This window comes from Talpa occidentalis, unplaced genomic scaffold (genome assembly GCF_014898055.3).
Source record: "Talpa occidentalis isolate TD23 unplaced genomic scaffold, MPIMG_talOcc4v2.1 talOcc4.4, whole genome shotgun sequence".
Taxonomy (NCBI): Eukaryota; Metazoa; Chordata; class Mammalia; order Eulipotyphla; family Talpidae; genus Talpa; species Talpa occidentalis.
The window spans coordinates 28,300,095-28,432,796 of record NW_023604295.1 but is presented as its reverse complement, the minus strand read 5'-3'; the positions used below and the strand labels follow the sequence as shown (position 1 = coordinate 28,432,796).

Genomic DNA, 132,702 nt, shown 5'->3' with positions numbered 1-132,702 from the left:
CTCAGCTGGGAGGACTGTTTTCCTGAAGAGTTTTTCCTAACAAAAATAAACATTGAATCTATGAAAAGAAATACTCCATATCAAACATGTATTTATAAAAATAACATATCCTCAGTTGCCAAAGAAAACAAATGAGGATTTAAGTTACATATTAAGTTACTTGAGGTTTAGCAACTTCTTTTGTGAGAATTATTTCTATATTGTTTTAAGAAACAATGATTCTAAATGTTTCTGTGAGCATATTTTCCTTATCTCTATCCAGTATTGAGGAAGAACAGAAAGAGTGTGCTTTCTCTCTAAAGTCCTGTGCTGGCAGCAGTATGTGGAACCTGATACTACACAGATATTGACCAAGATCTTGGAAGCTGGAACAGACTCTAAGTCAAGGTAAAAGAAGCATAGGATAAGAAGAAACAGAAATTAATCCTATATTATGTACAGTAAAGTTAAACATCTAGGTAACCAAGTTTAAAGGGCTATAAACAGAATTAGAATTAGGGCAGCCAAATGAAAAGTTTTGAGACATATAAAGTTTGACCAGAGTAAAAATATTTAGAAACCAAGAACGGAGTGTGTGATTACTAAGCAAAATTCCATATATCAGTATCTTGGCATCTCATTACAGATAATTCAGAGAAACCTTCATTATAGGACAAATTCAATGTAAGTACTAAGGCATGACATCCTGAGGACTTCAATGACATGTAGATTAAGAGTCCTCTACACTCAACTTGGTAAGCACATAAACTATTCTACTGGACAGCCACATGGAAAAGAATAAAGTTGGATCATTCTCTCACTCCATGTTCAAGAATAAATTCTAAATTAATTAAGGACTTAAAGGAAAGACCTGCAACAATAAAATACATAGATGAAAACATCAGCAATATATTTCATGACATCAATAATAGAAATGTTTTCGGACTCTTGACCCCAATGACAAGAGAAATTAAAGCAAAAACAAACAATTGGTATTACCTCAAATTAAAAAGCTTCTACAAAGTTAAGGAAAATATAAGTAGGTTAAAAAGATATCCCATTGACTGGACATAAATATTCTCACATGACCCAACCAATAGGAGTCAAATCCAAGATACATACAAAAGTTATTCAACTTCACAATAAAAAAACAAACAATCCAATAAGTAAAAGGGAAGCAGACCTAAACAGATAATTTGCCAAAGAGGATATCCAAAATGTGGACAGAAATAAGGAAAAAGATTCCTCATCACTTTTTTAATAAGGGAGATGCAAGTCAAAACCACAACAAGATATCTCACACCGAAAAGAATGGCACATATTATAAAGACCTACAATAACAAGTGCTGGAGAAAATACAGAGAAAGAGAAACCCTATTATACCATTGACGGGAACATAAACTGGTATAGGTATTTTGAAAAGCAATCTGGATTTACCTTAAGAAACGAAAAATGGAACTAAACCTGAGAGGGTGGGGAAAGCAAATATTGTTTAAAAATGAACAATGATGTAAAAAATTAAAAAAAGAAGATAAAAAGGTTTTGTTAAAAAAAAAAAAAGGAAATACCAGATGCCCAAGCAAACCCACTTTTAGGCATCTATCCAAAGAACATGAAATCATCAACTCAAAAAGTTATATGTTCTATAATGTTTATTGAAATTATTTATAATAGCTAAGATATGGAAACAACTTAGGAGTCCACTGACAAGGTTGGATCAAGAAGATATGGTCAGGGCCTCCCCGGTGGCGCAGCGGTTGAGCGCTGGGTTGCAAAGCTGCCCGCGGCCTCTGTGGCGCCGGTTCGATCCCTGGCTGCTCCCCGGCCACCGGAGGAGGGTCCCACATGGCGTGCAGACCTCTCCTGCCGCCCGCTGCTCCCCTCAGCAGTGTACTTCGGTCCTTCTGCCTGCTCTGCTCCCCGCTCTGGCTCTGGTGAGTTCTCTCACCCTCCCGCGCTTCTGACTGTACCCAGTGCATGTATAAACAAAACAAACAAACAAACCAGCAAACAAATAAATAAAAGCATGCCTCTATAAAAAAAAAAAAAAAAAAAAAAAAAGAAGATATGGTCAATCTATACAATGGAATACTGTTCAGCCATAAGAAAAGATGAAATGGTGCCATTTACAGCAAAATTGAAGGAGTTAGAGGGAATTATGTATAGTAAGACAAGTCAAAATGGCAAAGAAAAATATTAAACATTTAGATAGGTGATGATTTGCCAAAGCAAAATGCACATAAATTTAGCAGAGACAAATGAAGTTAGGCCTCTGAGGTTAAAAGGGAGGGGGTAGTAGAAAGGATCAAAGGGGTATAAAGGATGCTGGTATATGAAAAATTACCATAGAAAAAACATGCAGTTATAATCTTCTCCAAATTTAATGTAAGAAAAGTAAAGATGTCCTTTAATTAAAAAAAGAAAACAGGTATTTAAACAAAATTTGCAAATAAGTATTTATGACAGTATTCACAAATTTAAAAGGTAGAGACTTCTGTTAGGTTACTTGGGAAGAGTCATTGAGAAAATGTACTTTGATAAGTTTTATAAATAAAAAATATAAATATTTATATTTTAATATTTTTATTCTTTTTGATATTTATTTTATTTTATTGTGTGAGGATAGAAGACAGAAGGAAGAATTATTGCCTTTCATTAACAGGGTGAAGATATTCATTATAGTCATTACTTATAACAGCCAAATTTTGGAAATAATCTAAATGCCTGTATTTAGGTTTCTTTAGGTTACAAATACCTAACAACTCAACTTAAAAGGTTTTAAACAAAAATAAAATGCATTGGTTCATGTAAATGAAAAGCTCCCATGAGTGGCAGACTTTAGGACAATCTCCAGGAGCCAATAATTTTACCAAAATTCATCTTCTGACTCAGCTTATTGTGGGTGTCAGCTTCATCTTCTGCAGACTCACTTAATAGTTGTCATTTGAACATTACCAAATCCAGAGTACAAAAATCTTTTTCCCAGATGTGCTGGGAAAAAGCATCATACTAGCTCTAACTTGATTACAATATGTAACCATACTGGATATATAACAATCTCACCCAAAACACATAGCTAAAAACTTGAGTAGTGAGGTTTTACCCAAAAAAAACCTGTGATACAATTATCATTAAGAGGGAGACTTGAGGGTCTCCCCGGTGGCGCAGCGGATTGAGTGCCGCGCTGTGAAGCTGTCTGCAGCCTCCGCGGTGCTGGCTCGATTCCCGCCGGCCGGGGAGAATCCCACATAGTGGGGCGGGCCTCTCCTGTCTCGCCTGCTGCTCCCCTCCGCAGTGCTTTCGGTCCGTCTGCCTTTTCTGCTCCCGTTCTGACTCTGGTGAATCCTCTCACCCTCCCGCGACTCTGGCCTGTACCCCAGCTCTTGTATAAGTAAAAATATATATAAATATATTTTAAAAAAGAGGGAGACTTGATGCTCTATAATAGACACAAGTATCTACTGTAATGTCCACTGATAATCACTCCTTAAATATATTTTGAAACATCCATTAAAATTATGTTAGAAAAGAACGTTTTACATGGAAAGATTTCCACAATATATTGTTAAGATGGGGGGAAGCAGAATACTTCAATTCTAAAAGAACAGAAAGTATTTATGACAAAATATTAATAGTAGTTACCTCTCTAACCAATATTGTTCTGTGGCCATTCATACGTCCTTTAAACATATAAGCAAATTTTTGTGTGTGTAAAGAATTTAGTACATATAAGGTTCAAGGCATTCATCTGATTCTCAAAGAAATATGGTTCCCCCCCCCAAAAAAAAATATAATCAGTTTCCAGGTTCCCCTTGCAATTTTGAAGGTGAAGAAGAAATTCAGAGAGTTTAAATGCCTTCCTTAAAGTCACAACAGTCCGGAGCCTCCCTGGTGGTGCAAGAGGTTAAGACACAACCTATAAAGCTGTCTGTAGCCGCTGCAGTGCAAGTTCAATCCCCGGCCAGGGAGGTAACCCACATGGCACAGCAGACATTTCCTGTCTTACCCGCTGCTCCCCTCAGCAGTGTATTTCAGTCAGTCTGCCTGTTCTGTTCCCCACTCTGTCTCTATGAATCCTCTCCCCACTCCCTGCACCTCTGACCTGTACCCCAGCTCTTGTATGTATAAATAAATAAATCTTCAAAAAAAGAGTCACAACAGTCCACTAATGACGACAAGGCAAGAATCCCAGTCTTCTGACTAAACCCCTGAACAGATGCTCTTTCCATCTTACCACCCTGCCTTAACTCACTGAGCAATACTATTGGTCCAGGATGAAACTCTTTGTAAATTAAAATTCTACTAAAAATTGAAAAATGGATAAACTATTCCATTTTCAAATGGATTACTAAAGTTAGGAAGCAGATAATACAAGAGGAAGAAACTAAACAGAGAAATCTTTCTCAAATTTCTATCCATGAACATCTTTTTTTTTTTTTTTTTAAGATTTATTTATTTATTTATACAAGCACCTGGTATAGTCAGAAGCGCAGGAGGGTGAGAGAATTCACCAGAGCCAGAGCGGGGAGCAGAACAGGCAGACTGATGAAATACACTGCTGAGGGAGCAGTGGGCGCAGCAGGAGAGGTCTGCGCACCATGTGGGACCCTCGCTGGTGACCGGGGATCGAACCAGCGGTGGAGAGGCTGCGGGCAGCTTCGCAGCCCAGCACTCAACCGCGGCACCACCGGGGAAGCCCGATCCATGAACATCTTACAAACGTGCCACAGACATATTCTCAAGGGTCAGGTTTCTTACAGTAATATTTTAATTTCCATTTTCACTTTACAATAATCTAAAGTTGATATTCTAAACCATCTTCAAGACTCACATAAGTTCTATGAGGATAGAGCAAGTTGCAGTCTTATTCAATGCTGTATCCCCTGTGCCTAGAACAAGATCTGGTAATACAACTAGCTGGCATATGAATTACTGAGGAGCAAAGGAATAACTAATTTTTGTCACATGGCTTTGGTGCCCATGTCTGCGCTACATTCACACTGGCACTAACTTTACTTAATTGTGAAAAGCTAAAGGGGAAAAGAAAAAATTGATTAAGGAAGTAAATTATATGGTTGTACTTAATGAAGGCCAAATAACACCCCAGTTTCCTATAAAAGAAATTGGTGAAAAGTTGAGTCACAACATGGCATTTTTAATTAGTTATGCCAAATTCAAAGAAACCTACCCCATAACAACTGGGATCAAATGCAACTTTCTTTTTTTTTTAGATTTTTGTTATTTTTTTATTTATACAAGAGCTGGGGTACAGGCCAAATGCGCAGGAGGGTGAGAGGATTCACCAGAGACAGAGCAGGGAACAGAATAGGCAGATTGACGAAATACACTGCTGAGGGGAGCAGCAGGTGAGTCAGGAGAGGTCTGCTCGCCATGTGGGTTGCTCTGAGGCCAGCAGGGATCGAACCGGCACTGCAGAGGCTGCGGACAGCTTCACAGCACTGTGCTCAACTGCCTGCGCCACCAGGGAGGCCCTCAAATGCAACTTTCAATCGTTGATTTGGTTTCAGCAAAACATCATCCAGTTTAATGACTGAAATATTTTATTTCGTTTATGCTTAACTTTTCAATTTCCTTCAATATTTTTTTAAGATTTATTTATACATACAAGAGCTGGGGTACAGGCCAGAGTTGTAGGGGTGAGAGGATTCACCAAAGACAGAGTGGGGAACAGAACAGGCAGATTGACTGAAATACACTGCTGAGGGGAGCAGCAGGAGAGTCAGGAGAGGTCTGCTGTACCATGTGGATCGCTCCCTGGCTAGGGATCGAATTCATGCTGCAGTGGCTGCAGAGCTTCGAAGGTTGCACCTTAACCCTTTGTGCCACCAGGGAGGCCCTCAATTTCCTTCAATTTTTGAAGGAGCTAAAAGTGTAAGAAACTAAGGCATAACGTTATGTTCTTAAATATTTACAGTAAATAATTTAGTTCAAAATATTTTAGGAATCTAAAATATTTATCCCCTAAAAGTTGTTTTTAGTTTATTCAAGTTTTAAATAAATAGTGTAGAGGTGGATAAAGAAACAGGCATTCAAATCAATTTCTTAAAAGACTTACATAATCCTGAGTTAACGCCCACTATAGTTCCATTTTCATTCATAAAAGTGGGATTAAATTGAAAAGTTTTCACCAGAATAATATTTTTAGCCATAAAATTTAAGATCCTGAAAGAATATGGAAAAACAACTAGTTCTACCCCTCATTTTACAAATGAGGCTGCTCCAAGGTATTAGGGTGACTTGCCCAAGGAGATTCAATAAATCATGGCAGGAGTAGGCTCAGAACCCTGATCTAATCATTGAATCCACTGAAAAATGCCAAGCATTGTAAAAAATACCTTTTAATGATAATGATGCTTTAACTCAACAGCCTATTGTTCTTAAATTGATTCCTGGGCACTGTTCTTACATTCCTTAAATACAAAGAAAAGTAGCATACTGTTCTGGATTTGTACAATCAGATTTGAGGGCTGACATTATTGTAATTGCTTGGTCCTTGAGTCAACTGGCAGTGCATCAACCATTAAAATCAAAAGCATGTAAGGAGGCAGGAAGATCTTGGCAATGCATAAATGCACTTAAGAAGAAAAGTCCAATTTGAACCTATCAACCTTGGCAGTTATCCTTTAAGAAAGCACAGAGAAACCATAGTGGCCATGGAAATTAAAACTGTCCTAAATGAATGAGGGATGCTGCAAATATGAGGGGCTGAGGAAAGAATAATAAGCAGTTGAAGCCTCTATATACCAATCAAGGTTCTTAAGATACATGTAATAGAGGAAGCATTGGAGTGAATAATAAAACCAAACTATAAGAATAATTCTCTTCTCCTTATCCTAGACTCAGACCAATCAGTGTGATAGTGCACAATTTATATTTAAATGTAAATCTCAAACTAATTATGATTTCCAAATAGCAGATGGTAATTCAGTTAGAAACACAATCAAAAGAAAGATTCATTTAGTTTACTTAAAAGGTTTTTGCAAACAGAGTGAAAAACAAAGTTAATACTGGTCACAGGTTTCAAAAAAGTACACTGGAAGCTGAGGACTTCCCAAGAATAGTCTAATCAATTTAATTTAATCAAGGTCTTGACTAACCAGAATCCTCTGGTGTTTTATGATTTTTCCTGAAGTTGTTGTAAAGACATACAGAATACCAGTATCAACTCTTTCTCCTGTGAGTCTTTCTCTTGGAATAGTATGACCAGTAGTGAAACCATGACTAACCCACTATGAAAAGAAACAGGAGTGCTTAACTATATATGTTAAGCTTGTTATCACAAAAGCAACAGAGTGTGATGCTCAGATATGACCCATAAGGCCTGCATGTTACCAAAGGGACCATCAGGACCACCTCAGAGGCAAGGGATCTATCCACCAGGAAGATCCAATCACTTGAAAAGGACGTCTCCCCATAAGGGTCAATTTGAACTTCAACAAAGCCTACATTCCTTTGACTTTAGCCTGCTCCTTAGCCAAGAGAACTCAGTTCCTGACCCTACTCACAAAAAAATAGATATAAACATCTTCCCTTTCCTGGGAGGAAGGACAAGTTTGAGTTTTAACTCCTATATTCTTGTCAGTTGGTTTTCAAATAAACCCTTTCTTTTTTCAAAATGCCAATGTCATAAAACTGATTTTATGTGCATTAACAACACTCCTTGACTCAGTGTCAGTAGACAATACTTTATACCCGGGTGTTCTTTACCAGACATCTTAGGCTTGTCCTGATAGCTACCATATACTTCATCATGTACCCTAGATTTGCTGGAATGGTCTCCATCTCAATTTTTCTATCCCATAATCAGAAGAATGAGTCCTAATATTTTGGCTAGGGAAGTATTATCTTCATGACATGGCATTAAGAGTGAAACAACAAAGTCCCCTTCTAGAGCCAATGTGTCTAGAAATTGACAAATATGAGTTCCTGGTTAGCATCATGTAAAAACCAATTTCTTAAAAAGAAGACCAACAGACAGTAAGGTGGCATGTTGCTATAAATTTAATAACCATGAACTCACGAATCAAGAATACATATGCAACCTGAAGACACTGCACTTAACTAGCTTTACCATAACTAGGTATAGCTGGAGCAGCATGACAACACTGTCTGAAATATTTGTGTTCAATGAACACTCTCCAACAGATATAGTGAGATATATAATTCTCAGATACTATCTGAAACAAAACAATGACATTTATAGAACAATTGAATTTCTCCCTCTAACATAACTCCTAAGGATTTTGGATCACTTATTGCTAACAGCACCTCTATTTACACTACTTAAGGAGAGTAGGGAAGTCATCTGTAAACTTTGATTTGCTTCTGAAGAGGTCTAGTCATGAGCTGGATATATTTCAATTGACTGCTTCCATAAGTTAAGTTTTTGTTTTCACTAGAAGGAAAGCAAACCCAAGGGAAGCTCTAGTATACAACGGTCAGTCATCTAGGAGTAGCCCGTGACAATGATAATTCAGGTGCTTTCTTGGGGAAATTCATTATGATTCTTTTTCTTTTTAAGTTTTACATATCTGCCTGAAAGAAAAAAACCAACTCTTCTTAATCTCAGATACATCATGAGACCAAAAAGATGCTATTATACATTAAATAGTACCACCCAATTCATATGTTGAAGGTCTAACCTCCCAAAGTAACTATATTTGAAGATAGGGCCTTTTTAAGAGGTAATTAAGAATAAATGAGATCTTAAAAGTGAGGCATTAATAAACAGCACTGCTGTCCTTATAAAAAAGGAAAAATTGTCAGCAGTATAATGTGCATGCAAAAGAAAAGTCCATGTGAGAACACAGCAAGAAGGTGGCCATCCACCCAAGAAGAGAAGCCTCAGAAGAAACTAAACCTGCTCACACTCAGATCTTAGACTACCAGCCTTCAGAATTGTAAGAAATAAATTGTGGTTAGGCCACCCATTCTGTGTTATTGTTATGGAAACACTGCAAGACTAATATATATGGTAAATACACAATATAATTTCCACTACTAGATGGTGCTTTAAACCACACTTCAAATATTCCTCTTCAATTATTCAAAAAGCAAAGAATTGAGACCCAAGTACATGACTTTTGAACACTACAAACTACATAGAAACATAGTCTTTCTGGCCTGATGTGTTAAGAAAATATTTCAGGATAACCACAACATATAGAAAGAAAGGACAGTCCAAAAAACAAAACCAGAGAAGTATCACAAATTAAGTGTACAAATTATCTAAATCTCTGGCTGACTCTTGAATCATGTTTGCACAGGGCAAATTCCAATTAGCCGGATAAGGTTAGAAGAACTGAACTTTCCACAAGGAAGACCAAATTTCCAGTTTAGGTCAAACCAAACTGATAAGCAAGAGAAATTAATATTTTCAAAAACTAATAGGAATGGTAGAGAGGGCGGAAGGAAAAGAGAATACAACAGAGCAGACCAGGAGCTAAGTGTCATTGAAACTACTTGAATCAGAGAAGACTATTAAGAGTCATACCCAGGGCCTCCCTGGTGGTCCAAGGGGTTAAGCACTGCACTATAAAGCAATCCACAGCCTCTGCAGCATGAGTTTGATTCCCAGTCGGCCAGGAAGCAATCCACATGGCAGGGCAGACCTCTCCTGTCTTGCCCACTGCTCCCCTCAGCAGTGTGTTTCAGTCAGTCTGCCTGTTCTGTTCCCCACTCCGTCTCTGGTGATTCTTCTCACCCTTCGGCATCTCTGGCCTGTATCCCAGCTCTTGACTGCATAAATATATCTTTAAAAAAAATGTCATACCCATAATGTCAAAATTGGGATGAGTAAAAATACCATGTGTTCATATGGGAACATGAAGTCCATGGTAGGCAGATGGGCGGGGGCAATTTTCTCATTGAATGACCAAGTTATACACATGTCCTTCTGGCAAGGTTGTATAGAAACGTTTAGGAAAAAACTCTTAGAAGGAAAAGACAATTAACCTACATAAACCAGGAGGCTGTGGAGGCCACAATGAGTGACTCCCAAGAAACAGTATCAGATATGTGTCTAAACATCATACCAAGGAAATGACCCAAACTCAAATGGCCACATGAAACAATGCTCAGTGCTAGACAGTGGGGCTTTAGGGAACTTAGCGAGGAGGTCAGGGTCCCAGAAGAGCTATCCTGGCCAAATTCTGAGCAAGGACCAGGAGACATTTAGATTCTATGGGTTTGTGGCTAACGGGGATGTCCCTGCGTGAGGTGAGCAAGGATGGGGAGAGAAGAGAGACAAGGAAATCCAAATTTCAGTATCTCAGACATTCTTAATCCTATTTGTACCACTGATGTTTTTTCCTGTCTGCTGAAGCCTATGGGCTCCTTTCAGAATATTTTAAATATGTCAAATAAAATACAAAGGATTATGAAGTGAACAGATAATATTGAAATAAAGCTATCAATTTGTTTTTAATTTGTGACACTATAGTAATAAGTAAACTTCTTTATTAACGCATTAAATGAGAAGTTATTTCAAAATACTCTGTTTTGATGTATGATATTTTAAGTTTTACCTATAATATTAAAATGCTGTAAAAATGTTTGTGATTTCCATTGATGGCAAAGTTACAGGGACTGCTCATATCATTGTGCAGGGGTTTTTTTTTTGTGTGTGTGGTGTTTTTTGTTTGTTTGTTTTTTGGGGTTTTTTGGCCTACATTCATAACTGAGGAAAATGATAAATTTCAATTAGAACTTAGTGAAAATAAAAGTGTAAATGTTTTCCCATTCAAGTTCGAAGACTTTTTGAAAAGCTGTGAAGTCATGATTAAGGACCTTTGTCTAGAGTTAAAAGCAGATCACAGCCTGCCTAGGGGAACTTAGATCTAAGACAGGAATTGGGAAATGTAATGCAATAGAAAGACAGGAAAAGGATTGGAACATCAGGAAGTATAGGCCCAAGCCTAACTTTTGTGAGGCTCTGGGTAAAAGTGCAAGTGGAGGCTCCTTGCTGTACACAAAACTCACCCTTCTGCACCTTCTCTTTTCACCACCCCCCTTTTATCTGTTTAAGTAAGAGATCTCAACAAGAAAGTTCCCATACTATGACTAAAAAAGGGAAACAAAGTCTCCAAGTAAGAACATGTCATTGGATGCTGCAGGAGGCCTTGATGCCCCAGCCAGATAAGACACTGGCAAGCAGCGAAGCTAAAGGGTCTCACACCATGGGGCCGAAGGTAAAGGGCCTCACACCGTGGGGCTGAAGATTCCTTATTCCTTCATTTTTTGTTCTTGGTCATAAAAAGAGAAAAATTTATCAGAAAAGTACATTAGGCAATAAATTATATGTATCAGTAGACTGCAAGCAATTGGCATGGACAGTTACCTGTTTAGATATTAGTTATTAAACAATTTGGCCCACTTGACAATGGGAGATGATTTATTGTACAGATCTGACAAGCAAACCAGCACAACTATTATAGTAAGTCCTTCTTTTGCTTTTTTAGAAGTTCCTTTTATTTAGAAGTTTCTTAGGAAAGTTTTTAAATGAAGTTAACTGAGTTAAGAAGTTTGTAGGTGGAAAAAGTTCTGATAGCTGTGCAGCAGCTGGTCTCTGACTGAAGGCCATGTGAATAAAATAGTCTTTTGATGCTTAGGCTTTAGCTGATAGGGATGCACTGGCGGCTATCCACTGTCTTAGATAATTGTCTAGCTGAAAAAATAAGTTTTAGTGTTAGGTCTGGTTTTTTATCTATTAACCTGAAGGCTGCCGTCTAACTGGGACCCGTAGGAGCCAGTAGCCCATGGGAACATAATACACTAATTGTTTCTGCTTTACACATGACAATGTATTTTTTTTTCTGCTTACTAAAAATGAATAAATAAAGACCTGCTGAGTCTCTCGGCAGAAGATACTTGCACCTCATCCAAGTGTTAGTGTCTCCTCACTACCTCATCCCCTTCCCTTCAGCCCTTAAGTTTCAGTTCTTTCGTTTTCGCCTAGGCCGTCTCATCCTTTCAGGAACCCCTGACACGATGTTTTGCCGGAGGCTGGTCCGCGGCAATTGGTCCCACAAACTCATCACTCATAGAAAGAGGCACAGCCAGAGAGAGGCCAGAGGATTCCTTTCCAGAATGGGTTTAAGGCAGAACTCCAGATGCTAGGGGCCTCCCAGGTGGTACCAAGGGTTAAGTCGCAGGCTATTAAGATATCCTCAGCTACTATAGCACAAGTTCGATCCCCAGCCAGGGAGGTGACCCACATGGTACAGCAGACCTCTCCTGACTCGCCCGCTGCTCCCCTCAGCAGTGTATTTCAGTCAGTCCACCTGTTCTATTACCCACTTTGTCTCTGGTGAATCCTCTCACCACCACCACCACACCCTGCACTACTGGCCTGCACCCCAGTTCTTATATGCATAAATAAATAAATCTTTAAAAATACATAAAAATTAAAAAAAAACTCTGCATGTCTCTACATCCTCCCCTTGGGTGGCTACACCTAGCTCTGATCATCTTAAAACAGTATTTAAAACATATAAAAGACTCGTCTAATAAATGGCCAATTCTTGCTTACTTTATCTCCATGTAAAAGATTCTGTATTTTTATTTTATTTTTATTTTTTAAAGATTTATTTATTTATTTATACAAGCACTGGGTACAGACAGAAGCGCGGGAGGGTGAGAGAATTCACCAGAGCCAGAGCGGGGAGCAGAGCAGGCAGAAAGACCGAAGTACACTGCTGAGGGGAGCGGCGGGCAGCAGGAGAGGTCTGCGCGCCATGTGGGACCCTCCTCCGGTGGCCTGGGAACAGCCGGGGATCGAACCGGCGCTGCAGAGGCTGCGGGCAGCTTCGCAAGCCAGCGCTCAACCGCTGCGCCACCAGGGAGGCCCCAGATTCTGTATTTTTAGACAGGGCTGGAATCTCTGTCCTCAGCCCACTTTTGCCCTACCTCAACTCCAAGATAAGAGTGGGACAGTGCTCTCTTGCCCAATACTCACACCAATGAAAAGGAGGTAATTAACCATAATAATACATTAAGTATGTGCTAGGAGGAGTTTGTTAGGTCTCCACTGGGGAGAACCGAAGATCCAAGGCAAGCCAGGAGCCTGGTAGAGCAATAGGTGGGAAGCAAGGAGAACATGAAGGAAACAGACTTCCTAGTGGCCCAAGAAGTAAATCCTGCACTGTCCGAAAAGCAACCTGAGGAAAAGAGAAGCTTGCAAATTGTTCCTAATTTTGTCTAAATGCTTTTTGGTATCTGAGACTGAATTTATGTCTTTCTAACTATTGTAGTCAATTTATTACAAACTGCACTCCAACTTATAGAAAATAAATGATTCTATTCTTAATTCCATTTTTCTTTTCATATACCTAAACTTCACTTAATCCATCCCCTGAAAGCTATTCTGACTCTGTTACCTGACAGACTTCTTTCAGTGAGGTTCAGGTCACTGTCAAAATGTTCTTTATGTTCCACATACAAAACCCTTCCATTTTGAGTGATCCAAGGCATCTCACTCAGAGATAAGTCCAAAAATAAAGAAATGCAAGCAAAAATGAATTGTCTTTAAAATGATGGAATTTTTAATAGTTTCTATAAAATCACTATCTTTAACAATATCTTTAGTTCTAAGGGTGTTGCTCTCATCTCTAGGCTGATGACTGACAAATTCAAATTTTCCATACTAAATTCTAACCCATACCACATAGCACAATCCAGTCACCTATTGAGCTCTCGTGTGGTATCTCATTGTCACAACACCAAATTACTGAAATGGAACTTGATTCCCACAGAGTTCTCAGTGCCAAATCATCTCAGGCTTTTCTGTATCTCATTTGTCACTAAGAATTAGAACAGAATTGATGGTGCCCTCATTGCAACAAGGCCATCATTATAGCAACTCCTTTAGCTTCTGCCTGAAGTTTCTCTCTCTACAGGGTTCAGTCACAAATTCAAAGTACCAAGTTCTCCTCCCTATCTCCAATCACATCCAGCCACAACTCTCACGCAATTAATCCCCATGACAGTTTATCCCACAAACCTACATATAAATCTTTTAAGGCTTGCAGTAGTATCACCACCAGAAAAGTTCTCTCTCTCTCTCTCTCTTTCTCTCTCACCACCAGAAAAGTTCTCTCTCTCCTCTCTCCTCTCCCCTCTTCTCTTTTCTTCTCTCTCTCTCTCATAGTCTTGCCCATTCCATAGTAGTATATGTTAGAAGAATTCCAAAGTAAAATGATAACCATGAGGTCAGAGATCTCTCACCACCATGTACAAATTAATATTCCTTATTGGAAGTAAATGGAATGACTATTATTCATTGCTTTTAAGCAAGGTAGGAGAGGTTTTCCATGTCCATTCCCAGAAGAGCTATATTTTTACAACAAAGGCAAAGAACATGTCATTTCTGCACATTCTTTATTAAAATCCCTTGTAATCAGATCTTGTGAGTTTTTTACATTGCTAAAAGAACAGAGAGACTTAGAATTTTGGTTATGGTTGCCCAAGCAATTTAGCCCATCCTAACAACAAAGAAAAACTGGAAAGACTGGATAACATTTATAAAACATTAACATGGATATCTTGGAGAGCTTATAAGATAAAAGAATAACTTGTCTAGGATATGGGAGAAAGCAGAAATCCAAGGAGGCTAGTCAGTTTATGGATTCTCTCTTAGGCTGAGTTTAACATACTATTAAACACTTCACTTGAACACTTAATTTTGGTTATTATCTGTATAGTTCTAGAATTAATATTTGCTTTTGGTCTCTTTTGCCCCGAAGGCACTTTCTAATTTTGGGTGATGACTAAAATACTAAAGAATACTTTTTTTTACTGAAGCAAGGGTGACAAAATAGAGTCCAGACATCCCAATGATAAGAACCCTAGTAACCTTTCCATCTTTGCACTGGCACTCCCACAAAGCTATACCCTATGAATTGGGAGAACCAAAGTGAAATCCAAACCTCAAGTCATCTGAGTAGTCCAGGAAATATCAATCTCTGAATTTGGATTAGTGTGGTCTCAAAGGTTAATGTTCATGGACACTTGGAGCAAGGGGAAAAAAATTCCCTCCAGAAGAAGAAAAATTCCCTTCACCATGTTCCCAAGTAATTTCTACAAATAATTTTTCCAGAAAATTAAACTTCTACAAATAAATGTCCAGCAGGAAAACAAGTATAAGTAGACATATGATAAAGCAAAACAACACAAACAAGAACAACAAACAAGAGCAACAGCCATAAAAGTTCCAGCTGTTGAACTGATCCAACAGGAAGATATTATAATCCTAAATTTCCCTGCATGCTAATATAGTTTAAAAAAAAAGTAAAAACCAAAACAATTAAAAGTGAAATACAAATAGCCACAATTTCAGTGGATGCTTTTAACATAACTCTCTCAAAATGTGATAGAACAGACAAACATATAAAAGGCCTGAAAGTTATTAGCAAACAAGCTAATGATCTGTATCAAACAATGGCAGAATTCAAATATACATGAAAAATTTAGTATATGATCATATGCTGAGCCACAAAGCAAGTCTCAAGAAATTTCAAGAAGACATAAATCATTTACATTAAACACCAGTAGCTCGAAATCTTGGGGTCATTTTAGAATCTGACCTGCCATAGAGTGTATTGCAAGCAAGGAAAGAATACAAAGGAGTAAGGAAAACTTGAATGGGCAGAAGTAACTGGAAAAGGGAAATGAAATAGGTTACAGAGTGGTGCCAAGAAGAAAGAGAGCTAAGCAAACAGCTTTGGAGGAGATGTGGGAAAGTTAAGAATTTTATCTGGCAATGAATTTTTGAGTGAGTAAGGCAGTAAAAAAGATATAATAAGGAGAGAGAATATTAAGAAAATTTCCCTGACTATTAAGAACTTAATCCCTCTTGTATTTTCTTTAGAGACTGCCATAAAATACTTTATTTCAACGAGTTCTATGTATAGTTGCTTTTGCTTATATTATTTTTTACTTCACTATTGCTCATTTCAGTGCAAATCTGTGCTAAAATGAAACTCAACACCAGGCATACGTTGTTTTGATTACATTGGAAAGATCATGTTTAGGATTAAAATAGATCCTGGATCAAACTCTACTTCACTTACTACTTATTTTTTTTTTAAGTGCCACCAATCGTAACAACTATGTGTCTATACTAAATGACATTGCTTAATTCAGTTTGAGATCACGATATTGCCTCCTATTAACTGGTTTATCTTGTGTAATCTGGTTAAGTGACAGCTGTGAACACCAGTTATCCAGATTGACAACAAAATAACAAAATGTACTTCACTGCTTCATTAAATTCCCTATATGACTGTACATATTAAAAAGAATAATATCTATCATTGTCTACAGAATACAATTGATGTCAGCTTCTATCATGATGGTTATTAGTTCTTACTCCCTGGCAAACCAAGCGGTAAATATTATTATTAAGTTAATGATCTGAAAAATATGAAAGTGAAGTTGAAACGTATCAGGAGGAGAGCTCATATGAAGATCATGCTTCCCAGTCCAGACTGCAAAATACCAAACATATGAGGCATCGGCCTGTACTGTGCACTGATGTTTTCTCATAACTTTATAAATAACTGCAGGGTAACTGTTTTTCAGGCTTTTCTGCCCTCCCACCATTAGGATTGCTCCACCTGATGTGGCACCTGCAGTTGTTACATTGTTGTAAGCTGTGTTATTTACTTCTGTGGGCCATGGCTCAGTATTAAGATACTCTCCAAGAGACGCAGAGGCAGGAGAAAGAACAGGAGAGAAGGGGAAAAAGAAAGCCAGAGAGAGGCCCAGAGTGAAGACTTGCCCCGGGCTTGGAGGCCTAGTGGCCTCCTGGCCTTCCGTCCTCCTGGCCCCCCGGAACCCCTGCCTGCTGTGTACCTGGTTGCTGCACTACATGTAAAAGCTCAATAAAAGCCTTCGAAAGCCACTGAGGGCTCCAGGATTCTCCTTTGCCGGTCTCTTCTGTTCGGATAATAGAAATCCTGCTCTGTCCCATCCTGCCCCTATAATAACAAATGCTTAATGAATATAATACTTAACAAATTTTAAAATTGTTTGTAATTACTAGTTTCATTTATAGTAACCTGGGTTCTAAGGGTAACTAAAGGGTTCTGGGTCAGTACAGAAGTAGTTCAACCTGATGAAAAATTAAGGGCTTGGAAGATTTGGGAAATAAATTATGTTCCTGCTAGAAGATTTTTTTTAAGAGAATCTGTTTATATTTGCACCAAGTGGGCATTTACTCACTGACATCATGGTATCTTTTTCAAATTGGGTCACTGGATTATCTGTTGTATCTAAGAAAAACAAGATTGTTAATAACATTTATATTATACATTAAAAAATAAACACATTCATTTATTAAATAAGGCAAGTCGCCCAGTTCAAGAAAAAGAAAATTTCTCAAGAAAAATATTTCCCGTTTTATTTTGTTTTAAACCAACATCCAGTTAATTATCTACTATGTACCAGACTCTGTAGGCATAGAAGGACAAATAGGGCATAACGTTAGTGACTTTGTAGGCACAGAAGGGCAAATAGGGCATAATGTTTGTCCTCAGTTCTTCAGGAGAAATAAGACACGCACAAATAGATACAGTAATATGTAGTATGTATTGAATTACAAAATACAATGTCCCTAAGAACTCCAAATAGATATTTAGCTAATCCCCTCAAGGCACAACAGTAACTTGGATTATATCACATAAACCTAAATGATATGTATAAACACACACACATACACACATAAACACACACACGTTTTAAGCCAAAATGTTTGACCATGGTAATTAAATATTTTAAGAAAATAATGAATTGAACAAACTTGTTGAATATAATGAGGCATGTCATTACAATCCTAATGACTTATCCCATTAATGAAAAGTATTATCATTTCTTGTTTAAACAGAGATCAGCAAGTCTATTCAAAATAGATATGTCCTTCTACGCAATGCAATGTTTTTTGTTTTTTGGTTTTTTTAAAGATTTATTTATTTATTTATACAAGCACTGGGCACAGTCAGAAGCGCGGGAGGGTGAGAGCATTCACCAGAGCCAGAGCGGGGAGCAGAACAGGCAGAAGGACCGAAGTACACTGCTGAGGGGAGCAGTGGGTACAGCAGGAGAGGTCTGCGCGCCACATGGGACCCTCGCTGGTGGCCGGGGATCAAACCTGCACTGCAGACGCTGCAGGCAGCTTCGCAGCCCCGTGCTCAACCGCTGTGCCCATGCAATGTTTTGTGGGAAAACCAGAAGCAAGATAGATGACTCCAGCCCCAACACACTACCGCTTGGAATTTCTGATGAATTTAAAACTTAAAAGCATCTCAATTTGTAACTTCTCCTTTTCATTTAAGTAATGTTTAATGGAAACTCTAGTATCTCTCGTGAAAATTACATATTTTTAGAATATACAGAATTAACCTGAATTTTTCTATGTAGGTTTAAGCTTCCTTACAAGATTAGCTACATGCATATATATCCTGTCCAAAAAGTGTTTTAAAAAATCAGTAGAGTGCAGATTTTAAAGCAGATCTTAGAAGGACTAAAATAGTAAGTGAAAGGTTTTGGCACAGTAAAGACAGAGAGTCAGGCCTAGTTTCTGAAAAGCAGAGATTTTATTGCGCTCTTGGGCGAGGTTCACGTGACCCCCATGGAGGCCAGAGAAGTCTCACCCGTTGGGGGATGAGGGTAAGCTTTTGTAGGGCAGTGAGTCTGGTCTTGGCAGGAGGTGGATGTAGGGGCAGGAAGGGACACAGAGCAGGTTTTCTATGATCAGGTGCTCCATCAGGCAGGGCAATCCTATTGGTGGGAGGGCAGAAAAGCCTGAAAACCATTTACTCCACAGTGGAGAATGCGGAGTCGAAGATGCTTTTCAAAGTTTTTTTCTCTCAGAACTGGTTGTTTTTTCATCGCTGCTTATCAGGTCCAGCTCTAGCTGGTCTCCAGAATGCAGGTGGCAGCAGTTTCAAGTTCCCCTTTTTCTGCCCCATCCCTGCCCTGACCTCGGACCTTACAAAATAGTAAGAAAGAAAACAGACTATTTTGGTGGCAGGAGGGATTTCAACAACTTTTTGGAATGCTGATGAGGCAACACTAACTAACCTAACTAATGAAGAAGTAGTAGCTGAACTAAACATAAGCTGAAGTGCTTGCCTTTGTTCACAGCAGCACCATTCACAACAGCCAAATTAAGGAAACCTGCAGGTAGATAATATAATTTATTTATTCATTTTAAAATTATCTTTTGAGTACTTTCTATATTTAGATATAATAATAGATGTTTTAGGGAGTAAAAATGTATATAATTTCTACTCTCAAGGATCCAATAGAGAAAATACTTGTATACCAAAAATTTCTATACAATTTCTATACAAAGCTAAAACTGATAAAGTAACACATATTATACAAGTAAAACTGTACATAAGTTCAAAGAAGGGAGTGATCACTTTAGGCAATGAACTGGCTAACTACGGACCTTGAGACATCACCCTGTGCTCTGTTTTTGAAAGATCCACAAGATAAGGATGTTTTATATTTTAACAAAACAGAGAGTATAAAGACTATATACAGCCTACAATGCCTAAAATGTTATCTGTCCCTTTACATAAAAAGTCTATGGATACCTGTTGCAGAGGAATGAATAAAGATTTCATAGAGGATACGTTTGATCTGGGTCTTGAACTGATGGACAGAGAAGGAGAGAAAGGCACATGGAAGGGAGGTAATGATTTGAGTAAAAATCCAAGAGCAGTAAAATTCAGGGCACACCTGGATAATAATGGTGACAAATCGCACTTGGAAAACTAGGAGGCTTACAAAGAGAGAAGTGGAGATGTACAGGCTTGTCTGTGGTAAGTGGGTTAAGGAAGCTGACGATGCAGTAACTGAAGCTATCACATGCTAGAAAGAATTTCCAGGAGTTTTTGCAATGGCCTCTCTTCAAGGACTTTAATGATGAGAGTAAAGATGGTTTTTCATAGTAGAGCACTACAGCAATGGGGTGTAGGCCAGAGGTGTGGGGGGTGAGAGAATTCACCAGAGACAGAGTGAGGAGAAGAACAGGCAGATCTACTGAAATATACTGCTGATGGGAGTAGCAGGTAAAACAGGAGAGGTCCAGCTGCACCATGTGGGTTAGCTCCCTAGCTGGGGACTGAATTCATGCTGTAGTGACTGGCAATAGCTTGACAGCGCTGAGACTTTAACCCCTCTGCCACCAGGGAGGCCCAGCAATGTGACTTTTATGACAATTAGCTGAGATGACTCCCATGCTTCATTTTGGTCACTAGATAGCATGACAGCAATACATGTTCTTTGAACTTCAGCCTAGATCTAACTGTAACTCTCAAACTAGTGCATAAAGATACCTTGCTTTATTACTTCTCATCTCCTCAACCACCTAGTTTCCTGAAAATGTAATTTAAAAATGAAACTTCAGACAGATCCTTCAGTGTAGCTTTGTTTCATATGACACTATGTTATTTATGCATGACACTATATTATTAATAATATTCATCAAGTAATCTCAGACCCACTATTTCACCCTCATTTAGTGGCAGTTTCCAGCAATCAAATAATTATGCTTGCCTGTCTGGCCCAGGAACAAGATGCACTTGCACTGAATGTTGTGTTGGTCAGTTCCATTTGCTGACAGCTCAGCAGGGAGGGCTCAATTTATTTGATGCATGAAACTGCTATATACAAGTAAGAACCCTGACTACCAAGGAGGGAAAAGGGATCAAGAAAGGCAACCCAGAAAAGACATGCAGGATTCGAGCAAAACAGAGGAGCAGTGGGAAATCTCTTAGTGAGAAAAAGCACTTCACTTATCCCAATTTCCAATTCTCCTGAAAATCTGAGTGCCTCAATTTTATTGATACTTCCTCATAGCGCAAGAAAAAGGCAGAGCCTTTATCCAGAAATACATGCCTCCCAGATGTCACTCTGGTCAAAAACATTGCAATTCTCTGACTGGTCTCCAGTTGCATGCTCCAGATTAAAAAGGACAACAGTTCATGTAATTAGAAAGGAAAACAGGAAGTCAGACTAAAACACAGTGAGAAAAAGAGAGAGAAATCACATGAGAACTAGTTACAAATTGTTACAGCATGACCACAGGACAGAGCAGGGTCACCTGATGTAGTTGCCAATCTGAGAGACTGAGGAAAGAGTCCCTGGACCTCAGGCTTCCCTTCTAACTACCCCTCAGCCCCTTCATTTCCCTAATGCCCTAGATCTTCATGATTGTTACCCAAGACTGGCCTTGGACCTTCTTAGTCTAAATCTTTTTTTCCCTTCCTTTCTGCATCCCAATTAAAGTATCGCTTTTACAAGTTATAACAGCAAAGGATCTCTTAAAACAATTAAAAGAGGAGTCCGTGGATCATAGATCAGTATGATCATTTACCATGAATGTTAATATCCAAACACAGGACAATGGGACAAATTTCCAATGATAGACTGTCAGACTATACTAGGAACGTTGCAGGGAAGGAAGAAGGGGGAAGATAAAAAAAGGGTGAACTGAAGGAGAAGGGAAAGGAAGGAAATATTTATTAAATGTCATTTAATTCTGAACATAGCAGCATGTAAGCTGCTGCCTAAGATTCCCTGGAATAAATGGCTGCTAGTGGGAACTTAGATGCCGTTAATGCAGATCTGAGACAATTTCTTAAAAAAAAGAAAAAAGAAAATAAGTAAATATAGGTAAAAGCAGTTTCAAGACCCTCTCATTTCATGACCCTAACATTATATATATATCTGTAGGGTAGACAATAGGTTTTGCAATTACTGGTCTATGTCAAGCTTTAGAAAACTCAATCATTTATAAAACATCTATTTATAATATTATTTTATTAGACATAAAACAAAGCTATTGGGGGAAAATAATCTCTACATTTTCTTCTCATTTTTAAAATTATATAAATTAATGTAAATTGTCAAAATTTCCCCTCTATAAGATTATTTTTATAGTAGATAAACATGCTGCTATTTCTTCCATCTTAAAAATACAAAAACAAAAAACACTCCTTATAGTGTTTCTCCCTCTGGGTACTACCTATTTCTTGAATTCCTTTTTCAGCAAAATTCCTTGAAAGAGATGTCTTTAAACCCATATTGCCACTGTTTCTGCTCCATCCTCTCTTGACTCCACTGCAATCTGACTTTTCTGACCATCATGACATAGAAACTTTTCTTAAAAAAAAAAAATCATTAGTGAACTCTAGTAGTCAATTCTCAGTTGTCCTTTTATTTGAGCATTTTACTCAGCTCCTTCAAGAACACTTCCCCAGGATACCATACTCACCTGGCTTTTTATCACCTTCTTTCAGCCTAAATTTCTGGATTTTTATCATCTCCCTAAATTCTAAATATGGCAGTCTCACAAAACACAGCCCTATTCCTTTTCTTCCTCATTCCATTCATGCAATGGACAAGTTTATCTATTGTATGATTTTGAAAGCCATCTATTGGCTGATACCTCTCTCTTAATGCCAGAGTTGTATATCCAAATGCCTACTTAAAAACACTCCTTGGATATTTCAAATTTAACATGCCACACACAATCTCCCCCTGCCACCAGCTTGCTCTTCCTGACATCTTTCCAATCTCATTAACAATTAATACCTGGCAAAATAGCCTCATCAGCAAAACAAAAGTAAATACTTGGCTTCCTTGGTGGAGCAGGGGTTAAAGTCTCAGTGCTATCAAGCTATTGCCAGCCACTGAAGCATGAGTTCTATGCCCAGCCAGGAAGCTGACCCACTGGGGTAGCCAGACCTCTACTATCTTGCCTGCTGCTCCTGTAACAGTGTATTTCAGTAGATCCACCTATTCTGCTCCCCACTGTGTCTCTGGTGAATCCTTTCACCCTCTGCACTTCTGGCCTACACCCCAGTTCTTGTATATATAAATAAAAATAAAAATCTTTTTTTAAAAAAATTAAATATTACTATCATGGAGTGAAATAAAATAATCTACATAAAACGTCTGGCACAGGTTTTTGGACAAAATAACTCTTATTTGCCTGGCATATTTCCAGGTAATCTTTTTGGTTTTTATGGAATGATGCTTTCTAAACTTCAGATCATGATCAATAAGTGTACTGTGAACTTAATGGGTTTCCCAGGAACTTTTTAAGAAATAGAAAAGATCAGCACACATCTCATAAAATAAGTATTATATCAAAATTTAAAAAAAATATACTGTGTATTTGTGTGTGTGTGTGTGTGCATGCATTTGCTCCCTGTGTCATTATACAATGTTTTTATTACTATGGGTCATGGTCAAAAAGTGTTTGAAAGCCACAGTATAAGAACATTTTCAGCTTCTCACTCACCTTTCACTTATTATTCCCCAAGAAGTGATTTATTGATTGACAAATCTGGGAGAATAAATTGAGCAAATGTGCTTGAGACCTTTCTCATTCTCTTGTTTTTCTAGTCCTCTCTTTTGTCTTCTCTTATTCTCTGTAGGAAATTAAATAACAGCCCCCAAAGATATCAGGTCCCCAAACCTGGAACCTGTCAGTGTTAGCCTATGTGGTAAAGTCTTTTGCATACAGTTAAGGAGTTGTGATTAAGTAAAGGTTCTCTGATTAAATAAAGGATCTTATGCTGGAGAGTTTTTTCCTAGGTTATAGGGCTAGACCCTAACTGCAATTATAGGTGTCCTTTAAGAGGGAGGCAGAAGAGATTTTACACACAGAGGAGCAAGGCAATGTGAAGATCAAATAGATACAGATTTCAAGATACTGACCTTCCTCGAAGACTGAAGTTTTATAGTCATAATTTAAGGAACGCTGGCACTCTAAAAGCTAAAAAAAAAAAAAAAAAACAAGCAAACAAACAAACAAAATAAACAAAAAAGCAATAAATGATTTTTAGGCAGTTGATGGACATTTTAAATGTTCTTAAAGGTACTTTCTAGGCTTTTAGTTGGTAGTTATCAAGATTAGTTTTAGTTATCAAGTTTTAGTAATTTAGTTATTTAGTTTTAGTTATCAAGATTTCTGCAACACACCAATTTACACACTGACTTTTCATAATTATGGCCACACACTGAGTGATAATTAAGTGCACAACACACCACATAATCTCTACTCTCACCAAAATTCAGGTAGGTGGTCATCATTACCCTTGCTTTATGAATGAGAAATCTGAGAGTTAGAAATCGTCCAAAGGAACACAACTATTAAGTGCAAGAGCTAGATTGTATATCTTGTTTAATTTTTCTCTAAAAACAGAGCTATGCCACTTCAACTTCAAATGTCCAGATGTTTTGCCCATGCCTGGTTTCCTAAAGCTGGGCTTCTTTTTGGTAGCCTATCTCTCAATTAAGCTGCATGATATAGTTTGTACATACCAAAAATACACATAAGGTTTTTCAGGCAACAATGACTTGTTTCTGATCAATTTAGACCCACGCTCTTATGCCTCACTTGATTATTTCTTCTGTAGTTACTGGGTAATATTTTTCAACCAAGTCAAATATTTTTAGAATATTTTCACCCTATAAATTGTTTCTCCTATTGAAAGTTAAAAGATTGGCAAAGAGGACTTTGTTCATTTAATGGAAATATCTTAGTGCTGGATTATTTAACAAGTTACAGTACAAAACTCAGGAACAGCAGAATGTTTGGAGATCCAAGCGCAGTCTTTTTGAAGATGAGGAAAACAAAGCCAACAAAAGAAATATCTAACACTTTTTAAGTTCTAAATGGACAGTAACTCCAACCTACTTTGATCATCCAAACATTGCATTGTAAAACTTCCATTGCTTTCTCCATTATTTTTCTCTTCTCAAGCATTTGTGTAGGAATATATGAAACTGATGCCTTTTAATGGCAAAACCAAACCTGCTTCTCATTTTGAGGTGCGGTATAGAATTTTTAAAAAGCATTTTCAGTTCTGATTCCAGTATCAGGAATGTTGTGTCTTTGAAGATGTGCTCCCGGTCTACAAAACTCCACTGCAGTCACACGAAGTCCTATAAAGTCACTTCCTTAAATAGAATTATTTGAAATAAAACACTGCTTCCGAACCACCCATAAACCACAACACAGTTTGTTCGCATGGTTTCTGGTACAGCTTCTCGTTTGCTACACTGGCTTACTAGTTTACTGGGCTCCGTGGTGGGACTATTAGGCATATTTGAGGATACTCGTTCTCCTCGACACTTAAAAAGGAAACAAAAGGGAAATGGAGGTACTTATAGAAAGAGAAAGAAAAACGTTGTAAGGATCGAGCGTTTGCTGAAGCCTTTCCATCCCAACAGCCTTCCCGGTTGGAACTTCCAAACACCGTGGGTCGCGGCGCAAAGGGCGAAAGCGAGGGCAGCCCCTCCTTCGAGCCCAAAAAGGAGGTAACCCGCCCACACCCCCGGCCAATCCAGAGTGCTGTTGTCCACCCGCCGCTGCTGGAGCGACCTTTCCCTCCCCTTCTGGTTCCCGCTTTTACGACAGTTTCCGTCTTCCGGCCCGCTTTGCGGCCGCACTGCCGTACCTCCCGCAGCGCCTGCACCCGGGCTTTGCCGGCCAGCGGTGGCCGCACGGGGGACTGGCGGGGACGTGGGGCTGGTGGCCGCGGCCTCTGGTCTGGGATGAGCCGCGCTCTCGGTGGAGGCAGGAGAGCTGAGCCGGAGCCATGGTGAGTGCCGCCGTGCTGCCTCCTGGCCCGATTCGGGCACAGGCGTCGTCTGGGAGAGCGCGGAGGAGACGCGCGGAGGATGGCTCCCCAGAGCGGCTCTAGACGGGGGCGTGCGGGGCCCCCTGGTTACAGCCGCCGGGCCGGAGCGGGGGGCTCGCTGCTCTCGGGTCAGCGCTTCACACACGGCGCGCCTAAGGGACTCCGCGCCCTGGTGTACCGATCTCGGGCTGTGGGCGCTAGGCGCTGCTCCCCCAAAACTCTTACAAGGTTGGAGGTTGTCAGAGGCTCGGAAATGAGTGGAAACGTAACTTGATTATATTTGCCCTCAGCTTAACAAGTATTCACAGCACTTTCTCCACTTTGCTCTATCTGTACCGGTGGCTGTTGCTAGCAGTGATTGTCTCCTGTAATCATGAGGGACAAAACCCGAAGGTGAAAGGTTTTCAAAGGGAGAGACATCTGTCTTTTCCACAACTCATAAAAATAGCAAGCAAGTCGACAAGCATTTTTCTTCCATAGTGAAAATCACATTACCTTGACAATGCATTGGCTGTTACCAAAGATGCTATGATTTTGAAAGGATCACCCAAGAAGTTGTTCTGTTGAAATAAACTTTGTAATGAGTTGGTATGCAAGAATGTGTGCATCACAGGGACGAATAGGGACTACTTAAGTATTTACTCTGCTTTCCCTTACCAGGCCAGTACCATGGTAGCGGTTGGACTGACCATTGCTGCTGCAGGATTTGCAGGTTTGTTTATGCCTTTGGGGTGGAAGTAGGAGAGATTGGGGATTTGTTTATTGTGTTGCTTTTGTTTTTAGGCCGCTATGTTTTGCAAGCCATGAAGCATATGGAGCCTCAAGTAAAACAAGTTTTTCAAAGCCTACCAAAATCTGTAAGATTTACATTTTTTTCTAATTCTTTGCTACTTGTGTATGAAGCCTAGAGCCACACTTGAGGGTAAATTTCCAAACATACATAAAGTTCTAAGTGATTGCTTTGATCCCCCCCTCTTTGCTTCACACAGGATTTAGAAATTCTGAGCTTTGTGATGGCACTGCTAAAAAATCAAATGTATTTGAAAAAGAATTAGGGTAGAGATGTTAACAATGCCATATAAAATTAATCACTTTATTGTTCATGTTCTATTAACTTTGGCATCACCGTCAACATTCTTGACCTCCTTCATCTGCCCTGCATGGCAAGTATAGAGGGATTAGGGATCTAAAGTGATCCATTCTTACTGTGTAGCTCTGGCACTCCATACTTGGGTAGTACTGCAGTTGACTGGGCTATAGAGTATGGTGATTACAGTTCAGAAAGAATTTGACTGGGAAGACTATTGAGTGTTCACTTTTTATTGTGATTGAATGTGATGGAATAGGATGATGGCTTTACTTACATGATTTGTGACAGAAAGTGAGAAGACTCTATAGCCTGAGTTTGTCAGTACTTATCAGTCTTAGAAGTTTTACTAGTTGCCTTGAACCATTTGTTTTGAAAGATTTCTAAATCCTCTTCTTGGGGAACATCTTGTTCAAAAATATATTCATGTTTTGAGGTAAATTTTTATCTAGACCATGGTTAACTTGGAATAACATTCCCTTCACTCTTAGAAGTGGCTTTGAGGCACTGTTCTCTTATGTTTTCAACGCTGCCTGGGAATAAGTGATCAGTATAATGATCAGTAAAGTATTTATCACTACTTATAAAGCTAAAATTCCCTGGGAATTACCCTTAAAGTTCTCTGGAAAGTCTGTTTTTCTACTGGTTCTATGAATGTTAATATTTTAAAGCAACTTTTTTTCAGGCTTTCAGTGGTGGCTATTACAGAGGTGGATTTGAACCAAAAATGACAAAACGGGAAGCAGCATTAATATTAGGTGTAAGGTAAGATAACTTATAATTTCATTTTTCTACAACTGGAAACCTATGAGTGAATATATTAAAGGCCTTCTCTCCTTTGTTAGGTGATAGTTATTGTATTATCGTTTTTAAGGTCTTAACACTCCCACAGGAGTCCAATGAGAAGGCACACTGGCACATAGCCACTTTTTAACTCATTGAGAGATTTTAGATAATTACATAATTACAGTCCTCAATGACATTCTCTAAAATATATCACTTTTTGTGGTAAAATGCTGCATTTAAAATACCTAAACATGCCATCCTTTCCAAGACTATTATCGTGATTATCATCGTTTAACTCTATTTTTATTGAGCAATTTCATTCCCTGATTCAGAGTATCATCTTATGTTAAGGAAAAGATTCCTAAAAAGCTTTTCATACTGTTGTTTCATGTTATAATAGTTTCACAATCTTTTTTTTAAAGATTTATATATATATATATATATATATATATATATATATATATATATATAAGCACTGGGTACAGTCAGAAGCGTGGGAGGGTGAGAGAATTCACCAGAACCAGAGCGGGGAGCAGAGCAGGCAGAAGGACTGAAGTACACTGCTGAGGGGAGCAGCAGGCCGCAGGAGAGGTCTGCACGCCATGTGGCACCCTTCTCCGGTGGCCGGGAAGCAGCCAGGGATCAAACTGGCGCTGCAGAGGCTGCGGGCAGCTTCGCAACCCAGCGCTCAACCGCTGTGCCATCGGGGAGGCCCAGTTTCACAATATCTTTAACTGGCCTTTTTGTAGTTATTTTATGTGATCCACAAGAAGTCTGAAGTAAGTACCATTTCCTTTTTAAATTAGCCCTACTGCCAATAAAGGAAAAATAAGAGATGCTCATCGACGAATTATGCTTTTAAATCATCCAGACAAGGGTAAGTAGTTATTACACTCTTGTTATACATGTTGTTGGAATGACTAGCTGCTATGAATGGATGATTTTATGTCATCTTAGTTACAGAGAAAATGCCTCAATCTGTAGTGAGCACTGGAGACTCAATCAATTTGTTTTTGGTGTCTTAAAAGTACAAATTCTTTGTGAAAACATTTTTACAGTAATAATTGGATCTAGTTACTGTGATTAAAAAATTGTGTTACTTAGTTATGTTTACAGATTAGTTATGTTTACAGATTACTTAGTTTACAGATTACTTAGTTATGTTTACAGATTAGTTATGTTTACAGATCTGCAATTGGATTAAAATGTGATTCTAATAGTGTTAATACTGCTACTACGATGTTTTTGGGTTTTTTTTTGGGGGGGGGTCTACATTTGGGTCTACATATTTTTTCATCTTTATGGGAAACTTTTTTTTTTCCTTTTTATTGAACTAACTTTAGTTTTCAACACTGCATAGGCTTCAGGTGTACAATTTCTCTTCAGCAACTCTGTGTCATACTATGCCCACCACCAATAAGTCAGTCCCTTCTTACCTGGTCTGCATTCTTAAATGAGGTGATAAATTTCAAGAAAGTAAAAATGTAATTCTTCCCTGTCCATTTAGACATTTGAACTAGAGGTTACCTAGTTAGAAACTACAGAATCTATTTAAGAGTTTGAGACATATCTAAGGCTTAGCTGTGTTAAAAGCAAGTAATTCCTTGGTGTACCAACATATAAAATCACAGAATTCATGTTCCAGTGCTCAAATCCTTATACTTTCATAGAAGACTCTCATTAAGAAAGGCTTTGAGTTGTTACAGGGATGTGACTGTTCACTATCTAATTTCATAGCCTCTTTTCTGATTCAGCAGGTCCAGCTTGGTTTCCACAAATTTGTATTTCTACCAACCTGCCTATTAATGCTGATGCTTAATGTACCGAGGACCATACTTTAAGAATCACTGTCCCAGCACATTAGTAGGAAATAAGCTATAGATGACATTATGAAGAAATAGTAACAGGAAAAAACTTAAGGACAGAAATAAGCATCCAAAATGAAGTAGGGCCTTTCCAACAAAAGCAGCCTCTGAGAACACAATGGTTTTAAATTAACACAGTGAAAACCTGGTGTTCACTAATGGCTTGTACTCATCATGAATAGTTAACTTATGCTGTTTCAGTCATTTTAAGCCCCCCTCCTTTTTTGAATCAGTTTATGCTTTTTAAGAATGTGCCATTTTTTATGGAAATCCCCCTCATGAATCACCTCAGTTCCCATTGGTCACATCTATATTACCATGTATTTGGGTGATCCAGTTGTATGTAGTGTTAGTCATTTTTTTAAAAAGTCAAAATAACATTTCTACTAATTTTCACCTTTCAGATAAGCAGAGATTTGTGAATAAATCATAAATTGAGAATCCATAACTATTGCTTTTTTCTTTCTATAGGAGGATCTCCTTATATAGCAGCCAAAATCAATGAAGCTAAAGATTTACTAGAAGGTCAAGCCAAAAAATGAAGTAAATGTTACAATGAATTTTAAGTTCTTAGCTGTTTATGTATAAATACCAACTTTTTAATAAAATGCTTCAAAGCTATAAATCTTAAAAATGATTTAGCATAAACTAAAAGCCTTTGGATAAGATTTTTTTGTTTAAATTGAGCCCCATATGAGGGCTTTAGATCATTGTAAGTAACTGATGCAAATATAAATCAGGCTATTTGTAAATCATAAAATTTGGACATTAATACTCAGTTATGGATAAACAAATGCAATTTGAGTAACAATACTGTTCATTACTCATTAAATTTTGTACCTACTTGAAGGCACAGTGAACATAAAATTTCTGTTTTCAGTAAGTTCCCCAGTCTTAATGGGAGACCAATAAACTGGCAATGAAAGTACCATGTGGAAAACATGACTTAATTCATATAGGAAAAGTTATTAAAGGTACACAGAAACTAAGCCAGTTGCTTGACACCTTAAATTTAGATCTAGACACAAATTTGGCCTAAGAAAGTATTTAGGTATATAATACCACTGTCAAAATTCACATTTCATGCATTAAAAACTTGATAACTGACATATATAAATTAATTTGCTATTAATCTAACAAAATATTTAAGGATCTCAATCAGAGGACTTGTTTTAAATATTCTGTGATAACCAATATTTAGTCTGATGTAGTTGAGGTATATCATATTTCCTTTTCTAAAATACAATAAAGTCCAATTGTTGATTTAGCCTAAGCAGTCAGGTTTCTTGTGTAGGATAAATCTTTTCAGTTACTTCCAGGGGCAATGAGGCATGAAAGTACAGCTGATTTTTATTAGAAGTTACATTCTGTAAAGTTGTACTAAACCACTGTCCTAAGGAAAATAAACATTCCTGTGAGCCTCATCAAAATAGTTTTTGTCAACCAATCAATATATAACCTTGTTTTGTTTTTCCATTTAAAGACACATTTCGTCTCAATTCATTAACACTGAACTCACAGCCAGCAACACTAAGTCATGCCAACACATCACAGCCTTGGGTTCAGGAGCATCAGGCAGCAATTAACTGAATTTGTAAGCCATTTTAAACAAATTATCCAAGAAACAACAAAAATGTGAAAATGTTGATACTACACTTATCACAAAAAGGACACTTGTTTATGGTATGAAAGATCAAACAAGGCAGAGCAACACTTTGGGCACATCCATGAATGATCAGAAAAACACAAGGACTGATGTTGCATTTAGAAATGTTAGCCAGTAGGTGAAATCCCAAGTAAGGAATCTGCTGGTAATGAGGATCAACTGTATTCTGGCTTACTTTTATTTTAGCGTTTTCAGAAATCAAAACAAAGTTTCTACAAACAAAACTTAAGGGGAAGATAGTGTTAAAACACAAAAGCAAAATATACCTGAAATCATTAACTCTAAAGAGGAAAACTTAAATGTTGTCAATGTAAATTGTTTTAATGCAAACAGCATACTGTGTGGAAAGCACTTTAAAATACTAAGCAGCATGGCAAAAGTAGTTTTCTTTCACAGTAATCATTTTTATTTCCTGTAATCCTTTTTTGAAGTAAAAGAAACCCCTAATGCATTGTCTATTAGGCAAATTTATATTTTTTGTAGAAAGTCATCTATATGAGGGCTTTAGATCACTGTGGGTAGACCCAACTATGATCTTTAAAGGGTCTTCATCTTTCTTTTTTAAAATATTTATTTATGCATACAAGAACTGGGGTACAGGCCAGAAGTGTGGTGGGGGTAAGAGGATTCACCAGAGTGGGGAACAGAACAGGCATATTGAAATACACTGAGGGGAGCAGCTGCGCCATGTGGGTAGCTCCCTGGCTGGGGATCAAACTCGTGCTGCAATGGTGGTGGATAGCTTCATAGGCTGCGTCTTAACCCCTTGCGCCACCAGGGAGGCCCAAGGGTCTTCATCTTTTAATATTTATTTTATTACCAAATACTGTGTTAATGTTGACATTTATTGACTTACCATGAGGTAGCATTTTCCCTGTATACCAGTAGACTAGTTACCATTTTTAAGTACATTTTACAGGTAAAGCTTAGGTTAAGTAACACACAAAGCAACGTAGTGGAAGGCTGATCTTCCTCAAACCTAGTTTGATAACCCAGGGATGTTGGTACTGAGTTCGAGTCTGTACTTTTTACACATCTAGCTTGGACCCTTTTTATCAGTGGGTGCTTAAATTTTTTTAAAAGGAAAGAAACTATGGTTGAACACACCACGAGAAAAGAGGATGTGCGGGTTTCAAATCAAAATTAACAGCCAGCTTTGAGCAAACCATCTGTGTGTTTAGGGTTCTCCTGCTTCATCTGTTAAGAGGGAAAAGAATGGCCAATTTGAAAATTGTGAAGATTTCTCCAAATTTTATGGATAAAGAAACAAAGCCAAAGGGGTTTCCAAGCTTGCACAGGGGAGTGAAACTGTCTTGGGTGTCATGTCTACCACTAGGTTCATTTGTGGTTTGTCAGAACAAGTCCTCAACATATAATTTGGGGAAATTCCTAACATTAGGTCTGGCATACCAGAGACGTCTGTTGCTACATAGGCAGCCTCCCCTTTTGACTTCACTGGCAGATCTGGGTTGGTATTAATGGATAAATTCTCCACTGTTTTTTATAAAAACTGCTTTACTAGGCATGAAAATAGGCAGTAGTAAGTGGTTCCAGAAGGTATCAAATTCTCTTTGCATAAACTTCAAATTATGGCAATTACTATGGAAGCTTTTAAAAGAAATCTAGTTATGCAGATCAGTATCTTGACCTAAAACCATTCCAACTTAAAAAAGAGAAAACTCTTGTATGAATATAAGTCCATACCTATGTAATTTCTGGACATTCTGTAAGTCTGGTTATATGGCTTTTTATGCTATTCCTTATTTGCTTTGTTCTAAATCACAACGGTAAATAGTAGGAGGCAGCAAAACCACTGGAAAATAACAAGCTTATTTTAAGTTACAGGAAAAAAAAAAAAAGCTGAAGTTACTATTGAACTATGGCCATACTGAAATGCTATACTGCATTCAGCATACTGAAAATTTATGCTCTACCTTAAAAACCTTACATCAGAAATAAGTTTTCAGGGCCTTCTTGGTGGCACAGGGGTTAAAGACACAGCGCTATCAAGCTATCACCCCTGCAATGTGAGTTCGAGCCCCTGCCAAGGAGATAACTGGCAGACCTCTTCTGTCTCACCCACTGCTCCCCTCAGCAGTATATTTCAGTCAACATGCCTGTTCTGCTCCCCACTCTGGTCTCTGGCGAATCCTCTCAATCCCCACACCACTGATCTACACCCCAGTTCTTATATACATAAACAATTTTTTTTTTTAAATTAAGGTTTCAAAAAATTCACTTAAGGGGAATGCTTCAATGAAATAGTCAACTTACTTTGTAAGCTTCAATACCTTACACTAGAATACTGAGTTGTTTCACTGAGAAGTTATATGACATCTTTCTACTGGTTATTACCTAGAGTTTGTTCTGCATTCAGAAGTGTGCAGAAGGGTCACATGTTATTAAGCTTAAGTTATCCCCTAAACATGTTAATTCCAATGGAAAATTAGAAATTAATTCATAATCTTCAAATAAGAGAAAAGCCCTATAAGCTTGGTGTAAAGTAACAAACACTACTTAAAAATGCTAGAGTTAGCTTTTGGTTGAAGGGTCCTGGGCTGAGAGTAACCTAGAGCTTGAGTACCCAAAAACTTGAATGACTTAAGCTCTGCATTTTGTTGCTGGCAACTGTTCTTCCCAATGCTGTGTAACTACTTAGAGACACATACTGCCTTAGCCTATATTCTTTATTAGGAAGAGCTTCTATTCAATGTTACCTATTCCTAACCCAATGACAAGGGAGTCTAGTGTTAAGGTTTAATCTGGAACATGTTTAACACTGTTTCCTTAGTATTGTTTCAGTTAATAGAATTTCATATGTATTGTGTACAAATTTCTTTACAACCAGAAAACAGCAAATTGAAAAATGAGTTTGAGGAATAAGCTCCAGACAACAATTAAGTATAAACTGGTTCATCTTGGGAAATCTAGGGAAAATTTTATAATGAAAATGGCCTATAAATCAGAAAATCAGTAGGTACGTTACAATCCACTAATAGGGTATAAAACATTCAGAATATATCCCTGTAATTTCACCCCAAAAAATAACACACGCATCACTGAGACAATTTTAAGAAACTATTAAACAGTATGCTTAACAGTGGGGCTTTTAAAACTTGAAGTGAAAAATAATCTTGCCTTTGTTTTGTGTATTAGATTACATAAAGCCAAGTTAGAAATGGCTGGGATTAATTCAGCCTGATTCTTGAAAGTACTTAAAAATAGTTGTTACCCAGGGTCCCACATATAACTATTCTCAATACTGGAATCCTTTCGAGATCAACTAGTCTAGTCCTTTCTAGTTGGATGGAATTTAAAAAAAAGATAGCACACCTCCCAATTCTGTTCTACCAACATCGTCTTTTCAAATTAACAAAGGAAGAAAAAGGCCAATAAACAGATGGAAACACTTTTACAATGCTGCAACACTTTCTCCAGGGGCATTTTTACACATCTTACTTCAGTACTTAAAAATGTAAAGAATACAGATGAACCTAAATCTAAAGTGAAACATTGATAAACCCATTTCAAAAAGAGAATATATTTCCTTATAAACTATATGCATCTCCAAATCAACATAAGGGGTTTGGGAACATTGGATTTTTGCTGGATTAAAGGATTATACTTGAAAATGTATTATTAGCTTGATCAACAGGAAAATGCCACTTTTGTGGGTCAAAAATGGGCTACTATTGGTAGTTTCCAACGATTCAGCATCATTTATTTTTCAACCAGTGGTTGAGTGAGTTTTGGATTTACCACCAGTTGCCAAAAGTTTAGCAACAGTAGACTGTAATTACTGCATTATTACAAGTTTCCAAAACAAAACCCAAGTACTCTGTTTTATCATGAGTTATAAATGACTGCTATCCATTTAACCATACATCCTAATAAGGTGTTGGCAAATTCACTTGAGAATATAGGGGATTGAAACCCCTAACAGCAATGGTAGAAAGATTGAATGAGACTTTACAATACACTACTTTTTTGCCTTTTGCCAAACCCAAAGATCTAATTCAAATCCAAGTAGGAACCAAGTGTAAATTACACTTTTGTCATGTTGAATAACCAGCAATCATCCAACATACAACTTACATTAGAGCAAGTTTTCTATTCATCTAAGTTCATAATAGGCACAGCCCTAAGTATCCTAATAGCTGCAGTTCAACCTCAAAGTGTAAATCTGAGGACACACATGCTACTATTTTCCAGTATAACTGCAACATTCAGTTAACATACTAACTGCAGAAACCCTAACACTAGTCTTATAGCAGCAACAGCTACAAAAATACCTTTAGCATACAGGTGATGAGAACCAGAGGCACAAAAATGGCTGGCAATAAAGGGGATCCAAACTATAAAGCTACTAGCTGTGTTTGCCTTGTTATCACTAAGTGCTCAGTTTCCCTGTTCCTTGATTCTTTTGCTTGCATCTGCACACCTACCTATAAAACAATGTTATTTAAATAACCTCACTCAGCCCTGAGCAATGTCTGTTTACATGAGTTCACCAGTAGGATATGCTGCTTAATTCCACATATTTTAAATTACCTTTTCTGTTTACCACTACTATAATTTTACCAATGGTGACTAACCTAATAATACACATAAACTTTGGGAGTAAAGTTTTATTGAAAGCTTAAAAGTATTGATCCCAAACTCAAAGACATTAAGCCTCTCAAGGTTTCAGGAATACCATTTTTGCCCGTTTGTAATCTCAGCTCCTACACTTCATGATTTAGTTCATTTCACATATAAGTGCTGAAACAGAATTTGAGTTGCATAAGACCTTTAGATTTTTATTATTTGCTTCATTGTTTTTCTTTCATATATACTGGCAAACTAACCCACAGCAACACCTTGTCTTACTGATGTAGTGGCCAAAAAGATATGCACCCCTCTTAAAATAAGTTTGGAAGACTATCTGAATCAATGGTGGTAGTTAACCTTTGGGGAGTAGGCTTTTCACTTCTGAATCTCAGCACGTGCTATTTACCTCCCCAAAGCGAGCCTATCTAAATGAAATCACATGAAGTTTAGTCATTTGCACATAATGAAATCTTAGTATTTCCTACAGTGTGGTAACTAGTTTTAAAGAACTGCTGCTGCTATATTCACTTGAGTTCTTCCCTTTCCATTCCCACTGAAATAATCTTTATGGAAGAGGGATTTTAGTCAATATATTCTACATGTGGATTAAGTTTTTTCTTTATACCATTTTTACCATTAGGGAAAATGATGAAAATTCGTGCACCTTATAGCTAATCTATAATCCAATTATTGAAGAAAACTAAATTAAAAAGTCAACAATTATACTTGCTTCTGGGAGGGATGCATGGTAAGATTTTTAAAATTAAGGGCATCAACTTCTTGGTAATGTTATTCAAAATCAAAGGATGGCACTAGTCGCATCATACCTTAAAAATTCTCAGTTTTCAGAATTTTAGCAAAAAGTTTTTAATACCATCACATCTTAACCTCAACTATAAAATTGAGGGCCAGGTTTATATGTTCACTGACCTGGCAAACACTACATTTCTAAACACCCTGAAATTTCTTTCACTCATTGTCAACTAAAATCATTCAACATCTTTATGCACATAACAAATTAGCACAAATTATGCACATAAAAAACTTCAGATGCCAAATGACAAAAAGTGGTCATTATTGCTCAGTGGTCCACATAATACTGTGGGGTAAAACCCTCCCATAAATCCACAATTACTTGATATTTTATAATTTGTTTCATAAAATTGTGTGCCATTGTTTTTTTAAATAAAACATTGTGACATACTTCATCTTGCTAAAGTCATCTGTCAAAAAATATACTGAAAACTTTTATTTTCAATCATTATTAACATGAGAGCCTCCAAAATTATTTCCTTGAGAAAAAAAGCTAACTGGTGGCCTAATCCTTATTTAAAAATTGCTCATCATAATTTGCAAAACCTCAAAGGCAAAAGTCATTCTGGGTTAAAAACTGCAGTGCCTTCTAAAAGTTGCTTTTTATTGGAATTTTATGTACAAATACTTTCCTAACTACAAATGACTAATCAATTCGCAAGCCCTAATCTAAAATTCTAAGTGCTGGGATTTCAGAGGATCATTATAAAATGATTAACTGACCAACTCAAGTTTTAATACTATTTGTGAGCAAGTATAGATGCTTTTATAAAAAGCAGTCAGGATACTATTCTACATCTATAAGTAGCTCCAACTACTTTGTAACAATTGGTATAAAAAGTAGAAAGTTAAAAATCAGCAAATGGAAGATCAAAGTTTATTTACTACCTGCATACAAAAACATATTGCACATCAAACAACCAAAATCCAAAAAAAAAAAGGAAAAAAAAGAAAAAGAAAAAAAGGAAAAAGAAAAAAGATACCCTACTGAAGACTAACATGTAGATTATACAGAATTAAACCTTCTGGAAATTGATCTTTTCAGTAGTTTAGGTTATGCCTGGACATGACTAATTCAGCTTAGTGTTTTAACTAAAGCTATGTTTGATTTTTAAATACTGTACACTTTAATAAATAAACCAAACAAAGCCTCAATGTAGAACAGTCACTGCCAATATCACCCAGTGTCCCTGCAGATGAGTTTAACAAATGTATTCCAGTGGTCTGCAGATCTCCCTCTACATACAGCATTTAAAAAGAGACACATTAAGACAGACCAGTTTCCAGACTAAACTAATGAAATTACAATTCAGTGCAAAATATTTTAGACTGCATTTCATTCTAGTTTTCCTCAGGTGAAGAAGTGGTTGCATATTATTAAAAATGTAACAAAAGCAGCTAATGCTTTCATAAAGAATATTAGGGATCCCACACCCCTCCCACCTCCCCCCATCTCTGCCATATTTTGAAAACAAAATAACATTTCCTATAGCCAGCAACTTTTTTTAATGTTACATATACTATTCTCAAGGCACATCTGATGATATATTTTATAACACAGTAGGTGTCAAAGTATGTTTAACATATGATTTCTTCAGGATCCCTCCCCTTTCTGAATTCCAAATGGAGGAACTGAAAGTGCGATGTAAAGACTGGCGATCCATATTCTATCTTTGGCAAGCTTGTACAAGCACTATTGTAAAATGTAATGTAAAAGAACTGTAAACTAGGAACTTCTTCAGTTTATGAAACACCATTCAGGACTGCTGCTTCTTGAGTGTTTTCTTCTTTTAAGGTATTAATCTTTTCTTCTCCTGGAGTACGCTGTAGCTTAGAAATTTCATCGCCAGAAGCACTAGTTGGGCCATTTATTGCCTTTTCTGAAGGACCATGCTCTTCAATCACATCTTTTGCCTGCCAAAGGGAGACAACTTTTTCAACTTCTTTATAAATGAAATCTATAGCTGAGGAGGAAAATAACTACATAAACATTAATTAGCTAATAAGTCTTAGTTTCACATACCACAATGGCTCAAAGAATTAAAACATTAATAAAATTCAAAGCAAATACCAATATATTCACACCTCTCTGAATCTTTCAACTCTTTATCTCCAGTACCTAACAGTACCTAAACCACAGGAAGAATCTGGACTTGTTTACTGAAATTGTACCTAATTTTAAACACTGGAGTACACACCATGTAAAAGAACATAAACAGTTAATACTCTATGTAGAGCAAATAAACCACCTGTTTTACTCACCTTTTATTCTGAAGCTTGCATTCACATTATCAAGTCCCTTAAAGCATTTAAAAGAACTGAATCTTAAAAGTCTATATCCATCACTGAGAAAAGGTACAGAGCCTATTGCTCCACAAATTAAGCAAGTCTCTATGCCCAGTATCCGTAGGCAGAACGATTTTTTCCAATTGCTATTTCAAGTTCTAACTGAAAAGAATTTCAGACTCAAGCATGCATATGTTCAGTTACTTGGGGCCATGAACAAAATCAAGAGTAGTCGTTTTTAAAATTGTCTAGCTTGGGAAACAAGTGATCAGACAGTAAGTTAAAAAGTAAAAATAAAGCTAAATCATACCCCAAAAAGAAAAGAAAAAAATATATAACCAAAACAATAGAACCTACAGGTTAAATTCTCCTTACCATTTCTTTCTTGTTTTTAGCCAAAGTTTCCCTTGGGAGGTTTCTTTGTCTGCTCTGAGACTCAGCTCTAGAAATATAATCTGCAACTGTGACTGTTGAAGATGAGAAAAAAATTACAGGTGTTGAAAAAAAATCTCTAAAGATTATTTATGGATAAAGAATATTTTTAATTTTTTATTAAACTAGTGGTGGGTTACCCAATTTCAAAATTTTCTTAAGCTGGGTACCACCTCCAACCAAAAACAAAGCTTGAAAAATTGGCCTGTGATTTAATGTTGACAACAGCAAATTTTTAAGCTGGACATTGAGGAGCCCTAGATTAAAGTCCTCTTTCACAAGAATCCAGCCATCTGCTTCTGGTTGAGTCTGTGGTTGTGGGTTGATGTAGAAATCCACAATCCAAGAATAGAAAAAGCAGCATTCTAAGCCCAGAGAGTGTTTGCAATTATAAGTGGGGAAAAAATGGGATAAAATTGGTGTAACTCATATTGTGGTATACTTCAACTTGAAAATTTACATCAAAGATGTAAGAGATTCACTCAAACATACATTAGTTGTTTTATTTTTAAATAAAACACAAAATACCCATTTGTGCTATTTTATGGTTCCTTTTTTAACATTTCACACTAGAAACTCTTCTGAGTGACCTCAAGTAAAAGAACTATGAGCTCATTCAAAATCAAAGCCCATCACCCAACTAAATATGGACAGTGATTGTGGTGTGAAAATGGTCACCATGAATTCAAAAACCACTCCTACTCACTTTGCCAGTATGCAAGGGACTGGTGTATGTGTGTGTGCACGCACACATGAATATCCACGTGTGCACAAGGAAGCAGGTGGATGGTAATAGTGATTCAAGAAAAAGATTATCCCAAGCTAACACCCTATGGTGCCAATCCAAATACAACAAATGACCTTTGGGTCTACTGACTGGACCTCAGTTTTTTATCTCTATCCTTTCTCTTCAAAGAATTGAAATTTAGAATTCACTGACTAAAAGAAGTATCAAAATAATTACCTTTCTGTCAAAGAATCATTTTATCAGAAACTAAAAAATCTTGCCAGATTATGTGTAATATAGCCTATTTTGAATTATAGAGCAAGGTCATATGTAAAAAATGAAAACTGAAGTAAACTTTACATTATTTATTTAAAGTTTACTAGGTATGAGAATTGGTCCATCAAGTTCAAATTATATGAAAACACTTAAATCATTTTTATAATAAAAAGCTAGTTACAATTCATTTTTTCTTAATCATGAGTTAACATGTTACCATTTATAAGATCCAAGATCTTAAAATTGGTCTTTTAAAATCTCAAGGAAACAACTTTTTCAGAATACAAACCACTTATTAGAAACACCACTAAATAAAGATGTTTTGCGTGTAAAACTGCCTCTTCCAATTTATATGAAACTTAGGGTGCTTATTTTGGAGAATTTTAAAATTATTTAAATTCATTGTAAATGAATTTATGAATACATTAACAGTTTCTAAAACTGAAATATTATCACAATCTACTTCATTATTATCTCCACATACATGGGGACAAAACCATTCTAGGAATGATTCCAGTTTGGGGAACACTGAATTCACTGCAATGAATTCATTGTTGCCAAAGATCAGCCCTCAGTGACACACCTGGAAGAATTCTGCTGCTTGGAAACCCTGCAGCACAGACAGACACACTGATAAATTTGAATACCGAAGAGTGTCGAAACAATTCTAGGAAGCCTTCATCCATTATGCATAGACAAACTGATAATGAAATGGTTATCAAGTAAATTAAGAGGCACTTATTACCTGAAAGGTAAAAATCATACCAGTGCCCAAAAAGGAAGGTAAAAGCAAAAATAATCTCAATTGATTCAAGTAAAAATCGGTGAATAGTCAGTGCTTATAATACAAATCAATTAGAAATTTAATAGCGAATAAAAAATACTTGCAATATCTATGGGAAAAGACAAAACAATTTGTGTGGCATTGTTTGGACTCTAGAATTTCTTCTAAGGGATATAAGCTAATAAATTGGACACCAGTGTATTGCTTCATTCTATAAATATTGGGCTGTAGGAAAAATCATGACGCAATTTTGCTTGAAAAACAGAAAAATAAATCATGACTTTTCTGACAACCCGCTAGTTATAAATATTCACTGTTTAATCTACACTAAAAGTAGTAACAAGGAATTCTGAGCAGATGAAAACAAGAGTGTGTATCTTAAATATATAAAGAACGTTGGTATTAACTTTAGGTGGAGGCTGTCTCCTCTAGAACTACTCCCAGGGACAAGGAGAAAATGATGAGCTTATTCCACCTATCCTATCTTGGTTAGGGTCCCCCCCCACCTTGTGATGAGTGGGAAGAGGGACGTTAAGGAAGGCAAGGAATTTAAAGAGAAAAAGCTGGTAATTCAAAAAATCAGAGTAAAATAGGAATAAATGCATAATGCATTACAAATCATTGTCAAATTATTGAAAACCCCAATTAACATCATATGGAAATCTCTGCCTGTTCTGTAACACATCCACTAAGTTGTTCGTTTTATGTAAAATGACTTAGTGATAATTCATCTAGTTAATGTTATTTATGTTAATCCCATACTGATAAAGTTTGAATTTTCATATTTATAAAGTATAGCCAGAAAATGTATTCACTGTTTGTACTGCCTTCAAAAAATGAAAGAATTACAGTACCTTGATCTAAAATAAATGAGACAGGAAAAAGAATATTAAGAAACATTTTCTGGAAACTTTTCAATTTTTGTCAATATTTAATCCCTTTTAAATTTACAAATTATCTTTAAAACAAACTTTTTTCCAAAAGTGGGAACTAACATCTTTTATCTTCCCTAATATGTCTACAACCACTAAACTTAAAATACTAAAGATAGTGGAATTTATTTGGGGAAAAGACATGAAAGAATTTGCTTCGGAAAGAATGCAAAATTGATTTATGTTTAAAAGGGGTTTATTTCTGGTGTACACAATTTCTTCATTGTGAACATACATGTGATTCTCTGTACACAGAAAATGGAATTATGTTCAAAATAATAGACACAGCAAACAATTTTCTTTGAAGTCACTAAAAATTATTACTACTTAAAATAAATAACATTCTAAAACTAAGTAAGTATTATTAATTTGAGTAGTTAGTAGGTGTAAGGGAAAAGGTATCACACTACAATAAACAAAACATAACATGCATTCCTCTTAATAAGAAAAAGACACTTTCAAATATTTTTCTCTTATACTTTTTTTTTTAAATGTGGGTATTATAATTCCCACAATAATGAGGTGCTGAATTCAGATATAGTAAGCAGGCACCATGCAAAAAGCTGCCCAGTTTTGCCAATCAACCTCAATCACAATCTACAACTTAGTCCCTGGGATGGCAAGCCTCATCTCAAATTCGAAGAGTCTGCCAAGTAGACAAAATAATAGTTTCTCAACGGTATTTCCATGTCAAAAATTGAGACACAACATTAGTTCAATTAGACAGGTTACTAAACATTTATAGTGTGAAGGAAGAATGCATTTTCTTAAGAGTAGTAGTCTTATTAGTTGAGTAATTTATGCAATGCACATCTTGAATGTATATGCACACATGTGTACATGTTAAATATAATATATTTAGAAAGCAGACATATGACATTTTTTTTCATGCTTGTGACCTGGTGTTGTCAACAGGTCCACTCAAGTTACCTGGCTGTCTATCTTCTGCCTGACCCCTGAAACGACGCCTGCGGCTACGATTGCGTCGCTGGGGTTTTTTTTCACTATCATCTGTAATTGCAAAGTTTACCATGAACTATTCTGATAAAAACAAAAACAAACAAACAAAAAAGTATTTCCTTCAAAGATTTAAGGAAAGGGGAACAAGAACCTTTTCATTAAACAAGACAGATAAAACAATATACATTACTGACAGGAAATATATTTTTGTATACTTTTAAGCATTCCAAATAGATCAAAAATGGAATTATCTGGAAATTTAAGGCTTTAAATTCTTACACTCTTTGAGACTTAAATCACCATCATTCAAGGAATAAACTTTTCCTCTCCAACATAGTTTAAATTTACCAAAGTTAATGACTTTTTAGCCCTTTGGAAATAAATGCCTATTCAATATACATACCTTGACTAGTGTCATTTATATTAATTATATTAAGTTTTAAAGAGGCAAACTGAAAGCCCAAGTCTAGTTTGGGAACAATATGAGAATACCTTGTAGTTTGAATATTCATACCGATTTAATGGCACCAAAGGGCACTTTTAATAAAACCTCTCAGTTTCAAATATTTTTACTCTACAAATCTGAGAACTAGACATGTAAGAGAGACACAAAATTATCTACACCTTGTTGAAGTAAACACCAAAAAAACTTCAATATGCAAAGTGCTTGTTTGGGGAATACTTTTGTATTTTTCTTTTATGAAAAAAGCATCATACAGTAACAGCATCATACAGTAATATATATATCTTTTCCCTAAGTGCTTACATACCTAGCCCATTTTCATTAACTGAAGCTGTATCAGATTCAGTCATTCCATCCATCAGAACAGCATCTTCATCAGTCCTTCGTCTACGAGACCGCCTACGACGGTTAGTACTGTGATGGGATTCGCTGGCATCAGTGTCTGCAGTCTGATCTGATTCTGTATTATCAAGTAAGCTGTATGGATTGCTGTCTGGATCTTTGAGCACTATATGCATGTCAGAGGCAAGAAATATTTGTTTAAGAGAGCTGCAGTTATAAGGAATGTTTTGATCTATATTGAATTACATAAATTAATCTTAAACTTCAAATTTTCCCCAATAAAAATATAGCCCTCAAATGTTCTCTATATCATTATTTTAACCTTGAAAATATGAGAAAATTACAAATGGTGATGAAAAATTAAAGCAGAAGATGAGCAGACATTTCAGCCTACCATTTCTCTTTGACTTGTTTTCAGAATATGTCAGGAAATAGCGCATTATTACATGCTAATTTTGACATTCACATTCCTAGCTACTCCTGTCCAGAGGCTAGAGAAATAAAAATGAAAAGAAATATTCAGCTAATAATGAAATAATTCTAAGAGTGAGCTTTTATTCCCTTTACTGAGTTCAAGGCGACTGCTGTTTCTTTGTACTGCTAAAATGACTACTTCCAAGTAACACTCAACACCTGCACTCAATGACACAGAAATCTGTTATTATAAACTGAAGCAATCAAAAAAGTATACACACAAAAATAAGGAGATTTATAAATGCTGAAATTTTAACTGGTAATAGGAAAATGAAGAAATGAATGTTGACTAGTAGTCCCATCTCCAGAGAAAAGAGTGAAGGTGGGTTAAGGGAGGGTGGGGGTAGAGAAGCTTTAAGATATAATTAATAAAAAAAATTACCCATCTTACCTATGTGTATTTATTGCCTCCACCAATCAAAATTTAGAAGAAATTCACCTAATCACGATATTTCCTTTCTAATTTCCTTTGGTAACAGCTATCAAGCTAGCATCATTGCAAAAGACACTAAGTTTATCCATTAATCATAAACACTAGGTAAAGCACATTTATTTTGCAATTCATCATAACTGTAATTTTAACAACCTTAGTAATAGTGAATTAGTAGTAAATTATAAAAACCATTTCCCTATAACACTGTAAAGTAAACTTTAGGAGTCAAGAACTATCACTGGAACTAGAGAATACCTTTTGAAATGTTGCCTAAATTTTGTGATTTGTTTGAGCAGATTTTGATTGGTAAACACGTTTGGTATATATTTAAGCCTATGGTTATCTAATATTTAAGACTATATACATTTTCATAGAGCATATGACATTTAGAATAGTTTTCTTAGTGTATAAATGATTAAAGTTATATGCCTGATAAAATCTAGTCCATGTTTCCCTGAGTTGTCCCCTCTCCATTCCATTATGCTAAAATCAAAAACCATACTTGTTATATTAAAAAATTCAAAATGACAAGAGTAAAAAAGTTGCTTAAACACCTCCAATCTCTACTCCTTTAAACACTCAAGTCCTCAAACATTAAAATTTAAGTGGTCTCTTCCTATTTACAAAGTAGTGCTAATATAGGAAAGAATACTTCTCAGTTAATTTTTTAATATACAAAGGTATTTAGATCTCTGTGCATTAATTAAAATTCTCTGGATCTGTCTGGCAAACAAATACATACCCCAAAATTCTAGGAGGCAGGGGAGGGGGGGAAGAGGAACATTCTAATTACTAAATAGTTAGCAATTATTCACCAACTAAAGAAATGAACAAATATCCTACCATTAAACAATTAAACCATTAGCTAACAAGTTTCTCTAACCTGAATATTCCAGCTAAATCTTCACTAAGAAACATTCTATAAATTTTTCCTTACATTGTATATGTTCCACTGATTTCCTTAGACAATGAGTGGAAAGAGAAACTTGAAAAAAATGGGTGGTCCTGGGAAATAAATTAACTTTCATAAACTTATACAGCTTACAAAGACAGGATGCTGACATAGTATATAAAAGACTACCAGAACTGATGGAGGATTTGCCACCACGTGGTCCACCACGACCTCGACCCCCTGAAACACTTCTGCCTCTTCCTCCTGGGCGTCTCCTGCTATCACGCTGGTGTCGGCTCTCTCGATCATCTTCTCCTGCCAGGGACCAATCACTTAGCTCGTCTTTACGCTCAGATTCTGTTTCAGAGGGGTTAGACAGCTCAGAATTTGTTCCTTGGAAAAGAAGATAACAAAAGCCAGTAAAATTTCTCTTTAAAAAAAAAAAAAAGGGAAATCAAACTTTTCAAATTATTTTTTGCAAATCATTATTTAAATAATCCTACTGACTGAATTGAATAGTTCAATTATTTGGTGTGGTCTTACAGTACTTCATTCAATCTAAAGAGGCACTTTATTTTTTCTACATTTTAAATAAACCTCTGAAATCAGAATGTTTCTCATAATTGATGGTCTCTCATTAACTGGGCGTGTATTTTTATTGGTAGTACATAAAATAGTGCTATAAATAATCATGTCTAGAAAGTGCCTCTAAGAATATAGCACCTGATACTACTTAGAAACATGAAAATGTTACTCAAAGGAAAGATAGCTTTTGGGGGAGGGGGGAGAGATTAAGGAGTGAAGCCTAACCAATTTCCTTTCTTCTTTAAAGACAATTCTCCAATGAATCCTATTTTTTTCTTCCACATGTGTTAAATGTGGATATAATTAGACATAGAATGGATTAAGTACTTAGCCTGAAGTATATTTTAGGAACAATATACCTAGTTTCTACTATGCATGTTTGAGTCTTAGGAAACAATCTTACGGAAAAGAATGAATCTCCCAAACACTTTATTTCTCCAAGTAACAAAAAAAGCACTTTATTAACTGATGTCATGATATGCTAAAATAATGGCAATTTATCATTTCACACATAGTGAAAAACCTTTAGTATGCGTCAGAACTTCATCACTTATTTACAAATATATAACCCTGCCAGAAACCATTACCAAAATTTAAAGATAAATATCTGGTCTTTAAAGACTCCACAGAATTTCTGGTACTAAGTGTCAGAGGAAATTACATAGGTTTCTGAAGCTTAACCTAAATCCAATATTCAATATAATTAAAGGGAGTGGGGCAAATCATAAATTTAAGTAGATCACAGATAGAGTAAATTTAAGAAGGGAAAAGAGTTAATGAACTGGCTAATGTTCTGCTTTATTCATATTTAAATAACCATTAAGTATTTTTAGGTGGCAAAAAAAACTTTGCAAAAGTGACTAAGGTTGAGGATATTAACATGGGGGTTGGGAGGAGGGGGTTCCTTTGGATTAGGTAAAGTCCAAACTAACCACATGGACTTTAGTATTAGAAAACCAATGTTGTGTATTTAATTTATATCTCAATTTTTTTTAAAAAAAGCAGGAGACCTTTCTCACCTGCAGAGAACCAGAAAGATGGCAGAATAAGGATTCCCTGACCCCTCCCCTCAGACCCCCCCCCCAATCCAATTACTAGTTTCGTAAACTAGAAAGGGGAGAGGGGTCATAAGCCAAATAATGGGCATGGTCTCTAGAAACTAGAAATATCAAAGGAATAGAATCTCCCCTTGAATCTCCAGAATACAGTTCTGCTGAAAGTCAGATTTTGTAGCTGAGACTCTTAAGATGTCTCACCTAGAAAACTCTAAGACAATAAACTTGTATTGTTCAAACCATTAACTCTGACATGTTGTGACACCAATAAAAAACTAATACTCTGGGTACAGAATTACAGTATGGCTCATATACTTTCAATAATCATGTATGCTAAAATAAAAAAAATCTAACATTCCACCCATTTCAAGACATATTTTGTGCTAGTAAAGAAATGCTGCCAATTGAGGCTGTAAGACATCACCCATTATAAGACACATACTGATTTCAGAGATGTTATACTGAGAAAATGCTTTTTATACAGTTTATATGTTAGCACTTAAAACCCCTTCTAATATTCAGAGCACAAGAACATCTATATTCAAATCAAATGGCTTTTCTCTCAAACCCACTGTTTAAGTTCAACAGCTATTTCAAGAAATACAATGTTAACATTCTGCAATGACTCAGAGGTAAGAGTGCCATCTACTGAACAATTTCCATAGTGTTCTTCAATCCAGATCTTATGCCTCCACTAGTCTCTTGTAAACTTATCATCACTGACAAAAGTACTTTGGCAGTAACCTAATAAGCGAACTTCCCACAAAACCTTACAAATATTTTTCAATAAATCCATCATCCAAAAAACCAAACCTGATTAGTTGTACTAGTAAACTGCAGCTCTAAAATCATTCAGTATATACTTAATTTCTATTTATTCACTGGATTTATATAGTTCTAAGAAAACCATTATAGTTTGCAATTCTTGGCTTTTTACATACTGAGCACTTCTACTTTGCTGGGATTTTGCTTTTCAGGTTCAGTATAGGATTTACTTTAAAATAAAAAACAAGAAATTTGATAACATGGAAATAAGAGGACACAAAAGGAAAGGGATTAATCTTCCAACTCTACAGCAAATGAAAGTTAGTACAAATTTAATATAACTGGTATCATTAGATGATCCTTCCATCAATAATAGAATTATGTAGAATTTGTATACTGTAATCATGTATTTTGGTTTTCCCCAAATGGTTTCTGTTTTCAAAAAGCTGCTGAAATATTTTCCCAAAGCAGTTAGGATCAGCACAGCAGAGTGGAGGAGACAAGGAAAGAGAAAGAGAAGAAATTAAGAAGAATAAAATATCAGGTCTCTAATAAGATCCAAGTCCAAATGTAGAAAAATGAAACAACCCCAAAGCTGAAGAAGAGTGAGAATTTAGGATTAGCAAATTGTTGACATAATCATCCACAAGCCCCTTCCCACATGGGTGAAGACCCCAGGCTGACAAATGAAATCAATTATAGAAAATATTCATATATAGCTGTCGGTGAAATGTATTTCACAACCAGATGTAAGATGCTAATACTCAAGACTGTTTAGTGAAACAATTACGTATCATTTTAAAATGAAGTACAGACTTGGTAAATGTAATCTTCACAGTGATTAGCGCTTTTTTTTTTTTTCAAACTTTTCTTAGAAGATAAGCAAAAGAAGCTTCCTAGCTGCACTACTATTAACATTAGAAGATAAGCAAAAGAAGCTTCCTAGCTGCACTACTATTAACATTACTGGTTATTACTGGGACATGTACACAACCGTACGAAGGAAATATTTGGAAAACAAGTCTCTCATATAAACATAACTATAAATTACCAATTTAACAAAAGAATATTTCATTATCTAGTTGCTTGAATTATATACTTTCTATTATCATTATGTGTGACACAGCTACTATTAAAACATATATCTCAGATCTGTCTCCTAGTGTCAAAGTCAAGTGATGGACTAAGTAAACAAGCAAATTGCACTGGAGCACCTAAACTAGAAATATTGGGGTAAAAAAATTGCTTTTTACCATAACCGGAGGTGTAATTAGGGCCCCGACGACCTCTGCCTCTTCCACTATAAGACCTAGAACCTTGTACAGAAGAGACGGTACTTTCATCAGTGGCATATCCTTTCTCTTTTTCAGGCCCTCTGGTGGAAGAAGGTCTGAAACCCATACCAATCTGTCGTAGTTGTTCATCAATCTGTAGGCGTTCCATTCTTAGCTGTTCTACTTCCTATAATTAAAATAAAAAGGGTTTAAGTTTTATATGTAACTTGTTGTCTTCTTAAAGTCTAGAACTAAGAGTTACATTCCCTACCAAAGAAAGAAGCTGTGATCTTTCACAGGTTTTCATAAAGTACAATTGTGTTCCTAGTAAACACAATTTACAAGGTGATTCGCTGACTCAATTCACCAAAGATTTACTGATGCCTTATTTGTGCCACAGACATAAAAAAGACAAGAGCTCTATACCTCCGAGGGCAGTTGTTATCAGACAACCATTAAAGTAACCTATTTATTTATTAAGAAGCTAATAATTACATATTACCAGTTAGTCTTCAAGGAGTTAGAATTATGCCAAATGAGTACCCTCTATGAAAGGTATTAAAAAGGTACTTTCCTTTCAAAGTAATGATACCTGAACTGTGACCCAGATGAACTACTACATTTGGTCATTGGAAAATTAAGGGCATTACAGAATATGAAGGTAAAACTCTTGGCTAAAGGTAATAGAGTACTGGAAGACAAAGCTCAGAATACCAGACTGAACTGAGATTATATAAAAGGAGTTTTTAAAAGGAATGACATTATAGGAGTTGCTTTCAAAATATTAACATAGCAGGAATGATGAGTAACTAAAAGGATAACATCCTACAGACAGAGGAAGTTAGGGTATTACTGTACTCTAAACAAGAAAAACAAGAATAAGTAGTAGATTAGAAAATGACAGTTTCAACTTTTAATAACTTTTGCGGCATTTCTAAAATCTTGCTCTTTATCAACTCAGACTATGTTAGAAAAAATGATTAAGAATGATATCTATAGAGATGGTGCATACGGTTCAATACCACAGATACTAAGAAAGTACAACTTCACTCCTAGTTCTAAGCCTTATTTGCATGTAAAAAAACAAGGTAAAGCAAAATAGAACATGTAGATACATAAATAAGAGACTAATTACAGAAACATAAAAATGACCATTTCTTAAACAGTAAGAAAAGAAATAAAGGGGCCTTCCTGGTGGCGCAAGAGGTTAAGACACAACCTATGAAGCTGTCCACAGCTACTGCATCACGAGTTCGATCCCTGGCCAGGGAGCAACCCACATGGCACAGTAGACCTCTCCTCACTGGCCCGATGCTCCCCTCTGCAGTGTATTTCAGCAGTTCTGCCTGTTCTGTTCCCTACTCTGTCTCTGGTGAATCCTCTCACCCCCCTCCCCAACCTCTGGCCTGTACCCCAGCTCTTGTATAAAAATAAATCAATCTTTAAAAAAAAGGGATAAATATTTAAAGATAAATATATAGGGTTTCTGGTAAAAAAAAAAGGAAAAGAGAAAGAAATATAAAGGTCAGAGGAAAGATAAACATTACACATAAGGCCAATAATTTTATTATGAAAAAAGAACCTTTATTTTTAAACTCAAGTAGAAAAACAATATAACTGAAAATGAATTAACAAAAAAATTTTTAATTTGAAATTTACGATGACCAAATATAAAATTAATGATGTCTAACTTCAATTTGTGGAGCAACAATGACATAAGAATATGAACAGTATACAAACCTTTAGATAAGCAATATGGTATTCTAAAAGAACTTGTACGTTCCCGATGCTTTCTTTTGTGCCGACAAATACAAATGGAACCATGCCCTGTAAGAAAACACAATGCCCTCAGTATGTAATATTTTAAAATAGTCTAAATTTGACATATCAATAAATAATTTGGATATACCAATTTCTAAATCATACAGCAATTATATAGCAATTAAACTTTAAATTGTAAAAACAAATTGCTGAAAATAACTATAATTTGGAAATATTGAGATTTTTCAATAAATTTGGGCTAGCTTTTAGTGTGCTAAAAATTTTAATTAAAGAAATCTATTTCTGTCAGGTTTTCTAATTTATAACCCAACAATCCAATTGGTACATAAATCAACTTTTAAAGTTGTATTTCCTTCAAACTGGCATGAATTTACCAGACTAAATGTATTAACTTACAGGTAACTGCTTAAAGGAAAAAAAGTGCATTGCCCAAGTTATTCCTATGATAAATATATTCTCAGAAAACAAAATCTTAAATGTCTATGTATTGGATGGGATACTTCAAGTACCATTATAGAGCACAAATTATTTATACAATATAAAATAAAGCAATTAATGATGTGGGTAAATACTTAGTCACAGGTTAAACCAGACCTAGTTTACTTCGCCAAATTTCGAAAGGAGGATCTAAAAAGTGGGAAGGTAGGAGTGGCAGACCTCTCCTGTCTTACCCGCTGCTCCCCTCAGCAGTGTATTTCTATCAGTCTGCCTGTTCTGTTTTCCGCTCTGTCTCTGGTGAATCCTCTCACCCTCCCGCACATCTGGCCTGTAACCCAGTTCTTGTATGCATGAATAAATAAATCTTTAAAAAAAAAAAAGTGGAAGGTAGACTGGATAATGAGAAAAACCAAAATGAACTCCCCAAATTAGTTTCAGTGTCTCTGCTCATTTTCTTGCTTTTATAGAATAGTTCCTAATAGTTATTTTAAAAGACTGGCTTAAGAATTTTAGGTTCTGAATAAGAACTAAATGTGGCTCAAAAAAGTTTGCATCTATATAAGAAACTACGCAATGATTTGTTTATAAGCTAATTTTTTTAATTAGTAAATTTTAGATGTGAGAAATCAAAAAAGTAGATAGGGGCTAAGGGCACAGCTAAGCAGTCTAAAGACAGTACAGAACAAAGGTATCACATAATTTACAGAAAGTTGTAGTGACTGTAAAAAACTAATTACAACTCTGAAGGCATGAAACAAGGGACTCAAATGTGTGAGGAATTATACATCCTATGTTCATTCATATGCAGACAAAAAGATGCCAAATCAGTAAAAGTGATTCCTCAAGAAAAAGGGAATGTAAGAAAATTTTAAAAACATTTCTATTTCGTGTATTCTATAACTTTTCTTTGTAATGTTCATTAAGAGGTAATTTTGAGAAAAATTTACTCAGTTTTACTGAGTAAAACTGAGCTGTGAAAACAATTTGCCCAAAGTCACAAAATTAGCAACTGTTTCAGCTAATTTCATGTCCAGTTAATTCCAAATAACACACCAATTGTCAAAAGTTAGGCTGAAGAATAAAAATAAAGTCTCTGCTATAAAGGCAATCAAAATCTCAGAAAAAATACTCAATATTCGTGTAATGATCTCATGGCATAGCACTAGTGATATGAATAAAAAACAAAGGAATATAAAGTTGAACGTGAATTATGCCGTACCAGGTTGCAGAAACTCAGAAATCACAAAAAACAGTACTGTGGTTAAAGTAAATATTAACAGAACTTTACCAAATAGTAATTCCAGACAGATGATCTACAAGGAATAAGATTATACAAATGCCTTGACTCTGACCTGTAATTATCACTGTTACCTCCAAAGCAAAGGACAGGTAAAAAGAAATCCTTAAAAACACATATTTTATGGAATAATGGCTATTGAATAGCCATAGTAAGAAAAACATTTCAAGAGTAAATGATTACAGTGAATGAATTCATTTAAGAGCGATTTCAGAGATTAGGTGCATTCAGGATGGTATGGCCTTAAGTTATTTCAGTGAAATTTCTGGATTTTTAAAAAATATTAAACTGAGTGTTGATAGTTACTAGATGGCATCAGGACAACCAACTAGCAGACAAAAACAAAACAAAACAAAACAAAAAACCTCTGATCTGGATAACTTACACCAAAAAATTCCAATTGGAGTAAAAACTTTATACACACACACACAAAAAAAAATCCAAACTGGGGAACAAAAATATAAGTGGATTTCTGAATGATCTACAAACAGGAAAGAAACTACACCAAAAGTGCCATAAATCTGCACAATTCGTGGGCCTCCCCTGGTGGCAGAGGCGGTTGAGCTCAGTGCTGTGAAGCTGTCCGCAGCCTCTGCAGCGCCGGTTTGATCCCTGCCGGGCAGGCGAGGATTCCACATGGTGCAGCAGACCTCTCTGTCAAGCCCGCTGCTCCCCTCAGCAGTGTATTTCGTCAGTCTGCCTGTTCTGTTCCCGGCTCTATCTTCTGGTGAATCCTCTCACCCTCCCATGCATCTGGCCTATACCCCAGTTCTTGTATAAATAAATAAATCTTTAAAATAAAAAACAAAAAACCTGCACAATTCTTAAGTTATGAAGCCCCACCTCCCCCCCCCCAAAAAACCCAATATAAAAAAATTTACATATCTGCACCAGGAAAAATAAAAGCCAAGCCAGAAGAAACAAGAAATATTCTCCACATATATGAAAACATGAAATACAAAGTTATATAGTTATATCTAAATAAAAAGCACTAAATTTCTTCATTTCAAGCATTACAGATCACATGACAGATTCCTAACTAATGCAGACCTAAAAAACACCAATAAATCCATGGATGACAAAATTAATCTTTGTCTTCTGTAAGTGAATTTTCAGCTCAATAATAAAAGACAAAAATTATGTAAAACAGACAAAAGCAGTCCACCAAGAGACACAAAAAGGCAATCTGGTAACAGCCTAAAAAGTACTAGGCATGACACAGGAGATATAGGCAAGACATAGATACAATTATTTTTCACACTGTACCTTTCCATGTTATTATAAATTTTATATAAATATGCATATTTAACAATTAAAACCTCAAATCTAATTTCTAAAAACTTTAGATGATTTAAAAAGTATTTGTGAAGTGCCTAGGAAGTATGAAGAATATGAGAATTCAGATTTAGTTTCTTGACTTCAAGAAGTTCATTCCCTGGCTAGGAGACAGTTAAGATGAACAGGAGCTGATGAAAGATTCAAAGAAAAATCACTAAATACCCAATTATACAGACAATAATTGTTATGGTATACAGGTGATAAAGGCATCGCAGGCTAGTGGTCTGTCACCAAACACTTCGAAGTAAAAGAACTGAGTCCCCAGAGGATTGAGACAGCTTAAATTGTGAAACAATGACCTGAGATAAATCAATACCAACATTCAGAAATTTTCTAACACTCAATGTTTTGAAAATTTTAGATACTGTTTCAGCATTTCTTAAAAATGCCAAAGATACAGCAACACATACATGTGTTCCCAAATAGCAATTAAAGCTGAGTAGCTGTTTCTTTTATAGAAAGACAAGTTATCCTCTCCTCTCCCTATCTTTTACATCATAACCTGCTTACTTATTTACATAATCTGATTGGGTTCTCTGTAAGCATTTGTACTTCTTGACCCTGGCACAGAAATATAGTAGTGATCACAACTACAGAAACTTTATTTAATTTCCAACAAGATGGTAAATACTACTAGAAAGCAACCAGCACAAATCCAACTAAGGTAAGACTACATATTAGGATCACCCTAAGAAATTTTCCTGGCCAATACAATAAACACCTTGATCTTCAAACCAATAGGTGGTGGTTCTATGCCAAATGAGCTACCATTATTTTATATATTGGAGATAAAGTAACAATCGTAATATTATAACGCCACATAGTTTCATCCATCTCAAAGGCCTATTAAAATAAAAAAGGGGGAAAGTGTATAAAAAGTGAAAGTTCCTTGAGTTTTACAATACTTTTTTGAAATAGCATAGGATGAAATCACTGAAAATACCCAAGTACTCACCTGTAAGACATTTGTTTTTCCTAATTTATTTTTTAAGTGTATATTTATCCTCACACTCTAAGTAACTAGTTTAAACAAGTTGTCTTTACAACATCAAATACTGTGAGACTATTCCTCAGTGTTAAATGTCTATGGTTTTCCTTTTTTAAACTAACTGTATCCAACAGGCTAACAAATGCTCCAAATAGAAATATACTGTGCAAAATTGTGATTGTATATTTTCTGGAAGATACTCAAAGATAATCTCTGACTTATGTAATTAGGCATACAAAGTTGAGTATACAGAGTTGACTACTGAAGTCAAAAAGCTGAAATATCCTTAAAGGGATGTATGAGGAATAAAGAACAGCACGGTGGGTAAAATATCAACATTTGATTTTAAAAAGAGATACTAATTAAGAAATTCCAGAAAACAGAATTATCAGCAACATAAAAGCTTTAAGACTCCAATTTTAAAAAGCAACAAGCTTTTAGACGCTGAAGAAAAGCATGAGTTATTATCATGAATTCCTTTAAAACAGACTAATTTGTTGAGTGTCAAGTTCTAAAGCTTTTAACTCTTAAAAATAAAACTGTGAAATTATCAAACTGAAAACCTTCAATCAAAAACTGGCCTTTTTAATGAAAAACTGAGTAACCAACCAAGAATCTAAGACCTACAACTGAAAGATGATTTGTTTTTTAAATATAAAAGCAGTATTATAAGTAAAAGAATTTTAAAAATACATCAGTGTTAATTGGCTCACCAGATACAACTATTTCCAAAATGATTTCCAAAATGAAAGTAAACATCAGTCAGCAAAGAACAAAAAACGAAAAAAAACAGGCAAATGCATTTTAAATACTTACATCTTCTCTAGGTAGTTTATTTTCATTATCTCCTTCAATTCTCACCCGAACTACACCAGACTTATCCACTATTTCTTGAATAACTTTGCCATTTTTTCCAATTACTTTTCCTTTAATAAAGAGAAAAGATACTAAGTTAAAAACCAATACTGCTATCCTTTCAATACCCACTCCCAAAATTATGGCTTATTACCAAATTATAAAAACCAGGTCAAGCGACACCTTTTTGCTCTCAATTATGTAATTCCAACAGACTACTGAGGAATCTCATCCTTATTCTCAAAGTTCCTTCACTCCAGTGTCCCTGGGGCTATTATTAATTGTCAATTAACTAATTGACAACGCTCAAACATAAAACCGTATAAAAAGTCTAAAACATGTTTTAATGACCTATGTAATTTTTCTATTTTTAAAAATCAAGTCCAACCCATTTCAAAAACTTGGATAAAGGAAAAAAAACTTTTGGCATTAATCACATTATGTTTATTATATATGTATTAAGTCAAGCAATAAACAAATCCACCAATACTGCTTTTATTTTCAAGTTTCTATTTGTTCAGAAGATATCTGTGACTTGAAGATACACTGAAAATGAAGTCTCTTCATTGAAATAAAAATATTTACATTTAGCAAGTATTTTACATTTACACCAAGAATTTTTTTAAGTCTCAGTTATGCAAATACAGTAACCATGTATATATGCTGTCATGCTAGATAAGAAATATAAAATGACAAAGTTCAAATTATTTATCTTCTCCACACTTAACCTGTAAGTCTATCTAATGGCAATTATTGAGTATGCAATAATTAAAGGAGAAACTAAAGGGGAGGCATGAAAATTTTTCCCCTTAGAACTTATTAGTTATAAAGATTAATATATACTCATAAAATAACAAAGCAATACTGGGTAGTGTTACCTAGTAACAGATGTAAATATTCAGGTAAAGTTAACTATAAGGAACAGATACACCCTTTTACAAAGTTAACAGCAGTACTGTATTTGTCCACATCCTCAACAATCTAGTTCCACAATAAATTAATTTTGTTGAAAGGAGTTAAAATGGAAGTTTTTCCTATTGCAAGCTTGAGAAATGTTACCATTAAAAAAATAAATAAGGGAACAATTACAACAGTAAGCCAGTCAATACAGAAAAGACAGTATTATAGGATTTTGTCCCTACTCTGAAACTTCCACCCTCATTAGAAATCTAAATTTAAAGCAACTGAACAAGTTCTAAATAAAAAAAACATGGAGCGTGGCAGGGAATTCACATGTTATGTCTTCTCTGATCAGCCCTAGCAGCAGCACATAAAAGCAACCCTCATTGTTAACACAGTGAAGCTCAAGTAGTAACTCCATCTTTAAGCCCACTAAAAAGCAGCAAATAACTTTTCAGTAAAAACACCACCTCAGGTTGAAAGACTATAGTCCCTCCCCCAGAATCTTTGTCCCATCCTTCTTATGAACTATATACAATCAGTGAGTGCACCTCCATCACCCTTCTGGGGTCCTTGGCAGGAACCTACCTTCAAGTTTTTAGTACGACCAGAGACCATCAATATTTTAAGTAATTGTTTTCTGAGCTTAAATTCCAAAGTGTATTGACAAATTGAAGCAAACCTGTAGTATAAATTGAGCGTAAAGGGACATTGTAGAGAAGTATTAAGGAAGGCTTCCAGGAGGTGAAATATTTCAATTCATTTTCAAGTCAATGTTTACCTAAGTTTTCTTTTGATTTGGAAGAGGTAAAAATGGTTAATTGTAGAACTCTTGGAACCAAATATATAAGGAAATTCTCTCTGAACTTACCACCAAAGGTCATCATTCCCTTTTACTTCTCAGTCCTCTTTTTCTCTTTCACTTGGACTAAGAATATACTATACTGCAAAAGATTGCTTTACCCATAAAATATTTTGGAGGGAAATGTAGTATTATTATAAACAATCACCAAGTGAAATTGTCACACTACTTCTGAGTATTTCACCAATATATAATAATTGCTATAATGTGTACTTTCTAAAGAGTACACAAACAACCCATATCACCAAAGTACCAAGACAGGGTAGAAGGAAAAAAAAAGACACAAAACAGGTACTCACATCATCATTGCACAAATTAAGAAATAAAGAATCCAAGAACTACCAATATATCCTATTTCCTTATTTCTGAAATATCAGAAATTTTTACTCAAAATTAACAATGCCACAAACTCTGGAAGACCAAGGCAATCTTCTTTGAATTGTTGGGTTGGAAAGAAAACAGATTCCCTCGCACACACTCATCTCCAAATCATTTTTACAAGTGAAGAAACGTTAAGTTAAATTATGTTCTGTAAAGCAGCAACCACAATGTTAGTATTGATAGGTGTCAATAACTGAGTATTATTTAAACAAAAAGCAGCTTTCTTGTCAGAGGATTTCATTTGACAATTACAGTCAGTAACATTTTGTTTACCATTTTAAAAAAATAAACAAAAATCTTTAAGCTTCTATTCAACATCTCAATTCATCTCTCCAGCAATTCACTTTACGGTGATTAACAAAACAGAAAAAGTAGAGCTTATTTTATTGGCAGTATGTCATAGCTACGCAAATGTTTGTGCAGAACTGGAGAGTTTATGGAAATAACAGCTGAATAACAAGAAAACATACATATTCTTGTCTTGCAAGCTATTGTCCTAGATTATATTACTTGTTATTGCCCCCCCCCAAAAAAACCAAACCAACTTTCACAATGGATCCTTTTTTGATTTTTCTTCCCCATTTCACGTGTTTTTATATATAACACACCTATAGCAAAGAAATCATTTCCTAAAGGCAGGCCAGGCCTGATTACATATGAATATGAATTAGACATATGAATGGTCTATATGTTAATGTGGATGGAATATGTATCAATGGACTCAAACTTTTTCAAGAAAGTGAAAAACAAGTGACACTAAAGGTGACAAAAACCCATTCCCCTCCTAGTGAAGGTCAATACCTAATGTTGATGCTTATTTTTATATTAAACTTCTTGGAAATCAGAGTATTTAATGTATGATCCAAGTTTTTCCATTTTCCAAAACTGCATTTGCAAGGACAAATAACACAATGTAAAGGACATTGAAGCAAAGCTATTAAAATTTCATCCCATTAAATGGAACATATATATAGCTTTGACTCAAACTTTTGTAACTGATAATTCATGGATACAATAGTTTTCGTTAATGGTTTCAAGAACTTAATAGTGAAAGGGAACCTCCCTGATGGCACAAGGGGTTAAGAAGCAACCCATGAAGCTATCCGCAGCCACTGCTACATGTGTTCGATCCTGGCTAGGGAGCCACGCACATGGCCCAACAGACCTCTCCTGACTCGCCTGCTGCTCCCCACAGCAGTGTATTTCAGTCAGTCTGCCTGTTCTGTTCCCCACGGTCTCTGGTGAATCCTCACAACCAACCCCGCCCCACCCCCGAACTCTGGCCTGTATCCCAGTTCTTGTATACATAAATAAATAAATCTTAAAAAAAAAAAAAAAAGCTTAATAGTGAAACCTCCCCTCATATCATCACCAGCCTTCTCTCCTGCCCATGACTTCTTACCTTATTCTATGCCTTTGCAACAACCAATTATTATTTATTCAGGGCCTACTGTGTAGAAGTTTATTACCCTATTGTTAATCCACTGTTACTTTTTCTTCTGCACTAAACAAAAGAAAAAAATTATCACAAACACCTTCTCAAAAAGTACTATGACAAGTCTGATGGATATATGAATGAAACCAAAAAATATGAGAGATGAGAATATGAAAAAACCCAAGGGAGGAAAAGGATTAAGAAAAACTAAACTGTAATGACAAACTGGGTCTTATTAGTGGGTCACCCTGTACAGAAGAAAACTTTTACTTTTGAACATGACAATAATGAGATAACAAATGACAGTGTTTTCACTAAAAAAAATGAAAACTAGTGTTATCCAAAAAAATCTATAACTCTAAGTGAAAAACATCAGATACAACACTAATTTTCAGTTAAGTCACTGTATGTAACAGTATTTAACATTTAGTAGAAGTACCTACCAACCAGATTCCTAGGAACCTGAATAAAATCCTCCACAAATTCCAAGAAACCTCTAGCCTTTTTGACAGCATCAGCACTCTGTAGGCAGGAGACAGAAAACAAACATGAAATACAACCCTGAATCAACCCACAATCCAAAAAAAAAAAGAAAAAAAAAAAAAGAAAAAAAAAAAAAAGAGAAGAATGTGAATGTTTATGCTGTAGTACAGATTCTGCCTATCCCATTAAAGTGATGTTTTAGGTCAAGTAATTCATGAAGTACTAAAAAAAAATAAGAGTAATCATTAAAAGGCTAGAAGGAAAGTACTATTAAAATTAAAACATTAGCTATTGTAACAAAATTAGCGACAGAATTTAAATTGCCTATGTTAGCCAAATTTTAACCAAATTCGGGCCTCCCTGGTGGTGCAAGCATCGCACTTTGAAGAAATCCGCAGCCTCTGCAACATGAGTTAGATCCCTGGCCAGCCAGGGAGCAACCCACATGGCACAGCAGATCTCTCCTGTCTTGCCAGCTGCTCCCCTCAGCAGTGTATTTCATCAGTCTGCCTGTTCTGTTCCCCACTCTGTCTCTGGTGAATCCTCTCAAACCACCCCCGACCCCAACATCTCTGGCCTGTACCCCAGCTCTTGTATGCATAAATAAAATCTTAAAAAAAAACAAAAAACAAAAAACAAATTTTAACCAAAGCCTACATATATTGGTCTAGATTCCAAGTTTTTTATTTCTCTAGTTGAATGTTAAAGACAAGTTTCTCAAATTGTTTAAGCCATCTACATTGTCTTTTTCATTATCAAAATTGGAAATGACTTTAAAAACTGATTTTGCAGAGATTCACTTTTAAAGTAACTACAAATCACATTATTCAAATTTGTAATTTCTAAGATACAATTTTTAAAAACAAGAAGATGGGGCCTTCTCCAGAGTGAAGGTAAAAGAAAACTCACAGTCTAACAGTTAACTTTCCATTTTTAATGTTTACACTTTAACACCTGCAGATCAAGTGTGTTGCATGTTTACTATATCATATACAATAAAAACTAAAAACATTTCATAAACTGTAAGGTAAGCACTATTGTTATTCTCACTTTACAATGGGGAAGGTTATGCAGGAAAGTAACTTTTTCCAAGCCCATTCAAGTGGTAGAAGCATAATTCCAATTCAGGGAGAATGGAATTGTTAGTTACTTCGTTAAATTCACCACCACAAAAGCCTAATTCACTTTATTATATAGTGAAGCACAGTCTCAATGAAAAGCCTGATTTTCTTTTTCTTTTTCCTTAAAGATTTTTTTTATTTATTCATGCATATAAGAAACAGAGTACAAGCCAGATGCGTGGGAGGGTGAGAGGATTCGCCGGAGACAGAGCAGGGAACAGGCAGACTGAATGAAATACACTGCTGAGGCGAGCAGTGGACGAGACAGGAAAGGTCTGCCACACCATGTGGGTTTCTTGACGGCCAGGATCAAACGCATGCTGCAGAGGCTGTGGACAGCTTCACAGCGCTGCACTCAACCACCTGTGCCACCAGGGGAGGCCCCTGATTTTCTTTTTCAGATTGATTATTTTACTGTGTACTCAAACTATCAAATTAACCAGTGACAAAATATTGTGCAAATTCAACTTCTATAAAAGCTCTTCTATTATATGCTATCTGCTATTGAATGCTTGACACAAAGCAGTCAAATAATATATGAGCAAATTATTTGTGGCGCACATAAAACTCAAATTCAGAAGAGTTAAGGTATTTAAAATATGGTACACATTACTCAATCTTTCATTCCCCCATTACACAATATCGACTTCAATATACATAACACATTCACACACTATATATTAAGCTAATATTAGTGTTTTCCTAGGATATTACAATTCCAGATAATAGACTCGAACAATAGTTAAGAAAAATTTAATGTTAAGTGTATTTTGCCATAATTAAAAACCAAGAACAAAGGAATAAAGGAAACCCAGTTGGGATCACAGTTAACAAATGTTACCATAGTTACTTGAAGTGGGGGGACAAAGCACAGCTTACCTCTCCATAGATTCTAAATGTTCCAGTATCTTCATCTAACTCAATAGCTGTAACACCAGGAACCTTTCTAGCTTGCTGTATGTTACTACCATGTGTTCCTATTGCCAGGCCCATCAAATCTTCTCTCACAACAAATTCCTCATGAAAAGCTGCTGCGAGTTGTTTTGTACACTAGTAAAAGAGGTAAATAAAAATTTAATATTAAAGATAAAAATAAATCTTTTTTTGCTTAGCATTATTTACAATGATAAAGAGGTAGAAGCAATTCAAATCTGCTAAATGAGGAAAATATAAATAAAATGTTATATATGTGAACAATGCAATATTATTCAGTTAAGGAAATTCTAACACATGCTACCATGTGGATAAACACTGAGAATATTATGCTTAAATAAACTAGTCACAAGGACTAATACTGTACGATTCCATTTACATGACATACCTATGGTATGTCATACCTAAAAGTATCATAGTGGCATTTAGAAGTCTAAAGTAATCAAATGTACAGGAGCAAAGAGTAGATTTGCCAGAAGATGAAGGAAAGGAGGAATGGGGGATTGTTTTGCTCCATCGACCGTATGGACATAGTTAACACTACTAAACTACACACTTAAAAACAGTTAAGATGGTTAATTTTATGCTGTGTATTCTGCCACAAATAAGAAAAACTAAGAACAAAAGAAATAAAGGAAACTCATTTGGATCATATATAATGGGAAGAGAAAAAAAATTGATCAACCTATTTAATCACAGCCACAGAAAAATAATTCTGAAACATTTTCCAGAATTAATGACATAGGTCAGTTCTCTAACAGATGATTTATGTTTTAAAACTTATTTGCATATCCCTTTTAATTTATCATTTTAAATAAATAAAGGCACTGAAAAATCTGTATTACGGATAAACACTTCAATTTCTCGAAGAAAGTGTGTGAGTATATGTGTTTTGGGGGGGAGAAGGAGGGACAAGTCTCAGGGCAATAAGACAAATTTCCTGATAGTGTGACAATGAAGAAGAGGGGAAAACAGGAGTAATTTAGCACAAGATAGAGAAGCAATCACATGGTCTTTTGAAAAACATACTGTGTGTCCTCCAACCCCTTACAGGAGAACTGTCAGAGTGAACTAGTTACTAATGGAAGTGTGTCATGACTGACAGGTGGAAGAGGTAAAAAAGAAAAGATTAAGGACAGAGTAAATAAGAACTAACAATATAGTTCTCATGAATATTGTTAGTGAGTTTCTAAGTTCGCTGTCACATTTACCAAGTCCCAACAAAAAACTCTGCAGCATTTTGCAAACAAAAGGCTATGGTCTGAGAACAGAAATAGAAAAAAAAAAAAAAAATCAATTCTCTAAGGACACAAAGACTCCAGGCTTAGTCACAAAACAGGTCCCAAGTTGCCTTACCTAATAATCAAGTTGTTTAACTCAGGGAACTTGAATAATATATTTATGAAACTTAATGGGACATACAAGATATCTTTTAGGAGCAAATCTACTTACTTCTAAATGCTTAGTGGCCTCTTCATTTCTGGACATAAGCATCAACTTTGTACGAATACTTCGCAAATGCATGTCACTTAAAATATTTACTCTTTTCACAGTTGCTTCACTGGCAGACTAGAAACAAAGAAATTAAACACCCAAAAACTTAATAGTTTATCTAGATAATACAAACATGACCCCCTCCACATAAAGCATTCCTTGATTCTGACCTTCCACATTTCTGACTGAACATTCCCCCACAATACCCTATGAGTCATTTTTTTCTCTGATTTTCCATATTATTAGGTCTGTTACTCAAATTATGGTTGGTGGGAGGAAAATTCAGGTTTTCATACATTAAAATTTGTGGTAAGATTATCATATTAAGAATTTCATTTTACTTCTTTATTCCAAAAGAGTTTAACAAGACTAACATCTTTAACTGCAAGATTTTTCTCCTACAATGTATTAATCCACTTTGCACCAAGTTAGCGATTATCTTTGGAAATACTTAATTATATAAAATCTGTGCCATATCCATCAACTACCTTTTTAAAATACAGAGTTATCTTACCAGTATCATTAACTGTGTGGTTTCTGGATGGTAAAAAATTCTGCATGCTCCTACTGCTTTCTTAAAATCTTTATGTGCATTTTCATTAGCACACCTAGAAAGAAATTAATTCATGTGTAAGACATCTCAACAAGATTAAATTCAGAAGGCAGTTATACTGCTAACTTAATATTTCATTTTTTATAACACCCATTAAAACTTTGGTTATTAGAAAGACTTTCTATTGCAAGTTTTTGACTGGTGTTCGGGGAAAAAAGATTTTTGTACCACTGAAAATCCTCTCAATTCACAAAGCAATTCAATAGTAAACAAAATTACTCACGCCTCTCTCAAATCCTCAGGAACATCCACTGTGCATTTAAAGAAGGTATTTTTTTTGACAGTTTTATTTTGATTGACAGGTCGAAGTCGTTCAAATGTGACTATTTCATTGTAAGTGGCATCACAAGCAGCATATTCAATGACATAAAACTAAAAGATATCAAAAAACTTTAAAAACCCCATCTGAACAAAAATAATGAGTTTTAAATGAAGTTCTAATTACTGTGCTCAGCTTAACCAGTAGACTGACACCGCCACTCCTCCCCTTTGCAGCACAAGTACTAAGCAAAGCTTAGGCAAACATTAATCTGACTTTCCTAAACTAGGTAACAGGTTTACACAAGTCTGGACCTTAGCAGCCATCACATATTCAAGGAATACCTCTCAAAGGCAGCTGTGGTATTTGCAAATTCAAGACACAAATAGAAATTAAAAATATGATTCATTTTTAAAAGTGTGATCCACTATTTCTGAAGTGCGTTTTTAGACACAAAACCAGCCATTGGGGTATTTCCTTAGAAACAATCACAAAAGCAGGTGTTAGCATCACTTACTTCTCCTTTCATCATTCGAACTTTAGCCAGCCACCATCCACATGGTTCTTGGTCATTTGCTCTTGAATATACCTAAGGGGGGAAAATTACCATATCCATTCATTCCAAAAGATTTCAACATTGTAAATAATGATTTATTATAAATGTCAAATCCCAGTGAACTCAAGAATCAAGAATGCTGTTTTATTGAAATAGGTGTACTAAACATAATTGTGGTTCCATACACTTAAACTTTAAGCAACTTTGCTCCAAAAAAATCAAATTCCAGATTCATACAGGTTTACTAAACGTAAGTGTTATAAAACATGGGTCTTTCTGTTTCTCTCAATACTGTTCATTTTCAAGTACTGCGTTGTGATAATCTCAGTTATCAGATGGATAAGAACTTAACACGATAAACCCAATTTTTAATGTCCTTCAATTGGACATTAGTTCCCTAGCTAAGAAACCTAACTGAATAAAAACCTACACACATTTAGTCCACAGCAGAGCAGGAGTATCTTACAAAATCCATCTTTAAAAAAAATTGCATATTGTTTACCTAATTATCAGGGCTTTAATATTACAGATTAGGAAAATTTCCATTAGGGATTAGAGCTATTTCTTATGCAGCTTCTTTGATATATTTGTAATGCATGGAAAACTGGGGGCAAAGGGACTGTGAAGACACAAGTAAGAAGTACCCCCTCAAAAATGACGATCACAGAAACTGAGGTTGACCCTGCAGAGATGGCCAGAGAAAGCTATACAAGTTAATAATCTGTGATATGAATAAAAACTACCACCAACAGGCAAATAATTCTGGGGCCTCCCTGGTGGCGCAAGGAGTTAAAGCACAGCACTGTGAAGCTATCTGCAGCCTCTGCTTCCCACAAGGAGCAGCAGACCTCTCCAGTCTCGCCCGATGCTGCTCCCCTCAGCAGTGTATTTCAGTCAGTCTGCCTGTCCTGTTCCCCGTCTCTGGTGAATTTTCTGACCCCTCGCACCTCTCACCTGTACCCCAGTTCTTGTATGCATAAATAAATCTTTAAAAAAGGCTATGAGGAAATATAAGACTATATGCCAACGATCAGCTCCACCTGAACTCAATTTTAACATTTGCATTTCTTTTATGAGCACATCTATTTCATAGCTTGTCCTTTCTTATAGGTCTTCCAAAATACAAAAATTTGCTTTTATTAAAATAAAAGTCATCCATTTTTCAGTTGTGGTATTTATCAGAGACCCTTTTATAAATATAAGATAGAATCTAATGATCTTAACTTTTCCTCTATCTTGAAACACTTTGCCATCTCATTTTCATGCATCAATTATACTTTTTAAAAAAAGTCTCAAGAAAACAGAATGGTCATATCACCACCTGGAAGAATACTACAGTGAAATGAAACATCCTCCAGTTTAATAATCTTTCCAAGAAAATAAAAAGACTGGAGATACCATTCTTAGACTTTTATTATTGTTGAACAGTTTAGAATTCAGAATTTTTATTTTTCATGCCTAATTTTAAAGAGAAGTAAACTTAGGACTTTCACAATTAGTGAAATTAGAAGGCTGAGGTAAAGACACAAACAATAGCACTCTAGATGCTAGTGACGACTGTGAAATTATAAACAGAATCTCAGACAATAAAGCTTCAAAATTACTTGATATAATTCATAAGTGAAAAGACGCTAAAAGCAATTGTGTATACAAATATGACTAGATTTTGTTCAATAAAATTAGAAATCAACAGTTCCAAAATATTCTTACATATTGCATTCTGAGGATTGAAGTGGTAAGAGGAAACATTAGTAATGATAAGCTAGAACTCATTATAAATATATTTATAAAGCAGGTATGTTCCACTATATGCATAAATGATGAGCAGTAACAAAGAACTTAAAAGATAGATGTATTGTCGAAATAGGGAAAATACAGATTTGCCAAACTTAAGTTTAAAAATATCCAAGTTGTCCCTTATAATCAGGGAAATGCGAGCCTCCCTGGTGGCGCAAGGGGTTAAGATGCAACCTATGAATCTATCAGCAGCCACTGCAGCACGAGTTCGATCCCAGGCCAGGGAGCTACCCACATGGTGCAGACCTCTCCTGACTCTCGGGCTGCTCCCCTCAGCAGTATATTTCAGTCCATCTGCTTGTTCTGTTTCCCACTTTGTCTCTGGTGAATCCTCTCACCTCCCCCTCCACCTCTGGTCTGTACCCTGTTCTTGTACACATAATAAATCTTTAAAAAATCAGGGAAATGCAAATTAAAACCACACTGAGATACCACCTTACACCAGTAAGAATGGTACATATCAAAAAAACAAGCAACAACAAATGTTGGTGAGGATGTGGTGAAAAAGGAACTCTCCTACTCTCCTACATTGCTGGTAGGCGTGCAAACTGGTCCAACCACATGGAAAGCTGTCTGGAGGTTCCTCAGTCTACTAAAAACGGAGCTACCGGGCCTCCCCTGGTGGCGCAGGCCGTTGAGTGCTACGCTGTGAAGCTGTCCGCAGCCTCTACAGCGCCGGTTCGATCCCTGGCATCCAGCGAGGGTCCCACAGGGCACAGCAGACCTCTCCTGCCGCGCCAGCTGCTCCCCTCAGCAGTGTATTTCTACAGTCTGCTTGTTCTGTTCCCTGCTCTATCTCTGGTGAATCCTCTCACTCTTCTGCGCATCTGGCCTGTACCCCTGTTCTCGTATAAATAAATAAACCTTAAAAAAAAAAAAAAAGCAATTTTTTGCTCCATATGATGCGGCAATTCCACTACTGGGGATCTACCCAAAGGACATAAAAACACTGATTCAAAAGACCACCTATACACCTATGTTTATTGTAGCACTATTTACAATAGGTAAAACCTGGAAAAACCCAAATGCCCAAAAATAGATGACTGGGTCAAGAAGATGTGGCATATACACAATGGAGTATTATTCAGCAATCAAAAAGATAAACTCATGCGGGCCTCCCCGGTGGCGCAGCGGTTGAGCGCTGGGTTGCGAAGCTGCCCGCGGCCTCTGCGGCGCCGGTTCGATCCCCGGCTGCTCCCCGACCACCGGAGGAGGGTCCCACATGGTGCGCAGACCTCTCCTGCTGCCCGCTGCTCCCCTCAGCAGTGTACTTCAGTCCTTCTGCCTGCTCTGCTCCCCACTCTGGCTCTGGTGAATTCTCTCACCCTCCCGCGCTTCTGACTGTACCCAGTGCATGTAAAAACAAAACAAACAAACAAATAAAATAAATAAATAAAACATGCCTCTATTAAAAAAAAAAAAAAAGATAAACTCATGCCATTTGCAGCAACGTGGATGGAACTAGACAGAATTATGCTCAGTGAAATAAGCCAGAAGGAAAAAGAAAAATATCGGATGGTTTCACTTATAGCAGGAATATAAGGGAACCACATAAGACATCAGTGTAAAAAAAATAGTAACAGTACAAAACACAACAAAGCAAAAACAGACAATTATAAACAGAGACATACTGCAGGGGAGGAGGAGGGAGAGAAATTAGAGGGAGGAGCACAGGGGACTGAGGTGATGGTGCATGTGTGCATTGGTGAAGGAAACTCTATGGGGACTACACCTGAGAAGGTGGGGGGAAGTAAATATTGTTTAAAAATGAACAATGATGTAAAAAACTAAAAAAAAAAAAAAAATCAATGTTGGCCACCACCATTCTATTCTTACTGCTATAAAATTATATGATGTCTTAATATGAAAAACAATAAAAATGGTCTGCTGAACCCAAATGATTAAATGCTAATGACTATTTTTCTGATTTCTGAATAGGTAAAAGTTCCCATTCCAAGCAGTCTCTTAAAAAGGCAGCTCAGCTAAACAGACTAGTGTTATCTCCTGTTGATCTATATTGGATAGAGGCCTCAAGTTGCTAGGTTAAAAAAATAAATAAACCACAAAACCCAACACAAGCAAACAACCACCAAAAAAACCCCATGCTTTTATAGTACCTAAATCTCTTTGTTCTATTTTTTATTTTCACCACAGATAATCTTCTGGGAATCTGGATTCCTACATCTAAATTTACCGGCAGAAAAGAGAAGAAACCATTCTGGACTGCCTTAAAACTTTCTCATGGAACATTAAAATGCCATATTTCATTTATTCTTACATCCATCTCTGGTAAGCTTAATTAATGATTTTACCCTTGAAAGACAAAGTCACTCTGACAAAGTCAATTAAATTTAAGAGTCTGAACTGAAACACTATGAATTTGGCTCCACTCAAGTTCTGCAAGTCAAAGCATATTCTTGATAAAAATGGAGAATGTCACAATTAAAAAAAAAGAAATCACTTAAAAAACCCATCATAATGTTAAAAAAAAAAAATCATGAAAATTATGCCCTAAATTACTATGTTGGCTACTTTTTTTTTTTTTTTTTGTGGGACCCTTGCCAGCGGCCGGGGAACGAACTGGTGCTGCAGAGGCTGCAGGCAGCCTTGCAGCCCAGCGTTCAACCGCTGCGCCACCAGGGGAGGCCCAATGGCTACTTATTTTTGACTGCCATTGCAGTAAGGGCACTTCATAGAAATTCCATTTTCAGATTCCATTTAAATCTCCAAACTATTCCAAAGCAGCATTTCAGATTTTAAAAAAATGGCCCAAGGAAGAACTTAAAAAGCAATCGACAAAGAACTGCCCATGAGAAATCTGCAAACAGCAATACTCAGACTGAAGGCTACAGGTTCAAGGAGCATTCCAAAAACCTATTTCAGGACCCTTTTTATGAAATCACTTCAAGTCAAATCTCACTGCAAAATGATCTCTCAATTCTTGCACACAATCAAACTGTAATCAAAATGAAATTCCAATCTGGATGCAAATGTCACATTATAAATGTTCAACTATACTTTTGACATTTACATCCAAATAGAAATAATAGTATTAACACCAAAGGTAGAGAATTTTTACCAGTTTTCACCAAATTAACAATAAAAAAATTTCAAAATAATGCTCACCACTAAACTGAATACTTAGTTAACCATACTGGCCCATTTGCCTACTAGATGGGATAGTTATTGGGTACTGTTCTCATTAACCACCATTTCATCTCATTATCATCTATGAAGAAAGCGTACATTAGGAAAGTAAACTTAACATCAAGACCACACTAATGCAATTTATCTACCAATTCAATAATATTAGTGCATTAGTATAACAATGGATTTCATAAATCCTGGAAAATAGGCAAACCCCAAGAAAATCTTTAATGTATGAACCTTTCCAAAGAACTAAGACTAACCATGGACTTGATATTTCGGAGTGATTCTAAATACAAGCAGCTAAAAATATCCAATGGGTTGCTAGGAACCAAATACTTTTAAAGATAAGAAGTAAGCCACGTGTATAATGTAACTTTTGTGGACATACAGAATTTTAAAAATTATACAATGAAAATATTCTATCTTGAATTATTCTTATTGCCTTTGCCTAACTTCTCTCAAGGCACCTATCCCAACATTTTAATTAAAATATACAGGTCTTTGGCCCTGTGAGAATGCTACATCAAAAAGACTGGAGACAAGTGTTGGGGTTGTGGAGAAGGACCGTTAAATTCACCATTGATGGAAACTGGTGCACACGTTATATAAAAAGGGTATAGTGATGCCTTAAAAAACTAAAAATGGAACTACCATATGACCAAGCAATACCACTGCTAGGTATTTACCTGAAGAATAAGAAAACACTACTATGGAAAAGACTTACGCACTATTATGTTCATAGCAGCATTACTCAACAATATCTAAGACACGGTTATCAATCTACATGCCCATCAACAGATGACAGGATAAAGAAACTGTAGCATATATACTCAATGGGATAATATGCACTATGTAAAAAAGGTGAAATGGTGCCTTTTGGGTTAATATGGATGAGGCTTGAGGTGATTATGATAACTAAGTCAGGAAGTAAAATACAATTAAAGTTTCTCTCACTTGTGGAATATAATCTAAAAAACAAACTTGCAAATAAAAACTCAGATTCTATAAAAACCACGGTGGTTACCAGCAGAGAGGGCGGTGGGGACAGAAGGGAAAAAGTGACAGTATATCAGCCTTCATGAAGCCTGATGGAGGGGTAGTGAAGCATGTTAAGGTTCAAACTTTATCTAAGTTTTGAAAACAAAAGGTAAAGCAATAAAATTTTAATGGAAATAAAACATCCTGTATGATGTGAAGTCTTGACAATTTGCCATAAAAGATGGGACAAAGGAAAAACATGTCATAAAAACAAAAACTTGCTAATACTTCAGCCAGAAAACTTCATCATTAAAATACAAGTTTTTAACATCAAATATATTAAGCTCATGGGGAAAACTCAGAATAACTTGTAAAATTTTATTTTGGCTTGAGATGTCAAGCTTCCCATGTAGCATGCGTTAACTTGCTAAACAAGGCAGTTGTCTATACTTAAATACAAAGCATCTCACATGTAAAATCACTGAAGAAAGAACTCTTCATTTTCCTACTACCTCCAATGGTGTAAGCCAAGACATCATTTTCTTAGCAATCTTTAAAGTCAACCATTAAACAACATTGAAAAAACTTTGACTGTTAATTGTTAAGATTTTTTAAATATATGCCACCACTTTAAGTCAAATAATTGGGTTTAAAAATCAACTTCTGAATTTCAGAGCTTTCAAAATCAACTTCCTACTATAATTTGTACTGCCACCACAAAATGTCTTTTTCAAAGGGCAGCCTCCACTCAGCCTTCAGAGCCCCTCCTACAAAAAGAACCTTTTGCGGGCCTCCCTGGTGGTGCAGGTGGTTGAGCGCAGCGCTATGGAGCTGTCCACAGCCTCTGCAGTGCGGGTTCAATCCCAGCCGGCAGCAGTGATGCCCACATGGCACGGCGGACCTCTCCTGTCTCACCAACTGCTCCCCTCAGCAGTGTGTTTCAGTCAGCCTGCCTGTTCTGTTGCCTGCTCTGTCTCTGGTGAATCCTCTCACTCTCCCACGCATCTGGCCTATACCCCAGTTCTTGTATAAATAAATCTTTACAAAAAAAAAAATCTTCTGACCTTTTGCAAAGATTTTGAAATGACAGATTTTTGCTCCCCTACAAAATCAGTGGGTCACACTTAAACGATAATACTACTTTATAATTTTTTCTGTAACTTTATAGAGGTCTCATAAGCTAACTGAAACATAAGCCTCAAGCAGCTGAACATTTTTATAGTAAAACTATGTTACAGAGTAAACCACACGAAACTGTCAACATTCAACCATTCCCGACCTTCAAGAATGAAAATGTCTTAAGGTTGGATCTTTAAGTAATGCCTTAAGACCGCAACAAAAAGCTCTCTCCCATATCATCTTTTGTGGAAAACTTATTACTAATTGCTTTATCAGTCACCTTTCCCCTTCTTCAAAGAGGAGGAAGGGTTCCTAGCACCAAAAAAGAACAGGGGTTCTTAAAACCTGCAACACCCTGTGAACACAGCAAGATATAGTAAAGATTAATATTCAGGATTAATAATGCTTATCTACTTCCCAATATTTAGGCTATAGAAAACTGGAAAGGTTAATAAAGTATGCACAGGTTTAGAACAGGTTCTCAGGGGGCTGCTATGTTAAAATGAAACAATATGCTTTAAAAAGCATGTGTATATTAACTATTATTATTACTATTATAGACTTGTGACTAGCAGAAACAATGGCCAATGATTTAATACACTAAAAATTATCCTAAAAAATATGCCCTGTTCTAAGCACTCTTAAAAAAAAAAAAAAAGTCTAGCCTTTCAGATGTAGACCTGAGTGGTTGTTGAAATGGGCAAGTTCATGAAACCCAGGAAGGTGGAGCTGACCCTGATGCAATGTGGTCATCCTGAAACACACTGATGATGAACCTCAGAAAACGTTCTATCATTGTTTGAACTGACTGCTATTCCTACAAGTTAACAGCAAAATGAAAACTGTGAAAAGCTCAAAGATTTGTCCTTTGTAAAAATTCATAAGTAACAGGGCTCCCTGGTGGCGCAGTGGGTTGAGTGCAGCGCTGTGAAGCTCTCCGCAGACTCTGCAGCACGGGCTTGATTTCCAGCCAGCCAGGAAGATACCACACAGCATGGCAGACCTCTCCTGTCTCAACCACTGCTCCCCTCAGCAGTGCTTTCAGTCCATCTACCTGTTCTGCTCCCTGCTCTGTCTCTGGTGAGTCCTCTCAAACCTCCCACATCTCTGGCCTGTACCCCAGCTACTGTATAAACAAAAATAAATCTTTTTAAAAAAAAAATTTGCAAGTACAGTCACCTCATATCCACAAGATATGGACAGTTCCTTAAACAAAAGTGTCCTCAGGGAGCCTCCGTGGTGGCACAAGGGGTTAAGTGTCAGCACTATGAAGCAATCTGCAGCTACTGCATACAAGTTTGATCCCTGGCCAGGGAGCCAACCCACATGGCTCAGCAGACTTCTCCTTTCTCAGCCTGCTGCTCCCCTCAAGCAGCGTATTTCAGTCAATCTGCCTGTTCTGCTCCCCACTCTGTCTCTGGTGAATCCTCACATCCCTCTCCCCAGCCCCGAACCTCTGTCCTACACCCCAGCTCTTGAAGGCATAAATAAATAAATCCTTAAAAAACAAAGTCCTCATCAGGATATCTTCAAAGACCCAGCTCTTACTACTCAAGGCCCAGTGATAGGTCAAGTTCTAGGAAAAGTACAAGAGGCAGCAAGAAGAAATGGTTCTTCCAGAAGTTCTACTTTCATTTCTGCTTTCAGTTCAGTTACAGTAAAAAAAGTTTTGTTTTTAATTTTAAATTCATACCTATAGAAATACTAAGAAGGGTATCTTGGAGGCCACACCAAAAATCCTGGCAGACCTAAATAAAAATAACGACTTCTTAGCAGCAAAAGCCATTCAACAACAAAAGCCATTCATTCAACAGTCTTTCTAAAATTGGGGAGAAAACTCAGTATAAACAGATAAAATACAAAGATTTCCTATAAAAACTATAAACATGGACCCTCACCCCCCAAAAAAACCACACAAGGCACTGAGCATCCAATAAACAGATTTAAAAGATGCTGTTACTAATAGTGATCAAGGACATGAAAATTCTTAAGACATTAGCATCCTCTTATCAGACTTATAAAAATTTACAGATTAATAATAAGAAGTTGCTTCAAAATATAAAACACTAACTACAAGTGCTAAACATTCCAGGTTACACAGGTAGATTTCTAACTAAAGAATTATAACCTCTTGGCCCCACCCCCCAAAAAAGTTTCCGTGGGTGGCAAGATTAATTTTAAACTTCCTCCTTATATCAATTTCAACAGTGAAAAAAATAACATCTTGATTTCAGATGATTCTTACAATTTTAAGGAGCAAATTTCATCGGAAATAATCATGAAACAAAATGAAATATAACAATCTGTGGTAAATAATTTCCGAGTCACCCAATCTTTAACATCAATGTTTTATACACATTAGGGAGGTGGGGTACACAGATCATCCAGGAACTACTGGAAAGGACATCCTTAAACTGGAATTAGGGAAAGCACACTCTAACAATGGCCCCAGCACTCCACCAATCTTTTGAAACTACCAGAAAGTTTCTTAACAAAATGTATGAAAAAAAACTGTCACAATTGACCTCTACTTCTTGAGCATTTCCAAAACCAAGTTGGTAACTTGTCTGAACAAACTGATCACCAGAATTCCAAAAGTAATAAACTTTAAAAAACAATCAAGTTCTTTTATCCATCTTCATAGAAAGATATTAGGGAAGGATATAATATTAAACACTTTTACCAGAGTCTAAAGTGCAAGTTAGCATGGTACAGTAGGAATCAGAAGCATTGATGCTACAATTCATTGCATCCCACAAAGTACCCTACACTCAGATTCAGTGAAATATAGGGTGCTACCAGAGGAGAAGGGGAGGGGTGAAGAGAATGGGAGGTAGAAGGGGGTAAAGTGACAGAGTAGTAACAATGGAGCTTTAGTGATGAGTGAAGCACGTGCATGTCACAGTATGAAGATGTATTTCTGAAATGACAGTTTTATAAATGAATGGTAAAGTGATAAAATCTAATTCTAAAAAAATTTAGAACAAATTTTGGTAAAGCCAATTGTCAAAGGAAAAAACTGAGTCATGTGAAGACTATGTATTGAGGAGTACGTTCACTATTCCATGACAAGATTATCTGTGGCATGTTATGAGACCCAGCAAGAAACTACACAGTAAATTACAAGCAAGTAATTAAAATCTAGACAGCATTTTAGAAAAGAAATGCAATCAGGCTGTCAGGAATTTAAAGCAGCTCAATTTCCTGGTTCCTAGCTTAACATCCAATTACCAGGAAGAATTCAAAAGTTACCATTTAAAAATTAGGAAGAATAAAATGAGTCCATTTATAAGTGCTCAGACCTGTGTCTGGTGCCAAGCTTGTACTGTTCAGTCAGTGTTTACGAAAGCATTTAGATAACTAGCTCAACAGCAGAGGTTCTCCTTTGTTCCTAGTTCCCCACCCCATCTTACATAATAACCCAGGCAAAAGTGACACATGAAAATCTCTCAACACTATCAAGTCAATTCCTTATGAGAAACATGAGCCCCTAAGAGGTACTTTATCAATTTCTTAAAAATCAATAATAAAATTTCTATCTTCAACAAACTCATTACACCACTATTTGACATTTCCTGGTTGCTTTGTTAGTAAGAGCAGACCTATCAATCAACAACGGTAGAGTATTAAAAAGACAGGTGGGCCTCCCTGGTGGTGCAAGTGGTTAAGTCTCATCACTATGAAGCTATCCAACCCCCCACTAAGAAGTGAACCCTCATGGTGCAGCAGGCCTCTCCTGCTTGTGTATTTCAGTCAGTCGGCCTGTTCTGTTCCCCACTGTGTCTGTGGTGAATCCTCTCACTCCCGGCACCTCTGGCCTGTACCCCATACAAGTTGTTCTTGTATGCGTAAATAAATAAATCTTAAAAAAAAAAAAAAAAAAACAGGTTATCTAAGTGTGAAAAAAGCAAAATACAAAGAAAAATACAAAGCAGTACAAAATGATTACTTTTTTATTTTAAAAGAGGGTAAGGGAGGGAGATCATGGAACCTGGGAATGAATGATATGTAAGGCAAGAACAGAGGTATAAGAGGTATTGTCAATCTCTGGCAAATCATTTTTGTTTTATTTCTTTTTTGTTTTTCTGTGCTATTAAATTATTCCAGACATTTGTAAAATATTCAACATAACAGTACAACTAATTATAAAATTTCACATTACATGTAAACTGTATTAATGATCACTATATTAAAGCATGACAACTATCAATATTTAACAAAAATACAAATTTTAATTACCAGAAACAAGGAAAATAGCATCCAACACCACACAGTTCTCTGTGCACCATGCTCCATGCAATGTTGTTCAAATGCACTATCATCCTTAACTTCAAATTATCTTCACTTAGTAAAAGTAACTTGCCCAAGGCCACAAAGCTAAAAATGGCAGAAGACATGAATCCCCGTGCTAACTCTGAAACTCAAACACTGCAAATCACACAGTCATTACCAGTAGAAATAGAGGAAATGAATTAAGATTTATTCTCAATCAGCTATACAAATTCTCCTACAAAAAAAATTATTTTGTACAGGCAGGCAAGCAAATAAACTTACAAATACATACCTCTACTTCATCTCCTTCACTAATTTCTTTTTTTATATCAGGTGGTGGTGGTAATCTAACTTCATTAAATGGAACCTGGCGTTCTGGCTGCCAACTGAAGGATTAGAAAAGGAATTATATTTTAAAATATATTATTCTAACAGTACCTAATGTGGAAGCTAAATACTCTATGCTTAGCAATGTACATTTGTCTGTTAACTTGTCATTTAATGTGCTCTCAAGAACTACAACTTAGTATTGTATTTTTCCAAGCAGTTTGTTTTAGAACAGATTCATTCACATGGCTCTTAACTTTATAATTAATAGCAATTATATTCAAATTATTAATCATAACAGAACAATACGTACATTATTTTGCAAATAAAATAGGTAAGTTCATAGCAATAAGTTAAATTCAAAGTAATGTCACACCTATACTGTGGTCAATAAACAGTAATGGAATCAATTTAAACATTTTAATAAATATATCACTCATCCAAAGGAATACAATTTCATAGATTATAAAATATAAAGTGCATAATTCTTTTTCAGTATACATGTTTACAGAAAAACCAAACATTCATTTTTTCTACAATGAACATATTCACTATAATTAAAACTAAAAAAATGTTTACTTTTAATACTTGCAGCAAATATAAATGTATTAAAACAAATTAAGTGTTGTTTGGCATTTTTTATATTGTTTTTTTAAAAAGCTGAGTTGATAAAATTTTAAATTCTTTGCTACTCGTATGCCCTAACAGCCAACTCACATGTCTGGAAGGCACACCTGCAGCACATAAAATATTCCTATAGCTTCTATCTACCAATGCTGGGGTAAACAGCAGTAAACAAGTAAAAGATTCCTGGATTCTTTGTTGTCATCATTACTACCTAAATGACAACTGCACATAGACAGAAATCATCTCAACATTTGTTTCCCTGTCAGCCAGCAGCAGTTTAAAAGTTGAACAGTTCATTTCTGACCTTCAATTATACAAAATTCCTTTACAACCCTTCCTAATCAAGCCCAACAGTTTCAATACTATCTAGCCCATAAAGTATCTATAAAATTGACACTAATTCTTATTAATTTCAAGTGATTAAAGATACAATACTTATTCTTACTACTACCTGACATCTGGAAGATCTACAACATCATTTCAACATTCGAGCGTTTTGAAAGTTAAGCATATTCAACAGTCAAAAAAGATAAACTAATCCCATTCGCAGCAACACGGATGGAGCTAGAAGGAATTATACTCAGTGAAATAAGTCAGAAGGAAAAAAAAAAATATTGGGTGGTTTCACTTATAAGAATATAGAGCCAAGAAAGAAATGGTGGTGGGGGGGACAATACAAAACACAACAAAACAGCATTATAAATCAGAGACATCCTGCATGGGAGGAGGAGAGAGAGAGAGATTAGAGGAAGGGAAGGAGATGCACAGGGGACTGTGGTGATGGTGGATGGGTGCAATGGTGAAGGAAATTCTATGGCGGGGGTGGGGGGGGGGTCCCTCCCTGGTGGTGCAAGGGGTTAAGATGCAACCTATGAGGCTGTCCTCAGCCACTGCAGCACGAGTTCGATCCCGGGCCAGGGAGCTACCCCTGAGGCGCAGCAGACCTCTCCTGACTTACTCTCTGCTCTCCTCAGCAGTGTATTTCAGTCAATCTGCCTGTTCTATTCCCCACTCTGTCTCTGGTGGTTCCTTTCACTCCCCTACCCCCACACCTCTGGCCTGTGTCCCAGTTCTTGTATGCATTTAAAAAAAAAAGTGGTGTAAAATATATATATATATATATAAATAAAAGTTAAGCATATTCACAAATATTAATTTTCAAAACAGATAAAAGATTTAGGCCTTAGACCTGTAGCAATCATATACATAGAAGAAAACATTGGTGGTTATTTCATGACATCAATGATAAAGATGTTTCTGAAAAATCAACCACTATGGAAAATGAATAAAAACAAAAATAATTACCATTATGTCAATTAAAAGGTTTTTGCACAGCAGAAGAAAATTTAAGTAGATTAAAAAGATATTCAAATGAATTAGTCAATATTCACAATTTGGTATGAACAAAGAGTTAATATCCAAGATATATTCAAATTTAATACAATTCAACAATGAAAAATTAAAAAAAGGGCATTCGAGCTAAACAGATTCACCAAAGGGGATATGCAGGCCAATACATGGGAAAATGTTCATCTTGCTTCTTGTAAGGAAGATGCAGGTTAAACCCATGAGATATCATCTCACACCTGTGAGAATGAAACATATTAAGAAGACCCACAAAAACAATTGCTTGAGAGGATGATCAGAGAAAAAGGAACTTTATTATATTGTTGGTAGGAATGTAAACTGGTGTAGTCATTTGAAAAACGATCTGCATTTACCTTAAACTTTTTTGAAAAAGGGCCTCCCTGGTGGTGCAAGGAGTTAAGTATCAGCAGTATGAATCTATCTGCAACATGAGTTCGATCCCTGGCTAGGGTGCTAACCCCACATGGCACTGCAGACCTCTCCTGTCTCCCCAGGAGCTGCTCCCCTCAGCAGTGTTTTTCAGTCAATCCGCCTTTTCTGCTCCCTAATCTGCCTGTGGTGGAACCACTCATCCTTCCCACCCTGCACCTCTTGGCCTACACCCCAGCTCTCGTATGCATAAATGAATCAATCTTTTAAAAAAATTGTTTTAGGCCCTCCCCCGGTGGCGCAGCGGTTGAGTGCTGGGCTACTAAGCTGCCCACAGCCTCTGCAGCATAGGTTCGATCCCCAGCCGCTGGCGAGGGTCCCTCATGGTGCGCAGACCTCTCCTGCCTCGCCCATTACTCCCCTCAGCAGTGTATTTCGTCTGCCTGTTCTGTTCCCCGCCCTGGCTCTGGTGAATTCTCTCACCCTCACACGCTTCTGACTGTACCCAGTGCTTGTATGTATGTATGTATGTATGTATGTATGTATGTATGTATAAATAAATGAATGAATGAATGAATAAATCTTTTTTAAAAAATTGTTTTAATTTTAAATAAAAAGGGTCTCCCCAATGGTGCAGGGGATGGAGTCAAGGCACTGTGTGGCTGTCACCAGACACTGGGGCATGGGTTCAATCCCAGGTCAGGGAGCACCTGGTACAGGTGCAGACAAGACCTCTCCTGTCTTGTCTCCCTGCTCCCTTCAGCTCCCCTCAGTGGTGTGTTTCAATAGATCCACCTATTCTGTGCCCTTCCCTGTCTCTGCTGAATCCTCTCAACCCTCCTCCCCCTGCACCTCTGGCCTGTAGCCCAGTTCCCAGCATTCATAAGTAAAATGACTCTTTAAAAACAAAAAAAGATGTGGTAGAATCACACAATAGAATACTTAGTCTTCAACCATAAGGAAAGATAAAAATGTTGCCATTTACAGAAAAACTGAAGGGAACTAAAGGGAATTATGTGCAGTAAAGTCAGAAAAAAACAAATACTGGACAATCAGATAAAATACTTACAAAAACGAAGATATTAGGGGGCCTTCCAGGTGGCACAAGGGGTTAAGACACAACCTATTAAGCTAGATGCACAGCACGAGTTCAATTCCCAGCATGGGAGCTGCCCACATGGCACAGCAGACCTCTCCTGATTCACCCGCTGCTCCCCTCAGCAGTGTATTTCACTCAGTCGGCCTGTACTGTTCCCCACTCTGCCTGTGGTGAGTCTTCTTACCCCCCACAACTCTGGCCTGTAACCCAGTTCTTGTATGTATAAATATATCTTAAAAAAAAAAAATCTATAAGAGATTAATAAATGAAGTGAGTTTCTGAAGCTAAGGGGTGGGGTGGGGAATGGATTTAAAAGGATTTATGGGTTGGTGGTGAGACAAAATAAAGTACTAGACATAAATCTAAAATTCTTAAGGGCTGGCCAACAGGAAAAAAATTCTCTCTTTGTAGGAGGTAAAATTGGTTTTTCATTTTCACACTTTACATTCAATGGAATATTTTCTGAAAATTCACTGTATTATTTTGGATATGTCTTTTCCAAAAAACTATTTATCTTATTAATGAGTCTCAAGAAGCTATTAAAAATTAAGCCTACTGGGCCTCCCCAGTGGCGCAGCGATTGAACGTTGGGCTGCGAAGCTGCCCGCAGCCTCTGCAGCACCGGTTCGACCCCCAGCCGCCGGGCGGGGGTCCCACATGGCACACAGACCTCTCCTGTGGCGCCCACTGCTCCCCTCAGCTGTGTATTCCGTCAGTCTGCTTGTTCTGCTCCCTGCCTTGGCCCTGGTGAGTTCTCTCACCCTCCTGCACTTCTGACTGTACCCAGTGCTTGTATAAATAAATAATAAATCTTTTAAAAAAAAAGAATTATTCCTTTAAAAAAATTAAGCCTATTATAATTTCATGAACCCTATCTACTTCTGCAAAAACTACTTACTCATGTTCACATATGGCTTGGCAAAGAAAAGTCATGATATAAATGAGAAATAAATTGGGGGGAAGCAGGAGAAGAGTTATCAAAGCTTGAATATTTTGAATTCTTAAGATAAACAACCAAAGATACCCCCACCCAAGAGCAAAATCATTTCCCAATTCAGAACACCTAAAAGCAAATAGTTTGTACCTCTAGTCTTTAAAATTAAGAATTCCATCAATAAACAACTTACTTGTTTTCAAAAACAACTGTGAGGGAATCTTCATGAACATCTTTGATAAATCCCTGCAAAAAAACAAAGGCATATGAGCATTCAATTAAAAGGAACATTAACTATAAAAGCCTATATAAGAAATACAAAGACAGGGCCTCCCCGGTGGCGCAGCGGTTGAGCGCTGGGTTGCGAAGCTGCCTGCAGCCTCTGCAGCGCCGGTTCGATCCCCGGCCACCGGAGGAGGGTCCCACATGGCGCGCAGACCTCTCCTGCCGCCCGCTGCTCCCCTCAGCAGTGTACTTCGGTCCTTCTGCCTGCTCTGCTCCCCGCTCTGGCTCTGGTGAATTCTCTCACCCTCCCGCGCTTCTGACTGTACCCAGTGCATGTATAAATAAATAAATAAATCTTTAAAAAAAAAAAAAAAAAAAAAAAAAGAAATACAAAGACAATATGGAGTACCGAAAATAACAGAGAACTTAGAATTAGATCTGTATTTGATTTCTATTGCCATCATTTAAGAGATATTATGACCTTGTAAGATATTTAACGTCGTTGAACCTCAGTTTTCATACAGTATCATCACCTCGGAATGAGGAAACATAAAAACACATTCCTGAAACATCAAAGGCATTAGTTAACACTAAAACTTGAGTAAAGCAGTATGCAGCACAGGTTCTAGAGTCAGACTGTCAGGATTTACATGCCAGGCTGATTCTATCAGTTAAACATTCTTGGGCATAGTTTTAACCTGAGTTCATCATAACTCATGAAATTACAAAAATTAAGCACCTAACAGAGAGCAAGAACTCACTCTTATTACAAATACTGGCAATAAAAATAAGTAAATGGCACTGGCTAGATTTTGAAAACTTGCCTTGCTATTAATTTAACCTCATTTCCCCTACCAACTTCTCTTCCTCCATTTATGATAAAACAGGCTTATGATGGGCCTCCCCGGTGGCGCAGCGGTTGAGCGCTGGGTTGTGAAGCTGCCCGCAGCCTCTTCAGCGCCAGTTCGATCCCCGGCTGCTGGGCGAGGGTCCCACATGGCACGCAGACCTCTCCTACCGCCCGCTGCTCCCTTCAGCAGTGTGCTTCGGTCCTTCTGCCTGCTCTGCTCCCCGCTCTGGCTCTGGTGAATTCTCTCACCCTCCCGTGCTCCTGACTGTGCCCAGTGCTTGTATAAATAAATAAATAAATAAATAAAAATCTTAAAAAAACAAAAACAAAAACGAAACAGGCTTATGGTGAACAATAAAAAAAAAATCACTAGTCCTTTTCTAGCCTTAGAATTAATTTTGAAATCAGTCTTTTTATTCATTTGATTAGTATAACTGAAAGAAAAAGATATAATACGCTGAAGAAAGGATTTAGTTGTAGAATAACTGTTCAAATTCTTACTCTACCACTATATAACCTGGGGCAAACAGTCCTTGACACTTGCATAATTACAAGTAACATTAAACAACAATTCTTATTACTGCCAATTGTCACTGCAATATTCTCAACCTCACTCAAATGCTTACAATACACTTGGAACCTAACCACTAGGTACTTAGCACATTCTTTATTACAACATGTTTATCACACTGAACTCCAGGATTTGCACTAAAAACTAGCAAACATACTTTCAGTACCTGGTTAAAACATGGCAGAAATGAATAAATCTGTTTATTTCATCTTCCTCACTAAAGTCCTCTGAAATAATCCTAAAGGATTATTTTTAATAATCCTAAAGTTCATGGCATAAATCTAGATGAATAAAGAGCATATTGCTATAAAATTTGGGAAATTTACACAGATGGGAATACCTTATTAAAAAACAAAGCAACAACTACTAATATTTAAATTCCCTCCTGTATGTCAGACACTATTCCAAACAAATCAGCAAAGAAAGACTGAACAGTAGAAACTCAAAGAACAAGGACTTCCCTGGTGGCTCAAGGGGTTAAGACACAACCTATGAAGCTGTCTGCAGCCTCTACAGCACAAGTTCCATGCCCTGGTAGGCCAGGCAGCTACCCACATGGTGCTGCAGACCTCTCCTGATTCACCCACTGCTCGCCTCAGCAGTGTACTTCGGTCAATATGCCTGTTCTATTCCCTTGTTCTGTTCACTCTGTCTCTGGTGAATCCTCTCCCCCGCCCCCCACCCCTCACACCTCTGGTCTGTACCCCAGCTCTTATATGCATGAATAAATAAATCTTAAAAAAAAAAAAAAAAGCTCAAAGAACAAGCAAATCACCATTATCACCTTAAAAATCTGGAAATGTACATACAGAGTCTTGGAAAGAAGAAAGTAACAGATGGAAATGAAAATAAAATCTGTTCTCTTAGTTTCTTTAATAGTAGGATAAATCAACCACAGAATGTAGGTAACTCATAAATTTAAAAGTCTCTCAGTGACCTCCTCCCACATTTGCTACTCAATTCTATTATTTTGTAATTTGGCCCTAATGTCTCTTCAACTCCAAGTACCTGCTTATTAACTGATTAGTTACTATGTAATATTTCATGCAAATATCCCAGATGAGGTCTAAAACTCAGAATACCTCCTTGGGACTTCTAGGGTGCTACTATAATAGCTCCTGTCTTAAAATTCTGAAGACTTTTTTATCCCTCTTTCACCTCCCAAAGCTAAAAAGTGAGTTGCCATTCCAGTTCAAGCTCTGATTATTGGACTGTGCTATAAATAATGACAGCCTGGCCAGTTTTTCTATTTCTAGTTCACCTAAACATTCACTTTCAGCAATTATTTTGGGTCAGCGCTTTCATAGTTATATCACCAGCAAGTCAATAGTATACACCCTTGCCATTTCTACACGAAAGAGTATGTCAGAAACTGACAATTTCCAATTAAAATATCTTTGTCATCAAAGGTTAGCCATATTTTTAGCTTTGACAATTGCAGCTCATCACACTTGCAGTTTGGAAAGTTTCACAAATTAATATTTTTGCTGTATAATTTACACAACAAAAAGATAAATTCAAAATCAGAATTCAAGCCCACTAGGAAATTCTACTCTTCATTATAACAGAAACCTTTTTATATAAAAATCAATGTTTAATATCCCTCCCACCTCTACTCCCATTTAACTTCCAGCACAAACATCAGCATCAGTTTTGTTTGGATACATTTTTCAAAAGTCTAAGGAAAAAAATACAGTTCTGAACACTCACTTTCACTGTAAATACCCTTCAGATCCTAAAATGTTTCTGAATTGTAATGAACAGTAAAGGGAACATGGTCTAATCCCAAATCCTAGATTTTATGTATAAGGTACTTCTAATGGCCAGATTTCTATAAACTTTTGTCTATTTCACACAGTCCACAATTTTAAAGGCATTTTGTACTGTCAAAAATCTCTAGACTCAGCCTCCTCGGTGGCGCAGCGATTGAGCGCTGGGTTGTGAAGCTGCCCACAGCCTCTGCAATGCCAGTTCGATCCCCGGCTGCCAGGTGAGGGTCCCACATGGCGCGCAGACCTCTCCTGCCGCCCACTGCTCCCCTCAGCAGTGTACTTTGTCAGTCTACCTATTCTCTTCCCCGCTCTGGCTCTGGTGAATTCTCTCACCCTCCAGCACTTCTGACTGTACCCAGTGCTTGTATAAATAAAAAAATAAATAAATCTTAAAGAAAAAAATAAAATAAAATAAATTATAAAAAAAAAATCACTAGACTGATGCTAAATTCCTGTACTCTCAAAAGACAGGAAATGGCAGGGCTAGTTTTTTGACAAGATCATTGAGACTCTGGAGACACTAAATAACAGGTACATTTGTCTGCACATGGCACAGGGAGAGAGCTTTTGTTTTAACTCTATGCAAGCTTTAGGGATTTAGTCTCCTACTGTATCTTCCTTTTAACATTCATCTGACCCAATATTTCCCAGAAGAAAATCCTTGAGATTTATTTTATTTCCTACATATATGCAAATATTTGCATATCATTATAAAGCATCATTATAAAATTCTTCTAATTTTGTTCACTCAGTTTAACACATGTACAAATGAAATCTTTATAATTTAAAATAAGCATCATTAAGTAATAACAAGGGGATATAACACATCTGAGCATAATCAAAGTATCTCAGAATATTATTCCTGACAAAACAATCGAAGGTCATATAGGGGAAAAAAAAAAAAAACAAAAAATGCCATAAGGAGTTAAGCAGGAATTCCTGAGCAATGAAAGCACTATCTGAAGTGTTGTTTTTTTTTTTTTCAAAAGTATCTAGCTAAAATTAAACTTAAAGCTTCAGTAAGGTAGCAAATTAACCAATAATCAATTAGGTTTCTACATTAAAAGCAACAAGCAGCTGGGAAATAGATGAAAAATATTCTTATGATAGAAACCAAAATAAAGTCCTAGCAATGCCCTTAACAACAATAAAAAACGTCTAAGATTTATGTGAGAAATCTTGAAACTCAGCTAATGAATCTAAACACAAATTCTAAGAATATATAAGTAAGCCACATCAAGTTCTCAGAAAAATCCTGATATTATAACAGTTTCAAGATGCCTCTAAAATGGATTCCACTGAAATATTCTTAGTTCTCCTGGTGAGAGAAGAGTAAGTTTATAAAATGATAAAATCTACTTTAAAATTATACCTAAACCTGGGCCTCCCTGGTGGAATAGGGTTTGTTAAAGACAGCACTATCAAGCTACTGCCAGCCTCTACAGCAGGAATTGATCCCCAGACCTAACCTGGCCAGCCAGGGAGCAACAGACGAGGCCCAGCAGACCTCTCCTGTCTCACCCGCTGCTCCCCTCAGCAGTGTGCATTTGAGTCCAAGGCCGGTGGGGATCGAACTTGTGCTGCAGAGGCTGCGGGAGAGCTTCACAGCGTGGCGCTCAACCTCCTGAGCCACCAGGGGAGGCCCAATAGCTACCAAATATTAAAATGTACTTTAATCAAAACAAAACAAAAATTTTAAAAACAAAAGATTCAGGGCCTCCCCAGGTGGTGCGGCGGTTGAGCGCTGGGCTGCGAGGCTGCCCCAAGCCTCTGCAGCACCAGTTCGATCCCCAGCCAATGGCAGAGTCCCACAAGGCATGACAGACCTCTCCTGTGGCGCCCGCTACTCCCCTCAGCAGTGTATTTCTTGTCAGTCTACCTGTTCTGTTCTGGCTCTGGCGAGTTCTCTCATCCTCCTACACTTCTGACTGTACCCAATGCTTGTATAAATAAATAAATAAATCTTTTTAAAAAAATTTCAAAACAATGGATATTACAAATAGTGGAAGGACTGGTTTTTTTTTTTAAGATTTATTTTACACAAGAACTGGGGTGCAGGCTAGATGCGTGGGAGGTGAGAGGACCCACCAGAGACAGAACAGGGAATAGAACAGACAGACTGATGAAATGCACTGCTGAGAGGAGCAGCAGGTGTGACAGGAGAGGTCAGCCGGGCCATGTGGGACCCTCACCAGCGGGCCGGGATCGAACTGGCGCTGCAGAGGCTGTGGACAGCATCACAGTGCAGTGCTCAACCACGCACAGTGCTCAACTCCCTGTGCCACCAGGGGAGGCCACCTGGGGAGGCCCAAGACCGGATTATTTTTTAATGATATTAAGACACTTATAATTTGGGGGGAAAATTAAAATGGATGGTCACCAAAAATAAATGAAAGCTCAAACTTTGTAAGACCTATAAACATTCTATTATTCATGAATAAGTAACTAGAGTAAGGAAGGCCTTTCTAACCAAAAATGCAAACCCACTAAAAATCACTAACAAAAAAATGGGCCTCCCTGGTGGCGTAGGTAGTTGAGCGCCGTTCTGTGAAGCGGGCCTCGGAGCAACCCACATGGCCAGCAGACCTCTCCTGTCTTGCCCGCTGCTCCCCTCAGCAGCGTATTTCGTCAGTCTGCCTGTTCTGTTCCCCGCTGTCTCTGATGAGTCCTCTCACCCTCCCGCACCTCTGGCCTGTACCCCAATTCTTGTATAAATAAATCTTTAAAAAAAAAAAAAAGCCTGACTATATATTAAAAAAAAAAAATCACAAACAAAAAGCTGGAAAAGTTTATACTACCTAAAAGTTGAAATGTGATAAACATCACATACAAGGAGGGTGAATCAACACACAACAGTTAAATTCCCAACTTGTAAGTCTCAGGTGAGTTAGCAAAAGCATCTGAGCAAGCTTAAAATTCACAGAAAAGAGCCGTAAGTTTAATACACTGATATAAACCTTCTTTAATATGTTGCCCATGTATTACAATTTGCTCTGAACTTTAATTTTCATCCTTCCAAATATCTTGTAAAATCTCCCTCATCAGAGTATAAAGATCAACCTCATTTTGTTTAACATTTGTATAAGGTGTTTGGCAATTGAGAGGTGGCAGCTTAAGTGGCCTGTGGAAAGAACAAGATGCAAAAAAATATCTGCCTAATTTAAGGATACATTTTTTAAATTACAGAACATTGCAGCTGGAAAAAAATCAAGTTTCTGGACTTGATGGCTATGGGATTAGGGGGAAAAATGACACTCCCCTTCACCCAAGACTAGGGATTAAAGAAACATGGTATTGGGCCTCCCTGGTGGCGCAGCGGTTGAACGCTGGGTTGCGAAGCTGCCCGCTGCCTCTGCAGCGCCGGTTCGATCCCCGGCTGCTCCCCGGCCACCGGAGGAGGGTCCCACATGGCGCGCAGACCTCTCCTGCCCACTGCTCCCCTCAGCAGTGTACTTCGGTCCTTCTGCCTGCTCTGCTCCCCGCTCTGGCTCTGGTGAATTCTCTCACCCTCCCGTGCTTCTGACTATACCCAGTGCTTGTATAAATAAATAAATAAAATAAATCTTAAAAAAAAAATAAAGAAAGAAACATGGTATGAATGCTTTCCAGAAATGGAAAAACTGATAACTATAGTGTCTTTTTTTTTTTTTAAGATTTATTTATACAAGAACCAGAGTATAGGCCATATAGGTGGGAGGGTGAGAGGATTCACCAGAGACAGAGCGGGTAACAGAACAGGTGGACTGACTGAAATACACTGCAGAGGGGAGGCAGCAGAGGTCTGCCGCACCATGTGGGTAGCTCCCCAGCTGGCAGGGATCAAGCCCACACTGCAGAGGCTGCGGACAACTTCACAGTGCTAGCGCTCAACCGCCTGTGCCACCAGGGATGCCAGTAACTATAGTTTTTTTTTTTTTTTTTTTTTTAAAGTGAAAACAGATGAATTAAGGACTCTGGCTCTGCAAAAATTACTTAATGATTCTGAAGGAAAAAAAATTATTTTATTAGACCTTCCAGACCCAGGGAGCAATATTATCTTAAACTTATCCAAATCTGATCATTCTATGAGAGGTCTTTCTTGGGTTGTGACTTACAAATCTATTAAGAGGCATTAATTTGAGAGCATTTCCACTGAACTAACATGTAGGCTAGGTAACGGCTTTGACTGCAAAGTATCATTTCAAAATTTTCAAAATCCCACTAATGACCGACCTATTACTACAATTTATTACAACACTAGATGTATGTTCCTTATAAAGGTGAAAACAGACTTTAAAGGTGAGCAACCTACTACTAGAAACCACACAGTTTAAAATCCTCAATTACATAGTTCACAATGGAAGCCCAGATGTAAATTCCCAAGGTGTATACCCTAAAAGCTATAAACCTTAAATTTCAAAATTCTTAGAGGAGAGTTTGACTGGTAAGAGATTGAGCAAAAGGAGGGCAAAATAGTACAACCTTCCTCAAAAAAAGATTAGGTTTTTTTATGACAATAATCTAAAATGGTAGAAGCAAGAAGAATTGGTCAGGAATCAAACTTCTAGTTACATTTATTATCTTAGCAAACAAAAGCAAAAAAATTCTCATGTCACTGCTTCCTTCAAACTTTATTGACAGAATATTCTTATGTAGGGGCCTCCCTGGTAGTGCAGGAATTAAAGACCGCACTATCAAGCTATCACCAACCACTGCAGCAGTTCGATTTTCGGACAGCTAAGGAGCTACCCACATGGCACAGAAGACCTCTTCTGTCTTGCCTGCTGCTCCCTCAGCAGTGTATTTCAGTCAATCTGCCTGTTCCGTCCCCCGCTGTCTCTAGTGAATTCTCTCACACTCCCTGGCACCTCTGGCCTATACCCCAGTTCCTGCATGCATAAATAAATCAATCTTAAAAAAAAAAAATTCTTATATAACTTAAGAGTCACTCTAGCTTTAATATGTCTATCAATGTTTTTATTTTTTAATGTTTTTCTCAGGATCACTGGCATTTCACATCAACTGAAATTTACAGATTTTCATTTTCCCTTCTACTTATTTGGCATAAAAGCTAGAAACAACATTTTTTGATGCCTTTTCCAATGTGTTAAAATACTGCAATTGATGGTATAATGTTGTATTTCCCAAAATAAACATGAGAATAAATCACACATTAGATGCACTGGGCTCAGTGTTTGTTAGATCCTGCAGAGCTTTTCTTTCTGAATGGGTTAACTAAGCATTTTCCTTGACTATATCAAGTCCAAGTTTACTGCTGTGGATTACAATGTTTACAAAAATACAACCCTTGTGACAAAAAAGTTAATAGCATAATTTGTGTGAAATTCACCTCAGGTTTTTGTTTGAAAACTGCCACCAAGAATTTGAAAGTCACTTGTTAGCCTCTAATCAATTATCAATTTACTGATTTACAATCGGACCCCTTCCAGTCCTTCAATTCCTAAGTACTTTGCATCTCTGAAGTCAGGGTGCTGTTTACAATTAATAAGGGTGCATAGAACAGCTGACAACCATATGGTAGTCAGGCTACATCTCTGTTTAAACACGTTCAAACTTAGCTTGCTTGGAATTTTCTGTGGCAATCACTTGACTGCAACCCTTCTATGATCTCAGTCAGAAAACCAATGAAGGACCATTTTATGAAAGACTAATCTCTTACCAAAAGGTTGTACTGTTGACACCTTCTGATAAAATCAAGAAAGCACTAGTATCAAAATATGCATAGTGGATGAAAATTCTTGAAAGAAAATCCTGACTATAAACAGAGGAAAGCTCTTTAAAAGGGAGAGCGCTTTAAATGCGTTTGCAACATCAGTGCACTCCAAGTATTGAGGAAGATACTGTGTGAAGAAACACATTCTTCTGACTGTGAAGATGCTTTAATCAAACTTTATTTGGCTTCTATTTTCCCTTATATGTATGCAAATGTTTAAAGATGATGTTTAAATAACAAGAACTCTAAGATAAAACTGCCACACCAATTAACATTTCTTCTTAGTGTCTCTTACAAATGACACATTAGATACAATTAAAGTACCTTGCTCTTCCACCGCGCCCAGATCTATACCTGGAAAAACAACCTATACCCTTTTAACAAGACAAACATCTACACCCTTTGCTTACTTTATACCTCAAATCAACATGTCAACAATCAGAATCAACTGTTGTCCTTTCCTGCAACCTGCAAGTGTCATGACTTATTTTATGAGATTAAAAAAAGAAAACTGAATACAACAGCAGCATTTCTTAATTATGATTCTAAGAGCATACATCCCAGTCGCTAAGGCATTTATTTTGTACAATAAGCTAACTTCTCTCTAATGCATCTAGAATGATACTTCTGGTATTTCTCTGCCTTCAAATGAGAAAGTATTATGTTGAGAAAGGCTTTTAGGGGCTCTCAGATCCAGGTGCTCATCATTATAATAAGTATTTTTATATATAAAAGTTTCTCAGTTTGTAAACCAAGGGAACTAAATCTTTAACTAAAAACTAAGGTATTCTTAGGCACTCAAAGGTATGCTAGAAGTAAGTAAAACTACTCCCTCCTCCCTTAAATAGCATGGTAAATCTTCCTGGAGCTTTTCTTGCAAGTAATTTAAAGTATTTAATATAAAACATTTTGTTTCTGGATTGTGTAATAGTTAAAAGAGATACAGAAAGAATTCCTTATTAGGAAAATTAAAATCTTTTAATTTTTTTTTTATTTTTGCGTATAAGAACTGAGGTGTAGGCCAGAGGTGCAGGGGGTGAGAGGATTCACCAGTGACAGAGTGGGGAGCAGAACAGGTAAAATGACTGAAATACACTGCTAAGGGGAGCAGTGGGCAAGACAGGAGAGGTCTGGTGAGCCATATGTGGGTTATCTCCCAGGCTAGATCTAACTCAGGCCATAAAGGTAGTAGGGCTGAGACTTAACCCCCAGCCTACCAGGGAGGCCCCAGAAATAAATTCTTACTATTTAAAGAAACTAAGATTGTTTCAGATCGACTACTATGTGGTAGGTGAAACAAGACAGGGTCTTGGGCAGTAACGTAAGGAAAGCAGAGTCCTAACTGACTTTATTTGCTTCAAAAGTCACAATGCTACACTCCCTCCCCTCTCTTCCTGTCCCCAGGAACTCTGAATGGTCTTTCCAGAGAATCCCAGAGACATTCAGAGCAATTATCAGGAGGTTCTTAATTATGTCAACCCTGAATGGCACCAAGTTCTCCTGGATATTAAATACCATAGTCCCATCCCAGTCCTAGAAGTGACAGCGATTGACTGAGAAGAAAAAAATAGTAATTCCACTATAAAACAAAGATTATTTACTACAATGTGCTATCACAAATGTCTATGAATATTCAAAATTAAGTGTTGATATGTTTAACAGCAACTATATTGATGAGTTTATAACTAGAAGAAAATGTAGGAAATTTTATGTTTAACCTGGACACAGGTTGTTTTAACCAAAACTAGAAATGTGGGAGCCTTACTGAGAAAAGTTTTCAGCATATAAAAAATATAAAACTTGGGCCTCCCTGGTGGCACAAGGGGTTAAGATGCAACCTAAGAAGCTATCTCCAGCCACTGCAGCAAGAGTTTGATACCTAGCCAGGGAGTTACCCACAAGGCACAGAAGACCTCTCCTGACTCGCCCACAGCTCCCCTCAGCAGTGTATTTCAGGAGAGCTGCCTGTTCTGCTCCCCACTCTCTCTGGCGAATCCTCTCACCCTTCACACCTCTGGCCTACACCCCAGTTCTTGTATGCATAAATAGTCTTTAAAACATGACAATGTAATTATAAAACCCACTTCTGGCAAGGATGTAGAGTTGAGATTCACCAATGGAGGAAATAAGTAATAAATCTTTTAGGAAGTAATCAGTGAAATTTTATTACACTATAAAATAATTCCTGGGCCTTCCTGATGGCACAAGGGGTAAAGATGCAACCTATGAAGCTGTCTGCAGCCACTGCAGCACTAGTTCAATCCCCAGCCAGGAGCTACCCACATAGCGCAGCAGACCTCTCCTGACTCGCCCCCTGCTCCCCTCAGCAGTGTTTTTCAGTCAGTTGGCCTGTTCTGCTCCCCGCTGTCTCTGGTGAATACTCTAACCCCTGCACCTTTGGCCTGTACCCCAGTTTTTGTATGCATAAATATTTACCAAAAAACCCCTACATAACTAAGTCATTTCAAATTAAAGGATACATTATAAAAATAAAGTATGCCAATTTATTAATTATATCACTTATTACAGAAATCACTGCACACGATGACGCAGTAAGTTCTGTTAAAGGAAAAAAATTACTCAAGGTATGTCTTTAGCACTCATTAATACTGAACATTATTCTAAATTTTAAAGTGACAATGAAAATGTTAGCATTTCGTAAGAAAGTGTAAATATATACTATGCTTGCATACTAGTAATAAATGCTCTTAGCATGCTACATTCACAAGTTTATAGCTACCCAAAACTATCACCAGTTCTTCCTGTTGGAGAGATGAAGTTCCCTATAGTTCTCTGCAAGCATAAAGTTCTGTTACAATGGGGCCTGGGGGGTGGGGGGGTGTGCAGCAAGCGATGCTCTGCGAAGCTGTCTGCAGCCTCTGTAATGCAGGTTCGATTTCCAGCAGGCCAGGGAGAAACCCACATGGCGCAGACCTCTCCTGCCTCGCCTGCTGTTCCCCTCAGCAGTGTCTTCTGTCATCTGCCTGTTCTGCTACTCGCTCTCTCTGGTGAATTCTCTCACCCTCCCGCGCCTCTGACCTGTACCCCAGGTTCTTGTATAAATAAATCTTGGGGAAAAAAAAAAAAGTTCTGTTACGACGTCTTAACTGGACCAGCCTAACACATAACCCCTAAAAAGATTTTAACTTCAGTTTGAAATAAGAATCAGATAGTGGGGCCTCCCTGGGGGCGCAGGGGTTGAGCGCTGGGTTGCGAAGCTGCCCGAAGTCTCTGCAGCACCGGTTTCATCCCCGGCTGGGCGAGGGTCCCACATGGTGCTCAGACCTCTCCTGCTGCTCGCTGCTCCCCTCAGCAGTGTACTTCGTCACTCTGCCTGTTCTACTCTCTGCTCTGGTGAATTCTCTCACCCTCCTGTGCCTCTGACTGTACCCAGGCTTGTATAAATAAATGAATCTTTAAAAAAATAAAATAAAAAAGGAATCAGATAGTTAGCTTTGTGTATATGCAAGAATGCTAAGATTACACAACAAATCAGAGCTTCCAGAAGTCAAGATGTTACAGGGCAACCCCAATGTGAAATGGGTTGGCATAACTGTGGGTCCTCACCCGCACACTTTAAAAGGAACTTACAATGAGACTCAACTGCAGGTACACATAAAAAGGGTAGTAAAGGATTTCTTTACAAAAAGGGGAAATGAAGAGGGCCTCCCCTGGTGGCGCAGCCCCCGGCCGCCAGGCCAGGGTCCCACATGGCGCTCAGACCTCTTCTGCCATGCCCACTGCTCCCCTCAGAAGTGTATTTCATCAGTCTGCCTGTTCTGCTCCCTGCTCTGGCTCTGGTGAATTCTCTCACCCTCCTGTGCTTCTGACTGTACCCAGTGCTTGTATAAATAAATAAATAAATCTTAAAAAGGGGGGGGGGATGAAGAAATGAACAACTCAGTGAGAAATAAATTGGTGACAGCGTCCTGCCAATTCTGCTGATCTGGAACCCCAACAGCACACAAAAGCTGGTGAAAAACCAAAGACACACCCCCCCCCCCCCCCGCCCAGATGTCCAAACCTGGCTGCTTAGCTCCACCCTTAAGTCCCAGCAACCCTCCCTTCAGTGGTGGTGACATTGTGGGATTTGTAGTCCTTGGTGTCTTGAATCCCTTTGTTCTGGGGTGGGGGTGGGTCCATAAAACCTGTTTGTGGAGTCTGTTCAGGATCCTTTCCCCCCAACAAAGAGTTCCAATAAATTTGTACAGAAGACCTAACATATACTTAAGAACACATATCAAGTCACTTTATAATTTAAGACTTTAAAATAACCTGAAAAACTGAAAAAGCAAAATTATGAAGCAAGAAACATTTTACTCAAATTGGCCAAAATGAGAAATGAAGAGAGGGGTCTGAAAGATTCCTGAACCTGAAGAAACCTTGACAAAGGAACCCAGGTTCCTCTGCAAAGAATAAGTATAAACTTCAACAGTTACCACTGTCAGAGACTGCTATTCATCCTCCAAAAGAGCTAAGCAAAAAATCCTGAAGCTAAAGTATGAGAGACAAGTTGAAACAACTGATATTTATTTTTTTAAAGATTCATTTATTTATACAAGCACTGGGTACAGTCAGAAGCACAGGAGGGTAAGAGAATTCACCAGAGCCAGAGTGGGGATCAGAACAGGCAGACTGATGGAATACATTGCTGACGGGAGCAGTGGGCATGGCAGGAAAGGTCTGTTGCGCCATGTGGGACCCTCACTGGTGGCTGGGGATGGAACCGGCGGCTCTGCAGAGGCTGCAGCGCTCAACCGCTGCGCCACAAGGGGAGGCCCACAACTGATATTTATTAACTGAAATTTAATGTTGGCTCAATTTGGTGATGACTTTCAAGCCTCTTAAATGTGAGAACAAATAAGTTGTGAAGAGACTGTGATACCTGTAAATATTTTGTTTATATTAAATTTGGCAGAACCATCACAACACGGTTTCTTACTATTAGCTAACTATCTACCAAAGACTCTTCTGAAGCATTTCTTGATGCTCAAAAATACTAAGCAGTAAGATTAGCAAAAGATGCCACCATATAAAAACATTTGAGTGAGCTTTTATGTGCATATTAATGCATTTCATATTATTTCCCAAAATACCTTATGTAATCAACATATCTAACAGCTAAGGATGGCATTAATCAGAACTATCCAGCAGAAATTATAAACTGAACCATATAACTAATTTTTTTATTTCTAGTAGCTATATTAAAATAAGTAAAAACAGGTGAAACTGTAATAATAGCCTAGTTAAGCCAACATATCCAAAGTATTTCAACATACTTGAAAGTATTTTTATTTATTTATTTTAAATAGAGGCATGTTTTTATTTATTTATTTTACTTGTTTGTTTTTTTTTGTTTGTTTGTTTATACATGCACTGGGTACAGTCAGAAGCGCGGGAGGGTGAGAGAATTCACCAGAGCCAGAGCGGGGAGCAGAGCAGGCAGAAGGACCTAAGCACACGGCTGAGGGGAGCAGCGGGCGGCAGGAGAGGTCTGCGCACCATGTGGGACCCTCCTCTGGTGGCCGGGGTGCAGCCGGGGATCGAACCAGTGCTGCAGAGGCTGCGGGCAGCTTCACAACCCAGCGCTCAACCGCTGCGCCACCGGGGAGGCCTGAAAATATTTTTAAATTGTGTTTTATACTAAGTTTCTGAAATCAAGTATACAATTCACACTCAAAAACATATCTCAACTCAGACCACTTTACACTTTAGCCCTATGACTGGTGGCTACCATAGTGGAAATAGCCAATTTTTGTAAAGTAAAAACAAATAATTTCTCCCAAGTCATTCCTTTTAATTGTCAATATATTAATTACTAATAATTTTTAACTGATAATTTGGGAAGTCACACAGCTATTTCAAAAAGAAATCAAATTATAAAGGTTAAAGACATCAGGCTCTCTAGCATCTTAAAGATCACTCTGAATCTTGAATCAGTCTCATTAATTTTATGGACTTGATTTGCTTAGCCTCAGTTTCCTCAATTGGTGGCTAACACTGTTTTTCACTGACTGAGATGCTGAAAAGAGAAATTCACATAACGTACCTGCACATTCTAATGGAGCCTGAGTACTCAATAAATAGTTACTAGTATTAGAGGCTAGATGGAATCTTAGTGAACTAGCATATACCTAGCAGATTCTACCCCTTAGTAGGTTGTGTTGAAAGAAATCTAACTGCCTCATACTGAAGATGGAAAAACCAAGGTCTCACAATGCACTAATACAAGAATTAGGGCTCAATCATCAAATACTGTTCTTCCCACTACCAAAACAAAAACAAACCCACGCTGGTTTGCTCCATCCTTAACACTGTAGCAGAAAACGCACTTCTTGAGTTATGATCCTCCAGTCAACTGTCTGCCTTGTCTAATTAGAACTTAAGCCCATTGCCTTTTAAAGAACTTCTAATGCTATATTAACCCAGGCAACTGTAAGTGAGAAGTCCTAGAGTTAAATCTCATTTCAGTGGCAGTGTAATCTTGGACAAATTAATCATTATTGTCAATTTCTTAAAATGTACAATGGAGATAATATACTCCATGGATTCCTTGAAAGAACAAAATCAGGAGGGGCCTCCCACGTGGCACAAGGTGTTAAGCACAGCACTATGAAGCAATCCGCAGCCTCTGCAGCATGAGTTCGATCCCCAGGCAGCCAGGGAGTAACCCACATGGTGCAGCAGACCTCTCCTGTCTCACCTGCTGCTTCCCCTCAGCAGTGTATTTCAGTCAATCTGCCTGTTCCCCACTCTGTCTCTAGTGAATCCTCTCACTCCCCCACATCTCTGGCCTGTACCCCAGCTCTTTATGCATAAATAAATCCTTTAAAAAAAAAAAAAGAAAATCAGGAAAAAAGCAGAAACTTAAGTGAACATGAATAGACTTAATAGCATACAATAAACTTATCTAACAGAAAGCACATACTAGCAATTGATGATTCAGAAAATACATAGGTGCCTAAAAGTAAAAATAGGGAAAAAAGTTTTTTTCTTTAAGTATATAAAGCTAAACTCTTCACAACATATCTTTGTGTAGATTTCTTTTTCCTTTATTGCTTTTCGGATTTTTCATAATTATATTATTGTTACGGAAATACTAAAATAAAGGTTACAGGAAAAATAGTTCATTTAAAAAAATTGACTTATCTTGTCAATTAATTCTTCCTTAACATTCTTTTAAAAAAACACATTTTAGGGCCTCCCCGGTGGCGCAGTGGTTGAGCGCTGGGTTGCGAAGCTGCCCTCAGCCTCTGCAGTGCCGGTTCGATCCCCGGCTGCTCCCCGGCCACTGGAGGAGGGTCCCACATGGTGCGCAGACCTCTCCTGCCACCCGCTGCTCCCCTCAGCAGTGTCCTTCGGTCCCTCTGCCTGCTCTGCTCCCCGCTCTGGCTCTGGTGAACTCTCTCACCCTCCCGAGCTTCTGACTGTACCCAGTGCTTGTATAAACAAAACAAATGAACAAACAAATAAATAAATAAATAAAACATGCCTCTATAAAAAAAAAAAAAAAAAAAAAAAAACATTTTAAAATCTGTAGTTAAAAATTATCTTTAAAATACTTGGAACTGCATATTTTTAACAGCAATCATTAAGACAGCCACTATCTTTCCTCAATTACTTATCTCTACAAGGAAATCAACACAATATACTGTATTAAATCTAAAAACGGTACACACTCAGAACACAACTCCTTTAATGTAACTTTATGGAGCACCGTTAGTGATAATAAACCCAGTGCATAATTTAGTCTCAAATTTGTTCTAACATTAAATTAAGCAAAATAAGGAAATTACAAAACTATTATGATACTCAGAATCAGTTAACTAAAAGTAATTAAATCTACAATAAAGAAGCCCTGAAATTTTAGCATCTTAGAGAGTACATGTTTCCTTAGAACACCACGTAAACTTTCCTCTACATAAGCCAGAAAATGAGTGACTTACATCCAACTTCTATTTAAATTATATTCTGCCCACGGCTATGCAAGCTGCAATGCTTAATTTCATATACATCAGTTAAATAGCACTTTAGGGCCTCTCTGGCGGCGCAAGGGGTTAAGACACAGAGTTCAATAACTGGCCAGGGAAATGACCCACATGGTACAGTAAACCTCTCCTGACTTGCCCACTGCTCCCCTCAGCAGTGTACTTCAGTCAATCTGCCTGTTTTGTTCCCCACTGTCTCTGGTGGATCCTCTCACTCCCCATACCTCTGGCCTCCACCCCAGTTCTTAAGTGAATAATTTTTTTTTTTAAAAAAGTACTTTAATAACTCCAGATGGACACAAGATTTTTGAGGGGGGGGGGTAATGGAAATGTTCTAAAATAAGACTGTGCTAACAGTCTATACAGCTTAACATAATCACACAGACCATAAATTCTACTGCAAAGCTTAAAAAAAAAAAGGCACCCCAAATGACTAGCAATATAACTAAATTGTTGTTTCAGATAGGAAAAGCTATGAATGCATACTTTCATGTACAGTTATATCCCCTATCAAGGGTTTAATTAACCCATCTCCCATTCTTTCCCATACCTAAACTTACAGAGTTTCAAACAGGACCATACCAAGCTTTTTTTTTTTTTTAAAAAAAAAAAACCGTCCCTGGCAGCTGGGATGGAACCGGCGCTGCAGAGGTTGCGGACAGCTTCACAGCACTGCGCTCAACCGCTTGTGCCACCAGGGGAGGCCCACCATACCAACCTTTTTATCTCTTAAGTTAGTTTAGATCCACTGATAAGTACAAAAAGCAGGGCTATGTATTTTTCAAGCCATCACTTGTGCAAATCCTGCTGGAAAAAAATCTCAATTTTCGATCAGATCTTCAGCTCCTCACTGGTTCCAATGAGATGAAGTTACAGCTCCACAAGAAAAACTTTTATCAGTGTGTACAGAACACTCCTTTCAAGGCAGGACAGTATCAGCTACTAACCCCTTGACTTTGAAATTCTTGAATGACCATTCACACTTGACTTTTAGTCAAGTGTATATACAGGCGGGAGTAAAAGGATGAAATCAGAAATCATCTGTGCACTGAAACACCAGTGGGGGGAAAAAGACACGAAAACATAAATAGCAGTTATCTCAAGGCAACTTTGGTTTTTCCTGAAAGCTTCTAAATCTCCCATTGATCATGGGCCTCGCTGGTAAGTGCAAGGGGTTAAGCACCACACTATGAAGCTTTCCAGAACTGTAGCATGAGTTCCTTCCCCAGCTGGCCAGGGAGCTACCCACATGGTGCAGCAGACCTCTTCTGACTCACCCGCTGCTCCCCTCAGCAGTGTATTTCAGTCAGTTTGCATGTTCTGTTCCCCATTCTGTCTCTGTGAATCCTCTCATTCTCCCCCCCCTACATCTCTGGTCTGTACCCCAGCTCTTGTATGCATAAATAAATCCTAAAAAAAAAAAAAAAAGTCTCTCGCTGATCAAATATTAAAATAATTACTGCTACTACAATAAATGCAACAGGCCAGACTCAAAAGTCACTGATGAGACTACATATAGGACATTCTGGAAAATGCAAAATTATGAGGGGACAGAAACATTCTAGGAATTGGGGGTTAAGACACTATTAATAAATAGGCCTGAGTGCAACTTTGTAAATGAGAAAACTATTCCATCTCTATGTCATGGAGGTGATGGTAACAAAACTGCTAGTATTTTATCAAAGTTCATGTAAGTGTACACCCACAAAGGGGTGTTCTTACCATATGCAAATTAATCTCAAAAATTCAAATAGTTAAAAATAACAAACTGCTTGTGCATATTTAATTGTAATTATTTTAGTAAAAGAAAAAAAAAGCCCCACCTTGCTTTGTTAGAAATGGGTAACACCACCAAGGTTGAAAATCAATAGATTTGAAAATTTGGATAGAGATCAACAATACTTTAAAAGTTCCAAACAGGAATGCCTGATTTGCTGCGGATTAAAAAATAATAATAATACTGGGCCTCCCCGGTGGTGCAGCGGTTGAGCGCTGGGTTGCGAAGCTGCCCGCAGCCTTTGCAGTGCCGGTTCGATCCCCGGCTGCTCCCCGGCCACCGGAGGAGGGTCCCACATGGCGCGCTAGACCTCTCCTGCCGCCCGCTGCTCCCCTCAGCAGTGTACTTCGGTCATTCTGCCTGCTCTGCTCCCCGCTCTGGCTCTGGTGAATTCTCTCACCCTCCCGTGCTTCTGACTGTACCCAGTGCTTGTATAAATAAATAAATAAATCTTTAAAAAATAATAATAATAATAATAATACTAAAAAAAAAAATTGCAATCTCTACTAAATAACTTTCAAACTACTGATTTCAAAATCTTATCCAATGTAGCTTGTATAGCAGCCCATCTGCTATAAAAAACACCTGGTTTATGTAAAATGTTCTATCATCTACATATTGAAAAATAAAGCAAAGCAATCCTTTTCTTTTTTTCAATGTACCAGGAAAAAAGTGCACACCTCCATTACAAGAACTGTATAGCCAATTAGTCAGGAATCTGAAACTTACTCAGGAGTGGGAGATTGATACTAAATGATAAACCTTTCTACCCTCGACAAAAGTTTAACAGTTTATGCACAGTACCACAACTGTATCTGCAGCTGTTAAGAAAACGCAACCACTAGATAGCAATTAACAAAAGTCAATGAAATATCTACTGGAATTTCATTTAAGTGCTCTGACACCGTTTTAAACCTACACTGCTAATACAACTTGTCACACATTAAAAGACTACTTTCCACCAGTTTTTATGTTGACCACCTAAAGAGATTTAAACTTGTAAAAAGCTTAGAGATCCTCTATAAGCCAACAGTGATTCCCCACTATGCCATTACCACGTGACACAGCTAAACCAAATCCACATAACTAAGACCTAACCTAGAAAAGGAAAAACGCTAAAAACAGGAAATTAACCACCACAAAAATAAGTCCTCTGGGACAAAAGGTACGATGAAATGAAACCCGGAGAGCCTACTACTACTTACTGTGTAAGCACAATACTCACTCCTGCGTTAGGAGAAGGCCCTTCATAAAAATAGCCAGGACTCTCAAACATTTGAGATGCTGGCTTAGCGAGAATGACTGACAGACAACAGCTGGGGAGGCTTGTATTGATCTTGTAACATCGTGGCATACTTTAGGAAAAAGGGAGAATCAGAAAGGCTTGTTATAGGGGCAAAAGCCAAATGGTAAGGACTTCATTCTCAGTGATGTGACCCCAACAATTGAAGCCCCTACTCCATTCCTCTTCCGTTCACCAGCACCAATCCATAGTAATGCATGGCCTCCTTCCCGATGCAAGCAAACAAAAAAACCCGTGGGGATGGGGGGTGGGGGAACACCTTCCCAAAACACCGGCCAAGTGATACAAAGAATCTAGCCACCTCCCCACCTGTCTCCCCCGATCCAATTCACATGGGAACGCTTCCTTTTTCAAAGCCTGAACTCTTCTCGCCTTTTCTTCCGTAACAGAGGGGCTGAGGCGCCGCCCAATCTCAAAGGCCGCAAAAATATTTCATCCCGCCACATTTCAAGGTATTTCACTTTTCGCTCCATTCCAACCCTCAATCCGGTACCCTCTCCCTTTCGGACTCTAAAGTTTATTAGCCCCAAACCCTAGCACAAAGGTGAATTCCTAGGATTCCGCGACGTGCCCCCCCAGGGGGTGGGGAGGGGTCGGGGCTGCGGGCCGAGGCGCTCCCGCCCGGCCCAGGCCAAGGGGCGGGGAAGCGGCCTCGACCACACAATCCCACCACCTCCTTTCGCGACTCCCCCACCTCCAGGCGCTCAGGCCTGCTCCCGGCGAGCTCTCGGCCGCCCGGCAGCCGTTCGGCTTCTCCTCCTCCGCCCGCCTAAGGCCGCACAAGCATCCAAAATTAAGGCCCATGAGTAGGAAAACGCAAAAGGTGTCCGACCTCTTGTTTCAAAACATAACGGAGCCCGGGCCCCCGAGACCGTTAAACCGCGGGTCGAGGAAGGAGAAGCGAGGGACACAGCGGCCTCCGGCTTTGGCCTGGTTGTCCTTTTCGGCCCCAAACCCCACTCTTAGGAGCCGCCAACCCTCCCCCGCGCCTGCCCCAGCCCCCGGAAGCCCCGACAAAGCGGTAAAAGGGTCGGTACCTTGTAGAAAGCCCCGTTGGAGCCGCGAACCTCCACCGTCAGCTCCGCCATGTTGGAACCGCAAAGGCCGCTGGGAAGAGATTCTAGAAACTTTCCAACCAGCGGGGAGGAGGGGGGAGGGGCGTCAAGGAGGCGGGGGGAGGGGCGGGGAAAACAGGGCGGGGACTGGGATCCCCCGCCCCACACCCTCGGGGTCTCGCCGCTCAGTCCCGACTCTCCCGGTGGGATCCCTCCGCTGCTTACAACAGTTGCCGTGGTCTCCGCCCGCCGCCGCCCGCGCGCCGCTCGCCTCCCGGCACAATCGCGCGACCTTGCGGACCCGCCCTCGTCCCCGCCCCTCAGCGCCCGCTGCGGGCCCAGGTCGGGCCGCCCGGGACCTCTTGCCCCCCGAGAATGACCTGCCTGGGTGGACCCTGCGGGCCGCACGTGTGGGCTCGCTTGGCGCTTCCCTTGGGCGTTCTGCCTTTAAACTTCTGGAAGTGTTGTTAACCCTGGGCTAGCTTGCCCTCCTAGGGGGGGTCAACTTTGGGGGCTCCCCAGTTGCCCAGTGGCACGATCTTTGTGGGGAGAAAGGGACGTAAAAATATGTCAACTGTGTGCCCCACATTCTTGCATCTTGCTCTTTAGAAACCAGTGCCCTTCTCTTGACACAAATCCACAGTTTCGCGCTTTCTCACACGGTTCGGTTCGGCCGAGTCCTCTCCCCACCTGTTACCACTTTATCTGTGTAAAAGCCAATTTAAGTATTCTCAACTTGGGGTTTTTCCGCAACCTGCAACAGTTTAAGTTAATACCCGTTGTTAGAAGTAATCAGGGAAAGAGCAGAATCCTCGTTTACCCCTGCTGCAGTGCATACGAAGTTACAAATAGGATCAAAGCAGAATCAATTTGATTGATTTTTCTCCCAGCCGGTACTCTCTAGGAGAGTACCCTAATACAATAAGCATTCAGACACAGATACTTTGATTATCTGTTTTAAGAGAACTAAAACTTGTTCCGCAGGCTAGGCCTTTGGAAATGATACTAGGAGGACACTTTTGTTTATGTGTTATAATTTTAACAGAAAAGCTTTTTTGAAAGGATGCTTTGCTGGCCCTCCATACTCGCCGGGAAATGCCCACCGACCCATGCTTTCTGGGGAGAGTTTCTAAAAAATATATAAGATTGGACCAACATGTCTCCAAAGACAGGAAAGAAAGGAAATAGGGGCTGCAAAAATGCTCATTATTGTAGTGGTTTTGTAACAGGGTGGTCCCAGGAAAGGGGGAGGTTCCCTGCCCCACCCAAGGGAGGGTGGAGCTGAGCAGGAAGAGGAGAAGCTGAAGAAGAGACTGAGGAAGGAAGCAGGATGGAGCCAGGAGACCTGGAGGAGGCACATGGATCCTAGAGACACGTGAAGAAACTGCGCTTGTCTTTTGGTCGTAGACTGGGTGACACAGATGTGGGTGAGACCCATGGGGAGGTGACCATGGCAGCTTTTATCTTGATGTTGATTTTGCTCTTTTTCTTCCGGGCTTGTCTGGTTATTTCTGACCCTTTGCTGTGGGTCCCCACTGGAAGATGCTTTAGACTTGTGGCAGGCTTTGGGGCTTTGCTCTGGGCCAATCCCATCTGGATGGAGTTTTACCTACGAGGGGACGGGTAACTTTGGGTGCTTCATTTAGAAACTAGACTCTTTGCCTTACCTGTATTGTTTCCTAGTTTTATTAAAGTTCCTTCCCATTAAAGTCTTATATGTTTTGTGTTGATGCGGCGGATGGCAGAACCCATTTAGAATAGGCAGGTTTGCGGGGCTTGGGCTACCCCTCTCCCTGTCCTATAACAGTTTGTACTCAATGTTCATTTGAAAATGTTGATCTTAGTGAGGAAAACGTAAACAAATGAAATACCTATCAATGATTTATAATCACCATTAAGGGCTTCTTCCCAACACTTTATACAACATCTTATTATGATCCATAGGGTATATAATGATCCTAGTTTATTTTTTCTTCTTTTCTTTATTTTTAAAGATTTATTTATGCATACAACAGCTGGGGTACAGGCCAGAGATGGGAGGGGAGCGGTGAGAGGATCCACCAGACAGAGACAGAGCGGGAACAGAACAGGCAGATTGACTGAAATACACTGCTGAGGGGAGCAGCGGGCCAAAACAGGAGACGTCTGCCTTGCCATGTGGGTTTCTCCCTGGTGGGCTGGGGATGGAACTCTTGCTGCAGAGGCTGCGGATTGCTTTGCAGTGCAGTGCTTAACCCCTTGCCTGACGGGGGAGGTCTCTACTGGTTAAATCTTGTACCCACACCCTTGTTCATTTGTTACTGATGATTTACACAGTTGTTTTCTTGATTACCATTGGTTTCTGTTAATACACAAATGAGGTAAATGCTCTTGCTAGAAGAATTTCAAAAGTCAAACTCAGAAACAAATGGGCTTATGGATTAGTTTGGTTCCAGGAAACTCAAAGGCCTTCCTAAAAGATATGGGATCATGTAGGTCCAAAGAGTTGTATGGTCCACTTTTCCTGCACAGCTGCTTATTTTATGTTTGAGAATTATAGTCTGAAAGTAACAGAAATCTAAAACCATGGCAAAATTTTACCAAAAATGAGTTAGTATTACAATGGCCATTATGGATAATATTCTAATTAAAATCACTCTTAAATGCATTTGAGAGTAAGAGATCTCAGGACAAAATGAAATGCCTTTTTTACTTTATTTTATTTTTTTTAAGATTTATTTATTTATTTATACAAGCACTGGGTACAGTCAGAAGCGTGGGAGGGTGAGAGAATTCACCAGAGTCAGAGCAGAGAGCAGGCAGACTGACGAAGTACACTGCTGAGGGGAGCAGCGGGGCGGCAGGAGAAGTCTGCATGCCATGCGGGACCCTCATCCAGCGGCCAGGAATAGAACCAGCACTGCAGAGGCTATGGGCAGCTTCGCAACCCAGCACTCAACCACTGCGCCACGAGGGAGGCCAGCCTTTCTGTTTTTTTTTTAAAAATTTATTTTTTATCAAGATTTCATTGGTTTACAACACTGTACAGGTTCAGACCTTTGCAAAGGTACTAATAATCCATTGCCATAGTCCATTAGATCCCTTCCACCCTTTGCCCCCATCCCCTCCAGCGCTTCTGATAACCTGTTCTGCAGTTAAAATGGCCTGCCTACTTTGATTGTTATGCAGAAGTTACAAAAGGCTTCGAGACTGTAAGTTTCATTTAAAAGGCTGGTTACAAAAGGCTAATTAAAAATTAAAGGCACAAGAAGTTACCTAAAACAAAAGATGACTGACTTGATTCCTACTGCTCCCTGACCCATCCCTTTTACCACTAATTCATGATCTTAATTGTCTTTCCATTCCAAAACAGTATTAGAGAGTTATCTTTTAAAATAAAACCTCCCAAGGTTACAGATGAACCTCATCCAGTATCTCCTCACCCTGCGGTAAAAAACTGAACAAAGAGCCATAATTAGAGAATTTCCTAAACCTAGATAGAACCATAAAAGTTTTTTGAGGAATGTAAGGTCATTTTCTGGGTCTATGTCCCAGGTCTGCCAGAGCTTTATCAGCTTTATACATGTTAAAAGAAAATAGTGAAGTTCAAAGATAGTTGCCGGAAGCAAGATAAAAAAAAAAAACCCAAGAGCCATATTTTAGATCCACAGTTTTCAACAGCTCAGTGATAAGAAACAACTTTCATAGTAACAGCTGAACCTTTACAAGTAAATCCTAAGGTCTTCTCTTAGAAACAAACAGGTTGAATCTATTGTTGGTGGAAATGATGTCCTGAGCTAATTCCATACAGACTTTGTGGACTCCACCCCCACTCCAAACCAAAGCCATCAAGACACTGGAAATGACAAATCCCATCATTACCAAAGGGAGGGTTGCTGGGGTCCGAGGGCGGAGTTAAGCTGCCAGGTTTGTATAAAATCAGACACCTGGGCCTTGGGCTTCTCTCTTGGCTTCATGGCTCTTGGCTCTCCACCAGCTCTCAGCGTGCCATTGGTTTTGCAAGTCAGCAGAATGGGTAGGATACATTTCAGACTTTATCTCCCTCTTTTCTCCCTGAATTGTATATTTCCTCATTTCCCCTTCCCTTATAAATAAGCGTTTTATTAACCTTTTGTGTGTTCCTGCAGTTAAGTATTAATAAGTCCCTTTTAAGTCCCTCCCTGACTGTGAGGACCCATAGTCAGGCAACCTGTTTTATATCGGGGTTGCTCTGTAACACTATGACAGACATATAATGCATTTGAAACCATTTTTTTCCTATTTGCGGTTCCATTAAAAAAAAGGTGTCACCCAGCTTGCTCTAATTGCACTCATTATACAGAATATCTCCTGAGATCAGTGGATTGATAAAAGGTCAGAAAATTGCATGGGAGGACTCGTGGTTTAGGACACTCGGGATGCTGGCTGAGCATTATGAAAGCACCTTAAACAAGATGGTAAAGAAAAAGCAACCAAACTATTAACTTTACAACTACAACAACTCAAGGGCCAGAGACCCAAAATAACATGGACCTTCAGCATGGTGCCCTCATAGGAGTCTATTATCAAATGCTGGCTCAGTAATTGCTGTCTCAATTGCAATCTACTGGGGCACTAGAAAGAAATTGCTCTCAAAGGTCTGAAGTAAATTTTTCTGCAACATTCTCTTCCTCTCCAAGAGAGGGCCTCATATGGGTCTCTCCCACTCTTGACAGAAATCCAAGGAGTTCTCCTGTGAATTAAAAATTAGTAGTAAAACAATAATCATTAACATTAACTCCCTCAAACAGCTAGGAAGTCTCTAAAATTAAAATTAATGGGAAAGGCTTACAAATTTTATTAGATGGAATTAGTTATGCTTTCTACTTTAAACTCTGTGTCATAAGATAATGAATTATTAGAGTTAAAAGGAGATTTCCATGGGGGGGGGAATCTAAAAATTTTCAAAGAGGAAATTTTTTCTAAGAGTTTTATACTCCCCACCCCTTACTATCCCTTGTAGCCACTTGTCCCTTTTCCTCCCCTTTCCCTCTGAACCTCAGACACCTCATGGTGCTCACTGATGTACACCAGTTTCTATAAAGTAAATATTTTACTTAATTAAATCTTCTGTGACATAAATGTCTAGTATTTCTTTTTATCATTCTGACTTGCTTTATTACACATAATTCTCTCAAACTCCTTCCATTTTTTGCTGAAACTGGCTGCCTCTCATCTTTCCTTATGGCTGAACAGTTTTGCACAGTGTGAATATACCATCTTCTTGATCCAGTTGTGTACTGATGGGCATTTAGACTCATTCCATTTCTCAGCTATTGTAAACAATGCTGCTATGAACATTGTAGAACATACAGCTTTTTGCATTGATGTTTTCACATTTGTTAGATGCCCAGGAGTGGGATTGCTGGGTCACACAATATTTACATTTTTACTTTTTTAGGGTATAATTCAGATTGCCTTCCATAAAACAATAAAGTGGTTTCCATAAACTGCTTATACCAGTTTACATTCCCATCAACAGTCTGTTTCCTTTTTCTCTGTATCCTCTCTAGCTCTTGTTGGTGGAAGACTTTTTAATATGTTCTATTCTCATGGATATAGGTGGTATCTCATTATGATTTTGATCTGAATCTGTTATTGGAAGTGATGGTAAATTTTTTTTCATATATTTAGTGACCTGCTGTAGTGGCAGGAATGGGCACAGTGCAGGATCTCTATGATCCCAGCAGACATGGGTAAAGGAGGAGAGAGTCCTGGAGCCCTCAATGACTTTTGCAGGCTTTTACTGGGATTTACTGGATACACAGCAGCAGGCAGGGGTGCTGGGGGGAGGCGTTGGGAGGTTGGCAGGCCTCCCAGCCCCCAGCAAGTCTTCACTCTATCTGGGCTCTCAGGCATTCTCTAGTTGTCTCTGCTTCTCTGCTCTACTGGTGTCCCCGTGACGCCACCCTTGTAAGCCCAGCCTTAGCCCAGGTGTACCCACTTATGCATGCCCACACCCTACTCCAGGTGTCTGCCATCAGGCATGCATTCAAGACCACAAGGATTCATCATCAATCCTAATGGCTGGACGGCAGAAAAGCCTCAAAATCACTTACCCTTCACCTAGATATCCCCTGTCTCTTCAGCTCTCTGCCCATTTATTAACTTGTTTGTGTTGTTATTGAATAATGTGAGTTTTTTATATATCTTGGATTTTTTTTATTTTTTATTTTTTTAAGATTTATTGATTTATTTATTTATACAAGCACTGGGTACAGTCAGAAGCGCGGGAGGATGAGAGCAGAGAGCAGAACAGGTAGAATGATGAAGTACACTGCTGAGGGGAGCAGCAGACGCCAGGAGAGGTCTGAGCGCCATGTGGGACCCTCACCAGTGGCCGGGGATCGAACAGGCATTGCAGAGCCTGCGGGAAACTTCTCAGCCCAGCGCTCAACCATTGCGCCACCAGGGGAGGCCCTATATCTTGGATATTAACCTTTGAAAGTACTTGTAACACAACCAACCCATACCGGGTAGGTTCATTAGCGGTTCTAGCAGGCCTGTTGTCTTCATGCTCTCCGCCTTCTGTAGTCGCCATACTCCGTACTCCGTCGCGCTCTGTCACTCTCCACAGCACCCCTCCATCCTCGACACCACACCACCACCACTGCACTCTGGTGTGCCACCCTTATACACCCAGTCTCTCAGCCCAGGTGTACCCACCTACTATGCCCACATCCTACTCCAGGTGTCCACCATCAGGCGCGCTTTCAGGGCTGCAAGGATCCACCATTAAGCCCAATGGTGGGAGGGCAGAAAAACCTGATACTTTACCTACCCCAGTACTGTTGTGTGAATATTTTCTCCCATTCAATAGGAGTGTAAGAAGGTGTTCCCCAGGGAAAGGGGAGTTGCAGTTTCCCTGCCCTACAAAGAAATGGTGGAGCTGAGCAGGGAGGAGGACTTGGGGGACATGGAAGAAGACTCTCGAAATTGATGTGTGTGAAAGACCCATGGGGAGGTTAACAATGACAGCATTTATCTTGATTTTGATTTCGCTCTTTTCCTTCCAGACTTGGGTGGCCCCTTGTTCTCCTTTCCTATGGGTCCCCGCCAGAAGGGGCCTTAGAGTTGTGGCAGACATTTGGGCCTCAGCAGTCCGGTTTTGGGCCAACCCTGTTTAGCTGGGCATTTACCCACAAAGGGATGGGTAACTTTGGGTGTGTTTGATTTGGAAACTATATTCTTTGTCTTTCCCTTTTCTTCTCTTTATTGCACACTAATTATATTGAAGTTTCTTTCTGTTAAAGGTCTTAAGCACTAGAATGTGTTTTGTCTTGATGCAGTGGATGCACCTATTTATTTATTTATTTATTTTTTAATTTATTTGTTTGTTTGTTTGTTTTTTGTTTTATACATGCACTGGGTACAGTCAGAAGCGCGGGAGGGTGAGAGAATTCACCAGAGCCAGAGCGGGGAGCAGAGCAGGCAGAAGGACCGAAGTATACTGCTGAGGGGAGCAGCGGGCGGCAGGAGAGGTCTGCGCGCCATGTGGGACCCTTCTCCGGTGGCCAGGGAGCAGCCGGGGATCGAACCGGCGCCGCAGAGGCTGCTGGCAGCTTCGCAACCCAGCGCTCAACCGCTGCGCCACTGGGGAGGCCCAGATGCACCTATTTAAAGCAGGCAGGTTTGGAGGGTTCCTAGGGATGTCTTTAATACTCTTGTATTTTCTTTTGCTATACAGATTCTTTTTTATTTGAAGTAATCCCAGTTTTATTTGTTTTTACTTCTCTTACCAGAGGGGTCAAATTTCCAAAAACATCTTTATCATTGAAGTCACGGAACAATTTACCGTTTTTTTATCCATATATTTTATTTCTGTAGGTCTTTATCTAAATCTCTAACTCATTTGGCGTTTATTTTATGTGTGGAGTTAGAGTGATCTAACTTCATTCTTTTATTTTTTATTCCCACCTCTTTTATTTTTATTATTTTTTTAAACATTTATTTATACAAGAACTGGGGTACAGGTCAGAGGTGCAGGAGGGTGAGAGAATTCACCAGAGAGAGCAGGGAGAGGAACAGGCAGATGGACCAAAGACAATGCTGAGGGGAGCAGCAGGCGAGGCAGGAGAGGTCTGCCGCGCCATGTGCGTTTCTCCCTGGCAGGCCGGGAATAGAACTCATGATGTAGAGGCTATGGATAACTTCAGAGTGCTGCGCTCAACCCTCTGTGCCACCAGGGAGGCCCCTACCACCTCTAACTTTTAATGAGACTGTTCTTTCTCCTTTGTATGGTCATAGTTGCTTTAACATAGGTTAGGTACTGATATGCATGTAGATTTATTTCTGAGCTTTGATTCTATTCTATTGATCTGTGCATCTTTTTTAAAAAAATTTTTTTTTTTAAAGATTTATTTATTTATAAATGCAAGAACTGGGATACAGGCCAGAAGTGTCAGGGGTAAGAGGATTCACCAGAGACAGAGTGAGGAACAGAATGGGCTGACTGACTGAAATATATTGATGAGGGGAGCAGTGGGCAAGTCAGGAGAGGTCTGCTGCACCATGTGGGTCACCTCCCTGGCCGGGTATTGAACTCGTGCTGCAATGGCTGTGGGTAGGTTCACAGTGCTATGTCTTAACCCCTTACACCACTAGGGAGGCCCCAAGATTTATTTATTTATGCATACAAGAACTGGGGTGTAAGCCAGAGGTATGGGGAGTGAGAGGATTCACCAGAGAGAGTGGGGAGCGGAACAGGCAGATCTACTGAAATACACTGTTGAGGGGAGCAGCGGGCGAGTCAGGAGAGGTCAGCTGTGCCATGTAGGTTTCTCCCTGGCCAGTCAGGATCGAACTCATGCTGCAGTGGCTAGCGATGGCTTGATAGCACTGTCTTTAACCCCTACGCCACCAGGGAGGCCCTATGCATCTTTTTTGTGGTGATACTATATTGATTTTAGTATTGTTTCCTTAAAGTTTGAAATCAGATAATATGATACCTCTACTTCTCTCTTTTTCTCAGGACTGCTTTTGCAATTTGCGGTCTTTTGTAAATCTATATAAATTTCAATATTTTTGTTCAATTTCTTTGAAAAGTATTGCTGTTATTTTGAATATGATTGCATTAAATATGTGTGTGTGCCTGCGCATGTATATAATAAAACATATTATATATATAACTATCTCCATTGCTTGCACTTGTCTATTGTTGAGGGCCTCAATAGTATTTTTTACTTTGGTTACAGTATTTTTTAGGTCTAATTCCTACTTTTTAAAACTGCCTCATATTTTCTTCATCTTTATTATGCTGCTACTTTATATCCTCCATTATTTTTTTGTATTCCATAAATGTTGTAATTGTCACCTGAATTCCTCTTCAGGTATAGTCTAATGTTCCACTGGATTGAGAATCTTGTCAGAGTTTTCTTAGCTCCAACTTTTGTGATATGTCTGTCTCTTCATTTTTAGCTTTTATGGATTGTTATAGGGATAGATTTTCAGACTGTTGCTTTTGCACCTGCTTAGGAAATCCGAGAATTATTATAGTCATGGGTAGCAGGTTAAAAGGGACCAGGGCAGAAGCGCAACCAAGGGGAAAACCTCCAGTGAGTAGTAGGGATTCAAGATTCCTACTGTGCCAGAATTGTATGGGGATCCATAATGATCCTCTCCTCCGAGACCAGCTACTCAGTCTCCTGTCAGCTTCTACCCCTATGCTATTTTTGAGTATTACATGCATTGCTGGCTGTGGACTTTAGTTGATAAAGGGTCACAGGCTGGTAGTTGTTCTCTTCTCTTTTCCAGCAGAGTATTAGCACCTGTTAGCAACAGGTTCAAAAACTCGTTTATGCAAGTGTTCATTTGTTATCTTGGTTTTCTCTGTGAGGGGTCGGGCAGCTGGTGTTTAGGATATTCCATCCTCACCTTTAAGTAATCTTAGCCTTGTCTATAAGGCAACACAGGTAATCCTGCCTGTTTCACCCACTGGTTCAGACTCCAGCTATTCTATATTGAGAGTCTCAGGTTCAAGCCAATAATCTTCACTCTGCACCCCGTTCCTGTAGTTCTCCAGAGCATATGACTCTGGTACCATTGGCTGAAAAAACATTCATTTTTGCAATTCATTTTGGGCCCAGACAGTCTATTAGGTGGAACTCTCCTTTCTAAATTAAAAGGGTTATTATGTTTTGCATCCAATGGAGTCCTCACTTTAGAATTTCCTGACCAACCTGAACATATTCTTTTATGTTTTCTATAGTCTTTTCTTGATATACAAGAGAAAGAATTCCAACAAAAGACCCCTAATTTAATTTAAAATCTGTGGGCTACTTCTAGTAATGACACTGGAAAAATTAAAAAGTACATGACTTACAAAGGCTCAGGTGGCTCTAACTAAATTTCTATATAAATTAACATTCCCTGTCTAGTTTTGTCACCTTGAAAATGCAACTTGTTGAAGGAGTCCTAATAGAAGTTATAGTTAGTAATATAAGGGTTCTTGGAATTGAGGTAAATATAGGAGAATTGGTATATTTGAACAGTCTTTATATGGTGTGGTTGGGTCTTTACTGTATTTTGGAGATGAACATTTTGTGTCTGACTAGGGGACATTTTCCCTTCCTCATATTGTAAAACAGAAAGTATATAGATCTGCCCTTCAAGCAATGTTAATTGGACATGGAAATTAATAACATTGCCCGAGTGCACACAATGTAGTATAGCAGCAGCAATGAGATGACGACATATTCCCTGTGCAGTGGCTCTGTGTGGGATGTATACTGGAGCTGATAATAACTTGTGAATGCCTCCTGGTGAAGACTGTTGGGACTTTGAGCTAGAGAATTTCCATTTCAGGGGTGTTTGATACCTTGCTCTCTGACATTAGTTAGCTAACTTGACATTAATTGAAGCCATTCCAATAACTGAAGGACATAAAATGATCTTAAAATCTCAACTAGCTATAATGTCTAGAATGATAATCAGAGGAAAATTCTCATGGGAATAGCAGTGTCCAGAAGAGTTCCACATATGTATGGAAATAGAAATAATTTATATGTGACCATACTGCCAGGGGAATGCAAGAAGGAAATATAGGAGAGGCAGGGAGTCTTTTTTCCTCTAAAACTGACTCAGGAACTCTAAAAGGAATTACTGCCACTTAGTGCCTATAAAAAACTCTTGACTGACCAATAAAGATTTGCTTGGTTTGTGAACAGTTTCACAGATAATGGACAACATCCTGCTTGGGAGACCACCACTTAGATGAAAAATATTAAAACCAAATCAACTTGGTGGGCTAAACTAGATGGTTTGATAACGTGAGCCTCGACAGGAATCTAACTTAAGAATCAAATTGTGTCTATTCACCTTCTGAACATACTGCTATTTCTCTCAGTTACCACTGGTGCTACTAGATCTCAGACTTAGTTCTGGAGTCTCTATAGAACACACAGGATACACTTTCTTTTCTTTGAAAAATTTCATATCTCCAAGAACTGAGGTACAGGCCAGAGGTGCGGGAGGTGAGAGGATTCCCCAGAGATAGAGTGGGGAACAGAACAGGCGAAAAGGATCAATTGATTTGGGTCAAGGAATTTTAGAAACTGCAGTGCCCAACTTTCTTTAGTAATTATTTCTCCTTTCCCAGCAACAACCACACTTAGTGGTTTAGATTATTATTTTACTATCTTTTATATGCCTAAATAGTATGTGGGCTTCCCACTATGAAGGAGCTCATATCTCTCTTTCTCTACTGCCCATGCAGAATTTCCATTGTTCTTCCTCCAATTAAGTCTTACTGGAATTTAAGTTGGAAAAATAAATAAGAGCTGGGTCACAAGTTAAATTGTTGTGTCAGCAACACCACAGTGATAAAAGAAACAGGAGTTTTGGTTCAGGCTGTAGGATGCAGGATGATGCTCAATGCAGGATGCCCCCCCTAGAGCAAGATGCTGGCCTTTTTATTGAAAGAGAAGCTGGGTCAAACAGAACACTGGATTTTGGGCTTGAGGGAGAGTGAGTCCAAAGATATACACCCGACTCCCATCCTTGGTTCCAATCATATTAACAAGGATTCCCACTGATCAGACAGTTGTTGGGGCAAAAAGCACATCAGTCACAGGCCCCCGGGTGGTCCGGGTCTTGTCTCTGGGATGTTTACCTATTGCCCCAGGGCAATCAAGCATCCTGCTCTTGTCTGACTTGAAGGAGCTTTGTACTCTACACCCACAGTAAATGAGGATTCTTTTCTGGGATGACTTTTATTCATTTATTTTTTAAAGATTTATTTTTATTTATACAAGACCGGGGTGCAGGCCAGATGCGCAGGAGGGTGAGAGGATTCACCAGAGACAGAGCAGGGAACAGAACAGGCAGACTGACGAAATACACTGCTGAGGGGAGCAGCGGACAAGACAGGAGACGTCTGCTTGCCATGTGGGTTGCTCTGAGGCCGGTGGGGATCGAACCGCCACTGCAGAGGCTGCAGACAGCTTCACAGCCCTGTGCTCAACCGCCTGCGCCACCAGGGAGGCCCTCTGGGATGACTTTATAAGTTTCCTACAGCTTTTAATCATTTTTAAAAACATGCTTACTGTTCTAGCAACTTAACAATTCAACCTAAAACTAACTTCATTAATTGTCTAAATATCCTTTCCAGAAGTTCATTCATAACAAATATTCTAAGGAATTCATCTTGAAAGTTTCTGTCAGCAATGTTTTCTTTTTTTTTTTTTAAAGATTTATTTATTAGCATGCAAAAGCTGGGGTACAGGCCAGAGATGTGGGGGAGGGGTGAGAGGATTCATCAGAGATGGAGTGGGGAGCAGAAAAGGCAGATGTACTGAAATACACTGCTGAGGGGAGCTGGGGGTGAGACAGGAGAGGTCTGCTGTGCCATGTGGGTAGCTCCCTGGCTGGCCAGGAATTGAACTCATGCTACAGTGGCTGCGGATAGCTTCACAGGTTGCATCTTAACACTTGTGCCACCAGGGAGGCCCAATATTTTCTCTTTTTGCCTCCTCTAAACTGGATTGGTTTTACTCTTCACCAAGAATAGAACTATCATCCTGAAATCACCCTTCACCAACATCTTGGATTAGAGCAACTTGTGATTGAAAGACCACATTTTTCTTCAGTTGCTTCCTCCCTTCGAATGTGGGGAAAAAATTCAATTTTTACATTTTTTTAATATTTTTATATTTATATTTTTTCTTTTTTTTAAATTTATTTTTGCATAGAAGAACTGGAGTATAGGCCAGAGGTGTAGGGTGCAAGAGGATTCCCAGAGAGAGACTTGGGAGCAGAACAGGCGAATTTACTGAAATACACTGATAAGGGAGCAGCAGGTGAGACAGGAAAGGTCTGCTGTGCCATATGTGGGTTAGCTCCCTGGCCAGGGAGGGATTTCAGGCCAGCGGTGAAAACAATGAGACTCAACAGTAGGCCTCAGGGAGGCCCTTCTACATTTTTTCTATGTCTTGAAGTATTTTTTCTTCTATTCTTATAGCTGATGGTAGCTTGGCTGACTATAAAACTAATTCAGGTATCATATTCCTTCCAACCTCGAAATACATTGCTCAAGTATCTTCTTGTTTCCAATGTTGCTATTGAAAAGTCTAAAGCAATTCTAATCCCCTATCCTTTCTATGGGACCATTCTTTTATTTATGGAAGTTGTAATATTTTGTCTCAAGCATTCTGGAAATTCTTGATTTGTTCTGGCATGGATCTGTTTATAGTTATAGACTGGACCAGCTAAGATCTTTCGATCTAGTTCCACATGTCTTTTTGGGCCATGTTCTTTTTTTTTTTTTTTTTTTAATTTTTTTTTTTTTTTTTTTTTTTTTTTTTAGAGGCATGTATTTTATTCATTTATTTGTTTGTTTATACATGCACTGGGTACAGTCAGAAGCACGGGAGGGTGAGAGAATTCACCAGAGCCAGAGCGGGGAGCAGAGCAGGCAGAAGGACCGAAGTACACTGCTGAGGGCAGCAGCGGGCAGCAGGAGAGGTCTGCGCGCCATGTGGGACCCTCCTCCGGTGGCCGGGGAGCAGCCGGGGATCGAACCAGCACCGCAGAGGCCGCGGGCAGCTTCGCAACCCAGTGCTCAACCGCTGCGCCACCGGGGAGGCCCTGGGCCATGTTCTTGAATGATTTAATGGATGATTTCTCACCCCCTTTTTCCTCTGTTCTCACTTTTTAAGAGTGCCTACTATGTAGACAGTATATTTCCTAAACAGATATTCTAATATTATTTTCTTTTATTGTCTAGTCTTCATTTTGTCTTTTCACCCTTTTTCCCAGAAGATTTTCTCAGTTTTATCTTCAGTTTCTCTGTCGAGTTTTTTCATTTCTGCTATCATATTTTTAACTTCTGGATGCTCTTTCTAACATAAATCAAGATAAATTGTTTGATCTATTTGGGTTGCTATAAAAAAAATACCACAGACTGGGGGACTTATAAACAACAGATTTCTCACTGTTCTGGAGGCTAGAAAGTCCAAGATCATGGTGCTGGCAAATTCACTGACTGATGAGGATGTACTTCCTATTCCGTGGCTGTCTTTTCACTCTAACCTCATATGGCAGAGAGGGAGCTCTTTGAGACCTCCTCTGTAAAGACATTAATCCCATTCATGAAGGCTCCACCGGCAGGATCTACTCACCTCCCAAAGACTGCACTTTCTTATGCCATCAGCTTGGGGAAGGAGGGTTAGGATTTTAACATCAGTTTGGGGGGAATAAACATTTAGCATATTGCACATAGCACACACAGTATATTTATAATTTTGTATATACTTCTAAAAAAAAGTATATAGTTTTCCTGTCATGTTTTGGCTATATTAATGATTATTTTTGAGTAATGATCTTTTGTATGTTTGTTCGTCTTCCTGTCTCCATCTTCTCCATGATGACCCGCATAACTCTCCTGATAGATGTTGTTATTATTCACCTAAGGTCTTACTCACTGACTTGTGACAAAAGCTCAGTTAAGGGAAGTTACAGCAGGTCTACAACATACAAACTGTTTCCATTCTCCTTGAAAGGTATAAATAACCAGCAATATAACCGTTTGTGTAGGCATGTGTTTGTTTGGATTTGTTTGTTGCTTGGATTTGAAATCTAAGCAGTAAGCATAAAATTGCTTCCCGATAAAAAAAGAGAATCATAACACAGAAGTCAAGATAGCAGTTACCTCTTGGGATGGGAAAAGGAAAGATTTTTCCCAGGAGGAGCAAAAAGGAGCTTCTGTGATACTAGTAATATTTTATTTCCTAGATTAATGGGCTTATTGGTACTCATTCTATTATTATTTTTATTCTAGACTGCCTGATTTTTATATGTATTTATGAATGTATGGTACATTAAAATTGTTAAAGTTTATGTGTAAATAAATGATAAGCATTTTCACTTTTACTCTGAAAATCCTTGTATTTTAGACTGAATTGCTTTTGCTAATTTTGACTATCATTTCTATGAGGCATTTTGCAAGACAACTGCAAATGATATAATCTTTGTAGTACCTTTGAAATATATTTAGATGAGTAAAAATACTCATAGGTGAAATTAAAACATAGGTGAAATTTAATCATGTTTTCTCTGATTTTGAATATAAAGGAAATTTCAAAGTCAAAAAGATGAAAATAAATAACTTTCAAAAATTTTACTGTCCAGTCCTCTCAGGAGTTAATAAGACAGGAGAGGGAATTGGTTTTATGAAGCATATTTTTAAACAGGCCATATCATTTCATAATAATATGAAATGTGCATCAAAGAAAATTATTCCAAAACTCTATAAAGCACGGCATTACCACAGTTCTGCTCAATTATGATAAGAGGAATTGGCTGGGACCCATATAATCTGCATGTGAATTTGATTAAAATTGTTTTGCTTTAAATGTATACTTGGTGATGTTGAGAGGAAGATTCTTCTGTATAAGGAACAATGAATCAGGTCGATACAGTAGGGCAAAAATGAGAAAGAAAATCTCTAATTTAGGGTAGAAAGAAAAATTTTCATTTTATTTAGTTTTGATGAATCATTTGATTTGGCTTAACTTTTTTTTGTGTGAGTTTTTCATTGTTTCCTATTAATAAGCAAATGATTTACAAGGAATTGTAGCAATATTAAAGAGACACTGCTATTACGAAATCATAACAGGGGCCTCCCCGGTGGCGCAGCGGTTGAGCCCCGGGTTGCGAAGCTGCCCGCAGTCTCTGCAGCACCGGTTCGATCCCCGGCTGCTCCCCGGCCACCAGAGGAGGGTCCCACATGGCGCCCAGACCTCTCCTGCTGCCCGCTGCTCCCCTCAGCAGTGTTTTCGGTCCGTCTGCCTGTTCTGCTCCCTGCTCTGGCTCTGGTGAATTCTCTCACCCTCCCGCGCTTCTGACTGTACCCAGTGCTTGTGTAAATAAATAAATAAATCTTAAAAAAAAAAAAAAGAAATCATAAGAGCAGGAGATATAGCATAAAACTAGGTTCTTATTCACATATAAAGGTTTTTTTTTCTTCTGCCAGACATTGTTAGAATATATTGGCTAATATAATCAATGCAACCAAATACACCTTTGTGTGGAAGGTAAGATAGGATTTTTGAAAATTTTAGTATAATCTTAAAAATAACTGATTTTTACAAAAACAGTTTTTCATTCATTCAGCAATTACACATTTCTGGAATATGTACAATATTTCAAGCATTTTCTAAATGCTAAATATATAAAAAGTCGTAGTCTTCTACTTGGAACCTAATAACCTTTTGATGGGTGTATGTTGAGTGAAATTTTTTTAAATTATGTGAATTCCTTACCACCACCCCAAGTTAGGGGGTGGGGAAGGAGAAAAAGGAGATACTGCTTAGATCTCAATCTCTGAATTTGACAGTTTACCAGTTAAATTCTATATATTCTCTAATATCAAGATAGTAACCATAAATAGATTACACTGTTTTAATGATGCTTGAATTAGTTTTCATCATGAGAATGACTAAATGATATATGACTTCATTTGGGAAGTGGCTTGCAAAGTTTAAAAAATTGTTTATACACCCAAGTAGTCTTGATATTTTATTTCAGTTTTGTTTTCTGAAAGTCACTTTTAGATTTATTTTCTTTCTTTTTCTGATTTGCTTTGTAAAATTCTTTTTCTACCATGACCAGGAAACAGAAACGTGTTTTCTCCTCTAGTAAGAATTATCTTCTTAGGAAAATGATGACAATTTTTGGAGAATAATATGTAATAAACTCATAGCAACTCAACAATTGTGATAACTCTTGAGTTTCATCCTTTTGATGATACGTCATTCAAAAACATTAGTTTTATAGGCACATGTAGTGTGAAGACATTTCAATGAAATGTGAAGGCATTGTTTTGTTATTATTGCATTTTCCATGCAAAAATGTTAATGATTAGGAGACATCTAAAGTGATCAGAATCAGTCCTCCCTGGTAGTGCAGGCGGTTGAGCGCAGCACTGTGAAGCTGTCCACAGCCTCTGCATCGCAGGTTAGATCCTGGCCAGCCAGGGAGAAACCCACATGGCGTGGCAGACCTCTCCTGCCTCACCCGCTATTCCCCTCACCAGTGTGTTTTAGTCAGTCTGCCTGTTCTGTTCCCCACTGTCTCTGGTGAATCCTCTCACCCTCCTGCACATCTGGCCTGTACCCGGGTTCTTGTATAAATAAATAAATCTTAAAAAAAAAAATGATCAGAATCTTGAGGATAGTTCTGCCAATAAAATTAATTTCTTAAGTAATAATCTTCAATACTGAAAATAAAATATTATAAAGTGGAGAAGAATCTCCAACTATGACTTGCATTATCTATACAAATATTTTAGACTTTTACTATGGTATATAATGTGCTAGGCACATGTGGAACATAGTGGTGAGAGCAATAGAATCCTTTTTCCCTTAGAACTTTATATCAGAAAGATGACTGAACAAGCTATTACAGTGAAATGAGCCAGGTTCCAGAAAGGGACTCGAGAGGGTTCTATTGTATTAAAGCTCGGTGTAAAGGTATAACATAATCATGGGCTTGTGGGCGGCAGCCTGCAATACACTATTTCCTGAAGGAAGTCAGGTTTAAGTTGAGATCTTACAGTAACTACATTATGTACCTATAGTCAGTAAATATGGCAGTAATAATTTAAAAGCACATTTGTAAATCTTCATAAATTTGACATTTGGCAGGTGATTAATTTTATAAACACATTTACAAACATGATCATTAGGTGGACAACTTTATCTTTACTTTAGAGAAGAGGAAATACATTCATAGGTATTAAGGTAAAGTTGGGATTCTAATCCCTTGGTAAATGCACATCGAGCTCAGTCATATATTTAGAATGATATAAGTATATAAAGGTTGATATAAAAAATTAAGCTTTTCGGGCCTCCCCGGTGGTGCAGCGGTTGAGCGCTGGGTTGCGAAGCTCCCCGCGGCCTCTGCGACGCCGGTTCGATCCCCGGCTGCTCCCCGGCCACCGGAGGAGGGTCCCACATGGCGCGCAGACCTCTCCTGCCGCCCGCTGCTCCCCTCAGCAGTGTCCTTCGGTCCTTCTGCCTGCTCTGCTCCCCGCTCTGGCTCTGGTGAATTCTCTCACCCTCCCGCGCTTCTGACTCTACCCAGTGCTTGTATAAATAAATAATAAACAAATAGATAAATAAATAAATAAATAGATAAATAATTAAATAAATCTTTAAAAAAAAAAATTAAGCTTTTCATGTCAATTTAAATTCAAGAGAACTAAGAATATAAAGTATTCAGTTATTCAGAAATTCTCAAAACATACTGAACATGACAAGTATAGACTCATTTTACCATCACTCATTTCACCATCACTTATTACTTAGAGAAAAAGGTAAGGGTTTTTCCAAACAAAAGGTCAAGAAAAAGACAAAACTTGAAAGCAGAACCATAGCTCTGAGGCCTACAGTGGGGGAGGGGGAAGAAGGGGTATCAAAACAGGGGAGAGAAGAGCACAGGGGACTATGGTGATGGTTCATGGGTGCTATGGTGGTGGGAGAACTATGGGGGCTACACCTGAAGGGAGAAATAATACTGTACAAAAATGAACAACATGTAAGTAAATAAATAGAATTAATTTTTTATAGAGGCATGTTTTATTTATTTGTTTGTTTGTTTGGTTTATACATGCACTGGGTACAGTCAGAAGCGTGAGAGGGTGTGAGAGAATTCACCAGAGTCAGAGCGGGGAGCAGAACAGGCAGAATGACGAAGTACACTGCTGAGGGGAGCAGCGGGCGGCAGGAGAGGTCTGCGCACCATGTGGGACCCTCCTCTGGTGGCCGGGGAGCAACCGGGGATCGAACAGGCGCTGCAGAGGCCGCGGGCAGCTTCTCAACCCAGTGCTCAACCGCTGTGCCACCGGGGAGGCGCATATAAAATTCATTTTTTAAAAAGGGTTTTTTGTTTTTTGTGGGTTTTTTTTTTTTTTTTTTGCACTACTGAAGAATCCCGCGTTTCAAAATATTTTTCTGTTGTCAACCTTACTTTAAGAACATATTAATTAAGTCATTCATGAGGATCCCTGAAAGAAAAGCCAGTGAGGAAGAAATCGTTGTCCTGGAACTCCACAATTATGACCAAATTGTCTTAAATCTTTGCCAAGGTTGTTGTAAGGAGACAGAATATAACAATGTGTTTTGTCAACTCTTAAAAATTGTTTAATTTTGCTCTCCTTTTCTAACTTTCTCTTGCTCTCTGAGGGTTGGGACCACATTTTATTTTTTCTGCTCCCAGTGTCCTATAAATAATGACAAAATCAAGGAATAGCTGCTTCATTTAATTGTTTTTTATCATACAATTGAACACTGTTGGGTAGAGAAGGAGGCTGTTCTACATTACTAGTTTCTCTCTGATCAGCTCAGTGTTTACCTCAAGCAGCTTACAATCTAATTGAAAAAGTAAAAATGTCCTTATAGGATAATGCATTTTCAAAGCATAAACAAGTAAATGTGATAGAGTGCTTTTCAAACTTTTTTTTATATCTTAAACCAGAGTAAGAAATACATTTCACATTGCGATCAAGCATAAATGCACTTCAGTAACTAAAACAAGTTTCTGAAACAATACTTGCTCTTATTTCATGGTTACATTTTGATATTTTTATGACATTTTTATTTCATTGTATTTAAATTTAAAAAATACCACAATCTATGCAATAAACTAATATGACCTACTGTGGGTCATAACCTATAGATTAGAAATTTTGAGCTTATTAGATTACTGATAGTACCCTTTTATTTAACTATTGTCACATACCTTTGATGCAGCTAATTTTTGATCCACGTAAGATATGAATATGAGTAACATAAAAAAATGACTGCCATTTTGTATGAGGCAGAAATTGTTTCCAGAAATAAAGCTGACAAGGAAGGGAAAATAATCCAGGTTCCTATGTGTGAACTAGGTAAAGTTAACTAGGAAACTGTGAAATTAAAAATGGTATTGTCTTTAGTAGCAGGGGAAATTAAGTGGTATTAAATGAAATAAGAACAGAGCTAGAGCAATAGAAAGGGGAGGCAGCTGGTTCAAGACATTTGAAATATGGGATAAGCTTCGAAGAGGAGTCAGGAGAAAAAAATTTCTCCTATCTTGTGGTCACTTGGGATGATCCAAAAATACTTGGCTAAGTATTATAGAATGGGGAAAATACAATAGTAAACTTAAATGTAGAGCAGATTTGATGTGCATCCCATACTATGAATTTGTTTCTGTGTTTGTTTGCTTGCAAATTGGACACATCTGTGGTTTCTGTCCTAATGTTTTTTTCTATTTTTTTTATTTTAACATTTATCATTTTTTACATTTTTTAGACCATATTTTCTTCCCCCCACCCCCTCAGATTGAGTGCCCATAGAATCTCCTTCCCCAAGGCACCCATGCACCATCACCACACTCCCTTGTGTTCCTCCCTCTCTCCCTCTGATCCCTCTCCCTCCTCCTTCCCTGCAGTATGTCTCTGGTTTATAATTGTCTGTTTTTGCTTTGTTGTGTTTTGTACTGTTATTATTTTTTTACACTGATGTCTTATTTGTTTCCCCTATATTCCTGTTATTTTTTTATATCATTTCAAAGTTACTTTGAGTTGCTTTCTAATAATAATTTATACTGATCTATCTACTTTTACACATAGTCTCCTTATAGCCCATCAGGCAAAAACTATTCATTTTTTGAGATAATAATAAAAGCTCACATTGTTTCACTGCCTACTAAGTGTCAGTCATTGTTACAGTCACACTGCACATGTTTAATTCATCTAAACCTTGGAATTATCTTTTGTGGTAGATGGTATCATTACTCCATGGTTTTCAAATAGATAACACAGGCAGAAATAATTTACCTAATGTGATACAGCTAGCAAGTAACAGAGTCAGACATCAGAGCCCTTATTCTTAAGTATTGTGCAGTACAGCCTGCCTGAGGCTAGAAAGTAGTACAGTCTGGGGCTATTGGAAATTTCAACTTTGTGTTATCTAGTACAAGGCCAAGCCACCTCTGACCTGTGAACCCCTCACATGTTGATATTTCACTAGTAGTACAGAAAATACACATTGTAAAAATGTAAGAACAATGATGAGTAATGTGAGAAAAAATGGTAAATTAACCAGGAACAGATAAAATACTTAATATAAATGCAATTTGTAGGAATAAATTACATGAATTCTGTTGGACTGAATCAGGGAAAGCAATTTCTGACATTAGCAAAAATGAAGGCTTTTGGAAGACAGGAAATAACTGCCTCTTTGTACTGCAGTTTCACCCTTGAGCTGAGTAGCTTCTGTTAGCCTCTCTGATCTCTCATTCTACTTTTCTTCAGCAGGTTCTCTTGCCTTTGATCTGACTTGCATCAGACTTGCATCTGACTGCATCCTTTTTGCTAACTTGCTGTGGATGGATGAAGTCTATAGATAGCCCCAGTCTGAACTGGTAGAAGGTCAAATTCTGGGAACTAGCTTCACTCCCCCGGGAACTTTTTGCATCCATTGCCTGAAGACAGAGGACCTGTCAGATAACACCGCCCTACAAATCTGGGTCTCCAAGTTCTGGAAACCATGATTTCGCCTTCCTCTGTAGATCTGGCAGTGGTTATGAAGCCTAACTCCTACTGTAGTATCTCAAGTAATTTCCCTATATGCTGGTTAAACTTATAGTCTCTTTAAAACTGCTCAATTTATCCAACTTACCATCTATTTCCTCCACACATCTAACCAATAAAATCCTTTAAAACACTTGTGTCCGACCACTCTCCTAAAGAATTTGAAAATAAGTAAAGTAAAATATTTACAATATCCACAATGGATTTTCCCCAATTCAGTGAAGCAATATTTATTGTTTTCTTGTGTTTCACTATTCATATTGGAAAAGGAGAGAACCAAGGGAAAGGAGGAAAAAGAAAAACAAGGGTGAAAATGGGAAATTAACTATAAAGCAGGAGACAAGAAAATAAAATCTATCAGATGGGTAGGGGACTATTGTCCTTAAGAACTGAATTTCTGAAGTCAGCAATCCTGGGCTGCATTGCAGTCACTTACTAATTGTGTATAATAATGAAGTTACTTTCTTAACTTTAGGAAATGGTAACATTTCCTAAGTCATAATATTGTAGTCGAGGTTAATAAAAAGACGTTTGTATCAATTCCTGACAAATTTAGGTCTTCAATAATTGCTACTTATTCCTTTTTTCCTTTCACTTGGCTTTTATTGAAAACTACTAAAATGACATGTAACTGTATTATGTATATGTTTTATTGGCATTGAATTAATTTAGAATTTGGAAAAAAATGAAAACATTCTTTTTGCTTCCTAACACAACAGAAATAATCGTTCCAATATGTTTCAATTAATCTGTGTTTCATAAATAGAGTTTTAGGCATGGATTCAAAATTTTTATTTTTGATTTAATTTATACTCCATAAAGTAGAACTTCTGGTTTGGGAAAGTAAAAACAAAAGTAGAACTTAACAATAAAGTATCCTAGAAAGTTAAAAAAAAAAAAAGTTCATCAGTTCTCGGATGACCATTTGATTTTACCAAGAAGCTTTTAGAAGACTCATGTGTAAAAGATTCTAGAATGTTTTGACTTACTTTATAAAATATAATTCATCTCACTCCCGGGAAAATGTGACTTAAAAACCTTGGAATACTTAGCTGGTAAGCGTTAACACTTAAAAATAACAATATTAAATACATCAGAAACATGCATTGCCTTCTTTTAATTGTTAGAAATCTCCATGGCTATTATTTTGGGTCTTAGTTTTCTAGTAAAAGAAATTAAGAGGAAAATACATAAAATATACAAAGAACATATATGATATGGAGGTATACATATATATATATATATTTTTTTTTTTAAAGATTTGTTTATTTATACAAGCACTGGGTACAGTCAGAAGCGCGGGAGGGTGAGAGAATTCACCAGAGCCAGGGCAGGGAGCAGAGCAGGCAGAAAGACTGAAGTACACTGCTGAGGGGAGCAGCGGGCGGCAGGAGAGGTCTGCGCGCCATGTGGGACCCTCCTCCAGTGGCCAGGGAGCAGCCGGGGATCGAACCGGCGCTGCATAGACTGCGGGCAGCTTCGCAACCCAGCGCTCAACCGCTGTGCCACCAGGGAGGCCCGGTATACATATATATTTTAATATATGTATTCTAGCTTATGAAATCCAAGATGAACAGAATAAAAATGGAATTAATATATGATGTAGATTTACCTTATGTGCTATAATAGCTCTTTCTAGTATGATTTATTGTATTTAATCACTATGATTGTTATTGGTAAATACGTGGAAATTAGTGTTTTCTTCCCTGTGACTGATAAAGTGCAAGGCATATATTACATTTTGAGAACTTTGTTGTAACATCCCAAACCAAATTCAGATAAAATGCATTTGGCATATAGCAGAGAAATCTTCAAGTATAAATTTAAGAACATTTAAAAATCAAATGCAATTGAAATCTCACTATGAATGATATAGTGTTCCATGTATATGTCAGAAAGACATTTGAAAAATATGTATATGTTCAGAAATAAAAATTAGTACTGTACCTTCTAAGTATGGAACAATATGAGTCACTTTTGTGATAATGGAAAATATTAAACTGAAAATATGAGTCTTATAAGAGGAGAATCAATTTTTAAATTAAAGGGAGATTTTGAAGCACTCGCTTGGCCTCTTGATTTATTCAGCTGTAATGCATCAAATGCCCCATTCTAGAATATTTAGAATATTTTGTTCAGCAAATTTGCTTAACCAGTTGGGCTAAGATTCAAAACTCTAGTTCAGACTGTACTTTGTTATACATTCATCTCCTTCATAGACTTGTTCCTTTTTCTCATCTGACACCCAAGTTATAAAAAGGTAAAATGCGTCTCAAATGTGCAACAGAAACCATATCCTATGATATTCTATTACAAGTATAAACTCTCACCCCACTTGAGGTTACTTTAAGTTTTGTGATTGGTACTTTGGAATAATTTCTTGAATTCATAAGATATGGCTAGTATTGAAGATAAAGATAATTTATACATTTGGATATTACCTATCATTAAAATCTTATTTGTTTGCTTTGTTTCTTTTTATATAGTCACATGGATCCTTTATTCTTCTAGTCATAAAAACTGAGTGAACAAAACTTGATATCACTTATTTGCCTGAGAAAGCAGTTTCCTCTGTTAATTTTTTTCTGTTACAATTAAATTAAACTGAAATTAAAGGTGCCTCAGCTATTTTTTGAACTCCAGTGTAGCAGAAGATGAATCTATGTTCCATAACAACAAGATTTTTTGTTTTCGTTACTGATATATTCCAAATACAGCGCTGGCAAACTATAGAGTTTCAGTAAGTATTTGTTGACTGTCATACTTTTTGGTTGTAGCAAATGTGGACAATACAAAAATGCTTACATTTAAAAAGCAAAGTTTTCCCTTCCAGAAATCATGATTCCCAAAAGTAACTACTATTAAGTGGTGTATATCCTTGCAGACTTATTTCTATACATATCTATTTTTTAGTTCTTTGTGAAGGAACACATTTTTCTATGCTAATTGGTTATATTTCTTATATGTTGTCTTTCTTTTCCTCTAAGGAAAAATATTAAATTAGCAAGTTTCTGCAATAATGCATTATGGCATTAGCAGATTAATTTCTGTCTTCAGTCACTAAACTGGGATTTAAGATCATTTTGTAGATTAAGTCACAGCCAGAAATGCATGATTTGTTAATTCTGATTTGTCACTAAAATGCAGCGTGAGTCCAACATCCCCATGCCTTGCATTCCTTCTCTATAAAATGGAAACAGCCCAAGAGGTCAGTGGTGAATGTTTGGCAAATCTTAGTCATAGAAAATGACCTTTCACAATCTAATTCCATGCTATCACCGAGCAGGAATCAAACAAATTACATATTCAGCAAAATTAAAAGACAATAATAGTCATTTATTTTTCTGTGATTACTGAAATAATTTAAAATGTTTCAAAATTTTGACTATTATTAGAATACTGTGATCATAAAATCAAATTTGAGAAAGCATTTATAAATCATAAATGGTATTAAATAGATGTGATCGTTACCTAAGATTATTTAGAATGAATCAGAATTAGAAAATCTATTATGGGGCCTCCCCGGTGGCGCAGCGGTTGAGCGCTGGGTTGCGAAGCTGCGCGCGGCCTCTGCGGCGCCGGTTCGATCCCCGGCTGCTCCCCGGCCACCAGAGGAGGGTCCCGCATGGCGCGCAGACCTCTCCTGCCGCCCGCTGCTCCCCTCAGCAGTGTACTTGGGTCCTTCTGCCTGCTCTGCTCCCCGCTCTGGCTCTGGTGAATTCTCTCGCCCTCCCGCACTTCTGACTGTACCCAGTGCATGTATAAACAAAACAAACAAACAAACCAGCAAACAAATAAATAAAGCATGCCTCTATTAAAAAAAAAAACAAAACAAAAAAAAAAAAAAACCATCTTTAAAAAAAAAAAAAAAAAGAAAATCTATTATGGATTTATCAATGCATTAAAAAAATTCTTAATTTTGTAAGCACTTTTGCAGATACAAATATGAACTTGATTCTTACTATATTTTGAAGACAACTGGTCAAACAACAAAGAAATTGCTCCATATGTTAATATGGGGACTATAGTAGAGTATAATTAGATTTAAAAAACCAGAATTTTTATAACCTTTTAAGAAATTTATTTACAAAACCTTTGGTAGTTTTCTATATTTTGTATGGCTAAATTGAATTCAACCTGTCAAGTAGTTTTGTTTACAAAAGTTCCTTGGACACATATAAAGAATGTTATCAATTGCTGCACTTGACTGATAACTAACCTGGCATGCTAACTGGAAATAACTTAGTGTTCATTCCTTTATGGGTTCTTGTACTGCCAAATCACAGAAGCCTTTTACAACTGCCACCTAGGAAGACCTTGAGGGCAACGGTAAACAAGTTGAATAACTACTGAAGGCAATATCAGACTTAAAATTATAAACTTTGTTACTTTTAGGTACCCCACTGAAGTTTTCATTATGATTTTTGCCTTCAGAATTTTATGAAGTTGGGAAAAGTAGTTTTTGAATTTTTATGCATGAAATCCACAACTGCAAAGAGCAGAACATGACCCTTAGAAGGCTAAAAATACCCTCTGCTGCCTTCAGACCTTGATTCTGTTACAATATTCTTCTTAGGTTGCTAAAGTAAGAACTACTGCTAATGCAGACTGGTAATATGGGAGGGAGATTTGGTGTGGTTGCTAGGTTTGTTGACTTGTGAACCACAGGAATATTTGATACCTTATGTAAAACTTATCAAATTTCTGCTTCCTTTCTGCTAAATGAGAAAGTAGATCTATTTATAGACTACATAATAACTGGAAAAGCATGGCAGAGTTTTCTTTCAGGCAATAAAAATGTAATACTAGTCTCTAGTAATGAAAAACAAACAGCTTGACTAGTGTAATTCTGTATCTGCTTAAAATTGAATCACTTTTCAAACCTGATCTTTTAGTCTTTTTTTGTAAAAATTAGAAACACCTCATAGCAGTAATCATCATCCATGTGTAATAATTATTATACAGATATACCTCAGTGGCTAATGGCAATACCAAGATTTAAAATGTGTATTCTGATATGTCTAATAAATGGTTAGTGATATCCACAGGTATGAAAGGGAAGAAGGAAGAAAGAGTGGGAGGAAGGAGCAAAAGAAATTTGGTCTAATAAACTGTGCCTAAAGCCAGCCTGCGTTCCCAGTCAGATTAGTCAGCTCATGAACTTAGCTATTGCAGTCCCATTTTGAGACATGAGACATTTATTAAGCATACTATTTTAGGTAATGTCCCTGTAGGCAGTGATCTATTTGTTCAAATTAGACAATTCTCTCTATATAATCAAAGAAAGAACTTTAAGAAAGCATATGGGAGTAGTTCCAGCGTATTTTGCTGTTGTGGTTAGGTACTGTTCCAAATTTTTTTTAATGTTATAGAAAAATGGGAATAAAGAAATGTTTATAGTTCTTTGTAGCATTGTTTGTAATAATTAAAAATTGGAGGAAACCTAAATATCCATTACAGAAATGATTGAATAAATTACGTGCACTCCACTATTGAATATTATGCAGTTGTTAAAATGAACTTTGTACACTGACTTGGAAATTTTTCTTTTTTCTTTTTTTAAAAAAGATTTACTTATGTATATAAGAACTGGGTACAGGCCAGAGGCGTGGGGTGTGGGAGGTTCCACCAGAGACAGAGTGGGGAACAGAACAGGCAGACTGACTGAAATACACTGCTGAAGGGAGCAGTGGGCAAGTCAGGAGAGGTCTGCCATGTGGGTAGCGCCCTGGCCAGGGATCGAACTCATGCTGCAGTGGCTGTGAATAGCTTCATAGGTTGCATCTCAACCCTTGCTCCACCAGAGAGGCCCTGACTTCGAAATTTTTCAAAATAGCAATTAACTAAAGATGTAAGTCACAGAACAATACATTCATGATGACTCAATTTTAAAATCATGTGTGTAGGTATGCTAATACTTATAAAAAGGAAAGGAGCTTTGAGATTGTTTGGATCTTCCATAATAGAATGTATGTCTATGTTACTTATGAAATTGAATAGACATCTGAAAATAGCAGTTATATTTAGGTCCAATTGCTATGTGTTTAGCATACTGCTGGGTACAAAACTAGTGCTCTTTATTCAAGTTCTTTTAGCTTCTTTTTAGTTTTTAAGACAGATACATTACTGTTTATTACTTAAAACATATGGGCATTCCATCTAATTTCCAAAATATAGTAGAAATAAAATCTGTCAATCTTAGAAACAAATAATTTAGGGAGACTTAAGAAGGAAAGTCTGGGAACATTGCCCATAGTTTCTTTTGGGATAAGGTTCTCCAGATTTTTTAATTTAATTTAATTGTATTTGCATAGAAGAACTGAGGTGTTCTTCTATGAAGTGCAGGTGGTGAGAGAACTCACCAGAGACAGAATGGGGAGCAGAACAGGAAGATTTACCAAAATGCACTGCTAAGGGGAGCAGTGGGTGAGACAGGAGAGGTCTGGTGAGCCATATGTGGGTTAGCTCCCTGACCAGGGGTCAAACTCAGCTCATAATGGTGATATTGCTGATACTGAACTCCTAGGCCACCAGGGAGGTACAGGTTCTGCAGGCTTTAATAATTTTTTTTTAAAGATTTATTTATTTATGCATACAAGAGCTGGGGTAGAGGCCGGAGATGCGGGGACAGGGTGACAGGATTCACCAGAGACAGAATGGGGAGTAGAACAGGCAAATTGACTGAAGTACACTGCTGAGGGGAGCAGCGGGTGAGTCAGGAGAGGTCTGCTGAGCCATGTGGGTTGCTCCCTGGCTGACTGGGGATCGAACTCGTGCTACAGTGGTTGTGGAGAGCTTCACAGATTGTGTCTTAACCCCTTGTGCCACCAGGGAGGCCCTTAATAATCTTAATTATATTTTTTATTCATAATCATAATTCACTAGTTTTCTCGATATTCCTTGAAGCTCTGAAGGCACTGTTTAGAGCTTACAAATGAGGTCCGCTGAAACTTCTTAAAGACAAGTTAAATCCACACACTCTAAGTAACCACTACCCTGCCTCCCCATAAAATAAGAAAAATAACTAGAAGAGAAAAATAGAGTTTAACACATGTCACTATGTCAGTAAAAGTGTCCTTGGTTGCAAATAACCTAAAACTATATTAACTTAAAAAAATAGGGAAAATGTTCACAGCAACGTGAATGGAGCTGGAAGGGATTATGCTCAGTGAAATAAGCCAAAAAGAAAAATATTGCATGGTTTCACTTATAGGAGGAATGCAGAAGAACCAAATAAGGGATCAGGAAAGAAAAAAATAACTATACTAAAGTAAAAATCAAAATCACAGGCAACCATGGACCGGAGACATTCTGTAGGGGAGGAAAAGGGAGAAGGATCAGAACAGGGGTGGGAAGAGCACAAGGGACTACGGTGCTGGTCCATGGGTGAACTGGTGGTGGAAATTTCAGGGGAAATCATACATTGTACAAAAATGAAGGATGATGTAATAAATACATAAATACTTAAATAAAACCCAGGGATGACACAAAGCCCTCTGGAGAGAGAAATAGAAAAGGGGAGGGTTTCCTCTCTAATAAACATTAGTTTTCCCAAAAAAAAAAAAAACAAACCCAAAAAAATGGAAAATGTGAGAAAAAAAAATTTTTTTAAAGATTTATTTATTTTATTTATACAAGCACTGGGCATAGTCAGAAGCGCAGGGGGGTGAGAGAGCTCACCAGAGCCAGAGCAGGGAGCAGAGCAGGCAGAAGGACCGAAGTACACTGCTGAGGGGAGCAGCGGGCGGCAGGAGAGGTCTGTGTGACATGTGGGACATGTGGGACCCTCACCCAGTGGCCGGGTATCGAACCAGCGCTGCAGAGGCTGTGGGCAGCCTCCCAACCCAGTGCTTAATTGCTGAGCCACCAGGGAGGCCCTCAAGAAGATTATATGGGAAGGTGATGGTTCTCCAACAGAGAAACTGAGAAGGGGGCTCTGTTTTCAGCAATATTTTGTTTATTCTCCACATTTGTGATTTTCTCCTTTCAATTGACTTCTAGTTTCATACTAGTGTGACCAGAAAAAATGCTTGATATGATTTTAATCTTCATAAATTTATTGAGATTTGTTTTGTGTCCCAACAAAAGTCTATCCGTGGGAATGTTTTGTAAGCATTTTAAAAGAATGTGTATTCTGATGTTTTGGGGTGGAATGTTCTATATCCATTAAACCCTTGTCATTGAAAGCTGTTGTTTTCTTGTGGATTTTCTGCGTGGATGATCTCTCCATTACTGTAAGTGGGATGTTATAGTCCCTGAATATTATTGTGTTGCTGTCAATATCTTCCTTTATATCAGATAATATTTGTTATATATTTTGGTGCAGCTATACTGGGTACATATGTGTCGATAATTGTTATGTCTTCCTGTTGTATTGATCCCTTTACCATTATATAATGTCCATTTTTATCCCTTACCATCTTTTTTGAAAGATC

The 132,702-nt window shown here is 37.8% G+C and overlaps 2 protein-coding genes across 11 annotated transcripts; one reads left to right on the top strand and one right to left on the bottom strand.

Moving 5' to 3' along the window:
* The first annotated feature begins 25,471 nt into the window (after positions 1 to 25,471).
* DNAJC19 (DnaJ heat shock protein family (Hsp40) member C19) lies at positions 25,472 to 30,023 on the top strand. Its single transcript, XM_037525163.2, has 6 exons — positions 25,472 to 25,622; positions 26,322 to 26,373; positions 26,445 to 26,518; positions 27,434 to 27,513; positions 28,341 to 28,411; positions 29,871 to 30,023. The coding sequence occupies exons 1-6, from the start codon at positions 25,620 to 25,622 to the stop codon at positions 29,939 to 29,941; spliced, it is 351 nt and encodes a 116-aa protein (XP_037381060.1). The 5' UTR covers positions 25,472 to 25,619; the 3' UTR covers positions 29,942 to 30,023.
* Positions 30,024 to 37,329: 7,306 nt separating this feature from the next.
* FXR1 (FMR1 autosomal homolog 1) lies at positions 37,330 to 102,379 on the bottom strand. 10 transcript variants are annotated; one of them, XM_037525160.2, is made up of 18 exons: positions 102,160 to 102,379; positions 81,117 to 81,169; positions 76,492 to 76,585; positions 64,845 to 64,916; positions 64,292 to 64,440; positions 63,970 to 64,063; positions 63,414 to 63,530; positions 61,908 to 62,078; positions 59,868 to 59,946; positions 55,808 to 55,917; positions 50,889 to 50,975; positions 49,278 to 49,335; positions 49,128 to 49,190; positions 45,659 to 45,862; positions 43,636 to 43,836; positions 42,836 to 42,916; positions 39,130 to 39,221; positions 37,330 to 38,382 (listed from the first exon to the last, which is right to left on the bottom strand). In XM_037525160.2, exons 1-18 carry the CDS (start codon positions 102,208 to 102,210, stop codon positions 38,212 to 38,214), a joined length of 1,947 nt encoding a protein of 648 aa, XP_037381057.1. In that variant the 5' UTR covers positions 102,211 to 102,379; the 3' UTR covers positions 37,330 to 38,211. The 10 variants fall into 10 exon arrangements, with proteins under 10 accessions (XP_037381057.1, XP_037381056.1, XP_037381053.1 ...); XM_037525159.2 differs by lacking the exon at positions 102,160 to 102,379 and adding an exon at positions 101,045 to 101,244; XM_037525156.2 differs by having other exon boundaries at positions 49,128 to 49,335.
* Between the last annotated feature and the right edge of the window lie 30,323 nt (positions 102,380 to 132,702).

Bases quoted from the DNA above. Each gene is read 5' to 3' on its own strand.
- DNAJC19 (XM_037525163.2), top strand. The intron at 27,514-28,340 runs GTAAGATAACTT...TTTTTAAATTAG, and splicing joins GCATTAATATTAGGTGTAAG to CCCTACTGCCAATAAAGGAA. The intron at 28,412-29,870 runs GTAAGTAGTTAT...TTCTTTCTATAG, and splicing joins TTTAAATCATCCAGACAAGG to GAGGATCTCCTTATATAGCA.
- FXR1 (XM_037525155.2), bottom strand. From the start codon at position 101,173: ATGCCACGATGTTACAAGATCAATACAAGCCTCCCCAGCTGTTGTCTG. The intron at 76,586-81,116 runs GTAAGTTGTTTA...CTAATCCTTCAG, and splicing joins ACAGTTGTTTTTGAAAACAA to TTGGCAGCCAGAACGCCAGG. The intron at 59,947-61,907 runs GTAAGCTGTGCT...TCCTGCCTACAG, and splicing joins CATTTAGAATCTATGGAGAG to AGTGCTGATGCTGTCAAAAA.